Below are 144,179 nucleotides of genomic sequence, written 5' to 3' on the forward strand. Positions count from 1 at the left end.
CGCAAAAGTGAATACTGTAGGAAAAACATGGAATATGCTGCACATTTTGCGGATTCATTCAGTATCAATATTTTGCAGCTTGGCAGATATGTTTAAGAACATTAATTCCTCTTAATGCAGTCCTGTTCAAAATGATACAACTTATGTGACTTCTTGAGTCAATCCTGTTTGGAACTAAGAAGAAGCTATTGAGAACAAGTAAGTTGAAATTGTATCTCAGAAAAGTGTTTCATATTTAGTAAAATTGGACCAGTCACTCTCCAGTGTATCTACTGCTGCCAGAATATCATCTAAGTGTGCGAGCAGACTTAAGTTCCTGTTTCGCAGAACACGGCTTTTCAATTTTTCTGTAAAGAAACTTCTTGTGTCACCATTGACACAGTGTCATTTGGATTATGCACGTTCTGCTCGGTACAGCGGTTTGACAGATAATTAGAGGAACAAATTGCAGGTGCTGTAATATAATATCATTTGGTAATTATTGAATATATCCCCTCAAACTCATGTTCTTAGCAGCGAATTCAGAAGGTTACGGCTGCTGCCAGTGCAGCTCAATAGAAGCTGTTTCATATGTTCAATATCATCAATGGATATGTCCCTTAATACTTGTGTTCTCAGATAACAATGGTCCATATTCAGCATGACTATAATACCAGGGCTAGTGTGCATTCATGTAAAGTGCCTCAGGTGAATAATGCAGCCAGATGGTACCATGTTGTGGAACACATCCAGCTTTTAAATATGAGAAGGGCTTAGTAGTCAGGTCAGGATTTTTTTATGGAACAGGGCAACACATTTACACCGACACAGGTACTTTAGCTGTCCTTCTTTTGATGTTGGGTTTCTATTACGTATTATTTCTAAATTATGGTGGTGTGTGTCATTTTTAGGATTGTGTTGCTTAGTTTCTATGTTAAATGTCTTGTGCTTCTTTATCTTTGTTTTTTAACATTTGGGAAATAAGTGTTTTTCACTTTAATAACATCCTTTGGATTTTTGCTTGTGTCTGACAATGCATAAATAAAATCAACCAATCAATCAATTCTAATTTGAAAAGTTTCTAAATAAAAAGTTGGCTGAGCACACAATAATTATAATCTTTAATATCAGGGTCTTCATATCAGTAGACAACATTTATACTTTGCTTCAGACTCATTAAATACTGTACCTTGAAACTTTAGAAGTGTTATATTTAAGGGATGAACATATCCATAAAAATTACACATGATTAATATTGTAATTAACCCTCAGCTATGAGTCATATTTCCCCAGCAGGTGCTTGTGGTTCTAAGACACCTTCAAATGTGTTTTAGAGCACAGTACCTCCAACAGAGCGGGTTGTGCCACGACTAAAAAAAGCTGTGCCACCTCTGAAATTTCGCAAACTTCCAGTCACTGTCACGCAAGGGAATTTTCCTCCCAAGTACAATTATATTTGCATGACTGCTTTTACAAAAGGAGAGAAAAAAAATCCTTTTCTTTCAGTGACAACCATGATATCACTTACATTTGGGGCCCTGACCTTACAGAGCTAAAATGAACTCCATTTAAATTGATAAAAAATAAATGAGAAAATATGTGATAAGAGCAGGAGGAAAGTCTATACCTTCACTTTATCATCTAGCTGCCTGTGTGAGGGGTTAATCATTACACATCAGTCAGCCTGAGCCTTTTTTTCTTCAAACAATATTTAAAACCATATCTAGTTTCCAAATAAGCTCTAGCCAAGAATAACACAAAAGCATGTCAGAATCAGATTCACACACATTACAACGTGACAACACTCCAGGAGAATTTTGGGACTGAGAAATGGTCTCAGGCCAAAACAGGTAGAGAAAAGTTCATGTAATTGTCTTATAAGTGCATATTTGTATTTTTAAGACTTATAACTTCTCCCTCTTATGCCTGTATCATTAGTGTCTTTAGATGTTTTGTGTCTTTTAACTTTAAAAAAAAAAATCTTATTCAGTCATCATTAGTTTGTTTTAATAGCTAATCTCAGAGCTGAGAATTTTTTATATTAACAATCAGTCAAATGACTGTGTAATATAAAAGCTGTCACTTAGTGAAAAACCATAGTCTCCCCTGCTTTAGGGACCATTTTAGTGTCTTTCAGCCCTCGTTGTTTTGGTTTTACAAAAATACTGTTTCTCTCTCACCACTTTCATCTGTCAGATTTGTTCTATTTCTTGTGTGCATTAGTCTCAAATGATTTACTTGTATGAACAGTTTTATACAAATAAGGTTTGATTGACTGATTGATTGAAGTTTGTGACAACTTGGTGAAAATACTTGAGATTTAGCAATCAAAGAGCTACATGTTTCCCTCAGGAGTCGGAAGAGACCAAAACCTAGCTGAAAGGAAAGTAAATATTAGACTCTCACTAGGTGGCCAGGAACATGAATCCACATGAATAATAATGTTTCTACTGGATATGTATAATGTGAGATAAAACCACTGCATATCAATTTTATGAGGTGATGGTATGTCAGTGTTGTGTTTCCAGTTTATTGTCTGCAATTGAACAATTAATCAATTAATATCAGTTGAAGTGCACAAGCTGATCTAAAAAGATGTTTTGCATTGGTTGCCTTTCCCATCAATCATCCATCTGTTCCTTGGGTAGTTTCTGTTTTATAGACTTCCCTATGGAATCAATTTGGTGCCATGTGTAATTTGTTTACCACAAAAGATTTTGTTTTTGTCTTTAATATTCCAATCTAAATCCCGTTTCATCTGCCAGTTCTTTCAGGATCTTCCCTCCGTTGAAGACAGACACAACGACCATAGCTTTCATAATTAATTTAGGCTGTGTTAAAGCTCACCAATTCCCAACAGGACCCACAGTATGTTCTTCCTCATTGGGAAATGCAACAGCACTTGAGGCATGAGGTGTGATTTATAAATGAGGTTACAATTATTTCATCATGCAAAAACCTTTTTCTTTATAGTTTTAACTTGAATGATTCCACTTGTTGCAATGTTGGAAGCAGATTCATTTTCAGGCTTGTCACGCCACACTCTGACTTCTCCTGTATCAAAACAGTGGGACAACTTGAACACTGAATTATTGTGTTTACAGCAACAACAGCCATGTTTTTAAGGTCCTGTTTTTAAGTCATTTCGCTTCAGCACACGCATAGAAACATTTTGGCATAGCTTTTGTGCAGCAGATGATAATAACACAGGTGATTTACTGTAGCATGTGTCGAGTACAGATGCTGTGCAGTCTAATAGAAAATGGGGCATATTGCAGTATTTTAAGTGTTTTGACATATCGGTGTAATGAGTTGGAAAAGGTGCTGCAAGAATCAGAAATATACCCACCACCATGTTTAAAATGTATTGCTATATTAATATACATATCACAACATTGTGGCAAATAAAAAGCATTTACCGTCTTTGCATATGTTTAAGTGATTTCAAAAGGTGAGTCCCAGCTGCAGAACAAATGCCTGTGCAGGGCATTTTGAACCTGAGGTCTCTTCCATATTTATGAGTCATCTGACATTTATTTTTCCCCTTGTTATGAGACCGTTTAATCTATACACCATACTTACAGCACGCTCACGTTCCCAGCTCCTGTGTGAACACAGAAGTTCTTGGATTCTACTTTTTCTGACAGTACATGAGGCATGGCAGGGTTTGTGGGGAAAGAGTGAGGATATTTTGGGGGGGGCACAAACATATTTAGTTTCCTTTCCTGAACTCATTTGAAGACAAGCTGTGAAATGGGACGAGAGGCGCAGCAGGGGGTGCGTCAGCAACTATCTTTGATGTTAAGGATTTGCACTTGTGTTGCTTGCTACCATATCAGGCTGTACTATATTTTTGTGGATTTACTAGCTTTTTGTGGCTTTTAACGCAGCTAATTTGACACTGATATGTTTTTCTTGGGAAGAAATTAATAAGGTACATTGTTCTTTATTGTCTCCCAACCCCCCACCTGGGGGATAGCGTTACTTCGGGCTAGTCCTCATACTAAAAGCATTTCCTTGTAATGTAAAAAGTGAAAAGTATGTAAGCCCCATGTCTTTATATGAATAATCAACTGGTGAGGATACTGAATTTTTGCCTGGGACACGTAGCTTTTGCCTCATTTAGCGTGATGTCATGCAGCCATCAAATGCATGTTCAGATTTATTTTAAAGGGCTCTGGAATTAGCTGGACACTTTAAAAGGTCAGCGGCAGAATGTATTTTTGACTGACACATGGAAGTAACATTAGCTTAATTTTGGTAGCTGAAGCTGATAAAATCTCCCAGCGACAGTCTCAGCTCAGTCATGAATGCCTTCTTTCAGCTGAAAACAAGGACTCCTCACTTCAAAAAATGACTATTGATTTAGTGCAAATCTGTTGCCATTATCATTGTGAACTGCATATGCGCCGTGCAAGAAGAGACAGCTGTACAGGCAGAAAAATCTCTAATTGAAAAAAATAAGACACAGAAATTATGGTATATAGAAAATATTTCCATGTAGTGTATATTGTTTGATTTTTACTAATTCAACATTGACTGTGACAGAGGAATCCCAAATAAAAATTACACCAAATATGTGAAGGTATACAATCCATCAGGAGCTACCCACGCTAAAAATGTATCTATTTACCCTTCTTCACCTTCTCATATTTCAACATACATTTTGGTTTGTTTTCAAGCACACTGACATTTAACAAAACCTACATACTGTCTTCACCACCTAAAATCTTGTGTCATGAAAATAATATTCAGTGTTCTGGAGTTCTCCATCTTCAGCACCAACACTACAGTAAAATTGTTGGTGTTTACAATGGAATGATAAAAACTGTGCTCCTTAAAGACGAACGGTGAAAGAGATATTTTTGAAATCAACAGGACGTCACACATTACAGGCGCAGAAAGTTCAAGGGAGGTGAGCTCTTCAATACCAGGGAAAAAAAAGTGAGATCACAGTGAAGTGAATGTTCCTCTTGTGCTCCCATTTTTCCTCTCAAATTTCCTGTTAACAACACCAAAGTCTCCTCTCAAATCTGTGTGATCCTCTGAGACAAACACTTTTGTTTCAGAGTTCTTTGATTGGATTAATGTTGTTTTCACCCTTTTAACACCTTCACTGAGTACTGAGTAAAAGATCTGCTGTAAAAACATGAGTTTCAAAAAAAATAATTCTTGTGTTATTGTTTATTGTCTAGTTGATGATTCATATTTGTCGAAACTTTTACCATGTACCACAGCAAACAATACAGCTTAAATGACTGCCCGAGTGTCTATTTCTAAATTATTTCTATACATCCCAAATGTCAGAAGAATGCTGATGTTTGAGTCAACATGCACCTGTACAACTACACATTAATACATACAGACAACACTGTAACAAGGCGTCCTCGGCTCTGTTTGATGTGGATGAGAGCAGATGATGACTTGAATACCAATCCTACTGTGAGCTGCTTTTGCTGCACCAAATACCTGTGGTCACGAAATTATCAAAAATCCAGGCAATATCAAGCCTGATATTAAACAACACATGAGCTCATATATCATCTGATTGGTTGATATTGATTCTGAAATAAGTCGTCGTTATTACAACTCACCTGGGCAAGACTATTATTTTACCCATTCAGAAATAATGTTGAAATATTCACTACTAATGTGGAGCGTGAATATTCTGATAAATTAATGACTTTGAGGACTCTGTGGTTTTCTCTATCTGCTCTCAACAGTCATGAATTTTGATTTCATTTTCATATGGTAATGACACTTATCTCTACTGAGCTGCTAAACTGAGTGAAAATTACTCACTAATTTCTAAAACTTTGAGCTGCATTTATCCACATGATGGATTTCCATGAATGTTCTTCTCCAAATTGGAATATTGGTCTACACTTGAAATTGTGTGTTTTTTTTTTGTGTGTTTTTTTTTTGGGGTAAAATTATAAAATTGATTATCTTGTTGGAGGGTTCAACAGAGGTACGTCTGTTTCTTGTACAACATTCAGTGCATCTGCATTAAGAGAAAAATCACATTTACATGTGCTCTTTTCACTGGTGGTGTTTCCAAAGTAAAAAGCTGACCACAAATGTTAAAAGATATTTTACAGTACAACTTGACAATCATTTGGTGAACCAGTTTTCGGTGCAGCATTTTTTGTGTTAAAGGTTATTTATTTGTACTGTTGCAATTTACTTGAGAACAAAGGCAGCACATCACACAGAGAGCATATTGACTTCACAATGATTTAACTGCTTGGTGGAGTTACCGAAATAGTTTGACATTTTGAGAAAACTGCTTATTTGCGTTCTTTCCAAGAGTTAGATGAAAAGATTGATAACACTCTGATATTTGACTGTTAACTTAAAGGGGCTATATGCTTGGCTAAGATTTCTCTGCTGCCGAATGTGGTTCCTTGCCAGGAGCGGTTGGTGGTGATCTGGCAAGAGCTTCGGTCATCGTTGCATTAACAAGACAAAATGTTATAATACGCCCTCTGAGCAGCACTACGTCTTCAGTCTACATTATGTTGCTATCACAAAGTGATAAGACAGGCCGTGGCTAGCTGGTTAGCATGCTAACTTCAGAAAAGATGTGATTGAGACAAGGGTAAGCATTGGCGTTACTTTCAACCACAGGAATCAGCTCTCGGTGAGTAAAGGAATGACGTTTACTGCTGAACTCGCAATGTTTCTTCTAGACTGGCAAGTAAACAGCGGTTTATGCTACCAATGCCTACACAGCAATAGTAGATCCTTTAACCAAAGGTGAAACATTTGACCTACCAGTACCTCTTAAGCTCTTAAGAGATGAACATACTTCACCATTTCATACTAAAAGGAAATGATCAGTGCTTAGATGTCAAGTCAAATTCAATTTTGAAAAATTCACAAACAAGTGTGTTCTCAAGGGACTGAATACTTATTTTTATTGATTTTGATTATCGACTTTTCTGAGTGTTCCTTGAACCAACTACAATTTTAAGCCTTTTATCAGCTGTGAGTAGTTCCTCCATGTCCATTGTAAATTACAATAGTGTCCAATACAAATTATATTTGCTATGCAAAATGACCCTTCAAGTGTATTCTATTGTGTAATGGTTTCTATGTGAAGGCCTTAAATACTCCAAATATGGTTATATGGTTATTACTATAAACTGATGTAGATGTGTAACTGGTAGTCTGTAATCTGATCCCTGATCAGTTATTCAGCATTCATAAGAACAGGAAAATGTGTCTCTTACATAATTTAGGTACCTCATCATTTCACAAGTCTTGTCATTAAAATAATTGCGAAACACTGATCATTTGCTTTTACATTTTGATCACCTGGATCCAGACAGTGTGACCAACCATGACCCCCGAGACGAGGGATGTTTGGGCACTTGATAGTGACAGAGACAGAAACATAGAGAAACTACAAAAACAGAGAGATAGGCACTTTAAGAATCCTGAACACAGGTTGTGTGCTGCTGAAGGCTGACCTGAACCCCACTGAGGCCAAGAGGACTAATTGTTAATTAAGCCAGGCTGATGAAAAAGAGCTCAAGTGTAAATGAATGTGTCAGTACGGAGGAGCACTCAGACACACCTTTTACCCCCACAAAGGAAAATCAGCATTATTTTAAACTTGACAGTGCACTCCAGCAGTTCAGGATGGCTGGGTATTATTCATGATGAAATCAAAGTTTGGATGTTGTTGGTGAAAAGAATGTGGGAGAAAAAAAATAAGCAAAAAAAAAAAAAAAAAAAAAGAAGAAGAAGAAGAAGGAAAAGGAAGACTAGGTATAAATCATCTGAGACAATGTAGAAGTCTGTGGCTTTTGGTGGAAATGCGTGTGTGGCAATGCACTGTGGTGGTAAATTGTACCTTTGGGCAGAAGGTGGAAAAAGGGAAGAATATAAAAAGGATATCACTGACTTTTTTGAAGCTGAGTAAAAAATGACGACAGACCCTTTTACTAACGAAATCCTCCACGACTTTTCTGATGTTCAGTTGTCTTATCAATGACTAAATCCCCGCCACCTACAGTATCTAGCCCTTACCTGTACCTGTGGCCTAGGGGCAGGACTGAGGCAAGTTTAAGGTAATGTCCCTGAGACTGTCTCTCTCCTCCCTGATCTCCTGTAAGTCCTGTTCAATGAGGACCAGCTGGCTCTGTTGCTCCTGAGCAGCTGACTGCAGCTTCTGGATCTTAGCGCCCAGCGTCGGGCTGTCCACGCTCCCACGAAGCATGCTCAGACGACGCGCTGTCTCGTTCAAGATCCGGTCAAAGCGCTCCAGCGGTACGTTCCCGTCTGACCCGCACATGCAAGAGAGACGAGAGAGGGAGAAAGAAAAGACAGAGGCTTCAAGCAGTTTCTGTTTTTCAGACTGTGGCCCTACATCAGTGATTCAAATGGTGGATCGGCCTCCTTGATGACCTAATTATAGTGATTTGGTCATTATCCTTGATGTCTGATGTTAACATACTGACTGCAAAGTACCAGATCCCTGACTTTCAAGTCAATACTACAAATTGTACAAGGCATTATACAGGAAATGTGTTCATATGAATAGGCCAGATAATAATAGGCTAGAAAATACACATGTGAATTATTTTAATACAGTAAAATTTTCCTACAGGAAAATGCTGCTGGGCCCCATGAACAAGTTATTCTTGCTTTATCATGGGGATAAAAATCTGGGCAATATTTCCATGTTAAATGAGGCATTAAAAAGCAAAGAGCTCTTCAGTGATCTGACATTTAAAGTATAATGAAGATTTATGAGTTTTTATCGACACAAGACTAAAAAGTAGCCATAAAATCATGTATAAGAGAGTGACTTACCAATCTTACTGATTAGGTCAGTTAGTGTCACAGAATAAGCCTCTAATTGGAGCTTGGCTGCTTCCATGTCTTCCTTTATGTTGGTCAGGGACACCTCAGGCTGGGAATAAGAAGACACATTCTAGAAACTGTCTTTTAAGCTGCACACAAGAAGTACAAATCAATATTCATAGATTCTGCCTTTCAAAGGTGTATATGGCTGTACCTCTGAGGTGATTTGGGAGTTTGCTGCGTCAGTTAGCATCTCATGTTCAGTCAGCTGTTGTAAAGCAGAGTCTAAATGGGAGCTGAGGTGAGCAGATGCAGTCCTGGTATGCTTGGCCTGGGTCAGAACGGCCTTGGATTCCTGAATACAAAGGAAGAAGGAAAGATAGAAGGCAATGGACCATTGGAGATATATAAGTTACTTACAGAGCAAGACTGAGAGTCTGTTGTGATTCTAGCGGCTCTCTGAGGCTGTACTTACACACAGTGTTTTGAGCTAAATGTTAATATGCTGATGTTGAGCAGGTGTAATGTTTGACATTTTCATTTGCTAATTAGCCCTAAACAGAAAGTACAGCTGAGGCAGATGGGAATGTCCTTTGTTTGAAGGTATTTGGTTATAAAACAAATTACTGGGCAAGCCTGACCTGACGATGGCCCTAAATCAAAAGTTAAGCAATTACTAATGTTCGGTTCAAAGGGACAAAAATGACCAACATGTCATGGCACTCCATGGCAACAATATTTCATTGGCTAAATGGAAATTTGACCTGCAAGTGGTGTTGCATGAAAAGATCACCAAAGTCATTAGTATTCATCTTCCAGGGACCATAAATGTCTGTTCTAAATTTCACTGCAATCCATCCAATATTTGTTGCGATATTTCAGTCTGGACCTAGGTGACTGACTGACCTACAAAATGACAATGCCATCCCAAAAAGCAAACACTTATACCTTTGCTAAAGCCTGTGCTGTTTGTTCCACTTCCTTCGTGGTGTTGCTGGAGAAGCTGGAGTTTTCCAGAGCTGGTTTCAGCATCTTCTCAATCTGTGAGACTCTTTTCCTGACATCAGGGAGGACCTTTTCCTCCAGGGGTCTCTCCTTCTTCATTGCAGCCTTGGTCTGAGCCTGGCGACGGGGCCACTCCCTCACCATGTCTTGTGTTGGGATTGGGAAATAAGATGGAATCAGGGTTGTATTGAATTTAAAAAAAAGTTAGATTCAGATTGATCGTTGTTTAGTTTGCTTGCTGAATCTCATGAGGACTGAATTAAATATTTTCATTATCTAGCATCTGCTTTTTCTGTTTTTCTGTCTGCTTTACTGTTTGAATACGAGTCTGAGCAGACAAAAGTACTTCAGATTCTCTTCATGTATCATAAACAGCCGTCATTTCATTCATGAAGTTTATGGTGTAAAAATTCTCTAAACATTCCAGTCCATTACATTTTCCACATAAGCTGCTGCTGCATTCAATACATAACAAGTGGGTCAAAACATCACAATGGCAATGACATATTTATCATGGTGATACTTGAGTCTGTCGTCCTGTTTGTTTTCAGTCTCAGTCCTTGACATTTCAATTTGAGAAGAATAATTTGTTCAACAAAAATGCTAGACAGACAGTGCAGAGAGTAAAAAGGATAAACAAACTAGATGCTGACTCACTTCCTAGTTCTCTGTGAAGGGCGATGGCTTCTGATTCCACCTCTTTCCCTGCCACCACGGACGATAAAGCCATGACCTTTGCCCTTTGAGCTCGCGCTTGAAGCTGAAGAAAGAGGCACACGTAGAATGAAACATGATTTCAGGGGAGCCAGATGTCTTCAGAGTTTGCAACAACAGCTTTCCAAACTAGAGGGAGAAATAGTCCGTTGAAATTGTACAGTCATGCTAGTGGCTGTGAGGCTGTACTTTGGCACAGTGGTGCTTTGAGCTAAATGCTGACGTCAGAATGCTAACATGCTCACAATGTTAATGCTGGTGTTTGGCAGGAATAATGTTTAGCACATTCACCATCTTCGTTTCGTGTGCTAGCATGCTAACATTTGATGGCTAACAATAAAATAAAGTAAAGCATCGGACAAACTGAAATTTTGACCTGTTGATGGTGCTTTATAGAAAGTTATGGTGTCATCAAAGTCATCCCCAGGGGAACATGAATGTTTGTAATGACATGGAAATCTGTCCGATACAAAGGTCAGTAAGCTTGACCTTTGATCATCAAAATCAAATCAGTTCATCCTTCAGTCCAAGTTATTGTTTGCGCAAAATCTGAAGAGATTCTCTCCTGGTGATGCTGAGATACTGTATTCACGAGAATGGAACATAATGTGATTTATGTACAGGTGGACAACTGGAAAATATGAACTCCTCTGGTCACAGCTGTTGGAGGCATGAAAATGTCAACCCGCTGGTGGCAGCAGAATCACGGTCAGAGGATCAGTAGGATTCCTCCTCTGTGGACCATGAATGTTTGTGCAAAATTTCATAGCAATCAGTCCAGTAATAAAAACCTTGACATTATCTTTACATTAAGCATTAAAAAGGAAGATTGTAGTAGTAAATGTAGTCACCTCACTGATGTCATCCACTATGTCCAGGCTCTTATTGGCAGTCTGTTTTAGAGGCTCCATCCCATCTCTGATCTTACTGATGAGATCATCTTTGGTCTGAATTTGCCCGTCCAGCTCTTTTGTCTGTTTCAGCAGGTCCTCACTCCACTAAACAAGAAGCAGAAATACACAAATTCAGTGCTTTGGTTAAAATGGCCTTGTTTTGCTTTATCACTTTTCCAAAAACCTTTATGCTGCCACATTGAGGGGGCACATTAGCCAGTTTCTGTGTCATTTTACAGTGTGTTGTCTGCCCAGAGATGCTGCAGTGGTTAATCGCCCTCCTCTAGAACAACATGTACCCCCATGAGCAGCGGACCCTGCCAGAATCTTTTCTCCTGTGCCAACTCAGTGTCCCCCTCTGAAGGCAAGCTTTCCAAATGTTAAATCAAGGAAAAAATGAAGTGGAGTTAACTGCCCACTCTTCACAAATGAGAGATGCTTATATCTCTGCGTGAGCCGAGTTGAATGACCCGAAGTGGTTTCTTATACAAAATGTGCAGCTATCACACCAGCTCTAATTAGACTAAATGATTCACTCATTGGCCCACAATGTGAAATAATAATGCTTCAGATTCTATTTGTACCCTGCAGGTGCTGTCCAAACTGACCTCTGTTGTATGGTTAGTTGGATGCGTTTGGTTGAGCTGTGTTTGGTCAGGCTCTGGTGATGGGCTGGCAACTGTCAGAGCCAGCTGATGTAAGGATGATGTGATGTTACCCAGGGCAAGCTTTAAACCAGCAGCTTCCTCCTCCAGGGCCAGCTGTTTGGCCACAGTATCGATCACCTGTGCTGTCAGATTCTCCTTCTGCTGCTGCATTTGTGTAATTCTGAGATGAAAGTGGAAGAAGAAAACATGTAGTAAAATATAATGTAACAGCCACTTTTTTTTAAATAAATAATCTTTGTGTTAACATCAGGATGTCCTCTGTTCATTTGATGTATTAGTGTTAAGATGATGACAGGATGCTGTGCTGCAGAGTCATTACCCTCACATTTTTCATATTATTCTGCACATTCATTTTCATATCTTAGGTTAGACTAACATCTACTGCACAGCTCCTAACATCTTTCATGAATTCATGAAATTCACTTTCTTGAAATGAAAGTGCCATTTTTACCACCTCCAGAGCTGTAATGATATCCATTCTGTTTTACTTCAACAGAGCAGACCCCCCCCCCCAAAAAAAAAAAAAAAAAATCACAGTATGTGTCACTTCAAATACTGTGCGCGCAGTAAGCACATAAAGTTCTCTTGGGCTGCTAAAAATAATTCATTTTAACAATAATTAATTTAACGTGTTTGGTAGAATACTGGGATGCTGCAATGTTGTGCTTTGAAGTATTTTTTTTTGTGCTTGAAACTTGGCTGTTGCAAAAAGGCACATACATGAATGCCAAACAGGTCGTCTGTGAGTGCCTCTCAGAACAACCCATATGGAAAAGGTCTGGTTGAGTTAAAGCAACTGACACTACTTGGTTAAAGTAAAGTAAAGAGCGTCCATGTGGTCAAAAGGAACTAAGCTGAATACATGTAGGAGATGGGCTGGAAACTGCCTCACTGGTAGAAGAAGCATGCACATCTTTGACTTCAGTACCAATATAAAAAGTAAAAATATTCCATTACAAGTTTGTCCAAAGTCCCTCTTAAGTGAAAGTACAGGAGTATTAGCTGCAAAATGTTCTTAGTATCATGGTTGAAAAGTAGAAGTATTCATTCTGCAGAAAAATTGGGCCTATGACTGATGAGGTTAATAGTAATGCATTATTTTACTGTTGTAGCTGGTCGAGCTGGGACTAGTTTTACCTGCTTTATGAACAGTTTAGTCCAGCGGTCTCCAACCGAGGGGTTGATTGGTTGACAAGATAAATATGAGTCATCATGAGATGATTAATGGGGTTGGAAAGAGTCCTGTCACAGAAATGTATTTATTTATTTCTATTATTATTATTAATTTGGACTTCCGTGGTCATATGTCACACTATTTCTGCTTTTGCTGCTATTGAATATAAACACAGAGGCTGAAAAGGAGTCTCTGATGGGAACAGTCTCAACTACTGATGAAGATGCTTGTCTTGCTTGAGGCCTAGTGACAGAGACCTATTGTTAGGGACTTCTTGAACACTGTTGTCGTTCTTCTGATTGGATAGCTGTCCCGTCTATGAAATGCAAATGATCTGCTTAAGCACCACCACATGGGGAAATACAGTATGTGTGGGAAATGCAATTTAATGCCGCCCATCTGCGCATAAAGTGCTCAGTTCACATCCTATAAAGTGACACAAACACACGCGCGCACGCTCGCATACACTGTCGTACAGCGGTGCTCCGAAGATTAACAGTACTGTCCTGAACCAAGCAGACTACTGTTGGGGGGGTAATCAATTTTGAGTTCCTCGCTTCTTGCTCTCATCATGGCCACCGGAGGGCTTTTTGCATCATTCAGTCTACCATTCAGGATAATCCTCAGAGCAATCACACGCTAGGAGATGCAGCGAGCGTGCGGCAAATCCAAGAAAGCAATAGGCTTACAGTGGAGAGAACCGTCCCCCTGTGGCTAAATGTCTTACTCCTAAACTCCAATGTGCTATAAGAGGCTGCTGTGAAGAAGAGGACCTTCAGCTGTAATACAGGGATAGGTGCACTTTGTTAGAAATATACTGCAACAGCACAATAATCCAGGGAGTCGTGCAGCTTGTTGGGATTTTGCAATAAAGGATGCTTTATGAGAATGGGAAACATTCTTTCTGCTTGTGCTTGTCTGCGTGGGCGTGTGTTTGGGTTGTTTTTTTTTTTGCGCTCACTGCTCTGTTAGGCTCCTGATGTACTCCTCAGTGGAGTTGTCCCGCAGTAGATCCATCAGGAAACTGAAGGTCTGCTTTGAAGCTCTTACTGCCCTGTTGGCTACGGCCTCAATGTGGTCTGCTGCTTCCCTGTGACTGGAGGGGAGGAGAAAAAAAAGGAAGACAAAGTGAAAGGAGGGGGAAAGTGAGGAACATAACAGACCATTATAACTGCCTTAGGAAAGATGAAATGGATTTCAGCATCGACGACTTCCCCTCGCTGGTTCTCCACTCCAGATTTCTGTAACTACCACATAATAACGCTGCATATTCCAAGCAGCCGAGGGCATCGATTCACAGTGGCCTCACCAAAAGGAAGCCAGAAGAGACGAAGTCCCACACACTACTACAGTGGTCCTTGCTTAAAATAGGCCATTGAAAGTCCATTGACCCAACTTACCTTTTCATTAGGACCTGTGAGTCATTGACCATAATGTTCCATTTGTTGGGTCCTGACACCATCTCAAAAGGAATGATCTATGAAAAAGGCAGAGGGAGAAAGCAGGTCTCAGAATTGAAAAGCATAAAGGTCTGGCTTTGAAGAGACTTCAAACTGCTGTGACATGTTTAATTAAATCATGTGAATTAAAGTCTCCATCTAATAATTAAGGGATTTTTCACACTAAAGCTGGCTGGCTTTTCTTTTTTTTTTTTTTAGACCCAGCTCTGTTTGCACAGAGACTTTTGGATCCATGTGAAAGCTGTTAGACAAATCTGAGCACAGGCCAGAAAAGCAGTCATGGGCCTGCCTTCAAAATGCTGGTCTGGGGTTTGCTAACAAACACTAAAAAGTCATCTAATGCACCTTTCCACTTAAGTATATGTAATCACAAAGTGTTCAAAGCAGGGGTATACAGTAAAACCTCCCTCTAAATAAATCCCCTGAAGTTTTGTCCTGATAAATGTAATGTGTACACAGTCGAATGCAGAATCCGTCCCCGAGTGACATTTAATTTGAGAAAATGCAAATAAAAATGGGGAAACTAAATCAGCAATTGACACAGTAGCATTTTTTCTTCATTTTGGGAGGCTGCTCTCCTTATTAATATGGAATTAAATTGCAATTGCTTCAGGCTTACCCAAGTGATAAGGGCTACAGAGGTATTTCTGCACACACACACACACACACACACACACACACACACACACACACACACACACACACACAAACACACACAATCAGAAATAGAGAGCTATATAGTGGCAAAACAACTTCTCTCATCTTCCTGAACCTAAATAACATGGCAGCAGTATCCATAATAGATTCCTGCGAGTGTCGAGGAGAGACAGTGAAAAGCCTTGCGGTGGGTGAAGAACAAGCTGTTAATTTTAGCGTCCATCAAATGTTAGTTTGAGTTTGCTACTCAGAAGGGGGAGGGTGGTGGTGTGAGGGTGGCTAAGAAATATTGTTTTGCTTTGAGGCATCTTTGTTGATCTATACAAAAGAACCCCAGTAGTAAAGTGCAGCTTTGCCGTAATAAAGACAAGAAATCAGTTGCGTTACTTACAAAATCTTAATCTTTTGGAATGGGGGGGGGGGGCAGTATCCAGAGCACACATTGTGATGTAATAATGGGAATATGTGCTAACTATGTGAACAATTAACACAAAACTAAGGATAAAGTGTGTTTTATTTCCCTACCACGTTGTCCAGGTCCAGTGTTGCCTGCTTTAGCTGCTTCTGAGATGCTCTGATCATGAGCACAGTGTCTTCGAAGCTTTCACACACACTCCTGCTCCCTTCGTCCTTCTCCCTCTCCTTCCCATCTTCCTCTGTCATGCTGATGCTGCAGTTCAAAGTAGACATAATGCCATGCAGCTGGGCTAGGAGTCCGCCTGTGGAAGCTTCCAGTAGGGAAAATTGTTTTATGAAGGCCTCTCGCGCCTCTGAAAGAACAAAGAGCACAAAGCAAATAAAACCACATTAAGACCTTCACGGATTATTTCACTGAGAATATTCCTCTTCCAACTCTTTGCAGCTAGTAAGCTGCATCGCGTCTCAGTTACTGCATGAAGTCAGACTCTTATCCGTCCCATTTATCTGTTTGTTGTGAGAAAAACACAAAACAAAGCCAAGTGGAATTCTGTCCAGATGTTAACACTTTTGTCACAGTCTCACTTTGTGTTATGAGCTGTTTTGACTCTTTCTGGCTTCACAGCCAGTTTGAAGCTGAGTGCAATTATCACAATATGTCTGGATGTTTGTTGCTTTATTTAAATTCTTTTCTTGTCTCTTTGTCTTTGTGTCTTATAAAACGAGAGATAACAAGTGTGTATGTGTGTGTGCGTGTGTGTGTGTGCCCGCTACAGTGTGTGGTGTTTCGCCTCTGTGTATGTGTGTGAGCCCTGTCACTCCCACATACTCATTAAATTATTATTAGGCCACCCAGTGTCTTAAAGAGCATGGCTGATAACTATAGGTGTGTATGTGTGTATGAGTATGTGGGTGTTAGGAGTGGTATTGTTAGACAACAGTTATCATGATTACAACTATAATCATAATAAACCAGGGATTAGAGATGCGCTGCCTGTCATATAAATAGGGATTAAGTTGGTCACACGGCGCCTTGCTCTATATTGTTATGATTTGTCTCCATTTGGCCTGTGCAGCTGAGCCTGTAAGCCCTTTCCCCTCCAAAGATAATGACGATATATCAGCATTGTGTTAAAGTAATTGGGAGAGGTTTGTATTGTTGCCTGCTTCCTGATTTAATCGCTTTGTTGTGCTGTATCCGTAACAACGTCACACCGAGGAGACACAGACAGAGCAACAGCCCATTTTGCAGAATGCCGGGGGTGGTTTCACGTCAAATTTTGTAGCCATGCTTGCTGGTCTTGTATGTACTGATATGGCATGTTATCATCTTGCAGCCAAAATGTGACACAGTACTTACAATGGCACATAAAGGAGCTTCATGTTTCACAAAGGCAAAGCTGCCAAGTGCCTCCTCAGATGTCATGACCACATAGGAAACATTAAAAGGAGTGACAGGCCAAGTGGAATTATCTTGGCTTCCGGCTGCTGTTACCTTGGAAGGCCAGAAAATCCTCCAGAGCATTGGGCAGAGTGTCCTCCCTCTGGTGCTCATGCTCATAAAGCCTGGCCATGTGATACTTCAGCAGGTGGTGCTGCTTCCCAAATCTACCTCGGCAATCAAAGTGAGCCAGGAGCTTCTCCAAATCCTGCAGGCGAGTCCTCAGCTTTTCTGCCTGTAATAGCAGCAAAATTTATCACTGACAGTGTCAATGAGAATACAGATTTTTTTTTGCAACATACAGGGTTGCAACAACAAATACCACAAAAAAAAAAAAAAAAAAAAAAAAATCTACCCAGATCTGTATTTATTTATTCAGACACAGGGATTGAGATAGGATGCTGATTCTTGGTACACCATAACATCAAAATGTAGTATTTCAACAAAAGCAATGAATAAATGAATATCAACAACAGGATAAGGATAGAATACGGCTTTCACATCCACATCCACTCACTCTGTTCTCTGGATAGTATGAGGCCGAGGAAGGCATTTCAGGAGATAACTACATTAGACGTCTTAGCGAACGGAGGTCCAGGTCTCAAAATGGAATGAAGGTGCTGTGATTCGCACCAATTTGTTGACCCTGGCATTTAAATGGTCTGGACCTATAAAAAGAGCCTGTAATCTCGCTGTGATCACACCTCTTTTTCAATGCGGAGGACGTGCTGCACATGTCACACATGTGTTTGTTTATGATGTGTGTGTTTTCTGTTTGCAGGAATATCTGCGATTGCTGATCTCATTAGTCAGCAAACAAGGTGTTAATGAGCTCTTCTTCAACAATCCAGGCATTTCAACACAAGGTACAGCATATGATTTATGAAAAAATAGTGTCCCTCTCTGCAGTGATTCATCCTTGCCTTTGAACAAGCACCATGTATCTTTTTCATTATTTTACTCCATTCTTTATTTTGCCGCTTTCCGGTTTCTTTTTAATATCTTTCTTGATCATCGATCACACGTTTCTGTCTTTCTCAACCTTCTCCTTTTTTTTGTGCTTGTTAGCCTTTTTCCTTCCTGTGCCTAAGCCAGAGGAAAATGTGAGCAGAAAGATAGAGAGAGTGGGAGAGGCAGAGAGGGAGAGCTTGGGGGAGACTGAGGACAGTGAGAGTAATTGCAGGTGTTCAGAACAGACAAGGCTCGGGATGTTCACTGAATTGCTAACACTGTGGAAATCACAGCTTGCATTCACACAGCTACAAGCTGGTCCAGAGAGATCACACAGCCACTTCACCTGGAACAAGAATATATACAGAGAAAAGACAGAACACGGTATTGGATTGGCCTCAGAAGGCGAATCCCAGGACGCAGCACCTTAGCATACGGATGTGGGTTGCAACAAATCTAAAGGGACAGAAAGAAGTTGCACAGGAGATCATTAGGGCAAATGTCTCTTTCTGTTTCACTGCACATCCACTGTTTACTTGCAATCTACAAATACAAAGGAGCCATATGGCTGTCACAAGGGTCTGCAAAGGCAGGATGTGCTGGGGGAATGTGCTATTTCAAGAACAAATTGCACCCCATAATAGCGAGAGCCAAGACACAATCCATACTTGATGTAGGTTTGCAAACATTTATATGGACATGTGCAACAATATGTGCAGCAAAGCCACATTAATAACCCTAAAGAGGAACCCAGAGAAACAAAAGGATAAAGCTTCCAACCGGGGGCATCAGCACATTTAAATACAATGTGCTCACAGTGTACTCACAATTTTTATTTCCATACTAAACATGAATGTAGTTGTTTGTAAAATGCCACATCTTTTCTTTCATATTACATTTCAGTGGGAATCAGGCAGCTGTAGTTACTTATACTTTTGCATATGAAGAGTAAAAAGTAATTATTAATACATAAAATATATAAATAATTAATCAGTCAGTTGATAAACGGAAAAACAGTCAATCATTTTGCCAATCAATTTATCATTTATCAAGTTATTTATCAAGGAAAAAACACCGCCATCACCAAAACATTCACTGGTACTGACAGTTGCTTTTTTTTTGACTCTGTGAACAAGTGTTGGGCATTTTTTAGTATTTTGGAGTTTTATAAATGATGAATAATAATCAGTGATGAAAATCATTTTCACTAACATGACTATGTGGGGTAGCTCTACGAAGCATTTGTTGTCTTTCAGCTCACTGTTTTGGTTTTTACAGCCCACAACAGAAATGACACCACACACAGGTCCAGCTAAAAGTCGAACCTAAATTCAACAGGTGGACAGAAATACGACAAACAAAAGAGGAGTAATGCAACTCCTGGTAACTCCTCCTAACTACTTCTTTGCCTTGCTAACATTAGCAACTGGTAAAGTTATACAACATTCAGCTAGCTTTGGCTGGTCAGTAAAAAACTCCATATTGTCTCATTTTTTAAATTAAATAAGCTGTACCATGTGGTTGTGGAGGCTTTGTAGGTGTTTGAAGGCCTGTGGAACGCAGTGAGTTATGTAACTAATTATTTTCCTTCTGAGTACTTAGTGAAATAATGTAATTACTTGTGTAACATGTAATGTTTAATTAATTAAATATCTTAAGTAACTTTCAAGCCCAGCACTGTGCATATCTGTCACCTAAGGCAATAGTTCATGGACAAGTTTGCAATATTATCTTAAAAGGGTGATATTATGTCAATGTCGCATTTACATCCTGTTTCTGCTGCCTCCAGGTGGACCCCCAAAAATAAATATTCCAGGATTAAAGTCTCAAACAAACACTCACAAAAACTGCAAGCCATAAACTCACCTGTTTCTTGACAAGGCCGTAGCAAACTGGGCATTCCTCACACTGGTGTGTGGCTCTGTTGTGGAAATAGTTCAACTCGCATTTGTCACATTTGTAACCGACAAAGCCCTGGCGACAGTGGCAGGTGCCGTTGCCATGACACTGCATGGAGATGGAGCCCATGGGGTCACAGTTACAGGCTGGGAGAGGACAAAGGACCACATGGAGACGGGAGAAGAGCAGAGGGGCAGAGATAAACAGTTAGAGTTAAAAATGCCTTCATGTGTGATCTGTGTTGGAGGATTAGAGCATGGTACAATGTGCAGTTGTGATGCCTCAAGTAAAGTCCTGCACCTCTGCAACCTTGTGATGAGAATCCGAAGAAGCCCACGCGGCAAAAATCACACAGTCTCCCCTCCACTCCTGCACGACACACACACTGCCCTGTGATTGGATGGCACGCATCGGACGATGAGCCAATTGGATTACACTTGCACCTAAAGAGGACAGGAAAACGATTTGTCAATAACAGATTCAGTTTGTGAGCTCAGTTGTCATATTTATTCGTACAGATGCACCTTGAATTGCACTGGGGATGCGTTTACCTCTCACATCCTGCACCTGGTTGGAGGTTGAAAAAGCCAATTTCACAATAACTGCAATCCCGTCCGGTCACATGACTGAGGCATTGGCAATTTCCAGTCTGAGGGTGGCATTCATTTACATGCCCAGAGGTTCCAGCAGGATTGCAGTTGCAGGCTAGAGAAAACAAATAAAACAGTTTCATTATTAAAGCAAACATTGTTAATGTCTTAGCTTTTACCCCTTAGGCTTGAGGACTTTTTTATTGATTTGAGTGCTTGAGGGAAAATGGGTGAAAATGACAGACAGCACTAGGGAGACTCAAGGATCCCTCCCTCACATTGTTCACTAAAGTACAACCTGAGGCTCACAGGTGGAACTGAGGTATTACAAGAAAATCAAAGGATGAACACATCACTGCCATTACTCTTTGGGTCTCTGTCGGCTTTGTATAACTTTATTTGAGTTTCATTCACTCAGGCCTTCAACCAACCCAATGAATTCCGTCTTCCTTTTCTTTCTCTCTCTGTATCTTCCTGACTCACAACCATTTGCTCGCCCCATTTTCAGCTTTTGCCTTTCATCACTCAGGATTGCTACACCGAATCTGAACTCCTGAATTGATTAGTCAGGTCCATTTGAATGCTTTTCTCTCTGTGTTCATTTAAAAGCTGCATCCAAGGCCATGTGGTCTTCAATGGAGGTTGTCCTGAATATTCTTCAGACTATCACTTGATTCTACCTCTTCTGTAGAAATCAGATCAATCTGAATCCTAACACAATTTCTGAAGGCATGTCACCGTGTTGAGTAAACATTCAAGCATTGTTAATAATACCCTTTATTTACCATCCCTAAAAATGCTCCTTCTACTTCAATGTAAAATCCATATGGAATTACAGTTAATGTCAGTTGCTGGGCACAGGATATCTCCTTCTTCACTTTACAGTCCATTTTCAGTGTCTGTGCACTGGGGGTTTCAAGTTTAGACATCACACTTGTGCAAGTTTAATTTTGGACCCTAATTGGCTTCCAAACTAGTCACAAAATCCTGCTCATATATACACATCTTTAGCACAGAGAAACTTTTTTTCTCTCTCTCTTCCTGTGTCAAACTTTGCACATACAGTTCAAGTCCAAAAATCAGAACATGTTTTTTGAATGGAGGGTGTCTTTAACATTGTTCCTTTTCTCCATTTCTCTCAGTTACTTATCAGCATAATATTAAATTAATTGACCACTGTTCCATCCAAGTCCCTACTCAGTTACTCACGCTTGCACTTCTGGCCAGCTGTCTGGTTCAAGGCGTCGCCGTAGAAACTGCGCTGGCAGCGTTGGCAGTGGTCGCCCTCTGTGTGTCCCACGCATTTCAGACATCGCCCAGTGACATGGTCACATATTCCCAACGCGTTGTAGTCCACGTTGCCATTGCAGTCGCATCTCACACACGGTCGAACTGCCCCAGATTGTCCCAGTGGGTCACCATAGTAACCGTCTTCACACATCTGACAGCGCATCCCTACACAAGGGGTGAAAGGTGAAAGAGATGGGCAGGAATTAGATGGATGACTGAGCTAGCTGTCGGAGGTCAGTCTCATGTCACCCCAGAGTCTGTTCTAATTACATTAAAAACTCATATCAGATGTGTCTGAATGTCAGTTTGCACTGTAGAATGACAGTCCCTGCAAACGAGCGGCTTTCAAGCCACAGTCTTTCCAGCATCAGAGAGATATTCTCATCATTTTGTTCTTGACATAAAGCTCATTATTTACTGTGCGGTGCCATAAAAATGATTTTGAATTGTCAGCACTTCATCTCACCTGTCTGTCCGGGAGGGCAGTTGGTACAGACCACCTGTCCTGTCTCTGCAATCTGGGCACAGCTGGTACGGTCCGGGCAAGGGCAAGGCTGACAATCACCAGGCATGCCAATCAAAGCGTTGCCATAGTAACCATCCAGGCAGCGCTCGCAGGTCATCCCAGTGGTGAAGTCTGAGCACTCACAGACACCTGAAACAGAGAGAGGAGAGTAACAATTACCTGCTGCTGCTACTACACACACACACACACACACACACACACACCTGTTCATATACGTCATTGGTTTTTTTGTTCACATTTTGGTTTTGACACAAATAGACTGCAGTGGGCGGCGTTTTCCTCATCTCCAGCAGAGTGCGCTGTGTCTCTGACCATAACTGCAGCCCCTCCACACAAACACTCCACTCCACAGCCCAACCCGACAAGAAAACATTCTCCACAGCCCACCATGGAGAGCAGAAGACAACTAAATTCACCCTGACTATAATTGCTTTGGGAAACATAGGAGCCAAATGCAGTCCGAAAGACCTTCAAGAAGTAAAGCAATTCCCCCACCAAGTGGGAGAGATTACCAATTCTGTGATGTCCTCAAAAGAAACCGTTGTTTTGAAAGCCTGAGAAAAACAACTCACAGGATTTGTTCACATGCAACATGTGTTAATAAAGACGTACATACACCAAATCCCTCATGAATTCTGCTCAGTGTATTGAGCAGATTTTCAGTCCTCAGTGTGCCATATTTCAAATCCAGTAAGCTACAGGCAGTGCAGGATAATATAACATGATAATCAGAGAAAATACCCATAGGAGTGAATAAACTGACACAATGTCTAAGTGGATAGTATGACTATAAAAATAGCAGAAAGATTTAGATTAAAACAACCCTGTCTCAGGCTGCAGCTCAGTGACCAGCTGCGGCTCGAACGTCACAAGCCGAGATGATAGGACCCACATACACCCTCAAAACCTCCTCTGTGCTGGCTGAATTTGTGCAACAGCAACCTCAGAAATGAAACAGTCAGAATGTGACATAATATAATGTGGCATTCTAATTTAATAACTGACTGACTAAAGCTTGCGGAGCACCACAAAGTAATAAGTGTTAACATTCTTGGAAAACCACAATGAAAAAAAAGAAAAAAAGAAAAGCAACTCTGCTGCTCAGATGCTTGTAAAGTTAATTTCATCATAAGATCACAATGAGCAGATATTCATTAAATTTTCATCACCATTTATGCATTTTAATCCGTAACAAAATGAAAGCTGCTGTTGTCTTGCGGTGTGTAACTGCAACAAGATATTTAGCATTCCTGTTGCACTGCATGATGTTTTGCTTTTGGTATTCACACCGAGCACCTCCATATCAGACGGCTTACACTAATTTGAATCTTTTTTTTTTTTTTTATTTCACCGTTTCTAAAATGACTTCAGAATCTGTTGGTGACAATAACCACACAGATTTTCTAGAGAGCACCAATAAGATCTTGATGCGTAGCAAATAATCCGCCGGCGTGTGATTTTACAGTCCTCATTAAAATTTCCCATCACTCCCTCATAGCCTACGGTGTGATTCAGTGAGAAGCTCTATGCTGTGCATTTTTAAACCACCTCACACCACTGAATACTGGAGTCAAGAAAATTCTTGCCTGTTGTTATGGGGTCACTGATAACCAATGTCTCCCATCACTAAATAAAGCCCTGTTAACTTTGGACCTGTGAGTCAAGTATATGAAATAGAATAAGATACACTGATCACACAGCCATTAGGAGGAACAATTATCCCATTGCCTGATGAAGTATAGACTTGACACATGACTACTGAGCACTATATGAGTATTTGGTAATGATTGTTTCCTCGCATAAAGAAGTGAATCTTTCTTGAATTTCACAAGGCATTACAATGACACTGATGGTGTGCAGTGTCAATCCCCAATGAGCCATAGTAAATTTAATGGCAGCAGAAATGTGCTGACTTTACTGAGTGTGAAGATGACTGAGCGTGATATGAGGCAGTAGAGCCACTGAGGGCCTCCTTGACACTATTATCATTCCATCGGCTCCTCGGCAAAGCTAACGGCATGCATCACAAACCCGCCGCTGAACGGCAGGGTCGCTCCGCACATGGTGTTCCTTTCCTCATCGTCACGCTATAATCATCATTGCTTCATAACACCCGCGTGGAATAATTTTATCAATGAATCAATGACCGTTCATTCAGCCTTAATGAATTGGGATTTCTTTTGAGCTCCCACTGGAGTTGCACACTTTGAATCCTTTGACGAATCCACACAATCCCACTATTTTACCCTTATCCCCATGCCCATCCCCATTCCCCATCCCCCTCCTCCCCCTCCAGCTCTGCACTTCACTCTTTGCCTGCTTGTCTGTTCTGTGATGGCAAAGCAGCATTTCTGTATGGGAAACAAGCAGTCTGAGTCTATCATATACACATCACTCTCCGAAGAGCTCCTCATTCTACCTGCACCTCATCCCTCCACTGAGCCCCTCATTGGACCCTCTCTAAAGAAATACACACACGTTCAGGACTAATGCACTTCATTAAGGTAGCCACTTGTGGAGGACAGGAATACATCAGTCTATGATAGCTACAGAGGCACGGATAGGCACTACAGAACGAATGAAAGACTTGTGCATTTGCAGTCCACCTCTTTCAACATTTTTCTTATTCAGTGTGTTAATACTGCATCATTCAGTGTTGCTCTTGAGCAAGTGTGAAGAGTGCCTCTTCCAGATATCATTGTTTTCAGAAGCCTGTAATAGCTTTAACACCAGATGTGGAGAGAAAAGAGGGGAAGACACCCCAAGAAGAAATGGATTTTAAATAAGTATGTTTTTGTTTAGGAGAAGATCAGAGCACGCCTCTCTCCTGTTATTACATTCTCGCCCCTCAAACTCTCCAGATTTATTTACTGACCAAATTGAGTTTCTAAAGATCACCACATGTCATTCCGCGCCATCTTGGGAGGTCCCTCTGAAAGAGAAGGGCAGCATGTGGGGTTTTTGATGATGAGAAAGCCCAGAAATACACGTAAAATAAAGTCACAAAGCAACATGTGGCCGCATCAATTATGTGACTGTATCTGCTACTTTCTGCTTCGCACACAACAAGCCCAAGTGCCTTTAAAGTGATTTGAGCTGCATCAAAATAAGTCTAAACTAAGCTTGAACCTCTCTGCGTGATATAAGCAAGACTACAACAAGGATGTGATGTCAAAAACATGAGCTTTTCAAGACTTCCATATTTTCCAAGAGGCTTGTCTCTTTAGCCCACTGGAACATTAAAAAGCTTGAGGCTAAGGAACTCTATTTACTAATGCATGTGAACACCCTGTTTTAATGAAGGAGAGAGGGAAACAAGACAGAAAGAGACAGAGAGAGAAAATTTTGTCTGCAGCTCTGAGGCCTCCAGGAAAGTAGTTGGGGTAAATCTGCTGCGGGACTGTTTGATGGTGATGTTACTCTCTAATTTAACACAGATACGCTGCCAGCGCCGGCTGCTGCAGATGTGGCTTGTCAGCTGGGTCGGAACGAGTGGACTACTGCAGAGGAGAGAGGGAGGATGTTGAAAGAAAAGAGGAGGGGCCGTGTATTCTGTCCACCCCCATACATAATGTGCACAATACGGATGACTGGGGAAATATGTTTTGTCATACTCTGACTGTGGAAAATAAATGCATCAATTCCTGTTTTGTGTACAGAGGCTGTCAGCCAAATTGTTATGGCCAAGGCCCTCGGGTATCAGGGACGGGAACTCTAGCAGCAGAGGCTGTAGCTCATATTGTCTTGCCAAAGTTCTGGGTCACTGAAATGCTATAGAGGAGCTATATAAACCAGTTACTGTGTATTTTACTCGTATCAAATGTCAGTGCACTCGTGAAACTGATGCAGCAACCTGCTGAATTGATTGATTTTGTTTGAATATCTTACACCGTTATTCAGTTCATTTAACAAGTAGGGTGAAACTTTCTCTGGAAATTTGAATTGTGCTTGTGACAGGTGACATGGCATTCAGAGGACAAAAAAAAAAAAAACGCTTTATTTTCTGCTCTTTTTAGCCGTGCTAGTGGATCTGTCTAGCACGGCTTTGATGATAACCTGACTTTTCATCTACAGCAGCAGGTCACATTTGTCACTAATCCTGTAAAATATCTCATCTACTCGATGGACTGGTACAAAATGTTGTACAGATGTTCAAAGATCTAAGATGATTTAGTTATTTTTGGGGGGCTTTTTAAAGCCTTTATTAGATAGGAGAGTGAGAGAGAGAGAGACAGGAAAGTTGGGGAGAAAGAGAGGGGATGACACGCAGCAAAGGGCCGCGGGCCACACCCAAACCTCAGGCTGCTGCAGCCAGGACCAAGCCTCAATGGCACGTGCTCCACCAGGTGAGCCACCGGCGCCCTGTATACTAATAATTTTGATGAGCCCCTGAACTTTCCTATAGCGCCACCATGAGCTTGACATTTCTGTTTTGGAGTGAAATGTTTTGATGTTTTGTGATGAAATTTGGACCATCTTGTTCATGATGAACTGTGGTAACTTTGCTGATTCACTTTTCATTTAGCACCATCGAGAGGTCAAAACTGAAATTTTATCCAATACTCTCATTTATAACAAAATGTCTGTAAAAGTTTCAGCCTTTACTTTGAGTGTATTGCCTACTTTGTGACTGAATTTTGCGCTAATGGCATGCTAATATGTGTACGATTGTGAACATTGTAAATATTACACCTGCTAAACATCAGCATGTTGACATTGTCCCTGTGAGCCTGTTAGCATGCTCATGTTAGCATTTAGCTCAAAGCACCACTGTGCCTAAGTGCAGCCTCATAGAGCTGCTAGCATGGCCATAGACTCAGTGACTCAGTAAGTGGGTCAAAAGAATCTAAATTCCTATTTAGATTTTTCCTATTCATGAACATACAATACGTATTGTAGAGATGCTCTCTGTCTCTATCTCAGTGCCTTTCCCTATTATTTTCAAACATAAGCACTGCTACATAATGTAATAGGCTATAATTAGCATACACAGTAGTGGGCTAATTTGGAACAAAACTGTAATTTAATAATTTTTGATTTGAAAAGCCACACACAATGAAAAGTGTCGCTGGTGCTTTCTGTTTTAGCGAACCAAACCAAGGGAATCATTTGATTAATTTCCTCCTCTTCTTATCAATGACAAATTATTAATGAGCTGCCACATATTAATTCGATTAAAAGTGCTTTAACCGCACATCCCCGTTTTTTCAAGATGACTTCCTGTTCTAAAGCCCATCATGCAGTCTTATGATGCGATGCGCTTGAAAGCATTAAAGATTTGAAGACGCAGATCGATGTGGATCTAAGTGATCTGTGTGTCTTGGATCATTCACAGACAGACTGCAGTGGGACCATTCAGTCAATATATTGATATTGAGTTAAACCACAACACTTTCACCACTTACTTTGGACCTAGCCATAACCTTACGGCTATGAAGAATGCCAGTCATACAGTAGTAGTTAGCTGCATTCTGCTGACTGCAAGATGCATGTGCATCTGCTCTACAAATCCTAGTATAAATAAGGTCTTTCTGTTCTGTTTCATAACAGCATATGCTTGTTTCTCACTTTGACATTTGTGTGGGGCCAAATTTTTGAATAATGCACAGTGGTTTTGCATAGCTAAATGTCACGCCCACTGCAGTCTGGCGGAGGAAGTCGAGAAATGGAGGGTTTTTTTTGGTCTTGGTCGGTGAAGGGGAACGGACCACCAGGGGCTCCTGCAGCGAAATACATTGAAGTCAGCTTAATAAAGGCCATCACCCAGAGTACCTGTCTCATTGAATCAATTAGGGTACAGATGAGGAAATGACCAAACATGCTGCTCATTACAATACTCATTAGAATGCTTGAGTAAAGTGGAGGATACTGTGAGTCAGTGTTTACCAACAAAGAGCCGCTTCAGAATGAGACAGCAGAAGCCAGGACGTGCATTTCCCAAATGCCTGTTTAAATGCCATCTTCAGCTCTCTAAGGTCATTAGTTAGAAAAATCTATGGGAGAAAGTTGAGGCAGACAAACTGATGGGGAGCGAAGCTGGCTCTAGCGCAGGCTTATTCAACCCCCTAATCTCTCTGGTGGGCTGTATTTGTTGCAGGCTAAGCCCTGAGAAGTCTCGCCTGTATCAGTGCGATGGGATATGAAGAGTGACAGTGAGGGGGACAGGGAAGTGAGAAGGAGCAGAAAAGACAGATGTAGTCACTTAGAATGAATCTAACCATGTAATTTCTCCCGCTGATCCTATTCAGTATGCTTTACTTATCTCCTCACAACCAGTGCATTTATTTTACACAAAAATAAACACAAAGATAGACAATGTGCACACTCTGTCTGCCTGCACTTGGTTTCTAGCCACACTGTCAGAGATGGCTGATTTGAAAAGGTTTCAACCTTTCCCTGGGTGAAATTAGTTTAGACAAGAATAATTCAGCACAACCAACCTGGTGCATTGCCAAAATGAAAGAAAATGAGGAAGTTTCTTCTGTCTAAGAACAGCAAGTGAAATAAGAAAAACTTAAATAATCACTGTGTATTGTGATGATATTAAATGTTAAAATAAGAAATATATGATCTAAAAAAAATGAATATTTAAACTATTTAAGTTATTTAAGATTTACAATATGTGAGACACTCAATGTACTTTCAATGCTATGTATTTTCTTCAGGTTGGGAGACTGATTGAACAAGACCAAGAGTCTCCAGCCATGATAGCTGCTCTGTGAGGATGTCATTGGGACAGCAGTGATGCAAGCTAAGCATGCTAACATGCTCACAATGACACTGCTACTATGTTGTTGTTATAAGGTCTACCATGTTTAGCATCTTAGTTTAGCATGTTAGCTTGCTAAACTGTGCTAATTAGCACTAAACACAAGCTGAGGCTGATGAGAATGTCAAGAGTTTTGCATATCAGTATTTGTCAAATAAATTTTGACCTGATGATGGCGCTCGATGTAGTTAAAGGATCACCAGAGTTGTTACAATTCATGCTGAAAGAGACATGAATGTCTGCACCAAGACTGAGCTGAGCAGATATGCCACTGATAATCATACATGTCAACCTCATGGAGGCACTAGAGGAGAAATAAGGAGATAACTGGAGTCATTCGGATTTATGGTGGACCAACAGAAAGAATGACATTGCATCTCAAAAAGCCGCTAGCATGGCTTCAAAGGAATGGCCAAATGCAGAGGCTGTGATATTCTGACATCTAGCTCAGAAAAACACTGGATTGCACACAGAGTCTTTTCATCTGACGAGCCTGGTGAACCCACATCTTTCCATCTCCATGCCCCCATGTTTGAAATTTAGCCCCCTCAACAATATCACTCGAACACATTTCTCAGACACAGGGCCGCTCCCTCTAGATCCACACAAATCATTATACAAATCCTTTCACAGGTTGAGTAGCACTTCCCATGATTAATAATTTGACTTTAAGGAGTGCCCCATTATATTCATTTTTGACTCATACCAGGTGGAACAGGCAACTTCAGTATAAGTGTGGTGCACCAACAAGGACTAACACAGGTCTATTAGGAAGCGGGGCTAACAGCGGAGGTCTGATGCTCAATATCCAGCGGAGAGTACAGTAGCAAGAGCATCATGTGTTTCATTTGTTTAGATGATTAATGAGCACTCCCCTCCAGTGTGAGCTGCAGAGAAAATTGAGTGTCTCTGCTTTATCTATACATTACAATCATCTTCTTCCTCAACCATAAATTATGGCCTCTGCCTGATTTTATGGATGGCGTGTATGCAATTAACACAGTGTACATTTTCTATAGAAGCATATCTAGTCCAGTGGTACACTGAAGTTAAAGTTATGTCCACAAACTGTGGGAACACATGTGCTACACACACATTGTCTTTTTTTTTTTTTTTTTTCATACAAAGGACATATGTTTGACTTCATCAACCCTGCAGCACCAGCGCTCGGCAGAAATCGCAATTTGCTTGTTCCACCACAAATATTAACATTTCCAATCTGTTGTGCTGCGCTACAGCAAACAGAAGCGGCACGACTCAGAGAGCGTTAATAAATCATGATTATGAAGCACCATTGGCTGCAGCTTCCCTCGACAGCCAGTGAATAAACTCCATCCCAGTTCTGTCTGTGGGCACACCCTGCATGATGATACAAATCGTTAGGTAATTACACAGCAATTAAGATTCTGATAGGAGAAACAGCAGGTTGGTCCACCCTCCTGGTGACAAATGATGAACAGGGTGCCTCTAATCGACTTACTTTGATAGTTCCCCTTGACCTGAACTTATAGATTTATGGAGAGCTTCTGCTGTTTGTTTGCTTCCTTTTTTATTAAAGGAGAGCCAGCAGGCCTTCAGAAGATGACATGCCATCATCCATTTGAAAAAATAAAGGCTAATTTTAACTAGCTCCCTTTACTGATAGTCAGCTAATGCTATTCAACCCAAAGAGCTTCATGCCAAAGGACACAGCACACGAGGAATTTTTGATCCATGACTCAGAGGACACATCGTGTTCCATATTTAACACTCATTCATCATTTGCATGGCACTATAAATATTTTTAAAACATCCTGGAAAGCGTGTGTGTGTGTGTTTGTGTGTGTGTTTGTATGTGTGTTTGTGTACTGAAAAATAATCTTCACAGCCTGTAGGGACTTGTCAGGTGTGAACTCTATTAAGAACGATCTGCTGCGTGTAAACCAAAGCTACTTTGATGTTAAACAGTTAAACAGGTTCATTAATAAATAATTGAGTTTTCCTTCTGACAGCTCAGAACATAAGCACATTTGTGTTCAGGCCACCCCGAAAACTTTTACCCCGTCTTCTGACGCTTTCAATCTTTGTAAAGAGGACAAACAAAAAATAAACTGACTTTTTTTTCTGGCTCTCACTACTGTTCCTCTCACATCTCTCTCAGAGGTTGAGGTTATTGTTGACACTAAATCCTGCTCTTAGAAAATAAAAACAAAAAGATCACATGGATCCAACTGTATAAATGTTGGTTACTACATTAATACAAAAGAAAACACACCCACGAAAGTCAGGAAGATATGAAGGGAGTGGAATCTTGAGAGGAGTCTGCACAGAAGGGAGTCGAGGATGCTAAAAACAAAGTCAAGGTGACTGGGGAGAGCAGGTGCAATCCTAGCTGAGGAGGGAGGAAGCAGAAGATAGCAAGAGGCTGACTAGTGAGTCTGGGGAACAAGAGGAGGCAGGGTGTGTGTGTATGTGTGTGTGTGTGTGTGTGTGTTTGTGTGTGAAACAGAGAGAGACATCCAGATTGAGAAGAGACATAAGAGACACAGGAAATCTGCAAGCAAATTAGACATCATTAGCCAAGAGGCGGTTAACAAGTCTAATTAGGGGGGAGGCAGGCAGGCAGTGATACCAGACTTGCTTCCGGACCGCAGACGCACACACACACACACACACACACAAACACACAAACACACACACACACAGTCATGTAAACACACACAGAGTCACAAACATAACTCACACTCTCAGCCAAAGCTTCAGGCATCTCCTAACTAGGTCAGATCTCAGAGACTTTAAGACGGAGGGTAGGAGAGGGAGGTAGAGAGGAAGAGAGATTGAGGAAAGATAAAAGATGGAGGTTGGGACTTTGAATGGGATCGTTGTCTGCTCTTGGTGGGATGGAGAGACTTGTTTAAAGCTGCGAGAGCGAGATAGTATGGAAAAGAGAAAAAGAAAGGGAGTGCTCACAGTACACACTCACAGACACACACTCTGAATAACCGCATAGAGGTTCACTTGTATACACACCCAACAGCTGCTGTTTTACTCCTGTCATTTACGGGACGTTGTGTTTAGGATACGAAGCTGAAAAAATACTGCAGCTGCTCTTATTATCTCCCATTAAAAATGTCAGGTGCATTAAACGCACACTTGCTGTTTAGCTGTTATTATAAAGATGAGCTGCGTTAGATGAGGATATTGCTGTATTAGCGCAGCCATCCAGTTCTCACTTTGAGTGATAGCTTGCCAATGCCCCTGAGGGATGACTGAGTTATGTTCCCTTGAAGCAATGATGACTGAATGTCAATTCTGGAAAGACAGAAAAATGCTTCAAACAGGCTGCATCTCTGTCTGTTCCCGCTGCTCTCTCAGAGGCACAGTGACAGAAAACATTGTCTCAACAACCTCTGATGATCCCTCATCTCATGTTACGCTGGCTGAGTGCTTCAGAAAGATGGCTTTATTGCCTAACTACCAGCTTAGATCAGTTTTATACTCTATAATAACTGTAGCACTACTCTAAATTGCTCTGTTAACAAAGAGGAAAGCGCGTGGTCACAGCCAGTACCGACAGCAGCAGCGCTGAGCAGTGACTTATGAAACGATGGGATTTTTAATCACTTTTTGAAAACTCTCTGCAGTAACTAAAGCTATGTTGTGTGGGAATTTAAAGGTAACATAGGGATGGTTCTGATTTACTTTCATTCTCAAAAGATTATTACTCCAGCACAGTAGTATTGTTCTTCCATAAAGTTTGGGACATGCGATTAAAAAAAGAACAGTTGATCAGCTGATGCAGGTTGATGCAGCAGAGGCTACCATATCCTGACTCTTAGTCTCTAGTATGGGTCAAACTCCAAAAAAGCTGCTGCCTACACTTTCCATAATGCAATCTTGATAGCCATCTCTAATTATGCTGTGTTCAAGTCAGATGAGATGGATGGTGGAGCTCGGAAAGATTCCCGTGGTTACGACAAGTATTAACTTCACAGGACAAATCAACAACAGCGTTGGGTGTTACAAATACTGTGTATTGACCATTAATCCATTCATTTTGGGGTTTAATAATTTGAGCAACAGACTTTATCTGATGTGAGACATCCTTCGTTGTGTTGGATGATGACTTGGTGTCTACAAGCTGGAAACTTGTAATTACAATAACGCAGCATTACACCTTCCCTGACTTGACAAAGCTCCTCCAAAGCCACAGAAAACACTATAAAGCTGTTTTCACAGGCTGTGGAGCAATCTCCATGACTACTACACTGACTTTGGCATGTACTGTAAAACTGGTGAGCTTCCTTTAAATCTAAAATGCTCGGCAATTCATTTATGAATTTACTTTTTTCAGGCTTTTCCACCTCAGCAGGAGTCACTGGAACAGAAACACTGCTGATGTTTGTGACAATTTCCAGATTTATTATTTGAATACAGTTATATATATTGTAAATGTTTCACTTATCACCTGTCTCTGGATGGCACGTTCCATGATGATGGCAGTTGCACGGCACACATGTGGAGAAAGGCCCTCTCCCGGGGACCTCCCGGGTGAATCCTGGGGCGCACCGCTCACAAAACTGTCCTGCAAAACCCAGGGGACAGGAACAAGATTCCACCCACGGAGCAGGAGGGCTGGCCGGACCAGAGGAGATTAAAGCTGAGGTCAGGGTTACACCTGCGAGCTGCGATGTGTCTGGAGAGGACGGAAGGGAAAAGATGGGAAGAGTGCTTTGTCATAAAACGGATGCTTACAGAGGTCAGCAGTAAACTGATAATTGTTGCCTCAGAGGCCTGTTGAAGTGTTTGAGGCACCTGCTTTTCTCTGGAGGGAGGGGTGTGTGTGTGTGTGTGTGTAAACAGTGGTTTATTAGCATTTGTTGCAGTGCTGTCCCTCCCTCCCTGTCTCATTACAGGTTCTGGCCTGTGTTTACAGTCTGACACACACACACACACACACAGATTCATCCACCCACATGCCAGTAAATGCCACACTTAATGCTCACTTGCACATGCACGTGCGCAGACATGCGCCCACACACCTACACTCGTCACCCAGGGAATCTTTGATATAGCAAATGAATAAATCACTGCAGCAGAGCAAGACGAGAAGAAAAGGAGACAGAGACTCAGTGGAGGTATGTCAGATGTGCAGTTCCTGTGAGCTTTCAAGATCCCTCTCTCCTCTCATGAATAGTGATGGGGACAGGCCATCCTGAACCACCAAATCCTCTTCACCCTTTACTCTCTAAACCACAGCCACTGAACACAAAATTACTTTTGTTCCTGCTCCTTGAGGGCACTTAAAACGGGCAAATGGACGGACAGATGGATGGACGGGTGGATAGATAGAGAGCACATGCTGTGCAGGTTTGCCTGTGTAGCTTTGTCAGATAAGAAATAAACCAAGTGTGAATGAGCAGCTGCGTAATGAGGGAAATCTGAGTGGAAGAACCAGAGGAGAGGATGGACCTTGACTTCTAACAAGTCATGATCCAGCCATTCCTTCAGCGGTGATGAAACCCAGTTCATTTGCACCTCTGAGGGATAATCAGTAGGCAAGCCTGTCCTCTTCCCTCTCCAAGACTCGCCTTGGCCTCTACCCTTTACTCCCCTCCACCTCCTGAATTCTATTAGCTCGTTCACCGGGGGAAAATGTGCAATTAAAACAGTTTTCAGACACTGAACCCATATTTCAGTTAATTAAAAACATTTCATTTTAAGTCACGCTGTGCAGGTTCTCTCCATCAATCCTTTCCTCCAAGAAACCTTGTCAGACCAGTTGAGATTTTATTTCCCTTTAATGGCTCTCTACACCCCTGCTGACAATTTAGGTCCCTACCTGTACATTAAGTCATTAAACGACTGCTTTCTCTTAAACTTCCAATATGGCTATGCTCTCTGCTCAACATTCAGATTTTATGGCAGAGAAACTGTAAGGCCGTCAGTGTGGCTGCTGCAAAATCCTGCCTTTATAGTCTAAAGACAATACTGTCATTAAAATAATACACTTGTGTTCTAATAGACTCTCTTTGGTGCAGAGAGAAATTTGAGGAGTACGAGGGAGAGAGGAGAAAGATGAGGGGACAGCTTTATGGGATTTTGATATTAAAGTTTGCCACACAGCCTGCAGCGATAAGGCACGTCTAACGCTGTTTGAGAATGAGTTTGGGACCTTACACAAATCATTAGGACTTTCTCCCCTGTGATGTGCAATAGATTCAGTGTAAACAGTGTGCTTGACTTTGTTTGCACGTTCATGTGGGTGGGTGGTGACTGGAAACAGTTTGATAGAATATGCATGACTGTGCTTCAGCAAACTTCTGTGCTAGTCCTTTTTCCAACGTGCAAGTGCACATGGAACTACACATCTTTGTGTGTGTGTGTGTGTGTGTGTGTGTGTGTGTTTGTGTCACATCGCCTGAACTGACTGCAACTAATTAAAATGGTGTAAGTAAGTGTGAGAGAGCTGGTGATTTTGGCCAGCTGTTCTGTCCTCTTGGTGCTCTAATCCGCCATAATGCCTCTCAGATCCCGCCTGCACTTTACAATGCAGACTATCAGATAGAAAGAGAGGAAGAACATGATACAAAAAAATAAGAGGAGGATTTCAAAAAGCAGTTACCAACATCTGGGAATAAATGTCCTGTTTTCAGCGAAGCCAGATTTGGAACCGTTGAACTATTCCCCGAGTACAAACGCTGACATTGTTTTAGGAAGTGTGTTTGGTGCAACTTTGTGTACCCTGTGTTGAAAATGTATTTTTTATTGATAGAAATGTGAGGGTTTTGGAGTTTTTCTGTGGCACTTCTTCTGGTATTATTTGTAAATGGCCATGCATTCTGCTATAATACAACATAATGTTTATTTTTCTATCAAATGTGCTCATACCGGGAGTCTACAGGTATAAACAAGCTCAATTTAAGACTTTTTAAGACCTATGTAATTCCACTTCAAATGACATTGAAGACTACGCTTGGAAATGGCAATACACACAAAAGTGGAAATTTGCTCTTTCTCAGTAAACAAATTGATGTCAGTTGTTTAACCACAACAAGTAATCATTATTCTCAAACCATTTGTGGATAAATTTGCATTTTCATGAACTAACTACTACCTTGGCTAGCAAGGTCTTATTTCAATGCAATCACTTAACCAGAGAAGTTGACGGAGAGCAAGCTGGTGTTGTGTCCAAACCTGTTACAACTATGGTTCGTGTAGCCCTCAGTGGTTAGGGTTAGGATAAGGTCACATGTTAAGTTTAAGGGAAACACATATCGACGGGGGAACAGATTTGGACAAAACACCTGAAATAATAACTCTTCTTCGTCATGGTGGACTAGAGAAAATCTCAAGGCGACGTCACAAAAAAAAAATTTAGACCATCTAATTTGAATTTAAGAGAAGTTAATACTTTAACAGCATTTTATAAGTAGAATTTAATGTAAGCCTTTTTAAGGACCAACGGCCACCCTGTACACACAACCATGTTCCTAATCTATGTAGCAGTGTGTAAAATACTCAACAATAATGCATCGTGTATGTCTGTGAACTGTCAGTGCAGTCAAACATATAATGATGTGGTAATCAGGTTAAAAGACAAACATCCATAAAATACCAACTACAACAGTAACACACTAGTACACACAAACACACACTTACAGTTGTGTCCTCCAGCGTTGCTGATTTTGACAGCGGTCAGGTTGTAAAGGAGATGTTGGAACTCAAAGGCAGACAACCGAGGTTTAAATCTCATCTCATTTTCATGGAGCCTGTGAAACGAGAAGAAACAAACACATCATTTGCAGTATATTTGTGCGGCGCATTCAAATGCAAATAAACTCTGATTAAACCCTGAAAACATCACATTTTAAAGGCGCAAAAACCCAAAAAAGTACATTTGTTTGTGTGCTGGATATATGAACAATTGTGTTTTTTCTTTAAGCGATTTTATTACTCTCCACTGGTAATTAAGAAGATATGAAATGCTCTGCCACACATGTACAGTGTGTGCGGGTAATGCTCTGGATAAAGCTTAAATGTGCTGACTTCAACAGATACTCAGGGTCTTGATCACTGAGCTCTGCCACCTGCTGAAGGATGTTCTGGGCTGTTCCTGGCTGTACAGCTGACACCTGCCTGTTTTACTCCCGGCATCATGCACTCTTTCCATCTTGATGACAGGTGCTGAGTCAGCGTCACACAGGTGATGTTGTGTTATGAAATGTTCTCCCACAATTGTGTGACAGTCCCAAGGGCAGGGAGCTGCAGCATGAAGATTTATATTCACATGATCTTCATGTTCGGTTGGAGGAAACACAATTACAGATAACACTTTCTCTTAATTAAAAAATGGTGGTAAACCATTATTAAGCTCTCGTGAATTTCTCAATTGCTAATAAGCCATCAAATCTGTAGTTACATGGGTTAATTAGGTTTTATCAGATGGATATGGGTCCAGATGCTCTGCAGCACTTAATCCAGGGGGTTAAAGGGTCTGTGGTGACTAATCTACAAGACACTATTGTATTACAACAATAATGGTCAACCACTGAGGTCCGAAGTCAAACTGAAATTATGGGATAAATTGCCATGGACATTTGTACAGACATGCATGGTCCCCAGAAGATAAACCATGGACTTTTCTCTCCGCACCACTGTTACATCTTATTAACCACATTTATAAAGGTCACCTCATTTGGAAGTGGTATCCAATTACAATACATGAACCTTGTAATCACAGTCAAGGACACTAAAAGAATAAAGTGTGATATCTTTAGTCTATTGACCATATCAGCCAAAGTCAGGCCTTTTGATATGTGAGCGTTCAGTGGCCTCTGTTTTATTAGGTCAGTTGTTCTCAGCAACTTGTTTTAAGAATGCTTTATTTAGTGCACAGCCTCTGTCTTACATTCACATTTACACTGTGTATATCAGCTAATATATGTGTATGTGTGTGCATTCCTGGCTTGCCACACAGACTTTCCATTGAAGCGATGGGTCCTTGTTCCCTGGCCTGACATGTAGGCACAGTAATAAAGAGAGGCAATTACAAACTGGGCCTCAAAGCCATGGTAATGGAGCTGGTCAGACAGCGATAAGCAGAGTGTGCATGAAAGTGAACAAACTCCCAGTCATGCTTTCCCTATGGAGCATCAGTGTCCCTTTTAATCAGCACCAAGCAGAGCGCGGAGAGCCACAGTGTAATTAAGCCTGCTCCGCGGAGGATGAGTGGAGATCATCAGGAGAGAAAAGCCCACAAGAATACTGGACACACACACACACGCAAACACACACACACACACACATACACAAGTACCTTTAGAGGGGGAGCAGAGATAAAGATACAAGGTGAGCATGAGAGCAAGACATAAATGGTGTGTGAAAGATGGAAAAAGAGAGAGGGGTAAGTAAGCATGAAAGCAATTCTAAAATTGAAAAATACAGATGAGTTACACAAATGAAACATGTACAGGGACTAGAGCTGGGCAATTAACTGAAAAAGTATCACAACTGACAATTAGAAACTCTCACTGACTTAATCTTGCTGATGGTTGGCCCAGTGCGTGTTCATGAACGCTCCCTTTAAAAAAACATTACCTCGTGTTCAGTCACATGGCTCCACCCCGTCCAACTAACATACGTGATCACTCAAAGCGAAGCTGGCGATACGGAAGACACAAGTGCAAACCATGGGCCTCAGGCTACGTTAACACACTAATACATTTTAGCATTAAAACACATCACGTTTACACTCGGTACCCACAATACCCCAGAGCTTTTGAGCGCCTAAAACTGAGACATTTGGAAATGCTTCTACCTATTTTAGTTTGAAAACTCCAAGGTTGTGCTGTAGTGTGGACGGGAAAAAAGAGAGACTTTTGGAAACGATTACGCAGACACTCTCTTGCTCTGAATGAGGGAATTGGTATTTCTCTTTTTTGCTATTGCTATTAGCTATCATGCTTCATCATCCTATCCTTATGTGCTGTTATGATGTGGTAGTTCACTGTAAGTCCAAAGTCAGTTTTGAAGAAGGAAAGAGTAGTGAAATGGTTAAACTTGAGTAAAATCTGAGGAAAAGTTACTCTGGGCAAAGGTTTGCTGTTGGTCTTTATCAATTTTGTCTCCACTGGTATGAGGCTGTGGCAGGCCCACAGTCGCTGCCATCACCACCCAAAACCAAAAACATGACAGATTTCAATAATTAGTTGGATTGTGTGACAGAACTTTTCTACATATACAGTATATACTCCATAAATCAACAGCCCTGGTTATCCTGGAAAAGGTACGGGACCACTGGAAGGGTAACTAAATCCTAAATAAATCATAGGTTTCCTGCAAGCACATAGTAAATCCATGTTTCTCCTTGCTTTGCTCAGTCACCTATAGCAAAAGTTTTTTTTTTCTTTTTTCGTGTTGGCAGCAAAGTCTGCTTTCTGTTCAATAAATTTAGCAGGCCATGATCAATGATCAAAGTCAGTGAACTTTGAAAACATGACAGAAATGAGCTGGGTGCCAGATAGACAACATGCCCGCACTACTACTAGTGCTCTGCTGACTTCTGCAGGTTGGCTCACTCCTTTTACAGGCATTCACATGAGCAGATTCCTGAAACGCGTCTTTTGGCTGTTTTGAACAGCTGATCACCGGTGAATCACTGCATGTAGAACGTTTATCAGTCGATTGTGAAAAGCATCTGAGGGATGCCTTTTGGCTTACATGCCGCAGATGTACTCATACAGCTACATGCAAGGCAATAAAACCTCCCCGCCTACTAGTTTCAAGGGAACAGAAAGTGAACAGGGGGGAACATCAGAGAGTGGATGGTTCCTTATATAAGCCCTTCACCTCCTCCTCTCATCAATCCCCTCCGCTTGAATCCCTGCGCCATCACGTATTTCTCCTTCATCTGATTTTTAAATGACCTTTGCACCAGGTGGGAACACACAGCCACTTTACAGGTTACCATATTTATCATCTATGAATGCAGATGCTGCCAGTCAAGAAATACGTGGAGTGTGTGTTTCTGCTCATGTTTATTTATACTGTCAAATGCCATTAATGAAACACTTATTCCCTTTCTTGAAAACATGATTATTTTTGATTAATGTGTTTCACTTGATTGTTGCAAATCACACTGCCAGATGGCCACAGCTTGCACAAATTCTTAACATGTCTGCGTTTGTGAGAATGTGAGAACGTGTGTGTGTGACTGAGAGAAGCAGAAAGAGACAGAGAGGGAATATGAGGGAATGACATAAAGCACATCCTGAGGTGCATCTGTGCATTTACCTGAGAAGTGTAATGAGATCTGGAGAGAACTTCTCCAGAGAGGAACATTTAATGACAGTTTCTGTCCCCTGAGATTCAGTGCATTTCAATGAGGGAACCACATAGCACCTTTAGCCTGGGCTCTTGGTGCTGAGGGGAACCTCATTACTGGGGCGCAGACACCAGAGCGAGCAGTGAAAGTATTAGAGGGGACAGAGAGACACAAGCGGTGTCCCAGTTTCTGTCCCAGTTTAGCAACTGGATCCTCTGATGGAGCGGATAAAGAGAGAGACAGTGAGGACAGGTTTTGTAAATAGGCCTGATGGTACCAAATCTGGCAACCTCACTGCGAGGACAAGACTTGAGGATGCTGTACACAGTCACTGTGCCTAGTCAGTGTTCATGAAAAAATGTGGGCAAGTAAGTAAAGGTTATTTGTACAGCACCTTTCACAGATCAAAGAAAATCATAAAGTGCTTTACAGCAATAAAACAGTACAAAAATTCCAAACACAGAGCAATAAAAGTGAAATGGAGCAGCTATTCAGACAGGCTAACCAAACACCTGCCTGGATGAAAACGTTTTCAGCTGCTTCATGTAGATTTCACAGGAGTGTGGGGATCGCCACGATAAGGGGAGAGTGTTTTTCAAACAGCTTGAAAAACACAGTCACCTCAGGTTTTATAATGGGTTCGAGGGACAGTCTATTCAGTAGTCCTAAGAGCCTGATTGACCATTTATAGCTCTAAAGGTTAGATAAGTATTTTAAGATATATGCAGAATTGAATTAGAGGCCATTGCAGAGGGGATAAAAAGAGCGTTACAATAATCCAAACAAGAAAAAATAAATAAAAGCATGAATAATCACCTCCATGTCAACCTTGGTCTCTACAGATCTTGTTTTAGCACTGTCCCTCAGTTGGAAAGACAGGGATTGTTCGAAGATGATAAAGAACAGTTCAGGTTTCAAAGGTTTTGCTGAACATAAACACTTAATGGCGAAATATACTGCTTGATTCTTGGAATTAGATTTTCTGGGGCAATTATAAGAGTTTCTGTCTTATTCGCATTCAACTTGAAGGCAAAATAAACAGTTACTCTCAATGGCACCGAAACTTCACTAAAACCACAAATTGTCTGAATTAAAGCGATGGCTGTTGCATCTCTGTTGGTCTTTGTGCTCATTCTTTTGGTGGTAACTTTAACAAAAATTATACAAGACAAAAAGGATCCAGATAATTTACTTATGTAGATGTAGAATTTAGTCCACCATACCGCCATTGCTTTGCCAGTAACACTCTCTGCCTCGTTTTCCCATTACCTGATGCTCCAGTTGAAGTGGGAATCTCTGCTTTTACCCACCACACAAAAACCAATTTCAACATGACTGACCTGTTCTTTGTCAAATTCTGTTTTCCACCACCACAGACAAAATCACAAGTATATTGACTCCTGCCCAAACTCCCAACAATCGCAGTATTATTCTAGACAGCCAACTGCTCTGCGGAGCCTTTATTGCAATCACACAGGTATTCTTCCGGCTTCCTCTTCACAGCATTCGTCAAATCAGACCTTTCCTCACTCGGGATTCTCGCCAGCTCTCTGCTCATGCTTCAATCATCTCCCATCTGAATTAGTGCTGCTCCCCTCCCAGCAAACTACAACTTCCACATGAGCAACCCACCTTTTCTTCAACTTCCCCAGAAGTGAACATATCACTGCTCTCATTGATACCTTTCAGCAACAGCCAACAGCCAACTGCCCATTGTTGTCGAACAATGGGAATGTGATCCCAGACATATGTGGAGGCTCTATAGGACTGTTTTGAGCTAATGGACCAGAACATACTCCGTGGGGCACAGAGAGAAGACAATACAGGGCTCCCCACCTGGTAACACGTCAATTTCCATGTGGATTCTTAAAATTGCATTAAACAGTTTGCATGTTTTCTTTGGTGCACTTTAAACAAACCCTGGAAAACAAAGAAAATTAAATCCCCTCTTAGGGAGGAAGAGAGCTTCCAGGGCTGGCTACAGGGAGGGTGTCGGTCTGAGGGTGCTGAGGAAGGAGAATTAAAGATGGAAACACAGTGGCAGAATTGTCAACAAATTGCAAGAAAACAGTGTGAAGGAGGTGCTGAGTGGGATGAGAAGGATTACTGGCGACAGGACGGCAGGCCAAGTGGTGGAAGAGAACAAAAATAGAGTGAATGACTTAAGCCTGTTTTTTTTCAACAGGTTCAATGTGGAGAACAGGCAAACTGCACCCACTCCCCCAGGTCGACGGGCCCTAATGAGATCTCTCCACAACAATGTGACTGATTATACTACCGCTTCCACACAGATTGTCACACCAGGGTTCACAGTCGCTCCCGCCTCCGGACTGACCACTTTACCGTGAAGGACAAGAAGGAAAAAGGCCTGCGGGAGTCTTGGTTGTGAGCAAAGTGGTGCAAAGAGAACCTCTGGAAGTCTGATGTTTGATGAAAGATCCAGCAGAGGATTTCCAGCAGAGAAAGTGGCAGTGGCACAACCATACATTTAGCTGAGGGTCAATATGAAATGGACTGGCCTGAGAACACAGAAAGCTCATGAGAGGTCATTGTAGGCAGTGCCCTTTGGGAAGGAACGACATGTTCTAGCACAGGCTGCCTTTTTGCTATAGTGGTAAGGCAGACTTTCTGCTCAGGCTGAAGTAATGGGCTGATTGTCAATGAGCTTGACACAATACCTCAGGATACTTTCACAAATATTCCAAGTCTGTCTTAACAGAATAATCACGTACCCCTGTGTATATTAAGTTACTTATTGGTCGCTGAAATTGTTTCTCCTGGCTGTGAGGAGACCACTTCTTAACTTGATTCCAGTGAAAGTGATGAAGAAGAAAATCCACACTCCCTATGGAGTAAATAATTTATTTTAAAGTTAAGCCAAAGCCAATAGGAGCCTTCATAGTTTGAGTTAGTCGAATGAAGCATGAATGAAACTACCTCCCTGTGTTACTATGCCATCACCATGGCATGAGAGAGAGAGCACTGTGCAGGGAAACAAAAAGAGGGAACTTAGCACTGAACAGATTGTGCTTGATTTGCCAAATTAATATTGCTGAAGCCTCTTTATGTGTTATGTATGTATATTGACTTTAGAAGGCTTTATTACACAGAATAAGGACTATGGAGTTTGTCCCCAATAATATACATGAAGGGGTCTCTTCATAGCCAGTAACGACAAGAGGAAAATGACACTGACTGATAACCTCTTCAAAACATAGAGGTATTATTTGGGTATTATAAGATAAAGTTGAAACTATGTAAACCTATCCTTTGACTTAATTGAATCTTTGCTCAGCTTGGATCAAAGAAAACAAAACACAACAAGGACTTAAAATAACACAAATTAACTGCAGGGACATTGCGTAGTGAAAACACAATGCAGGCTGGCACGAGACTCAATCAGTGCTTTAGTCTCAGTTCCCAAACAGAGATGCTCATCACCTATCTACAACACAAACAAACGATTACAACTGACATGTGCACAATTTAATGTAATCTATCAGTAGACACCAAGAAAACAGAAACAGCAGACTGCCGGCACCATCAGCTCAGTGCGACAGGAACTGCGTCACAGCTTGATTTTGATTGCTGCTACCTTTATCGCAATATCCAGCCTCTGATTGCTGCAGCATTTCCTCAAATTATAATAAACACCATACCTACCTGCAAGGTGTAAATAATATCAAGATTTGTTAGGCACTGTCACAAGGTAACGGTGAAACAATCAAGAATATGACTCCACATGAAATCGTTCTATTTTATAGTTATATATGTATGTTTCTGTGCAAACGCAAGTGGAGGTGTATGAATCTGATTTGATTATGATAAGAACAAGAGTGCGTCTACAGTACATTTAGGTGTGGGAAGCTACAGCGTGTATTCTTAGTGAGGAAAAACTCATTTAAAACTGCAGCTGTTGACAGCCAAATGCTGTGGTAGGTCAAACTCAGCATCACAGATAATATATATATATATATATATATATATATATATATATATATATATATATATATATATATATATATATATATATATATATATATATATATATGAACAAAATATTTAGTTCAAACTTAACTTTGCCATTAAGTCAGAAAATCAGCGAGCTGAATCCTGGCATGTGGGCTGCAGCTGTCCATGCCATATGCATGCAGGGTACATTTCTGCAGAGCTCTGTACAACCTGAACACACTCAGTCACACGTACACACACACACACACACACACACACACACACACACACACACACACAGACAAACACAGAGACACACACAGACAGACTGTAACTCCCCTTAGGAATACCACCAACATCAGACCTCTGTGGCTTCTAATCTTCTAATGACGAGAACAGAGCTATGATTTCACGCTTTACTTTAAAAACGTGCACATTCACACATTTTATGCCTACTGGGGTATAATGCAAAGCTACTATCTGTATCTGATAGTAAGATAATAGGATTTACTAGCTCTAACTACATTTTCATACTTTTTGTTATTGCCATTGTACATGCAGAAGTTTATCTGCCAACAAAATATATAAAATAGCATAATGTTTTAACCATGTTATAAATAATAATAACATAATAAAGCATTATTTGCATTTTGAAAAAAAAAAAAAAGTCTAAACTGAGTCTAAATAAAGACTGTATAACTGTAAATGGTGTTTTAAGGTTACCAGTTGTAAATTATAAGCTTGTTACACATTCATATCCAAAGAATGTATTCATATTTGTTTACATCTATAATGTTTATATGACATTGTGCTTTTTTCATTTGCCCTATTTTCTCTTTAAGATCAATAATATTTTGTTCTATCTGCTGGGTGTCTGTGGCTGCTTGTTTCCAATATGAAACCCTGGTGTTTGCATATTAGGCTGCAGAGGGACCACTACCCACATACCCTACCTCCAGGCCATGGACCCACCTTGCACTCCATCTAGCGCTCTGCATGCTGTCGCTATAATCCACTTAGCTCTCCTTTCCCTTGCTACAACACGGTCATCCTTCCAGCAGGGCCCCCCCCCTCCTCCTTCTCTATCTCCAGCAGCCGAACAGTGTGAGAGTGACCTCCCCACGTCAGAATATCAGACCTTTGAGAGTTTCATCTGTTGAAGAAGTAACTCATATCCCACTTATTCTCTCAGCTCAACATTGCAGAGGCTTTGTCGACCAATACCATCTTTCAGAGAATATGTCCAACCTTATTTACCGTTTACCGTCATTTTAAGGCCACAGGGAATTTGTCAGTTGAGTGTAAATTTGAATTTTGCTTCGCTTTAGTATCATTTTCTTGTAGTTTTGGTGATTTTCCACAGCTGCACACATTTCATGTCACTCTGGGTGAGACCATCTGCTAAATGTATAAATGTAAAAATGGAAATGTAATGCTGCTGCCCTGTACCTGCCAGATCTACATGACAGCCAGCGCATAGGCGAGCTGGCTCATCACTACACACACATCCCGATATTCTGCTGGGACCGTGACAGCACAGTCACAGTCAAGGTGGGTGAGGTGTAATCAGCACATGGCTGTCCTGAATAGTCTGTACTCTGCAGACTCTATATATACTGTAACAAGGACAAGTCAGGCAACAGGGAGATTCACAGTTGCAGGGAAAAACAAACATCCCGACATCCATTCTTATGCACACATTCAGGCAGACGCTTTGGTATTTTCCAGAGAGACTCAAGTTCAACAGCAGGAAAACAACAACAGCAACAAAAAGCGCAGACTCACAATGCCTGCATGCTTCTACCTGACAATGAAGGAGTGCCGCGGTGTGAGGCTGGGGTCACGGTCAAGCGCTGCTTGTGGTGAAAGGTCAGCGGACAAGGTGATTCCAGAGCCTTGGAGGAGCAGGGTGACGTGGTCGGGGAGCAGCTCGGGGGTCTCAGAGGTGAAGGTGATGAGGAGGAGCTGGCCGTAGCTGTAGGCTTGGTGACCCAGGAATTTCTCTAATGGGAAAGGAGAGGGTGAGTGGAGTCAGCTTTGTTACTGAAGCCTGAGCCAACTCTCTACCATCTATGTAGTAAACACAGAAATGGAGCTGTATGAAGGCAAGTGTGTTGTGGTGGAAGATGAATTTATTTTGTGCACATTTAGAAATGTTCTCCCTGCTGCTTTCTCGTTCACTCTGTGTGTGTATTTGTGAGGGCAGAGGGCTCAAGCTTTTTGAGCCCACACAGAGCACTGCAGGAGTCTATGTGTAATTACCCACCCTCTCATCTCTGCCTCATTACAGCACATTAACAGGACTTCAAAGATCTAACCCCCTCCATTCCTCCCCAAAATTGACTAAAAGGAAAAACACACAAGTTGTACTTCTGATATAAAAAAACAAGGCAGGAGTCTCACCCACTCTCAGTATGGAAATATGAAAAATGTAAACAACACTATTGTAGAAAGCAGCAGTTATTCTCTAAAAATGAACAAATCATAACAATTTCTATATAAAAAAAAAACAACAACTACACTGCCATTCTCTGCCAGCTCTGGGTGAGTGAGTGGGCAGACCTGACAGGTTGCATGCTTGGGTGCCACCTTGTTTTTGAGCGTAATCATGTGTGAAGTACATCCTGAGCTCTTCTGGGGGTTGGGGGGGGGGCTCAGGACTTGAGTGGGTGATTTTGCTTGCGAGGGGCCTCTGGCGTCATTCAGAGGAGTTTAACTGTCTGAGCATCTAATATCTGCTCAGCCGACAGCCCCCTTTTATCATCTCTGCTGTGCCCCTCTGTGCCTCTACAGCCCACCCTCACTGTCACAACTGCGGCCAAATCAATAGATGACTTTATTTAACCTGCAACACTTTGGTAAGGACCCACTTTACTTTTACAGGTTTTTGGTTGCTGTTGTTAATGTGTTACTCAGTTATTACTTTTTAGCAATAACTAAAAAGCAATGATATTATTTCAATGACTTCTAAACTATTTCATGGTCTAATACATAGTAATATTTCTTTAAGCAATCAGTTAATTTGGTTTATTATACTTTATATTGTTTTTTTTAGTATTCCTCCTCTATCTTTCAGCTTCTTTCCAGCTGCAGTGACTGATGCTTTTTGTTTGGCACCAATGTAAATGATTCAAAGCTCCCATGTTTTACACTTTCTGGTGTTTTACTTGAATTTCTGATATCCTTAAAAAATATATATTTGTGGTTTTAAGTATCAGAAAACATCTCATCTCATCTCTCAGGCTTCTCTCTGGAGCTCTAGCAACAACAGGATGAGCCAATCAAAAGCAAGGCTCTGAGCCTTTCTTCTGATTGGCTAACTGTTTTCTGAGTGATTGAATACAAATGTTGCAGATTTCAGGTAAACACTGAGAGAAATCAAATCCTCCAAGGCTTGGGGCGTGACAGAGCGGTGACTGCTTTGTTGTGACATCACAAAGTTACAGAAGGCTCAGTTTCTGAATATGAGCTGTGTGCATTTTTCTGTGGACTGAGCACTTTGATACTTTTACAGTATTAATATAGAACCTAGACCTGCTTTATAATAAAAAAAAGACATGGAAATCTTGCTTTATACAATATGGGACCTTTAAAATAAAGTGCTTATTTATTTATTTATTTTTATATTAAGTGACACATGTTTCTTTTCTTTCTAATAAGCTGCACATATAAGAAACTAAACTAAGAAATCGAGCTGTTGCAGCTTTTTTCATGGCTGAAGAGAGAGAGGGCTCTTTATTTTCATCACTCAACTGCAGGATCAGTATTTGTAGAAATGAAAACCAGGCAGTGATGAAAGGGGAAAGGCTTCAATTACATGACCAATCAATAGCACTTTCTGTTCTTGCTCCAATAAGGCATCATTCATGTTAACATGACTTTAGAATCAATAGAAATAGATAATTACAGCCAATCAGGAACAGGGGGAGCGGCCTAACAACCACCAATCATCACCAGTGAAAGACAAAACACTTTCTCAAGTGAAATGAGCTGTCACAGATCTCAGTCTTGTTTCACAATCAATATATATTGATAACAATGAATAAAAATATATAACAGCCAGTCTGAAAGAAAAAGAGGCTTAGATTAAATCCATCACCACTTAGACAGGAATGCTTTCAATGAGCCCTCTCACATCTAAACATCTTAACCAATGGAAAAACAACCGATATGGAAAGGGTGTGCGTTCTAACTGAAAAGACCGATCGATACACACTCCTGGGTCTGAAAGACCACCGCTCACGGTGATTGGAGCTAAACAAAGTCTGCATTTCATGGCTGTTTGAGTTGACAAGTTTCAAATAAACATTTTTCTTGATAACTGTAAGATGCTGTCTGCATTTTCAAATAGGCACTATTTCAAAGCAGTTCAAGTTAAAACTGCAGACATTGAGGTCTGTGGATTAATCAGTGCTAACTATATTACCATTAGGTTGCCAGCTAAAATAGTTTAGCTAACATTATTGTAACAAGAGTGTGCACAGCGTCCCTTTAGCAGTACTGTACACAGCATATGGATTACAATCACATTTATTCATTTGGAAGATGCTGAGTAAAGAAGCTGATTAGCATTATCTGCACTGGTGCAAAATGTGCACCAATATCTAAAAAATAGGAAAACCAATGAGCTAAAATGAGCAAGTGAAAGACAGATAGATAAATAGTACAGTAAAATAACTTTTTATTCATTCGATATAGGCCTATGGACAAAGCTGGATTCTAAGGAAAGGCATGAAAGTGTAATATTCATTCTTCCATTTTTATTATTTAGCTAACTGAATTCTTTATTTCTGACTCTGCAGAACCTTTGCGCAAAATAACATCATCTCTGCACCCTCGCCTCTGAGATGCTGTTTCTGAAATCTGGCCTCTCCACTCAGTCACTCAGACACACACATGCTACTTAAGCTGCACTCAACAGAACAGCATCTGCCAGCAGATGATCATTGTAGCATTACGTTTATAAATGAGAACAGTCTCCACAGAGCCACTATTTTTTGGGAGCAGAAAAGAGGCAATTACGTGTATTTGGGGAGTGACGCACTGTAATAATGAATAATGCAAGAAACTCATGCTCACAGAAGATAGGAGTCAACAGATATTACTTTTGAAATGATTAATAGGAAATATATACTGTGCATTCCTTGCATAACGGTGGGTAATGAGCCCAGTAATACTATTGTGTGACTAAGCTAATATTCCCTCCTAAACTGCTCCCTTATGGTCGTGAGCGGCTATGTCTCAGGTAGAGCTTGCTGGCCATTACAGTGCTAGCGTTTGATGTGTGTCATTGCGGTTCCTGAGTGTTCTTTCTTTCTGTCTGTGAGGACAGAGGTACCAAAGCAATAATTACTCACAACCCCGACAGACTATCAATGAATGGAGCCCACTGGCGGGCCCCACTCCAAAGTAATGAATCACTATAAAAAGCAATGGAAGGATTATTCATGTGTAAGTCTGATCTGCTGTCCGTGTACTGCTGTGGATTTATATTCATTAATTCACGTGACAAATAGGAGAGAATTAAAAAGTTTAGCAATCTTTAAATACCACAGCGTGCAAGCTGCGTGAGAATGCACTGTATCTCCTCTCACAACACTGAGATTCACAAACTGTGATTTTTACAGGGGTTATATGCCAGACAACCAGTGCAGACTGCAGGACGTCACTGTACCAAGCCGAGAAATAGTCCAGTTATAATCCCCTGTAAACCCAAATTTGTCATTTTTACACTTTGGTTTTTGCTGAGATTAAATTAACAGGATACTATGTTTTTGTTAGTGAGCTTTAGAGGTGTGTGAGTAGGTAGTTTTTGTTTGACCATCTGACAGAGCCAGGCTTGTAGTGCTAGTAAAAGTACCATATTTCCCAAGTTGTTGAAGTTATTCTTTAGGCAAAAATACCTTTCTCTGATTTGAGCTTCTCCAACTGTTGTTTGTTGTTAGTTTATCATTGTATAGTGAAGATCTTTAGGTTTTGGACTGTTGATTGGACAAAACAAACTATTTTAAGACGTCAGCTTGGGCTCTTGGAAGGGAAAAAATATCAACAGATTAACTGATGATAAAAATAAGTGTTGCAGCTCTCAGTTAGTCCAAATAAATGATGCATATATTTGAACTGACATTAAAAAAAAAAAATAGAGTGGAAATAAACCAGTGCTTCAGTCTGTACCACTCTATTTCCATTTTGTTTCTATGACTGTGTCAGATTGGTCTGAAGTCCACTGACTGTGCTGCTGTTGACGCTGTGCCAGGAATACATAGAGCCGCCATCACAACAAGTGATAGATGCCTGTATAACTTTTGGGGAATGGTGGAGGAGCTCACGATCAATCGGGTGGTTCAGACTTTGCTCAAACCAAATTAAATAAACTCCATTTCAATTAAATTTCCGTCGCCTCACACAAACACAAAGTCCCACTGAGGCTCTAGCATCGACCACCATGCAGACAGTCTGAGGGCAAAGGCTAGATGGACAAACTTTACACTTCTAAACAGGTCCAATACTGTCAGGACACTAAACTGCACTGCCTGCAGTCGCGAGATATACGTGACCTGAAACCTGATCACACAGAAGGAAATTTCATTCATCTTCAAGGGCACTGCCAAAGCAATAAACATCACATATGCATATGCAGACTGACATACATGCACATTCAGTACATCTACAAAACCAACGGTGATGATTTATCTCTGTTCTTAAGGGAAGTGACAGGGGACAGAGTGGAGTGTGGAGCACAGTGAACCTGAGCTTGAGTGGAAGCAGAGATCAACTCCGATGACTCGTCTCAGCTCTGAGGGTTCTTATCCAACCCACACAGTAGAGGTTTGGCACAAATGTAAATGAGGGACTTATTAGTGGGTGTTTAGACCTCAAAAGGTGCTACATTCAAATACAGGGTGCTTTGTTGGTGAGGGCATGTGAAAAGGAAGTATGATTTCAGTTCTACATAAGGCTTATGAAGATAGATTTTAGACAGTGATAATGGTTGTTGTTTTAACCTCTCTCAACAATTGAAACATAACTAATTGAAACATAACAATTGAAACAAACATGACATGTTGGAGGAATATGTCACTCATGTTATTAAAGGGGCATCTGTAAGTTGCAGCTGAAATTGATTTCAGTCATTATCGCTTGACCAGACCTTGAGTCATTGCTGTGTTTATAATACAATAAGAGGCTATACTACGTCCTCTGAGCAGCACTACGTCAGATAAAGAGGCAACAGTGAGTTGCTGCCGTAAAATAACTATTTGGGTTGCTGAGCTTGCAACGCTTCTTCTAGACTATTAATGCAAACTTGAACTATATAGCAGTAACAAAACTTATAAATACATTCTTTAAGAAATTTACAATTGTGCAATTGTATTTGATTGGATTACATAGTTCACTGTGGAATGACGATGCACTGAATTGTCGCAAGTTGAGCCATTGGATTTTAGAGTTAAGCATCGGCTCCTCCAGCGTGCCAAGGATGAGGCCTGGTACAATAGCCCCAGCAGATTTAATCTGACAGTAGATTGTCTATCAGCATCTGAAATCTCCTTGTCCCACTCTTCTCCGACTTTGGAAGTGGTAGGAGAGTGGCCAACAAATTTTGTCGAGAACAGACAATCTAACAATCAATCAATTTCTTTCTCGACCATGAATGAGAATTAAGAGGCTGCCAAAATGACTGACTGTGTCAAGACAGCAGTGGGATGCAGCCAGTGGAGGACTATGAAGGCAGGCTTTTCACCAGGTCATTGAGTGTGGACATTTGGATTGAGTAACAACATTTTTATCTCAAAATGTGGTTGGACGACACATTGTACTCATGAGTTTGTTTACAGCATACTCAACACTTTCTGCTCCCACTCGAGCCTCACTCAAGGACTCTTTCACTTTCGAAGCCAGTTGTTTTTACCTCTAATTCTCTTCCCCCATACTCCATATTTCTTGTTTTTATTCTCTTCCTTCCCTCCCTACTTCTGTCTCGCCACTCAATTTTCTCATTTCCCTTTGCTGCATCTCCTTTCTGTTTTGCTCATTCTTCCAGTTGACAAGGCCTCCAGACTGGATTACAGGCCTGCGTGCAGGTAGAGCTCAGGTTGTGTGAAGCTGCAATTGCCGCTTGAATCAGACTGACAGGTAGCCTGGAGCTGCTCTCGTGGATCTTTGCTCTTCTTTTCCTCCTCCACTCCGCAACTGAACACAAGAGCAGCCATATGCTGCTCTCTTGCCTTCTACTAGAGGGTTATTTCATTAAAATTCTGTCTATCTTTCCTCATTCTTCTCTTCTTTTATTTCAGTCTCCCTGCTGCTTCAGGCTTAGCAGGTCGGCCTGTGCTGCAGATATGAAAAGGATCAACATTGTAAGCTTCTCAACAGATGGCTGTAAGGATTTATGTTAGATGATGTCCCCTTCAGCATGAAACACTGCTCGGCCAAGAGAGCCACAGTTACTGTCCAGCAGATTCAAGTGGTGACCACAGTTGTTGGAGGCAGGTCAAAGCAACCGTTTAAGGAGGTACTTCATGTTTGTCTATGATAGTTCCTGGCAGCTGTGCTCAAGTGTTCAGTCTGTTCAGTCACTACAGGGACTTGAACTCTGCCTGTGTCAACTGTCAAGCAGATGTCCAGGATCAGCAGTGTTCCCAAGAGCACGCACATACACATTCACTCAGACCTACCTACACAGCTTTATCACTTGACACACTAGTGGTGAAGGGGGTACAGGGAGGGGAGGAGGTTTAAGACGTTAACAAAAATGAAGTGTTTTCATAAGCGTAACGTTGGCCTGGCTGTCAAGTGAAATTCTTTGTCTCTGCATTTTTTTCCCCCTGCTATCTGCCGCTCTTGTTGTCTGGTCCAATAACTCCCTGTCAAACAATATTGAGAGAGAATCTGTGACGCCGTGTCCTTGTCCAAGTATTGGCAAAAATTTCTGGAGCCAGGTGAGCTACGCAGATTCCCAAAGACTCTTCTCTCTTGCTTCACCAGTCCAGTAGGAAAAAAAACAAAAAAAAAACACTGATTGAATCCTGTCCCCTATGTGGCAGCTTAAGCCCAAGACAAACTATGCAGACGAATGTGTTCATGGGAATCACAGAAATTGCAGTTTGTGTGATGTTTGACATGGAGTTGTCACTCAGAATTATCTCTTACTTTGTTGAAGAGCACAGTGGAGGGATTTCAGCTTAAATGCAAGTTAAAAGCAAAAAGAGCAGAGGCAGTGGCCATGTTAGAAAGAATTCCAGAGCTACTTCCAAAGCCTCTGCCGCTCTGGTCTAATCTTTAAAGTAACTATACACATGCACCGCTACAAAAAAAATAAATAAATAAATAAAAAGAGGCGAGAGAAAATTAGATCATTAATAGGGATGGCAAGGCAATAGATTTGTGCATTTATTATGTGGAGAAACAACATAAACAAGCAACTGGGTGAAGTAGATAAGCAGGCTGCCACAAAGCTGCTCTCGGCCAGTTGGGCCACTAATCTGTGTGGCCTACAGAGACATCACTATAGACTCTGTGAAGAAGAAAGCAACTTAAAAAAAACATTATTAACCATGTACATTTATAATTACACTTATATACAGCAGAGCATGCAAGTAATCATTATAGACTTATGCTCATGTCACGTGCAGACATACACACACATATACAAAAAAAAAAAAAAATCAAACTTGTGCAGATCTAGCCGTGCATTTATAATGACAGTCTGCAAATTATGCCTGACCACCAGGCTTTGTCACATCTTCTTCCAGCTGCGAGCATTTCGTCTTTCTAAAAAAAGATGCCTCCAAATGGAGTCGCTTTTTTGTGATCGCGCGTTTTTTCGGGAATTAAACCTCCAGGATGTGGAGTTAATGAGATTGCTCCTGTTTCGCTTCTGGCTGCGGACTGCGTGGCGGCTGAAGGGGATGTGAGTTGATGCCTAGAACCGACTTAGTGGAAACAAGAAGAAACCAAGCCAATTTTCACTTTGTTGCTTCTCCAGTATGGCCAAGACATCCAATTCCATCAGGCCTTCGCTGCTGGGGCAGCTGATAGAAATGGGCCCTAAATCCTGTAGCTGCGCCAGATTATTCCCTTATCTTCTAATGGCTCTGATAAGGGATTGGAAGAAATGGTGTCAGAATAACCGCTGTATGACCCACTGCCAAAGACCCTGATTAATCTAACTAAGGAACAACAGGAACAAGCTATGGTTATTACAGATGCTTTACAAACACTAATATAATTTACATATTTGCTAGAAGATTTATTATCTAATATCACACCTGTCAGAAACACTAAAGCATCTTCACGGGGGCTGTAACCCATCCATTTGAGCCAACCTGATGAGGACGGATCCTCATCTGTCCAATTCAAATCTCTGTTATTTTCCTTTCTGACTCACCAGGAGCTTTGTAGAAGCCAATGTCTTCCTCACTGAGAGGCAGCAGGTAGACTTCCCCTTCCTTCCACAGCAGCGGGTGCTCCTGCCCCCCAGTGAACTCGCCCAACCAGCCGTCCTGATCTGGAATTAAAAGACATGAATCATAGATATTCTCTTCTGAATTACAGAATATCAGTATATATATGGTAAATACTGGTGTTCAGAAAGAGTTCAAATCCGTATGTTCTTACGGGGAATTTATCTACATTGTTTTGTATTGATTTTATTGTCTGTGTTTTTTTTTTTTCTTTATTTGGTTATATAAATAATATCACAATAAAATACATGGTAGTTGAAGAAACTGAGGAGAGGGAGAATTCGGAGAGAACAAAAGAGACATTACTGGTCTTGTTAATTTCATCAGGGTATCTTGTTAAAAACAGGACCTAACTAATGGCTGGTGAGCCTGGACAATACCTTCAGTAAAGTCAGAGGTGATGTTGACAGCAGCGTAGTGACCTGACGAGGAACAGGCCAGGGAGTGGCCAAAGCAGAAACAAGGTTGGCAGCCCGCTGGGTTTACTTGTTGTAGGTTGAAAAAGCCAGGCTTGCATCTGTAGGTACACACACACGCTTACACACACAGCCTCATGCATAAAAGTTATTAACATGCAGATCCTGCACACACGTCTCATTGCAGCTATTTGCCACATCCTTGCCGTGGTGTTATTCTTACTAATCCCTTTAAGTTGTTCTCACTGCTGCAGTCAGGGATGCTGGTCGCTGCAGACTGCAGCATTAAGGAAGAATGGACCAAATGGAGCCCAGCTGCAGAGACCCTGAGCTCTGACCTACAGACACTAGCTGGCATATGGGCGGGAAAGGGAACACTGCTAAAAATCAGCCACTACACTAGTCACATTACACAGGAGAGGGGCCTGCTCAACGAGCCATGAAATCAGCAAAAAAGTCAACAAACACGGAGCACAGAATTATTCAGTAGTTGGAGACCTGGGGCTGTGTGTATTGCTAATGTCACAGTGAGTTTATCTGTTTGATCCTGCATTCCAGAGAGGACAAGATAGAAACAGACAGGGAAAAGCAGAGACATGGTTAGTGACATATTATAACAGTCATATTCACTGTCAAAGGAGTCAGAATGATGGATAACCCCAAAAACTTAGAGGAATTTTTAAACAAATTATTTCCAAACCTTTTCTTTTTAGTACTCTGCTGCACCTGTAGGATCAGCTGGGTGTTATATACTTAATTTATATTTTAAAACAAACTCATTTTAAATTAATTCTTAATCTAGGAGTGATAATCAAAAAATAATAATTTATAAAAAAAAAACAAACAAAAAAAAAAACATCAGACTTGCTCAAAAACACTATTTTCTGGACATTAACTGATGAAACATTAGGAATAGCTTCAGCTGTTCCATTGTGCAGGACATTAACAGTTGCCTAGGTAACCACAGGTCATGTACACGCATGCATGACGCAAGCACCAAGCTTATAACATACCTGTCACAGCCCTGTCCCTCCACGTTTGGCTTGCAGTGACAACGTCCATCCAGAGGAGAGCAGTCACCCACACTCCCTCTGTGGTTACACTCACATGGCCTGCAGACAGGATGTGATGTGAAGACAAAAGATGTCAGTCCACTACACTTAGTGGACACGTGTACGTGGGAGAAAATGAGTTGCTGACAGAGAAGAACCAAGAATGTTACAGACAAGGACAACTTAATGTGACGACTTCTCCATAAGGTTATTCTCTATTCACTTGCCCCCTCCCCACCTCCAGATCACAGATGGTCAGCTACGCAACAGCAACTCTGCAGCCAGTGGGGTGTCTTGCTCAAGGACTCTTCAACAACATGGACACTTGTCTTGAGGCTTGAACCTGAGCATCCCAAATAACTAAGCCGACCCTGGCAATGTGTTTTTGTCATCCCTGTACTCATTCAAAAAGCGCAAGAGTTCTTGTAACAAATCATCAACACTGAGATGCTTGAGAGCACACAATCCATCATGCAAAATTTAAAGGCTGCACAAACGACCTTGATAAAAGCAAGAGAGTAGGTGTGTGGGTCAGCAGGGTCTTGGATTGTGTCAAAATGTGTTTGATCACCTTCATTGATTGATTACTTTTGTTTGAAATTGTAACACAGGATCTGCTTTTTAATGACGTGCTATTACAAATAATTCAATTATCCTAAGGCAAGCTGCCTCTGCTTGTTTCTGCTCCAGTGGGCTGAGTAATTCACACCTCAACTCAACAGCCTGATTTTGCTGTATGAATGGGAGAAAGGGGTGTGTGTGTGCATGCATGTCAGCATGTGTGTATGCATACGTGTGTGTATTGATAGAAATTTCTGTTGTGAGAATAGTAAACTAGGGGTCAAATCTAACATTGCACAATTGCACATGTTGATTTATAAATCTTTTATTGCTAAAATTTGTGATATTCAAAAAAGGAAATGGGTTTCGAGGGCTAAACGTAGGATCTTATTCAGTGATCATTTTCAGTTAAACTGCCCTCATCTTGACCCTCACTTTAAAGGGGCTATTTGTAAGTTGTCTCCGCTGCCAAACGTGGTTTCTTGCCAGGAGCAGGTGGTGGTGATTGACGCTTGAGCTTCAGCCATCATTGTGTTTATAATACAATAAGAGGTTATAATATATCATCTGAGCAGCTGTCTTCAGGGCATATTGGAGGCTACAGTGAGTCGCTGTCAGCAAAAGACGACACAGGCCGGGGCTAGATGGTTAGCGTGCTAACTTAAGTAGAAGAAAAGTTGTGATAGAGACGAGAGTTAATATTGGTGTTGCTTTCCACCGTTGGAAAACAACGCCGCAGGTAAAGGAATTAGGTTTAATGCTGAACTTGCAATGTATCTTCTAGACCGGTGACTAAGCAGCTGTTAATGCTAATGTTGCCAAGGTAGCAATAGCAAAACTTATAAATAGCTCCTTTAAACCTGCATTAATGTTTTTTTTGGCAATTTTTGGGCAGTGTAAATGAAGCGTAAACAAAAAACTAATATGTTCTCACCTATTAAGGCAAACATGTTAGCTATAGTTCACTACACATCCATCAGATATGGAGCAATATCCCCATTTCAGCTTCATTCGAAGCTGTGCTCCTGAGAACAATATCTGGCTCTTTATCTTAAGCTACGATCTTATTTAGTAGTGCTACTGGACAGGAAGTGTACAATAGGAATTTAAACCTCTTAGCTGTAAAAAGCCGCCTTTTGCAGCCGGAAACAACACTGATGAGAGCAGTGAGAGTGAAACTGAGCAGTAAAGTTGGGAGCTGTAAAATCAGAACAATTACCAGAGAGATGCTTAAAAAGCTCCGCAGAGCTGAACGAAGCTGCAGAGTTTGGTAATTGCCTGTGGGGTCATAACTATGAGCAACCCCTTTCACATTACACGTATTCATTTGATCCATTATTCATGTACAAATAATTATTAGAGCAGTTTTAAAGTCACAAGAACAACTATCAAAAACTTTCATCTACAGTGTTTGTCAATGCAAAAACTGAATGTCTGTTTGTCTGTTTAACAGTCAGTTTACTACCTGTTGTCACAGTGTCCACAGTTATGCGGTGGTAGAAATAATATTAACACCAAACAGTCATTGATATGCAATTCAGCACCATCACAGTTTAGCATTCCCTCGGCAGGTAGAGGGGGTCAGGGAGAGCCAGGATGGACTTCTTATGAATATAAATACTACAACATACTTCTCACACGCACGCACACACACACACACACACACACATATGCACTACAGTATGCATCTAAATGCAGGCTCATATGCACATATACTTGAGAGCTCTTGGGTCAGAGAAAGTTGGAATTTTCTTTTCATCATCAAAATGTATGCGGCAGGTCAATGCGTCTGCAAGCTGCAACAAAGGGCGCAGAAAAACAGCCAGACTGAGAAAGTGAGTGCGCAAAGACTCAAAATGTAAATCACGCTCATATCTTAGGAATGAAAGCAACTCTGTCTATCTTAGAGTCAATTTAACTCACCGAGCGTATTCGTGTAGCAAAATGAAGGGATGAAAATCAGAACTAAGTAGGCCACAAATATAAAAAAAACAATACTTCAATGGATTTACTATTTTGTTCGTATTGAGGGCGCAAACTCGATTAATAGAGAACAATTGTAAACAGCCATCAATTTGACAATTGTGAGATATTTTTCCAATCAGTGCTTAGTTTGTTTCTCCAAGAAAACGACAAACTTTATTTCTTTAAATCAAATAAATGGAATTGCGTTTATTAACTACACAACAATGTCATTAATGAAACGAAGGCCTGGAATTAGCAAACATTACTAGGTTAAATTATCAATGATTTTTTTAATAGCTTACTACTAAATAGCTAGTAATGGGGGTTTTGGTCATCGTGGGAATATAGACAACACTAACCTCAGATATAAATCATTAAGCTTTTAATTATCTGTGGAGGAGAAGTTTTTGAGTCCCTCCTTGGGTTTGATTGCAGCTGAAGCTGCTCTCTGAAGTTTCTGAAGGCAGTGAGGCTGGATCCAGTCACCATGGTAACAGATAGAGAAGACTGCATGCTCTCCGGCTTGGTTGTAAGGGATCTTCAAACACCAGATCTTACTCTCCTGTTGGTCAGGACTTCAGGGTGACCGACAAAAACACTGACAATGTGCAGCAGGTGGGGTAAAAGCCGGAACTGTGATAATTTCAAAACAGACAGCAGCAGGCCGGTCTCTGTTTAAAATTAGAGTAATAAAGTGTGGTGGTCTGATTTGCTTAAACTAAAACTACTGTGGTAATGTAATGCTGTAAATCATGGCCACATCTCTAAGATGTACAAAGATGTACATATAGTACATATATCAAAATAAATGTATTGCAAAAGACTTGGCTTGACTTGACAGATTTGGCATGTTGTCCAAACAAAAGACAGATCACCATGAAGCTGGATTCATTTTGTGAACATTGGACTGGAGATTTATTAATTATTTCTAAACATGCAGCTAGCTGCTTAGATGCATTGGAAACACATGTCGCCTTGTAAAGTTGATATGGCAGACTTGCTGGCAAACATTTGCCTATTTATAAAGTCAGGGGTCATTTTTAGGCAGCTTTATGAATGAAAGTCCAATATTCAATATTCTGCTTTTAGCTCTGTTTTTGTTTCTACCAGCTCCTGAGGCAAGTGAGTGGCTGTTTAGCTGATAAATGCTCCACAGTATTTACCAGCTAGTGGCTAACTTCATCGGTCTGCCTGCAGGATGTTATGAGAGCAACGCGACTGAACCGGAAAAATAAAGCTGCGTGACATGAAACCAAAACAAGCTGAAAGGCACAAAAAAGTCAAGTTGAGGGGAAATCAGCTGATAATTCTCAGTGGGTTTGTCACTACAAACGAATCCTCTCACATTACACATAGTGATTGATCCATGGGTGGATCTGTAGTTTCAATTTTTTATTGAACTTTGCAGATCTGGTTATGATGAATATGCACTTCACATTCCCCAAAACGTTTAACACATATACCTGTAGAATGTTTTAGAAATTAAACGCAAAAAATACAGATTTACGTGATATAAGACTTCAAATAATTACATCAAGATTCTTGTTTAAATACAGACAAATAAGAAGTGGTATGGAGCCATGGTGATTGATCTGACTGAATGAATATATATAATATTGTCCTGCTATCTTGTCAGATAAGACAGATGTAATGGACATTAATTGTTGTAAGTATATGATATTGATTGAAGAACTCAGCAGATATGTGCATTAGGGCCAGAAGAGGAGGAGAACAACATATAGGAAGTTTAGAGATGAAATGACTGAGGGAATAAAATACTCTGAGTTAGACTGAAATATTTGCTGAAATCTTAATAAAATCAAATTGCTGATTTACCCGCAATTCATGTTTCCGTGTGGAAAATTAAAGTGGTCTGCATTGTTAGAACGGTTGTTAGTGGTTCGATACTGTATTTGGCAGATCCTGGTACCCACTGATAAGAAGACCACTAATTCACAGTGGCGTCACATTGAGAAATGAGAATCCTCTTGTTTACAGCTGCTTTGTAGTTTGATAAATTCGAGCTTCGGGAAGTTAGATGGTTACTGCAAAACAGGGAAGATTTATTTAACGTCTGTCTGTTTAGCTGGTCTACTTCCATATTTTTCTTTTAAAGGCTTAGCTCTTTGTCACATCATTAGTTCATACTTAAATCTGTAATTTTTCAATAATAACCTTGTTTTTGTGTTTCCTGCATGTCGATATGTCTGTGACTATGCGTGTTGCTCACCTGCAGCCACCAGGACCAAGCGAGTGAAAGCCAGCCCGACACGTGTCACACTTCTCCCCAGTCACGCCAACTCGACACGCACACCTTCCCTCTACATCACACTGCAGACTCACCGAGCCTGAAAGGGACAGCAGATGGATCATGTAGGAAGAAAGAAGAAAGGAGAATAGAAAGGGTACACAAAGGGAAGGAGGACAAAAGGGAAAGAAGAGGATTATTTTCAAGAAAATGGAAAATGTCAGATCCATAAAGTGTTAATGGTAAATTACATGAAATGGGTCAATATATCATTAATAATTTGTCATAGTGGGGATAACTGAACGCCTGGTACTAGATTCCTGTTCAAAAACCCCAGAGAGGAGTTTAGCTTATTAACTTGCAACCATACTGTAGCTGACATAGTGTAGCTTTAGTTACTGGAGAGAGAAGACCAGCTGGGGCATTGTGAGTATGAGAGAAAAGGGAAGCCTAATGGAGACTACTATAACCTTTGATCAATATAATGGACTCCAACAGCTCTGTGCAATCACATGACACTATTTAGGAAAGTCAGAAGAAAAAGATAGCTAATGTATATTTATTCATTTCTCCTTCTGGTTCTCTCTCTTTGCACTGAGAATGGCGTAATTAGGAGGCCAAACATTTAATGTCCCTTCACCTAAAATTAGACTGTGTTTAATGAACAAGAATGAACCTCTTCACTGATAACGGTCAGTGAACCAGCTGAATCAATTTACAACAGCGGGGCTGAGTAAAGTCACGGATTTCTTTAACGGTCATTTGGGAAACTAAGGCGAGGATAAATCTGATGAGATGCGCAAGACATGAGAGGAACAAGATTGTATAAATAATGAATTAGAAAAGATTCCGCTTTAAGGCAAGGTTTGGCAGTTGAGTAGTCGATGAGTTAGACTAAATATTAATGCAATGCTGTTAATGATTTAAAAACATTTGGCCATAAAATTTGCAACAATTAATCTTTGGAGTCCTTTTCGTCTGTAGCTAAATCTTGCTTATGGTGCCTTATTGTGCCAATACAGCATTCCAATTTAACCATAATTAAATTTGCTCATACTAGGAAGACAAAAGTAGTGAGTAATGACGTTGGCGTGGATTATAATTAGGGTTCTTAAGTTATTATCAAAACAATTAAGGGTTCTGTGTCTGCAGTTTACCATTGATGTTGCAGTTGCAGGGAAGGCAGGGCTCCTCCGTAGATTTCCTGTAGTGGTTCTCTCTACAGCGCTCACAGTGGGGCCCGTCAGTGTTGTCTCTGCAGCTCACACAGCGCCCCCCACTGCCAGTGCTGCGGTACTGCTCCACGTCAAACACACACTCGTCTGATCTCCCACTGCAGTTACACTCTGCAAGCGAGGGAAGAGAAAGAGCAAGAGGTCAAGTGAGGAGAGACATGAAGAATGAGGGAAGAGCAGCCGCGGGGGTGGGGGGTGGGGGGGAGTAAGCAGAGGTGGCAACGAGGTAAAAAGCAAGAAGACAGAAATAGACAACGGGGAGGGACACAGGGAGGATATATGTGTGAGAGATTATGCGTTCTGGGATTGGATCATAATTTAGAGGCTCGTTGCTAATCTCATTTCACACAGGCCTAATGAGGAGCCAATCGGCTGTCAGGGGGCACTTAGATAACAGTAATTCATGTTTATACAAGAGCAAATTACTCAGCTGATAACACACCATCACAGCTCTCATACCCCTCACATCAAATCCCTCCTTAGTTTACCAGTTACCCTGAGGGGGGATTTAGGTGAAATTGCCCATTTTATTATGAATCAAGCTGTCTGCTGTGCTGGCAATAACTACATGATTATTCCTTCCTGTTAATAAGGAGTCTCTACCGGGTTCACCTTATTTGAAAGATAAAAAAAAATCATAATAAATGTACAGACTTGGGATTTGTGGTGCAAAACTTAAAAGAGAGACAATAAAGAGTTATATGTTTCATTTGGCTTCAACTAATTTTGCATAAAAGAAATTCTAATTTGTAAATAAGGGTTCACACAGTCTTAGAAAAGCCGGTGTCCTTTGTAATTACACATGCCCTATGGCTAACATGTTAGCAAACAATTGCCTTTATGTCTGGTGGGCAAACCTGGGAATTATCTGGTTTCTGAGCTGCTAAATCCTCCACTGTGTTCAACTTTTTCTGTCTGTTTTAAGGCTCTGTTCACCTTACAGTGATGTTTTCAGTAACAAGTAATGTACGGAGTAAGGATTTTAAATCGTATTACAATTGCTCACCGCACCTTACACACTGTTAATAACAGAAATACTTCATGAAGTGCTGTGTGCTAACTAGCTAAGCTATTCCTGGTTAGTAAGTATTGTAGCTTCAAACTGTCGGCTGGTTGTTTTTTTTAAACAATGTCTCAATAGAGAAGATGAGAGATTTAGTTCAGTTTCATCTGGAGTTCAGATAAAGTATCTAGTTGAGCACCATGTACAGAGGGGCTATCAGAGCGTTTTCACTGAAAACAGCTGCACTCTGTGTCTGAATATGATCTGAGAGTGAACCAAAACAGTGAAGCTGTGGACCCAAAACTAAAACTGAGTTGCAGTGATAATTCTCTGAGGGTTTTTCCACCACGAGTGATTCCTTTCATATTACATATGGTCATCTGACCCATCATTGATAAAATATTGATTGGTGCAGCTTTAAGCATCCATCCTGAGTAGTTGTGGTGGATGTGAGGAGGAGACACTGTGGGAACCTGCCTTTGCACTGTGAGGAGTAGCCTCCTGAATACAGCATGCATCATTTGACAAATGCTGAGACCCTTGTTATCACATCTGCTGTCCCTCTGCACATGGGGCAACAGAATCTGACAAAACCTGACACTCCTCATGGAAAGGCGCTCCAGCATGACTCAGTTCTGATCAGCACTGGAGGGCAACCAGAGCACATAGACAGATGACCCGCCGGCTCTATTTTTCCAGCTCCCATCCACGCCGTCTTTATCATGCCAGTTAGCTGTGCTGCCGCTGCTGGTCAGGCTAGCTGTTAGCCACGTAGCAGTAGTGTCAACAATCACCTGAGCCTCTACTGCGTTTCCTTTAGTGGTGCAAATTCATGTTGACTCTGACAGCGTTTCAACGTATACTGTTATTCTGGGGAAGCAATATGATAGTCCGAGGCCATCCTCAAAAATTATCTCAAAATGATGTTTTACTCTTGTAACTTTAGGTCTTTCAATAGGTTATGTCAAAAGTTGCTTCATGCGTGAACTGAAGTGGGGAAATGAGTTTGTTTAATTATGGCTCATCATCCTGAAATGAGCTTCAGAGCAAATTGAACATCTGGTTTCTGATCCCTCTCAGCAAGTTCAGATTTATATTTGCTAATGTTTTAATGACTTGCTGCTCCCGTTTCAGTACCTGATTTTTTTATTTTAAGCTTTTTTTTTTTTTTAGTTATTTGATTTGGTTGTCTGCACTAAAAAATAGATCGTTACCTGTACATTACCAGCCTTTGATGTTTATGCTGTATTAGCTGTGTCAACCTCCTGTCTTTAATGAAAAAACATCAAACCATTAAAGACACTATCAAAAGCACCTTACGGGGCTGCAGCTTTTTTTTCATCTCAGTAAAGGTGTGATTACTAAGTGCAGCAGAGCAGTGTAAAGGTGGTATATGTATGTGGGATGAAGATTGCCACAAGCAGTCCACACATACAGTGAGTGGAAGTGAGACAGAGCCGATCACTTAAAGCTGTTTTTCAACAGGTTGAACACAAGCACCACTACACAGCTTTGCACAGCACGTGTTCGGCCATTTTGACCATATTTATAGGTCTGTTCGCCCACAACCACCTCTTCCACACGCTGCTTTCCACAATCTTGTCCTGGTGACCACACAGCATGTGCATCACTGCCACTGTGGAGGCTCCATGCAAGTGAGAAGGCAGACTTAGCTGCACACTCAGTGCACTAGAGGACTCTTCTCTGTGATTGATGGCGACACCTCCTCAAACATTATGCCTCATACATTTTTGGATGACTGTCAGTGTAGAAATCTGCAGCAATACAAAAAGAATACTAAACACTAAAGGGTATGCTGGTGGTGAGCTGTAGTCCTCTCAACCATAAATTTTATGTTTCTCAATTACAAAGACACAGGGGCATGTACCTGTAAGGTATGCTAATGTGAAAAATATCTCTGGTATGGTGTAAGGGTGATTTTTATGTGAGCAATATAGTTAAAGTTTTTATGGTTATAGGCACTTACACCACTTGGTTAAGGTTAGGAAAATATTGTGGCCTTGAAGCACAAGACAGGACTGTAATCTAATCTTAACCAAACCTAACCACATGTGGCTACAAACCCTGGTCAGTATCAAAGTCCAGAACCCTGTACACCCTCCATCCTCTCCAACCACATCCTTACGACCTACATGCAGTAGTCCACAACAACGTGGCTCCTTCTCTTCAGAAAATGATGCTGCCACAGGACATAATGCAGGCAGCCTTTTACATGTCTCTTATCAATTATTTGGCAAAACAAATTTGTAGTATTAGTATTAGTATTAGTAGTAATGTAATTTCTAGGAGACATGGTTAGTGTTAAATGGTGACAACCTCGTGAGCAGAGGAAGTCAAGAAAGTAAAGACCAAGTTCAGCCCCCATTTTAACTAGTTGAATAAGTCCTCATTACAGTGGATGTCTCCGCTACAGGAAAACTTCCTGCATTAAAAACTGGGATGGACTATGAGCCAGTGGCACTAACCTCTCTCGAGAGGTCGGTCCTGCAGCCGTTCAGACCCCTGCTGAGGGCTTCTGAGGACTTCTCTATTTGCATATCATGCCCATTTAGGCATGGCCACTGCCCTCACAACGCTCCTTGGGGCTTTGTCTCATAGAAGATTAGGCAGGGCATACAGTAAAAGTCATGTTCGTCTTTGTCTCCAGTGGTTTTAACAGCGCACAGCCACTTAGAGCCCAGAATAAACACAATAACATTTTGGTCCAATCATTATTGAGGGACCATGTCTGCAGTAAAAGTAAGGCTACTTTAATTAGCTCAAGATGGATAATACTGCACCCCCCCCCAGGCACATTCAAGTCAGCTGTGTTTGATTCCCAGACTCTTACTCTTGTCAGCCACAATCTGAGTGTTATGAAATGTTTGATCAAGGGAAAATAACTACTGTGATGCAAACACTTCCTGAACTACTACATCCTGTCTTTCACAAAGTCAAACATGAAAAGAACTTAATGTAAATTAGATGAAATAGCAACAAAAATTACATATTTAGGTGTTGGTAACAACACAAAATCCTGGACTTGTGCAATCACACCTGTTAGAATGGAAAGAAGTCAGTGACAAATTATGTTGATAAATTCACTGAACTCTGCATCAGTCATCTTTCAGCAGCGAGGCATGGTTTTGCGAGGTCAAAAGGGGTTTGCTACCGCAACTCTGAGGTGATGCAATCCAACATCTTAGCGTCTTATGCCCTTTATATGAATCGTTCCTTAGTAGTGTTGCAGAACACATTGCAGAAAGGGAGCATAACCCCTGTAGGCACAATGATTTCTCATTTTTACATCTAATTTGCCAGACGAATGAGATGTCGGACTAGCGCAGAGAGTAGAACACCAGCAGTGATAAGAAACCATTCTGTGAGGGACTATGCTGCACATATATCAGTACGACCTTTATTGTAGTGTTACAAACACATCTGACCTCTACCTGCCTCACACATTTTTCAGCCTTTTAGGTTAAGGTATGATTTTTTTTGTCTTCCAAAAGCCCAGCATTTGCAAACCTCAGCTCAGTTGTCCTCCAACACTGTTTACAAGACCAGAGTGTTAAAGACTGTAAAATCCTCATAATTGCGTGATCCTTGCCATCTCGCCTCCACTCATGCTAAAGGACAGTGATATACACTGAAGGAGGCCATGTCATTTCATATGTTTTTTCTGATCTTTAATAGAGAAAAAAGAAAATAATTGGCAACTGCTCTGTCGTATTCACAGGAACTACATGCTTACATACACACTTACTGTCACTGCACAGGTTTGTGGGAGTATCAGGGTCATGTTAACATACCCACATATTTACATAATCAACAGCTTTTGCTGTTGTTGGGAGCCACACCAACGTGACAAGGACATAACAACTGGCTGCTCAAAGTGACTTCAGAGAAATCCTCTTCAACGTGACTATAAAAAGAGACAAGCCTCTATCATGTAACACTGATCCAGCTGGAGGAAAGAGCATTTTAATCCAAATACAATGCATGATGGGAAGTATGCTAATAAGACACTGACACTGTTTCTTAATTCACTATGACTGTATGTCTTGAAATGATTTGAGTAGATGAAATTAAGTCCAGTACACTATGAGTTTTTATAGTCCATAATGTAAGAATTTAAAATAATATACATGTTATAAATGACTTTTATGCTTTTCTCCACACACTCATCTGCTAAACACATTTCCCTACAGTTCCAGCTGTACTTTATGGAGACTGTTCAAAGTCACAATTAGCTACCTCAAGTACCAAACAATATATCAAATGTTCAAATAAATAAATACATAGAGCAGCTGTGGCACAGTACATGCAGTGGGTGGTTAATCACAGGGTTGGTGGTACCTTTGGTGAATGAGAGGCAAATTGCAAAGCACTTTATCTGCGAATATAACGGTGCAGTCCCTTTACCATGTAAATGTACCATTGATTATACTCAATAAATAAAGCCCTTGACCCGCTCAGTAGACTTTCTATCCTGGATTCTTGTGGCTGAGCTCACACAGACCAGACTCCACTACATGGAGAGCAGCTGAAATGCAGGCAACGAGGACCCAACCATGTGACAGCTGAGGCGGAAAGGACTCCGTGGGAAATGAAGTGGAAGGATGTTGACAGGTGTCAATTTGCATTTTGGGAGGAAAACAGCAGATTTTAGATTTATATCACTCTGCTCTGCACATACTGGGCTGGAAATGTATCATGGAAACAGATGAACTTTACTGGAAATGGTTTGGATGGGACTGAAGGAAAAGTCATATCATTCCATATTCAAACCTCAAAACTGTACTGAAGGCTGAAAATAAAACACGAGTACTACTACTGTACACTACATTGCCAACTACTTTAAATATATTTCACAACTATTAATGTATCAACATGTTTTGTTTTCCGAAGGTCATCACCATGGGAGTGCACGCTGAGGGTAGAAAACAGGAAAAGCTTACAAGGAGAACAACATGAGGAGATATTTATGCCAATAAACTTCACAAACCAGAAAAGCAACAAGAGGAAAATGTTCAATATCCCAAGAACTAATTAGCTATTAGCAGTTAGCAGTCTTTTCAGAAGAACAAGGTGATGAATGATCTGGAACAAAGCCTGTTTCAAGGTAAGACAGCTTATACTGTCATTGTTACTGTGGCTGTATAATGAATATTGCAAACATCCTTCAGGCTCTGTGATTTATGCTCAGGAGCTCAGTTGGACCTGGGTGTGGAGTTTCACAGTGTGACTTACTGACAGCTGTTACTCTTATGCTTTATCAGAGACAAAAAAATCACAAACAAGCGTACTGAGTTGACTTTTATATCCTGTGATTTTTCGCTCTTCATCTGACCATTGTGTTATTACTGCACTGTTTATTCCTACCAAGGCTATAACTCTAACACCATGTTTCTCAAAAATAATGATTATTGTCAGTATTTCAGAAAATGCTTTTAAAGTGTTTATCTCCTACATCAGTGGAGGATCCTCGAGTCCTGTGTGGTGCAATTAAAGGATTTGTTAGAAACAAAACAATTTCCTTTGCTTCTCACCTTAATCGAACAACTGGGCAAAATAAACACACTTGAGGATGATTTGCAAAAGGTAGAACATGAGCAGCAAAGGGTTGGTTTTACTGATGTAAGAAACAAGGCAATTAATTCAGTCAGAGTGAACCTGAATAACCTATTAAGAATGAGAGCTGAATTCCCACAGGACAAGAAGAAATTACTATTTGAACAGTTCAAAACCAGTTTGTAGAAATAGGAAAAATATCCCAGCTAGTAACTCAGAGCAGAAGTAACTTAACTGCTCCTAAAGAAACAAACACACAAGTTCCACACATTTTTATTCTGAGCTCTACAGGTGTGAAATAAAATTAAGTAGAGCTACATCTGAATTGTTTTTTTTGAGGCTTAAAACTTCCCGCTCTCACTCAAGAGGATGCTGAGCGCCTTGGAGAACTGATCACTCTGACTGAACTGAAAAATGCTACTGGAATGAAAAAAGGCAAATAGCTAATTTGGGATGGGATGGGATTAACCCAGAGTTTTATGTCACCTTTTGGGAGGAGCTTTTATCCAGGATTCATAGATCTTTTTCACTGACATAAATTCTGCTTTAATCGCTGTATTGCCCAAACCCAAGGAGGACAAATTGGGACAAATACGGACCACTGTCTATCATAAATGCCGAAATAAAATTTTTCCAAAGACTGTAAGATTTGATTTACTCCTCTGTCCCTTTAAAATCAGCTAAACTACTGCTTCTTACATGCATATGTATTGGGAATGTAAGGATGCGAGGCTTTTTTGGGTTGAGGTTTGTGCTACTCTATCTGATGTAACTGTGCCATGCTGTCCCACTATGTGACTCTTAAATGATACCTCTCCATTAAAAGTAACATGTTTGAATGGGCATACTCTCATAAAAAGATTCTGGCTTTATGTAGGAAACCTTTGCATACGGTTACAAAAGCTCAATGGTCATTGGGTGGGGTGGTGAAGATGGTGGTAGTTGTGGGAGTCATTGATCACCAAATTCTAATCAGTCTGTGAAATCCAAGTGGACGTTTGTGCGAGATGTAATGAAATTCCCAATTCTCCAGGTGTTCCTCATATCACGTTCACACCAGTGCTGTTGTTGGGTCACACTGTCCTTGACATTTGATCACCTAAATCTAATCAGCTCATTCTTAAGTCCAAGTGAAAGTTGCCAAATTTGAAGAAATTCCCTCAAGGCATTCCTGAGATATTGCATTCACAAGAATGGGTGGGACAGACAACAACAAAATACTGCCTGTGGCCATGGCTGTTGCCAGCCCGGAAGCATAACAAACAAATACAAGAGGAGATTAAACAGATTTTAAGCTTAAATCTATTTCTATATCTATCATATTTCATAGTAGGAGTACTGCCAGGAGGCTTAGATGATAAGTATCTGATTTATCTACAGTATTATGAACTTTACTACTGATATTCAAGAAAATGATCACAGCCTCCCATCTACAACTGCAGCCTTCAACCTTAAATCAGTGGCAAGAAAGGATTTAAAGTGTCTGCCTACTGGAACAGCCTCAGGCTACGTCGATGACAACATCAAACAAACAACAGAAATTATGAAGACCTGCAGCAACCTGCTCGGGCTATAAATGATTTCAGTCTCAGAGGGGGAGAATCTTGATGAGACTGACATCCCATTACACACACACACACGCGCGCACACACGCACGCACACCAATACACACACGCACGCATACACACACTCACACACACACACACATAAGAAAGCAGCAAACTCTTTGCATATTTCTCCACACCTATTTTAAGACCACAAAGCAAACAGCAAGCACACAAATCGGCTGTCCAACATCAAGTTTAGACAAACAACACTGACTGATAGTGAAATTACACAAACACTCACACACTGAAACACTCATGTAAACTCATGTAAAAGGACCCCTAACGCTTATAATCACCACATGTTCGTCACTACTTCTCTGCTCTTTGAAATAAGTTCTAAACCTGAAGCAATCTGTCCAGTCTATATATAGTATATTTTTAAATTACAATAATTGCAAGCAATACATGAATGTTTTTTGCCCAGGATACACAACAGGACATTAGTGATGTTTTCTTGAATCTTGTCTTGTTTTGGTGTTAACCAACCACTTATTTGAACATCCATCTGGAAGTATTCTGCCCAGAACTCCATACTGTCAGATGGTATTTAAAAGAAAATGATGGAACAATTCTCCATCTTTAAAGCAAGCATTGTATATAGGAGGACTCTAATTTGCCTCATCGACCGAGACATTATACTGACACATCCCATCAAGGGTCACCAGTGGGTTTTACATTAACATGTTTGAATTGCTGTGCTTGTTCACTGCTATTTCGGGCATTCTGGCTGATGTAGATTGTCATTCGCCAAGTGAGAAATTTGATGCTTGAGTCATATCAGTTGCATACAGTTATAAATATCCAAACACACGCTGCATTGACTGAGATAAAAACCCATTTTACAAACAGTGTACTGCAGATGGGTTTTCTGGGCTTTACCACATGCAGAGAGCAATAAGAACATGATGAAAAGGATTTACAGTTGACGAGTTAAAGAGGCAAAAGACATGCAGAAATTTATCACTGTGTATATCACTTTGTTTTTACTTTGCAAAGTTCAGGTTTTATCTTAATTATTCTCGTACTGTTGGGTTTCATGGTTTCCTAACCCTCCAAAGGTCATGAGTCTGTTATGGTTTATTCTTCCTGCTAAAGAATTATTTGCTTGAACGAGAGACTTATCATTATTACTGTTATTTTGGCCAGGTTTGTTGGAAAAGTGTCAGCCTCTATCAGACACCAGTCATCATAAATAGCCAAAATAATTGCACTGCACATGTTTTGTCTTTCAAAATGTCTCTTTTGCACCACAATCATTGGTGTCGACACTGCAGGATGTTTGTGAATTAGGTGATGCCTCTTATTTGCATGAGTGCACCATATACATAACAAGAATATCTGTTGTTGTTGTTGTATTGTGCTTGAGTAAGGGGTTATATTCTTTGTATTTTAACAATTATAACCCTTATATTTCATAAGGGAGTGTAATTTTGAATAGTTTGATTATTTTTTCTGTGTACTGCTTTTAAGTGAAAGAGGATATAACTATTGTAGATGTACAAAATATACAAGTCCATTTCTTAAAGGGTTTTTGAAGTAAGTTTTCTCTGCAGCTGAATGTGGTTTCTTGCCGGGAGCGGGTGGTGGTGGTTGCCGCTTGACAGGAGCCTTTACAAGACAAGAGGTTATAACACGCTCTATGAGCAGCGCTACTTCTTCAGGGCAGATTGGAGGCTACAATGAGTCACTATCGGAAAGTGACAAGGGGCTAGCTGGTTAGCATGCTAACTTCAGTAGAATAAAAGACGTGATAGAGACAGGAGTTAACACTGGTGTCACTCTCTGCTGGAGACAGCTATTAATGAGCGATGGAATAAAGTTTGATACTTAAACGCAACGCTTTTTCTGGACTGGTAAAGAGTGAGAGCAAAACTCAAAAGTCTGACATTTTGGGAAATATTCTTATTTGCTAACTGTGACGCATGTGGAGAGGGGTGATGGAAACGTGGGACAGCACTTCACGGGACAGTGAGAGACTCAGGAGTGCGACTCACTTTTCTGTTGTTCCACGAAGATGCTTTCTCCTTCTACTCTCTGACTACTCCTATCGCCCTTCAAAGATGATCTTTAACTCTTGTAAGTATATACAGTAAACCTGATGAAGGTGTCACAGGCAGAACTTCAAAATATATTCCAGCAGTAAGTGACCCAGTGTGCTGGAGATTTCTCATTTTAAAGTCATATCCAAGTGAAATCAAACCTGTCCTCAGCTAATTACATGTCAATGTGCAAGTCTTAAAGGTCTCTCAGAGCTGACCATGTCCATTATGCAAATGACATGGCATTAGCAATACTGCAGTTCTACATTTTTTTTCTTTTTTACATCAAAGCTGTGTTAATAATAGTGTTTTTACATAGCTTTATAAAAAGCAAAAGGTCATGCTACAAGACAAGCAATATATTTTTTCACTTACATCAATATGAGTCTCACATGTTTGATCTTTGAGATTACCAGCAGAGCTGAGAACAAAAAAAAAAAAAAAAAAAACACAGGATGAGGTCTTATCTTGTTGCCACCCTGTGCCAGCACTTAAAGAAACACATCAAGTTAATCACAATGACTAAATTAATACATATTACTCGCAACAACTGAAACATCCACTTCCACAGAGAATGGAGGTGTGATTAGAAAGAGAAGCCACATGGTGAAACATGGCAGGTGTGAAAGACTTAAACTGCCTGAATTAAAATAAATCCAGCAAAGACGTGTGTTTCTTCCTTAGTTTGATTTATTTTAATTAAACGTACAGATGGAAAGGCATGAGAAATGGTGTAAGTGTGATCATCACTCATTTATAAAGCATATTCAAAACTACAATTATTAGCACATAGCAAGTAAAACTGCAGCATTAAGCTTCTCTTTTTTTTTTCCAGGATTTTTCCAGGTGTAAAGTACAGTGTCATTGTAAACAGTACAGTTTACAATGACAGGTGCATCCACTACAGGGTATTTAAACAGCAAACTAAGAAAATATATCTACAACTAGAAAGGCACTCGTGGAGAGCAGACCTCGACTTTGGCCAAGGTCAACGTCAAACAACATACACCAGACTTCAGAGAAAAAAGATAATACTCATAGGAAATTATCCAGATCTGCCCCAAAATTTTATACTTTTTTCCCTGGCCCAATCCCCATCCCTCCACCAAGTTTGGTGCAAATCAGCTCGGTAATTTTGGTGTAATGACAAACAAACAAACCAACAGACAGACATGGGTGAAAACATTTTTTTGACATGTTTTATGTTTTTAATTACTTCCTTGGTGGAGTTAATTAAAAACAAACAAGAAGCTTTTTTTTCTCTCAGTTCCTACAAAGTCAGAGATCATGGTCCTTCTATTCAATTAGGCCTATTTTGTATATTCTGAAAACTGTTTTGACCTGAGTCTAAAATTCCAGCAGTCCCACACATTCGCAGTGATGCTGCTGCAGCTCCCCATACTTTGAGCTCTGGTGCAACTTGAGGGTCTCAGCCGCCTCAAGCCCACAAATATTTCCAACTTCAGACCTCTGACAACTCAGCCTGTATGAAGACATCTCCTCCATAACTAGTAAGCACAGAGGCGGGACCATCTTGACATTGTGTAGTCATTGTGTAGTGTTGCCACAAAACAACAGTATGTGTATTTACTGTTTGAAGTTTTTATGGTACAACAACAATGCAGCAAAATACTTGATTTTAAAAGTAGAAATGTGCCAAACTAAGTAGCTACATAGATTTTGAGACAACTTTAGAAAGTAAATTCTTAAGATTAGAAAAATGTTATTGCAACATGAAGACACAAATTTGTTCTGTTCAAAACCATTTTATAATCATTATTATTGCCTCTGGTTGAGGTAGTAATTATAACACCTATTATAGTTGTCTTCAAAGGTTTTTATATTAACAGATTCATAAAACTGTCAAAAAACATATGAATAATGTGAATTCTCTTTGAGATTCTGAGCCATAACTGGCCAGACATAAGTGTTTATGTGTCCTGAAGATAGACTGTGTGACAAGGCTTATATTATTACCTAAGTTTGTTTTAAAACCTCAGAACAACTTCATCTCTGCTGTTTATAAGTTCTACAAATGAACACACATACAACGTTATTTAATTTAGTTTATATTTTACCACTTGGTGTATTTATTTAATGAATCTAATTGCCCTCATGCAGATTTGCTGATTGTAAGCGTCAGCAAATAAAATTATGTCTTTGTCAGAATGTTTTGCCCAAACACAGAGAGACTATTATGATGGCGGAAATATGAAAGGTTGGTGTGACAGAATGAGTTTTGTTCCAGATAGAGATGTGCAATTACACTGTGCATTCATTTTAAACGCTTCTACATTCCCTGTCTCTTTTATATGGCGTATGTTTATTTATTAATATACTGCATTGATTAAGTTGGGCGCACTACTCTATTTAAGACGCCATCTGCTTGGAACCATGTGTAAGAGTAATTAAAACAAGCTTGCTGCTTAATAGAATTCAGCAAAAAAAAAAAAAAAACTAAACAAAAACAATTTGTGAGCCACTCTCCTTTATGGTTTTTATCCCTCAGGCAATTACATCTCATCCTCGACAGCATTCGGTAAAAGTGCAGAGTGTGATGAGCCAAACCTGATAATGCTCATGCTAATTCACACATACAGAAGCACAAACATATGTTAATAAGAGTAGATTTACATCCATTCTACACACATCTCCCAGTGAGCTGTTATTACCAATGCTTATGTGCATATTTACCAGCTTTACACTGCAGCGCAGCCACAAAATGTATTTCATTACTGCTTATTTTTGCTTAGAAAAGTGGTGGCAGACAAATAGTTAAAAGCTGTGTGAAGCTGAATTCAACATAATACGATACCATTCAATTCACAGCATAATGAGAATCAGATTCTATAAAGACTTAACTGCCATGTGGTTTGTCAGACTGTAATCTTTTCTTCCAAAGTGATGGAGTATAGTATCCACCCACTCATGCACCAAAGAGTAAAAGCTGCACGTGAGGAAATCAAAGTTTTAAGAGACTGACGAAAGGTGGTACACTGATGGATGTTTCAGGACCTTTGGCAGCCTGAGATTGTCACTTGAATTCAGCACTGCCCTCTGGATTTTGCAGAAGGCTGCACCTGATGGGTTTGTGACAGCGGCCCAGAGGCAGGCTACTCACTCAGACACTCGTTGGCGGAGTCCCCAGTGGCCCTGGCCCAGGGTCTGTCCTGGTAAAAGGGGTGACATCTCTGGCAGTCAGCTCCCACTGTGTGATGTTGGCAGGAACAGACCAGGCCACCATGTTCCCCCTCAACGCACTCGCTGGCGTGACCGTGACACTTACACCTAAGGGGAACATAGACAGATAGTTATGTAAAGGCTGCAAGTACAACTTTTCCTATACGCACTCTTCTTCTGTGTGTTTTTCCTCGCTGGCTCAACTGTAGACATGCTTATGCACACAGTGGATGGAGTGGGAGGCAGAGGAGAGGGTAAAGTGAGACGGTATTTCCACTGTAAGGAGTTGTCACTTCCTATTATCTTTCACAGACATAAACATGGCCTGAGATGAGGTGGGGTTTTCATTCCCCTTCAACAACTTCACTATTCATCTGTGCTGTCAGTGCTAATATGCTCACACTGTCTCAGCAACAAGTATGTACAATATCTGTAGGAGTGTTACTATGTGCATGTGCATTAAATCTGTACATGCTTATATTTACTTCAATATTTTTGTGTATGCACATCATCTCCAAATTAGTGTATGTTTTAAACATTTCAAAAACAAATGGAGATAAATCAGTATTTATCCACAACAAGATTCTTAAGATCAGCTGCACGTGGAAAGCCTATCATTTCCTATGAAGCACGGTGGCAGTTATGCCTCGCTGGGTGTGTACTGCTTCCTGGCAGTGTCACAGGCTCTGTCGAGTGGCAGTGATAGGGGACAGGGATGCTGAGTGGCAGGCTCTGTCAAATTTAGCCAGCTGTCCCGCATCCAGACGGATGCTGCTTGCCTGAGGCTCAGACCCAGTTATTTCTGTTGTCATCAAGACGACAACAACCTAGTACAGCTTTTGAATCCACATGTCAGATCTCCCTCCTGAGCTGCTCAGTGATAATTATAACTCAATATGTTACGAGGGAGTTGACCTGAAGTTTACAGGCAGCATATGTGCAGTACAAAAAAGTGACATGCAATATGTCGGGTCCTCATGTTACACCAGAATGAAAGAGATGCATTTGCAGCGTTTTTCATATGTGTTGTTGCCATCATAATCCCAGCACATTTATTTCCACCTTGGGTCATGGCTGCATTGATACTCTGCAGAAATCACAAAGAGCCGTTCACAGCCTCTATGACTAAGACTAGTTGAACTGGTGACGTGCAGCACTAAGGTGTGAAGGCATGTGTACTCGCACAGAAAGCACTGGTAGAAAGCTAACATGTTGTTATGTGGGTCTCTTCCCCAGGTGCTGTGACATTGATGGGTAATTTGTCATGCTGCTATGGTGATCCTGAGTGTTTATGACAGATGTCAGATCAAGTTTATATTCTTTCTGAAGGCTTCATCTCAACTGCTTAATTGTCCACTTCTATCTGCAGCACTAAGGTGCAGCCTGGCCTTTGGCGCCACGTCCTCTCTCATTACTTTGAGTTATAAACCAAAAGAAGTGGAAGGAGGACGGGGGAATATCTCAGTTTACCCCATCTGATGGCAACCTGACAGGCACCAAGGTGCTTTTTTATCAGTTTTGCAGGCAGCTGTCTCGCTGACGATTATGTTTATATAGAGCAAATGTTCACTGTCAAATATGTTTCAAAGGGAATATAATTCTTCCTGAAAATGTTTTTTTATCAACATAACAAGGTCATTTTATTTTGAATATACAAACTGTTCATTGCAAACACAAAATGTTCATACAGAAAGTGTCTGGAAAAAGAACACAAAAAAGTGCCCTTGGAAACTGCAAAGCTTTTGAGCTTTTGGGTTTTTGGCTCAACCACCATCTCATGGGACAAATCTCAAGGTCAAACTCTTAAGTGACTCATTCTCAACATTTCAGAAAGGTTGTTGCCTATGTGGGGTGACATTGCCCTGGAGGGCACATTTTCAGGTGTCTCTTACCTGCCACCAACAGAGAAATCAGAGATGGCATAGAAGTACGAGCGCAACACTTTGGCATCCTTGAAGAACTCGTCTCCAAAGGTGTTAAGCCTGTCCAAAGAGATGAGCAGGTCAGTGGCTGTCACCCATTCCTGGAAAAGAAAAAAAGGTTGGGAAGAAGACAGGACCATCATGGTGAGAGGCATGTTAGAAAACACCTTTTGATGTCACCCACTTTTAAAAAAAATCGGAATGAAAGAGAACCAGAGGGGGGCGGTGTGTTGGCCGCTGTCACTCTTGGAGACAGGAGAAAGCAGACAGGAAGTAAGATCGAGAAGAAAGTGGGCTTTAATGAAGAGAGACCGGAGAAGCAAGGATTTGGAAGGGCAAAATTTGACAGAGGAAAGAAAAGAAAAAGTTGGAACAGAGAGTTGGTGGTTCACGGAAAAGAGATCGGGGCGATGGTGTAACCGCAGGGGAGGCAACAGATGTAATGGAGAGATAATGAGTATGTATAGGAAATTGAGTTAATGTCAGAAAGAGGGGTGAGGAAAGAAGGGGATTAATGGAGACAAAAGCCCAAAAATGAAAAAAAAAACATGAAAAGAGACAACACTGCAGCACTGCCTCAGTATAATGGATGGCACTTGGCAAAGCTCCTATCCCTGATATGATTTAAGCTCCTCTGTTTGAGCCCACTGCAAAGGTAAAGACAGAATGAAGAGTGGGAGAAGAAAGTGAAAAGGGATAACACAAACAGAGGAAAAGCAAACGGGAAGCGCAGTAGTGGGTGGAAGATAAAAGCGAGGCCAGGTAAGGGGAGAACAAATGACATGAGGAATCTCTTACCTGTGAACCAACTTTAAAACAAATAGCTGGAGAGAAACTTTCTGTCTGTTTCTTGGCTGGTTTGGGACTCTGTGGCAGGCCTACAAATGCTTGTAATGCTGTACGTTTTGAAGATTCTCCCCAGAGGTGTCTTTGAAGTGTGGCAATGGGAGAGAAAGAGACTGGAGCAGATGGGCCTCAGACTAAAAACATGTGTGATGAGTTCATTCAGTCATGGTTTTCTCAGGCGCTATAGTTTGTCTTTGTAGTGCTAAAGCCCATCAGATATCACCAAGATATCGGGTAAGACCGGCTTCTTTCCATTTCAGAACAAATTCTGTATACAAATCATGTATATTTTATCTTGTTATCTATCTTGTTATCATTTTGGAAAGATTAACATACAGTATATGCCGCACAATATCTATGCCTTGTTGACGGCATGGTTCTAGATGATGGATATTCTCAGACATTCAATGTTCCCTAGAGGATGAATCCTACTGATTTTGGCCATTCCCCGACTCTTAGTCCTGTTGTAGACTAATTTCCTTCCATCCAGGCAGCTAACTTGCTTGAGACAGACAATCTATCACAGTGAAAATAGTCCTATTTATGTTTTTTTGCAAAAGTTACTGCTGTTAATGTGGAAATGCAGTTGGAAGCAGGGCCCATTCTGAAAATGAAATGGCACAGTGAGGGATACTCCAACATGTGCCCAATGAACATTGAGCAAATGCAATGACATTTTCATTCTTTGGCTTCATTACAGTTACCATGTAAAACACTTTTACTCTTTGTTCAGCAAGTGAGGAAAATGGCTTAATTGGTAAGTAGCAAGACATGTAACAAAGATGACACTGCAGAGCCCTCTGAGGATTATTTCACAGGTACCTAACATGATCTCTCTCTGCTTAAAAATAGCCCAAGCAGCAGTGCTGTAAAAGTTTAGAGCTACGTTAATAACTTAGTTAGGGAAGAAGAGGTGCTTCTTTTTTTGATCTGTCAGCACAGCCACCATCCTCCTGTTTCAAAGGAGAGGGTCTGGGGATTCAGACCACCCGCGTGGTCTGTGCCTGCACTTCCAAGAGGCATACTGCTGGGGCATCAAGAGGTCATAACCCCTTATTGGAACATCTGGTGTGAATATGTTACACGTGTTCCTGATTGGTTTAACTCTTACATAGATGGTGTCAGCATGACTACTGGACCTCAGTGCCACCTGTGGGTTAGCTTTGTGGGTAAAGCTTAATAAGAAGACTCTTCAGAGTGGAGTCAGGAATGTGCAATCAGTGTCACTGTGTATAAAAATCTCCAATTAACTGGTCTTTGTAAGGAATGATGACAATTTGTTTTCAATGTAACTAGACCGACTGGTGGCTCTCTTTCAGCAAAATCTTGTCTGTTCTGCAGCTCCAACTCATCCCACCTTTAGTATTCTTACCTGAGATGCCCTCTTACTTTCCCTTATACCTTGCCTCTTTATCTTCTATTCTCTCCCTCTGCCATTTTTACCTCTACACTCTCCCTCTGGATTGAATGCACTTCAGGATTCCCAGACAGTCCTATGCCTTGGCAGCCCATTGAGCGCTGTAGAGCTGCTATTTTGTAGTAACTGTAACTACAGTGTTGCAGAATTGAGTGCAGTTGGCTGTACTCTGCTATTGTTCCGGCACTTGCTTATCGACTTTGCCCCTCCTTGACATGACTCTACTGGCTAATGGGGTTTGGACAACAGTGAACGACCCTGATACACTGCAGTTAGATGCTCACTTTTTCATTTTGTGTTACACTATCTGGACATGCCATGGTTTATGAGAGGGGCTAAGATGTTTGAGGTGGGAAACACTGCTGCAGGGTAACAAACCAAGGTAAAATGAGGGGCGGTAAGGCTGAAGAAACAGAGAGAAAAAAGATATTATGGTTTAACTTTATAGTAGAGAAAAGTGGTCACAACAAAGCAGGAGAATGCACATGGGATAAGAAATAATTCTGGTCCTGTGCAACATGCTCATCATGTCTTCATAAGTGTCCTCTCTTTATCTGCCTTGTTACCCATTCTGTACTTCTACACTTCCACACCTAATGTTGGGTTATCTCAGAGCCTGCTCTCCTGAAATACAGTAAAATGAGCATAATGTCTTCATAATGTCCTCATAATTTTAAATGCACAATAACAAAGGTGTCCAACCAGTGAGGGAATAACAGAAACAGGTAGCAGCAACATTGTGGAAGAGGTCAGTATAGTGGACCAGTGTGTACAGAGCCCACTTTACATTATGTGGACATTTTTTTTCTATGGTGAGTCATACATTTCTTTATCATGACTTAAGTAAGGATTAATGGACTAAAGTCTAAAACACTGTGGTGAAATTATAGTGGCTCAAATTTGGACATCTTTAACCTGCTGGTGGCACTAGAGAAAAAGTCATGAAATCATTAAGATCAGTAGGATTCATCCTCTGGGAACTATGAATATCTGCACAAAATTCATGGTAATTCATCCAAAACTTGTAAATCTATTCATTAGGACTACAATGGTGGATTAATTGGTGAACTTAGATTTTTTTTTTTGTTTTTATGTTTTCTCTGTGTGTCTCTAAGCTAGACAATTTTTAAAAAATTTTTTATGTGATCAAATCTCAGCTGAAATTCAATGTTTCTAATACATAACAAAGACAGGACATACCAGACATGACCTGCCCTTTTGTTAAATTATTAAATAAATGATTAGCACAAACTGATGATTATTACAGTTAAAATGCATGAGATTCACATCTCTACTAATGAGGGGACCTTGTGGACACTGGTACTGCGTTCCTATACTGCATCCAGCTCACGTGCTTTAACACACACATAGGTGACAAAATGTTTTAAATGCATTGTTAGCATTTCGAAATTCTTACACACGCGTAAACGCACATGGTCCCTTCCATTTATCATCGAGTACGAGACCATTATCATACGGAAGAGTTATTAGTTATGCTTGGTAGAACAGTGATAATTGTGTAAGAAAAAGCAGACATAGTTCCAAATATCACTTACTGCACTGAAAGGAAGTAGCTTCTTAGGGTTAATTAGTAGTCAGCCCATTACTTATTATTTGTGCAAACCACAGCAAAAGCTTAATTAACTTTGATTCTCACTCCCTTGGAATTTGGGCTCACAATGCTACAATGATGCTGACTTAGTGATAGGCAGAGGCGTTGAGGGTGGCAACAAGCCATTCCTTTGCTTCAGACAGTAACGGCCTAATGATCAAATGAGCAGGTTTGCGCACACACAGACATATATCAGGTCACACATGGCAAAGTTTTTGATCATATCAAACACCGTTTTAGAGGTCGTCTCTGCTCACGGGCTTATAAACCTCTACCCTCACCTCTAAAATCCCTCCCGTCTCTTTCCTCCTGTCTGTTTCCTTCCCTTCTCCCCTCTCCTCTATGCATTTCACTGTGTTTCCCTGTGCTCCGAAGCCTCTGGCTGCAGGCAGTGACAGGAAAGAGAGCTGTGTCCCTCATTCCAAAGTTAATAACTTTTTAATATAATTGCTTAAGTTCACTGTGCCCTCAATATGTATTTTTCCCCTTTTACTCATTGTCATTCAATGCTGGAGCTGCAATTTGCCACACAGCTTTCTAGAGAGAGAGTGAGAGAGAGACGAAGAGAGAGAGAGCGAGCGAGAGAAAGTGAGAGTGAGAGGATGGACTGGTGGCAGGGGAGACAGACAAACCGTTTTAATGGATGACTGAACAAATTAAATTTGAATTCATACAGCAGCTTTCATCTTCTTCCTGATTATTGAAAAAAAGAGAGCTTTTACAAACTTGACAACAGAGCCCCTTTTGAAGTAGGCCATTACTTTAGAGAAAACATCCAAATGCCACGTTACAAGGTGACTGTTGTTTATTCCAAATCAAAATCATTTGGCAGTGAAAATACGATGTATTAGGTCACTAGTATAACACAGAACACTATATTTATGCAGATGACATAGACATGAGAGACAAAAACACCTGCACATTTAAGTGTCACCAGTCATCTGGGCTTGTTTTTGCTTTTTTTTTTTTTCTTCAATGTAATTTTGCTTTGACCTCTCAAAATGACAAGGAGATATATTTTAAAAGCAGCAGATGAAGCGTGTGAAGTCTCTACATCCAAAATACGCGCTCCTCAGACTGAGGCACGAGTAGCAAATCTGCAAAAGGATTAAAATGCTAATAAAACAGGCAGGATGCAATTCCTGTTTTAAGCCTCATAAAATATGCATAGCTCTGTATGAGCCATATGCAGAGGAAATGGCACACTGACATCCCACAGAGAGGAACAGGGATCATTTTGTGCTCTGTTGACAATCTGTATGTAAAGAGTGGGGTTTTAACCCCTGACACAAATGACTGATCTTTACCTCCCTGCAAGAATTGATATGTGAATTCTAGGAATGAAAGTTCCTTAAGTGATCTTTGCACACAATTATCTGTTACTGTAGCAACTTGAAAGCATATGTTTATCAGAGAAGTGGCTTTATTTTTAATTTTTTTAATAAATTTTTTTTTACAGTGTACTGTATGTGCATCAAGACGTAATCGAGACCATTCATTGCTGCTGATGTTGAATTTAAAATGCATCTCTTGTGTATGGTCATGTAAACTGTTGCTGCTTGAAATGTTATGATGAGCCGACAAAAAAAAAAAAGGTTATACAATATATACAAAATATGGTTGGCTGTGGTCTCATATGTACCTCCAAGGTATGATTTTACTGCATTAGCTGGATCACTGCTCATGTCTACAGAAATACAATATTGCTACAAACAACTCTGAAAAAAAAAACTGTGCAGAAAGTGCCTGCGGCATTTACTCTGATTACATCAACTTTATGAAAAACGCTTTCTGGGGAAGTAACGGCTTTCAAAATATCAGAGATTAAGGCTTGTTCTGTAGCTGTGTTTTCATAGGAGCCCATCACTGATTACAATCACAAAACTTGAAAACTTTCCTGCTTCTCTTCCGCTTGTGCAAGAGCTGTTCATGGTTTGCATTCTGAGGGATAAAAGAGTTCAATCCAAGTCACCTACCCACGGGGTACTAGCAGCATTCTCCAGCTCTTTTACCACAGATGAACACAAGAAAAGGTTGACTCACAATAACAATGAGGGGTCATTGCATGTGGCTGACTGAAAGTAGAAGAGACTCATAAAGGTGCTAAAAATGTGACATTTATCCTCAGTTCATTACCCTTATCCCATCTTAGCCTCCTCCCAGTCAGCCAATATCACCTGCATATGGCAGTATAATCGCATTCATATGGACAAGGTTTGGCTTAATGAAGAGGTATGTGATGATGAAGGACTTCTTCAGGGAGTGTGATTGCTTCCAAAGTGCTGTTTAGCAAAATCACTAGACTCATCTAAAAATGACAACAGATGCCCACTTGATATGTCAAATAACATATCAGGATTCACAATCGTGTGTCACGATGTCTTCTCTTGGAGTTATGTGATTCAAGAACTATGTTTCACACAAAGGGAATTTGATTCTTAAGTGGTTTAAAATATCAAATCAGCCTCAAAAAGCCAGGAAGTCACTTCTCCATTATTCCCTGACTTTTGATACAGCACAAAATCTTACTTAGGGAACCGGAAAAGCTGAGATCTGACTGTGTCTCACAATGAAATGGTTTGAATTCTATTTTCTATTAAATCATGTTCACTTTCAAAATGCCCTGTCCAGCATTGCACCATGGCAGTTACGACATGCCAAAGGGAAGCATGCTTGGACCCTTACTGTTCTGCATATACATAGTGAATGGTCTTCTAACACAGCGGACAAAGCTCAGAATCCATATGTATGCTGATGATACAGTTCTTTAGTCCTCAGATAAAATAACAGATACATTTCAGCAAACCCTTGTACAGGATGTGGAAAGTGTAGGTTTAAAGTTAATGAGCTATCCCTAATCCCTCAAAAACCAAAATCCATGCTCTTTGGGCTTTTTAAATTTTTTTGAAGCACCAGAAACTCCTTGACATTTAGCCATGGGATTAATATCTGTGATCTTCTCGTTTGCATACTTAGGTCTGATCCTTGCTCCTTCGGTGAAAGCTAGATAAGACCAAGGTCCATCAAAAAAAATTGGTCACTGGTTTGACTGCAATAAGTAGAGCAAAGGCACTCATCAGGAATGTCCTCCTCATCATCCTAATCACCATATACAATGCACTTTTACTTATTACTGCGGAAACAGCCTGGCTCACTGCAGTATAACCAGGGTCAGTGACTGATCAACAGAGCTGCTCCTGACAGTGCTCTTTATAGATCCGTGCTTTCAGGTGGGCTTCACCACCAGCCTGTAATGGTCATCTGAGGTTAGCAAAAACGGTGATATGGAGGAGAAGCGGGAATAAGTTGGACAGTTCTACAAACTAGTCTGCAGGCTTTAAAATGGAAACTAAAATCTGGTCATCAGTTCACCTGCTCAACAGTCTGTGCCATATGTTTGATGTGTTTAAAGAGTCTTATTATTTCATTGTTTGTTTCTAATATACTGTGTGTATCCAGGAGTCCCTGAAAAGCAGCATTGATGCTGACATAAAGTAAACACTTAACTGTTTACAGCACAGGGAAAAAAAGCTTTTTTGGATTTATGGAAGGGGTTGCTTTATTATCTGAAACAAATAGCTTGTATGTACGTCCCTCCCTGCTCCCTTTTCTTTCCTCCTTTTTATGCCCTTCATCTTATATTCAATAAATAGTGCTGTTGTGGGACTGATATTTTTGAGTGCTGCCCTCATCAGGACCGCTTTGTATTGAGTTGCCTGTCTTCTCCTTGTTTGCCTAGTATTTGTGGCTCAAGCTGGAACTAGTATGTCACCATTAAAGAAGAGTATGCCTCATCTTTTATTGTTAAGATTCACTGTGTGGAAAACGAATACTCTTTTACATTCCCCTCGCTTTGTTTTGTGCTTCAAAGAGGATGGCTGATGTGTTTTTGTCTGTGCTCACTATACCCATCTGTCCCATCACCCTTAAAATAGAGGGGGAATGAGAGATTTAATGAAAGAAATAGTGCAATTGATCCGCCTTTTATTCTAATGGGAGAAGAGATCACAGTCAATTATGGGTCTTCTCATCTTGTTGTTTAAGAGGAAGGCCGAGAGGGATCGGTGGAGCGAAGGAGAGAGGGTGTTTGGCAGCTCTGTTGAGAGATTTGCCACCCAATCTATGTATTCTTGGCTTATATTGATCCCCCACAGCTTTATAATCAGTGGGTCGATGTCATCCAAAACATACTGAAATACAGCCAGCAGCACCATTAGTAGTCAGGTTCTAATGTAAATAAAGGCCAGTCACGCACCCATACTAAGGCCTTATGTGTTTTGCATGGCCTCAGCATGAAGATAAAAATATCTAAAGGTCCAATAGGTTAATGAGACATTACAATATCCCCTGGTATTTAAGCTGTTTTCAAAATTGCGACAGGTGGAGTAAAAAAGGAAAGAGTGAAAGACTCAACTTGTGTATTTCTGTACATCAATTAGAATTAACAGGAGCAATCAGAAGCCTTAGTTGTTGAAATGAGAGTTGCACACCTGCAGAGACAACAACTATTCAGCAGTAGATATAGAGGTGTGATCATTTTTTATTTAATTGAAGCTACATGATATAACTTGCTTAATAGCAAATTGATTTTGTTTTTTTCTGTGTGAAATGCATGATTTCTTTGCCAAGTTTCCATAGCAGAGGTCATTAATTCGATAATTAACGCAATATTCAGCAACATCAGTATTAACCTTTACTTCACTCCAAATTTAATTTAAATTTAATACATAATTATTTTATGTGAAAAAGCAGTTTTCGCAAGTGATTGTATGAAATGTAGCAGGGGGGGGGGGGTTTGATAGAGCTCTTAATTAATTCATACACAGAAAAGAAATTATTCAACACTTCATGACAGTATTTCATGTAATCTTATTTTATCTTTTTTCTCAGGGAAGATTTTTGCTCTTCTGGGACAGATTTTTTTTTTCCAGACTCAATATTGTGATCATTCATTTTCCCCATACACTAAACAATGTATTAATCCATTGATTTTGTCATCCAGCTGGTCAAGGTGGTTCCACATACACCAAACAGCAGGAATGATCACAGATATGTTGACTGAGGAACAGGCAACAGTCGCACTTAGGAATCAAGCTCTCCTAGACAAACAGATGGAGGACTCAGAGAGTAACGCAGGTCTGAGTCTTTAAAAAAAAACAAAAAAAAAAAACAAAAAACAAACAGTTCAAAAGTTGGAGTCATATGGGTATTTATTGGAACAGTAGTGCTGGTCTCAGAGGCCAGAACAAGAATAGGTGATATGTTTGCAAGTGAAGTGGTTTTAGATCCAGTGAAAACTCTAATCTGAAGTCCCTATCGTCTATCGCATTGTTATGAATGCTGCACTATCTTGCAGTAGACATCTTGCTCTCAGTGAGACTACATAAAGAATTGCTGAATAACTTTTATGTGATTCAAATCGGAACACAAAATAGATTTTAGCCAAGTTTTTATGTTTTTTTTTTTTTCCTGTTTTTTATTTATTTTATTTATTTACAGTTTTTCATGTTGTTCTTGCAGCAACAACAATAGAGTGTCCTGTGGTGGCTGATTCGTACAGAGTGCAAACAAGAGTGAGAGCAGACTATGGGAAATGCGCGTCAAATTCAAAACCGCTACCAATGCGAAAACACATGCACGAGTCAGAGCACAAACACTGAGGGAAACATGTTCCAGATTCACGAATGCAACCAACACCAAAACACATACAAATAGGAAAAACACGTGCAACAAGAACTGCTACACCAGAAGTGCTTGTTACAGATAGACTTATTTAAACTGTGCAATAAAATATGCATTTGTGATGTATTCAGCTTTACCTTCAGACACATCACATTTCGACTTTGAGACCAAATTTTATTTTCCAAAAGGAATTAAAACATATTACAAAACATGAAAGACGACAGAGCTGGCTGTAAATTACCGAGATTGTTCTCGCCGCTACGTCCTATACATGGACCTCAGGAGACAGACTGGGAGCTGCTGACATGACTGCTGGTCCTCACAACGTCAACTTTCCAAACAGACAATATTCCTGTTGCATGTGTTTTCCCTATTTGTATTTAATATGTATCACTTTTCACTTATTGTTTGTGCTTTTACTCTTGTTCATTTTTGTCTTTCAGGGCCACCATAGTCACCAGCCAGTCTACAGCTAACAAGCTCACCATTAAAACTTGCTGATGTTTATGTTTAGTGTTAGTTTAGCATGTCAGAATGCTAACATTTGGTAATCAGTGCTAAATAAAAGTACAGCTAAATGTTGTGTTCAAGTATTTGGTGAAAAGCTAAAGTGTTTTGGCCTGAAAATGCCAATAAAGCAAAAGTTAAAGGATTACCAAAGATAATACAATTCATCCATCGGAGGTTGGATTTAAACTTCATTACAATCCATCAAATAGTTGAGACACTTCACTCAAAACCACAAATGCCAGCCTCATGCTGGCATTAGAAAAAGGTCAGGGAATTACTAAAACCCTTCGGGTACATCATGTGGGAACCATGAATGTCTACACAAAATGTCATAGCAACCTGTCCAATACTTGTTGAGATATTTTAGCCTGGATCAAAGTGGTGGAACAACTGACCAACATTGCCATCTGTGGTGCATCTCCACCAGTGTGGCTAAAATACTTAATAATAAAATAATTTGGTGAACATTCAGAGAATATTATTTATTTAAAATTTCCCGTGGGATCAGTTCAGTAGTTTTTTAGCTTTATTCACAAAACCATATCAGGGGGTTTCTTTTGTTTAATTTTTTTGCACTTTTTTTTGCATTTTTTTGCATTTATGTTACACCTGAGGTGTAATAACACCTTACAAGGTGGTCTAAAAAACATTGCACCTCTCAAATTGATTTTACCACATGATGAGACTCTGCAACTCACAGCCTAAAAAATGATGAAGGATGAAGTCAATATGTTGTGGGCACAAAGGAATCACATGCCACCTCCACTGAGATATGCGACAACAGCTTAAATTGAACAGTGTTTCTGTGGAAAGGTGACAAAGTCAACAAACAGCTGCATGGCAGCAGGTAAGAAAACGTCACTGGTAAAGTTTTGAGCAAGTTTTCTGACAAAAGAATAAAATAAGTTTGGTAACAGAATATTTTTTCTCTTCTTTCCCTTCAATGACTGGTAACTGAACCCAGGTCATAAAAGATTAAGGCAAGTGCACACCACCCTGACCACAGTGCCCTTCCTTCCTATCACGTTATTGTTGACTCACAAACTACCTGTTTCTTGCCTTGCCTCCTTCACATAATCCTTAGTTCCTTAATTCCTTAATCCCACATAATCCTTTCATGGTGAGGAAAACCTACTCTGTTCATGCGTGGAGCATGTGTTTCCAGCTATGAAACATTACGCTCCCTTCACAAAATTTCAGCAGACCAGGCTCAGTCCTATACGTCCTACAAATCTAGACTCTAGCTTTCTATTGTTGCAGCCTGCCAGAGTCCACATTTATATAACAGAGAGACAGAGGGGCTGAAATAGCACAGCAGTAAAGGGCTAGTGTGAAGAGATTAATCAGAAAAGGACAGTTTAATAATCTCTGAACTAGAAAACTGGGCTGCAGCTACCTTTTCTTGTAAGCACTTTAAAAATGCTCTCATGCAAAAAATGTAGAACCACCAGCGCAGGAGGTGAAGCAAAGTAATACACACTGAGCAGTACGAGAAGGGATGAATCAGAGAATAATGGGCTGGAGAAGATCCCTGTGCTTGTGGAAACTTCCAGAGAGGGTTTTTTTTTTTGAGTATCCGTTAAGTGGCTATCGTTAAGCCACAGAAATAGTTGTTTTTTTTTAAAATTCACTCTCTGTCTTTGTTGTCCTTGCCAGACAGACAGAGTAGAATCTCTGGACTTGAAGCTCAGGAGCCAAATCCAGTCCCGCGTGCAGATTCCTCTTTCATGTGGCTCTGTGTCGTCTTACTGACAGCAGCCTGCCACACAATGTGTCCAACTCACAGCACCGCTAAAGCTAATCCAATAGTGCATTTTATTTCTATTTTCACTTGCTGCAGATGCATGGGGACCTCGCAGAGCAGAGATGAGGAGAAAATGTCTTTATCCTGCTGCTCAGTGCAGCTTAGCATATGCTTGAGAGCTGATGTGGCTTCACCACTTCTGTCTCTCCTCCATCCTTTCCCTGTTTAAAATGGGATCACTCTTGGGGAAGGCTGCTTCTTTCTGCTCTGTAGGAGGTTGCAGATCTGTCACCCATTTAAAGTGGTGTGGTTGAAGAGAGAGAGGGGAGCAAGGGGGGTGGGTTTATGAGGAGACAGGATCCGGCACAGAAAGCATGTGTGTGTTAGGGTGGTGGTTTGGGGGGGGGGGGGGGGGGGGTATTTGGCAGAGATACCATTCGTAGCCCTGAGGGCTTGTCAGTTACATCACAAAGTTTTCCTTTGAAAATCAGCTTTAAGAGTCAGATGAAACAATGATGGAGTCACAATAAATCTTTATCATTTATCTATATTCCTACAGAAGCCATTATATGAAGATTTAAGTTACTTTTATTCATAATTTCACAATCTTATTTTAACTCTAACCCTTATAAAACAACTTTTATTCTCAAATTACATATAGGAAATACAATATGTAGGGAATAAATCAAACGTTATTTAAATACGCCAGCGTTGGTGAACAAAAAGCCATTTCTCTGCTGCAGTCAGGCTTCAGCAGTTTTTCACTGCATATCATATCTGCTACAAAACATGTTTCACAGATGAGTTTCAAAACATGAAGAGAGAGCTGGGAGGACATATTGGGGTTTGGGTTTCGTTATTGCTGAATCGCCTTTAAATTGATTCAGAACAGTCATATACACTAAACAGCAAATATACTGGCAGGCTGAGCATTGCACATGCTCGAAAAATTCCCCCATTCTTACATTATTAAGTTTTGGCAGACGGCTTCTTTAATAGAGATGGGAGCGGGTTATGGTTATGCAGGGTTGCACCGCATATCCTCCACATATCCTCCAAAAGACACCCTTCCTCTTCTAATTTAATGATGTGGAGGAGGACAGCTTCCCTTACAGAGGGAGTCTTCTTGCATTTCCAGAACTATTTCTACACCATATTTTGGGAGCGAGGTCACACACAAGAACATGTTGTCATTATCATTATTAGTGTCTTAAGGAGCATTTTGCTCATGGCAGGTGTGGGGCATTACTGTGAACTGACCCTCGCACAAACCTCGTAAATAATGGGAGATTATTGTTGAAGATGTATGTCTGCTACAGTGTAGGGATTTTTCTTGTCGTTGTTGTAGAGACAGGGAATAAAAATAACAATATGTAGAAAGTGTAAGGGACAGTGGAAAGAGTAAAAATGCAGAATGAAAACATTTGGGCAGTGGGAGGCCTCAGTGTTATCCACATCCTGTGGGCGGTTGTGGGACTTCTACTAAGAGACAGTAAATTTGATTTTGAATGAGGTTTGTTCATCACATCACTCCTGCTGGGGTCATTTATGTTTGGTGCTTCTTCAATCAGTGAGCAATAAAATACTTTTTTTTAAAACTTTATTACTGCTGCTGCCACTGCTTTGATTGACAGCAACATGGCAACAGTGTTTTTTTTTAAGATCATGTTTAAGCACTAAAGTACTCAAGTCAAGGTCAAAGAAAGATTGTGGTTTTGGTTAAATATTAATAATTCCACAGTGACTGGAGGCACAAAACAGGATGTATTTCCTCTGTTAATATTTAACTCATTTTACCCAAAAAGCCTTTCCTGCCTAAACCTAACTGCACGCAGGACTCAGGATGTGATCCCCAATGTCCAGAGTCAGAGTCCTGTGCTTTGTATGCCCACCCTACACCCTATACACTACATGGTTTGTGTGATACAAGAAGGTAAAACTTTCTTCACTTGAAAAAAAAAAAAGTGGCCCTGAATATAATCCATATAATAAATACATTTTCTTCTAAATGCACTTGGCAAATACAATTAGTATAATTAGCATTTGAACATACAATCATTCAACTCGGTCTCCTATAAATTAGATTGAACTGAAGAAAGGGAAACATCAGCAAATGACTTAGATATTGCTGTAGATTTTGTTTGTGACTGAAACTCAGCTGTAACTAGATATCTTTGCTCAATGGCAGTAGATTATCAAACTTTCATATCCTGATCTACTATTTCTGGCCACGTACTCACATGTTTCATCTGCTTATACATGAAGTTACGTCTTATTATTAATGTATTTAGCATCATGATATACAGTATCTTCCTTCAGTATCTTCCTTCAGTAGATACATGGTCCCGTAGGATCTCTGCTCTAATTAGCCAACTTACTTAAACTGTCACGACATGGCTCCATTTATATTTTCGGCAGATATATATACACACACACACAGCAGTAAAGACGCTCTCAGTAAATATTAATAATTAGAGAAGTCTCTAAAAGTTTCTTAGTCTAAGTAGCGAGGCAGAGCACATGCATGGGCAGATGCATGTGTGCAATGCTCCCAACCCTGTCAAAGGGAAAAGTAGTCGCTGCATTAAGTGCTTTATTTACTCATTTTTAGCCATGCTTTATTGTGCCCCACCCCTCCCAGACTCACCCTCTAGAGGCAGCCATTAATTCAGCACAGCTCTCTCAAGACTTCATCAATGTTAATCAGAGCTAAACATAACATTAGATTCCCTTCAGCTGCTTTGAAAAAGTCATGCATTGGTATCTGTATGGCTGCAGTATGTTTGTTTGTGTAAGAATGTTGGGGCGTGGAGGGGGGGCCTGACCGGGAGCTTTACATGCAGTTATAAACTTATTAAGTTTCACGGCACTGCTACAGCTATTTGCCATGTACGTGATGAGATCAGCCCATGTGTCTAGTGGTATATAATAACTGTTTTTTGAAGAAAGTTTTTCACATTGTCAAACTGAGACACAATCCTGTTCCACCAGTTGCTGGAAAAAAATATAGTAAAGGTCAACACTCGCAGGATCTAACATCCATTATGGATTATCGTTAAGGGTTGGAAAAAGGCACAAACAACAGTCGTTAAAAAGAGGTAAACAGTTCAATGTTTAATCTATATAAAACACTTGTGTCTTCTTAGATGTTTGTTTTTTTTCATGAATTGATTTTTAAATCATTTTTTGAAACTTACTTTTTCATTTAATAAAAATCTGTATTAGAGTAGGGTGTGGCAGCTTTTTAGTTGCTTCTTTCTGCAAAAGTCTCTTAACAGATAAAAATGGAGCCACTTTGACAAAACATGTGGAGAGAAAACAATTTTAAAAAAGGACGCAGTGAAATGTGGCCTCACCTGCAGCACCACGCTTTGGTCAAAGTTGTACGCGCTGGGCCGTCCCTCCAGGGTGGAGAAGGCTACGTTTCCTCCACTGAGGGGGGAGATGTCACTGAACTCATCTGTGCATGAAGCAGTCCTCTCATCATCTCCTGGGCGAATGTAGCCCTTAGGATCCTTCCCATAGGTCTTCCTACAAGATGCGCTGTAATATTGGTATGGCAGCCAGGGCCCACTTTCCTCTGTGCGCTTGTAGATGGCGAAGCTCTCCGGCCGGCTGGTGTAGAATTTCAGTCGTACATAGGTTATCTCAAAGGCCTTCCCTGTGGAAAACAGACATGATTAACTCTGAATGGAATCACTGAAAGAATTACTGTTAGAACTGCTTCCATTGTAGTCTACAGTTAGATCAGGGCTGCTTATGTAAGAGACAAATACTGTGGGGTGATAGTTGAGGGCCCGGGAGCCTCAGAAAAAGAAGAAACTGACATAATTGCATTATACAAAGAAGGAAAACAATGCGGGATAGGCTTAATTTCCTGTGCCTCTATGCAGGGTAAATGAATGTCATTCCTGCAGGAGAAGAAGAATACCCAGGATTATTTTCTCATTATCCAGATCATAATGGACCTCAGAAGTGAAACATAGGTCAAAGGGAAAGAGTCAAAAAAGTCTTTTTTTCTTATATTAACTCACAAAAGGAAAAAAGTGCCTGGATAATACGGTCTGATGCAACATCTGAGGCGTGATAAGAAAGCAACCTTAGGTGAGGTTTTAGTGGTACATCGGCCGTTTGGGGGCACACGGAGGAGCGGAGAGGAAGAGAAGTTAAGACTTTTCATAGATATGTGTTCCCCGTAAAACTGTGATTTGACTTCAATCTGTGAAAGGGGAAAATGGGATTCAGAGCATCTGGAGGATATGGAGCAAATGAGGAGATATACCCGGATTTCCATTTGGGTTGGTGTGTGTGTGTGTGTGTGGGGGGATGGGGGGTGGGGGGGGGATTTAGCAGATCAGACTAAGTTCGGCTGTAATTGGTGTTGCACTGTGACAGATGAAATGTCTGTAAAATACTTTTTATGGAGTCACGAGTCTCCCAGGTCAAACCTGTCTCCCAGAAATGATGTTTCTATTCTACTTATGCACAAACATTCTATAAGAAACTGTCTGGATTATGTTCTTTTTTTATTTTTTTTAATAAATGAATCACTCCGTTTTACTAACAGCCAAATATGAAATTAACAACATATCCTTATTATAATGATAGAAAACCAAATCCATTCACAATTATGTGTTGTACAAAACATTTTTGCTGTTGCAGTTTAGTTGTATTCATAAATTTAAGACAGGAAATGGGAGCCAGGATTGCCCAGGTATAAGAAATTATGTTAGGAAAGATTACATATTTGTATACTCTGATGGCTTGATTTTTCCTGTGCTTCCTGTGAGCAAAACTGCGTCATTATTTAGTTTTGGAAGAAAGTTGACGTCTTCCTTAATCTCGAGGCAAATAGAGAATCGATGCCACTTGATGATTGAGTGGTGTCATTTCCTCCCATTGTTTACTCACTGCGGACACTGCAAACAATAATCTTGGAGCTGTATCAGAGACACTTGCAGGGTTACACTTCCTGAGCCCACGCACACATTCAGAATCTGCCAAATGTTGTGTCACTTGAAAAGGGTTTAACTGAGCAGACACAAAATGAAATCATATTGAGAAGCAGATATCAGAGGTAACATGTAGAAACTCCCTTTAACAGGCTTCTTCAATGCAATGCTCGTGGGGATTTTTTTTTTCTGCATCATTAGACAGCAAATCTCAGCCACTCTGCACATTCATAGAGGGATGCCATCCTCTGGTACAGCCATAATGACATCTGTTGCTTTTCTCTGCCAAGTCAGAAACAGGCATCTCTGTCTCTTGTCTCTACAGCAAACTCTAATGGTATCCTTCCTTTAGGAGCCCCAAGATCATTTAGCTTTCATTTACTCCCTGCATGAGGTGAGCTCAGCCCTGCTGAGACTGAGGCAAAAAACATAAAAGAAGCAGAAGATGAAACATTTGTTGGATATCCCCTGTGACGAGATGCAGACTAATTGCAGAGGATATTTGTATGTTTTTATGCAGAATGTTTAATGATTCGTGATTCGCTCTCTTTCAGGAGAGCATAGTTTAACATAGGCACAGCAGAAGGGGGTTTCAACTACTAGGTTTGAACAAAGCTAAGCGACGTACAACAAAAAGCCACCTGAAAAAGGGAAAATCCACGCAATTATTTTCAGTTTGGATGTCTCAGTTTGAAGCAGGAGTCTCTCTTTGAGTGCTGAAGACAAGCTTGGAAACCCAGTAAAACAGCCTTGTGTGACTTTACAGGGCTGAGCCTGAATTTTGTGACATCACAAATCAAAGCAAAGCTGTTCACGTTGTGCAGAGACACAGTCGTAAAAAGGACTGTTTGGACTAGACTGGTGTACTGGAGTACTTTCAGTCTGAGTTTGAGTCATCCATGTCACCTCAACACAGCTGCTCTCGTCCGCCCAGAGTGAGACAGGCTGAGACTAAACTCACCACAAGTACTGTAGACTCAATATTTACATATCTGTTTACTTCAAGCTGAGATATTTGTGATCGGCAAACACACAGATGAGTGGATTTATCTTCTCTAATCTCGCTACGTTTTCAAAGTTTAAAAATGAATTCTTGCTCTCTTACAGAGGATCGGGTCTCGTGTGCAAACCAATAATCTGGCTGTGACAGCTTCATGCCAACTGTGGCAGACTTTTATCACTGTTTTACATCGGAGACAGGATGTTGCTTTTCTCTGATGGTGCTGAATGAGAACCAGCTGTAGACATCAATGTGTGTTGTTTGAATGTGTATGCTTCTCACCAAGTCTTTGTGGGAAAAACCTGACCCCAATTCCTCACCAGCAAACCACCCAGCATTTTCTAGTCCCCCCCCCCCCCCCCCCCCACCCCCCACCCCCACCCCCACCCCCACCCCTTTCTTCCTCATTATGTTTTGTTTACTCTCCTTGAAGCCGCTCGACTCCCCTTCTTCTTTCTACTCTTCCACAGAACCATTCTGACCTGGCTGCAATATGTGTCCCTGCATCCTACTGCTGTGTTTATCATCCCAGCATTTGCCTGTATTCCCTTCAGAGATAGTTTGTTTTGTTTGGAGAGGCAAAAGAAAACAGGACTGTTGAAGGCACCCCCCACCAGCAACCCAGATGGGTCACAGTGCTTTCATATGGACCATAAGGATGACACACATACAACACTTAAGGGTTTTCAGTTACATGGAATTATGTATTGTGAAAACACAGTCCTGCTTCGTTTAGGAATACTCAGCCCAGGCAGAATAATCCAACGGCACAGGGTATAGAAAAACACATATTTGGGAGTAGAGCAGGAAGGAGCAAAGGTCAATTGAGTCTGAGTGAGGCAGACTTGTGGGTGTTCGGATTTGTTGGAAGAATAACAAAATCCTCCAGACAACACAAGACATACCTCTGCAACAGCAGCAGCACTGGCACCTTTCTCCACAAAAAAAAAAAAAAAAAGACAAGCTGGAGATTATAAACAACAAAGCTTCAAAACACAGCCAGACATCTGCTCGCTATTGGAAATCAATATTCTACATTTAACGGAGGCACTTCCTGCTTTCACAGCACGTGACATAGCAGTTCATCTGTGGTCAAAGCACTGACATTTTCAACTTCTGTCATCATTTTGTCCCTGCCTCTTGTTCCTTTGAAGCAGAGCTTTTTGATGGGATGCGCCCACTATCCACCTACAGAGGAGGAGGGAGGAGATCTGACCTGTCAAGAAAATTTCTGGTTTTGACGTGGGCTGCCTTGCCTGACTGATTCCTGGAAGTCAAAACACACACACACACACACACACACACACACACACACACACACACACACACACACATACACACACACACGCACACACACACTACTGAACAAAAATTTGAGGTATTTTATATGTTGAGATGGTACCACTACCATCAGGGGAGGGATCTGATCGACCCCCAATTCATTCTACAGCAGGACAACGAGCCCAAACCTACAGCCGGAGTCTTAAAGAACTATCTCCAGTGACAAGAAGAACAAGGAGTCCTGCAGCACATGGTCTGGCCTCCCACAGACCCCAGATCTCAACATCCTGGAGTCAGTCTGGGGTCACACGTTGAGACAGCAGACACTGAGACAGCCTAGATCCACAGAGGAGCTGTCGCAAGTTCTCCAAGAAGTTTGGAGCAAGCCATCTGCCAAGTAGGCGCAGGTGGACCTGGAGTTTGGGTGCAGTTATAAAGGCTTTAATTTGGCAGTCACACCAAATACTTATTTGATTCTGTCTCCTGCACTTGGTGTGAAGTTTTATAATAAAGCTGAAAGCATCCTCACTGTGCTTTTAGTGCCTAAAACTTGCACAGTGCTGTACAGGTGATTCTAACCACAGTCCAAGTGGCTAATATCTTTCAGAGTAACAACAGAATAAATTACTCATAGTGACAAACCCACAGAGAGTTACCTCCTGACTCTGAGGTTTCCCTCTGCTCCGCTGAGCTTCAGAGCATCTCGAAGCTCTTTGTTTTCGTTTTCACTTTTCAGCTTCACTGTCTGGTTCACCTTCACCTTAGCATTTAGCAGCTAACAGCTAAATGTTTCCCCTCAGGAGCTGCTGGGGCTACAGAACAGAGCTAGGAGGAAAATGTGGACTTACAAACGAGTCCCCAAATGAAAGATGATACTGCTCCGGTGTCTGCTGCATGTGTAAAATAGGCAACTGCGTCGTAACAAGTTCGCCACGTCAACTTTTCAAGGCGTTAATATGTCAGTGTTGTGTTCGCAGCTTGTTTCCGCTGCCCCCAGGTGGCCAAAAAGAGTTAATGCAGGATTAAAGTTACCTTGAAGCCAACTTTGAAACCCTTCTAACTTGCACTGAATTCAACTGTATTATGCTACAAACTATATTCAAGCTGGTTTAATTTACTATTCATTTACTATTCAAACCACAGATGTGCTTCTGGATGTGGCCTATGTCTACTGCTGGAATGGGTTGACAAAAGTTCTTGGCGGATCAACCCATTTTTTTTTAATCCACCTTGCACCGTTTTACCTCAGGTTTGACCTCATATTCAAACCTACAGACAAATTTGAGTGGTCAATCAGAGGGTGGGGGGAAAAATTTCTGTGCAGGTCTGTTTCAGTTTTCCACCAGCACATGAAGAAACCACTTCAGCAATTTAGATATATAAACCAACTTTCAACTATATTACCACACAGTAACATAACTTTGAGTGAATGGAGTTAATAATGCTCGCTCTGATGGATTACCTTCTAGCAAATGTCAACTCTACATGCTATACGTCTTTCAATCACTAGATACAAATTCATGTCTAAAAACAGTCAATTTATCATTCAAGATGATCATCCTATTTTAATCTGGTCAAGAATGCCAATAAGCATATTTCTTAAAATGTATTATTTGTTTTCAAAGATTAAATAGAGCAGTAATTGTTTGCTGTGTAGGTTCATTTGTTGTGGGTGTGCTGTTTTGGGAACAATTTGCCTCTGGCATAATAAAGGAAAGCCATTGCTGACTTGCCTTAATCTAGTGCTATATTCAGGATTTAGACATTATGCTATTTGTTGTTTGCAGAGCCAGAAAAGAGGACTGATAAAAGCAAAGACAAGACAGAGTAAACAGTAAGGGAACTGTTGTTTTCAGCCTCCTCAAACTGAGCATAAATTAAATTTATTAAATGTCCATTAAATGTTTTTAAATATAAAAAATTAATTAAATTTAGTCAATAATAAAGGGGGCCCAGAGCAGTAGTCTCGCAGGAAGCCCCTCGTTGATAAGAAACCCTGTTACAAATACAACCGTACACATATTAGAACATACCCACCCAAACACAGCTCAGCATATAAATAGGAGTGGAAAAGGTAATTTCATATCATATTCATTTGTATTAATTCTTTGTAACATTAATCACCACAATTTAATTCAGTTAAAGTGAAAAATGTGCTCTGTTACTTATTTCAGCAGTTTCCCACAGCATGGTAATGGGATAATGATGCTAATGGCTCAAGCTGATCTCATAAAATTTTGTAAAATGAGGAACGTCTTCAAATGCAAATATGTACGCAGTGCACAAAAAGTGAGGCGAATGCATTTTCTCAAAGGAAAAGAGTGTGTGAAGGAGGAAATCCTTAAAATTGTCTTACTAGCACTGAAATAATGCAGTGTGGCAAAAGTGGTGCATGGTTATTGCTTTGAACTGTGGAGACTCAGGTTTAATTCCCAGCACAAATCAAGTGAGGTTAAACTGCTAAGCTGGTGTTTTCTCATTTTACTATGAGTGACTCCTAATTCCAAACATTTATCTTGTGTGATCTTTAACAACCTCAGCTTGTCCTTATCCTTAACTTGGGGCCATAAATTTTTTTTTTCTTTCAAATAAGTAAGACTTAGCCAAGCGTTGCAAGCTATTTCCTTGTTCTTTTAGAAAACACAGCTGTATGTTTTCGATTACAATTGACATTAACTGTAATGACTGTAGGTGTTTGACAACAAGGGTTTTCTTTCCAAAAGTTCTGTGAAAACTTGAATTGAAGTGACGGGAAAATTAGCATAATTTCAAGCGACAGCAGATCTGCTGACCAAGTCCCTGGCTAGTCAAGAATGAGTCTGGCTGGGGGGGGTTAATGAAATTTACTATGCAAAGTAACTGTATCTTTTAAATTCCAAATGCATTTTATGTAGATGTGTAACTAACTTCAGTTGGACCTTTTTTTCCTTATGACTGACTTATTCCTGCCAAACTAAAGGCTTGTCTGCAGGTTGTCAGGCGCTTATTACCTGGGATTACTCTGGAAATATTTAGCAGCTTCTGTGTCATCTACAGTCAGTTGTACGGTGTATTTGTTTGTTTGTTGAAATGCGAACAATGAACTGAGCTTGTAGCAAAAGACCAATGTTGAACTTGTCATGTGACAGTGATGCTGCAGACAGGTTTCTATGATGGCTCCGTGTTGTCGCTGTATTGTAGTCAACCTCCAGCTCAAATCATACCTAAAAAAGCATCATCAGCTTGAGCTGTGACTGTATTGTAGCAGTCAGATTTGGATGGGTTCATCCTCAATGCTCCATGGCAGTATGTGGGTTGCTATCTGGGCATGTTACATGCAACTGTGTGTCCTCTTATCCTCTTTAAATCCTAATCAAATTCTCAGACATGCCCTTGTGGCTATGCACTAACACATAAGCTATGTCTGGGCCAAAGACTTTTTTTTTTATGAAGACAGCTCAGAGCTGGACATCTGTTTTGCATTAAAGGTTTCCCTATCAATGGTTTTGCAGTACACAAAACAAAGTATTCTTTCACACAGACAATAAAAGTGAAAAAACTGATGACACTTAAATTCCACTAACCTGGAAAACCATCTGCATCCAGTGGAAATCTATTACTGATATTCATGTTCTATTCCTGGGAGCAGCAGATTCAGTGCACATAAAAAGTTTTCATGCACTTTAAAAAGAAATAGGACATTATAATGTAACCGTATAAGAATAGAGACCATAATTGAACCCTGACCACAAACTACATTGCAAATTGAGGAAAGTCAAACTGAAGAATTCTAGGGGTCAGACTGAACTAAAGATGTTCTGCTGTGCTCTTACCCAGGTGGAGGGTGAGATTGACAGAATTGGGGTGCTGGATACCAAAGTACATGGACTGGCTCTGCCACCATGTGGGCTCCTCATTCCTATTGAAGTCTGTCAGCAGGTTGGCATTGTGGCTCAGGTCTGGGTGCAGTGCATCACAGGAGTGGCACGAGCGTGTTGAGCCCGTCTGCATGCAGTAGTCCTCAGGTGGGGAACCGCACACATTTGATACCTCCACAGTGCGATTGAAGGCGATGTTTTCAAACCTGGGCATGCACCGGCTTGGGGCCCCCTCCTCATCATAGCAGGAGTCCATAGCGGCCCAAACAAGGGGGTGGCAGTGCAGATGAAAAGAGAGCAGAAGGGCCAGGAGAAGAGACGTCACAGCAAAGGATGTATCCATGTCTACAAGCACTTACAATCACATTTACACTTCACACAGAAACTCTCACACTCATATACTTTAGGGAGATGCGAACACATGAAGACCCTGATTTGAGAGAAGTAATCCAACAACAGAAAAGAAATCCAGTCTGAGAGCTTTGTTTCTCTCCTCTCTCTGTTCTGCCTGTGTTAAATCTCCAACATATGTTCTCCCCATGTGGAGGGGATTGAAGTTTGTGCAGGAACTCCTTTCATCAGGGGCAACATGAGACACACAGAGGAGGGACAGGGGTGGGGGCTGGAGGATCCAAAAAAGTCCATAAAACTTCTCCACCTGCTGGTCAACAGAAGCACTGCACCACCATTAGCTGCAGATGTAAAGCAGACTTGGGTAAAATAATCTCATCTGACGGGAAAAACACATTCGTTAACCTCTTTAAACGATGCAGCAGAGAGGCTGTTACACCTCTGGGCATTCAGGTAGTGAGTCCCAAAACACCTGCATTCACCTCTTATATGAACACACAATATCATCGATATGGTGTTAAATGTACTTGGCAGTTGGCCCCACAGCAGGACATCTTAAATGCTGGTATGGTATGGTAAATGCTGACTGTGGTGATTCACAGTGAAGGCGAGAGGTGCTAAAACTGTCTGGAATATTTCATCAGGCACAGGTCATCTCCATGAGTGGGTGTCGCTCAGGGGAGTTCTGTGATCTAAAGGGACAATTTATTTATAAAAATAGAGGAGTGAAAGAACTGCACTGCTTTTTCAGCTTTTCATGAAAAGTCACTGTAATTCTTACCGACTGCTTGGGGTCCTTCGTAACCCATTCAGTGATGAATTGAAGCTGGCACATCTACGACAAGTAACTGGAAGTCCTCGTTGTCACTGATAGAAACTTAATTCCAGCAACAACAGACTTTTTGTGTAAACCTACATCTTCACTTATCTTCGCTTTTGAAAACTTAATCATATGAGTATGGAGACTGGTTTTCTGTTGATTGATTTGTCGACTATTTGTCTCAGCCCCAATTTTATTTCGTGACTATGCACGTCATGATGCTGCGTCATAAACCTGACATAAAGTTCATGTCAGGTGATAAAGGATGTGCAGTCTCTATTCACACACCAGGCTTGATGTAGCAGCCAGAATACACACCAGATAACATGTTAGCTGTCATGCTAGCATCTCAAATCCTTAAATAGACTAAGGGAAGTAGAGTCACATCTGAAAATGCAGAACTGAGCCCGAGAAGCTGAGTCTGAAGGCCACTGTATGTCTTTTGTGCCTGGTGATGCATTCTTGGGCACAGGTGAAAGCCTTCACAATTACCTTTTGCAGCTTCAGTGAGAAACACATTGCAAACTGTGGCTGTTGTGTTGTCTGTGCACATCTCAACATTGATGACTGGCTCCCGGTCTGTCTAACCAATTGCCTGTTGGCCACCCAGGCCAATTTCTTCATCTTCTTTCATAAATGTGTAAGATGAAAGATTGTGATGAATGCTGCGGTAATAGTCTAATTTTTCCATTCCTGGGTATGTTAAGTTGTCGAGATATGTGCAGGTTTAAAAAAATAATGACACTCTGTTGTGAACTCAGATTTGCTAGGTGGCTTCTTGAGTGTGCTTGCTCTATAAATCTGTGGACTGCACCGACTGCAGTATCAAAGTGGAATGAGTCCCACAAGTGACAAGTGCAACAAGTGGCTGTGGAGAGCCAGAACCAATGATTTGTAATACTGTGCACTCTAATCCTCTTTCTATGAATGACTTTGCTGTTTCTGGTTTCCATCAGAGGTTTGTCCAGAAAGCCATTGGACATTTAAAGTGAAGTGTGCAAATCAGCAATTAAGCTAACGATAGGATCAATGTTGACGCGTGTGTGTTTGAAATCAGGAAGAAAACAAAGAAATGAAAGGACAACAACAAAAGCGTGAAACATAGAGAGACAGGTAGTGTGGACAGACACATTTAGATGCTGTACATTTATGATCCCAGCGGGATTTACTGCAAAGCCTTTCCAACATCTCCTTGTGATTGCCTTGATTTATTGGGGCTCTATCAGTGCTCAGGCAGGGACATTGTAAAAGGGACCACATCAATTTGCAGTGAAATCCTCTGCTGGCTTTGGATGAGAGCAGGCCTGGCTTCAAATCTCTTTGGCTGGATGTGGATCAGCTATTATGATGAAGGATCTAATGCTTCTGCAAACAGACTTTTATTCATCAAGGAGGTTTGTTATTCCACCACCTGTACGCCATGTTTGGTATGTGAATTCCAAAATACACCTTCTGGTGCTACTTGGACACGTCTTCAGTGATGAGTGAGTGATGAGAACACATTTGAACAACATGCAAATAAAGCATTGTATCCACCAACCAAAGAGGGAAAATGTTTTTATACAGCAGAAACACAAGGTGCAATTTCCCCCAAGGATAGCTGCAGATGAGTTTGCCTGTCTAGGTCTTTCAAATCAGGACGATACTTCAAATTCATCTGCAGAGAATAATGTGTTTGACTTTACTTGGGGGGAGTCTGCAAAGCACCCAAGGGTATTGCCTGGCACCCCCTACTGCTTTCTAACCAGTCAGTCAAGGCAACCAAACGCTTTCCTGTGAAGCAGGGAGAGAAGATAGACCGCACACTCAGAACATGAGCCTCAGCTTGTCAAACTCACTGTGCTGACTTCATAAAAACTTGTTCTCTTTGAAAGTCACATGTCAAATACAAGCTGTAGGACATAACAGCAGAGAGGTACGTCTTGTAGTTGCACCTTTCCTGAATCAGTCACAGTTGTATCGCCGAGGAATTTGTAGTGTTGCTTTAGAAAACACTCTCTTGTCACTTCCTTTTCAGTACCAAACAGGTAGACATCACAAGGGTGCGGTGTCAATTGATGACTCTCTGTTTAGAACATTTAAGGAAACAAAATGCACCGGCAGCCATCTGGATGGTTTGGGTGTGATTTGGCATTGATCTGTGTTTACCAGATGACATCCTGCTCCCTCTGAATCCCTGCCAAAGCCTGTGATCGGACGAGGTGTCGCTGGACTTTGGTGATACGCTGGTCCTCGCCATTTTTGTGACTGAATGTGAATATGGACAGAATATTAATTTCAAAAGGAGTTTGTTTTAGATGAGATATCAGAGATCTGCCTGTTCAAACTTCAGACAGATTTCTTCTCATCCATCTGTTTTCTCCGCTTTAACCCCTTCTGTTTGTGCCAGTGCCTTTTTTCCCCTGTCCTTTGCTTTCCTTTCCTCTCATGTCTTCTTCATTCCCCCGTTCCATGTAAAACTTCAAACTCCACTCTGCCCTCCCACATGCTCGACTCCTATTCCCCGTGCGTCTTTCCTCTCATTCTTGTCTCCCCCTCTCTCAATGCCGCAGATCCTTTAGCCCCCACCTGCCACCTACCCCTTTCATGCCGCAGATTGGTGCAGCTGGCTGTCACAATGTGAAGCTTGTTGCACCGAGACTAGCAGGTATGGCCTCCTTTTTATGATGACACAATGTCGTAGCGATGAGTTACGCTTTCAAACAGTGATTTGATGCCACAGCTGTCAGCGCTTCACTTAGCAATGCAGGAGGCGGCTGCCATATCCCCACAGGGAACACGTTACCTGACAAACTAATGAGCGCTGCACAACCGCCACGTCGTCACAAAAATTTCCTGCCATCACGCTCCTTTATGAAAGTCTCCTCTAGCCTGACAAAACCGTATTACATTCATGTATAACAACCCTGTTTATGCCGTGTGATGTTTTGGTCACAATATTGCTACACACAAAGCTAAGATGTTCCCAGGGAACATACAGGAAACTATGCAACAAGCAAATTTGCTATTTAAAAAAATAAAATAAAATACAGACTTTCACATTTTTCATTTTTGTTATTAACATGAGTGTTTCACATGGTCAAAATGAGAATTCATCACTCAGCATGTTCCCTCCAAACTCAATTTGCATTACAGTAAATTATCTGGATGCAGTTAGCTTTCTGTGTGCATATACAGGAAATATAAAATGAATATAGTCAACATGAGCTAATGTCATTACTTCTCTCCTCAGAAATTATTACCACAGAGATGACACAAACCGTAATGGCCATGGTTGTAGTCTACTGCGTCTAGACTCCCATTAAGCCACAAACTTCAATATACCGCACTGACTGTACATATAATCCCATAACTGAAGTTAATGACAAAAGCTCTAACAAATGAGTGAATGGACATTACATTTGAGCATAATGTTATTTGGCATGATAAATAATGGATGTCTGTTACCAGGAGTACAGGGAATCAAAAAATGTTGGCAGTCAAAGCAAAGTCACAATCATCTGTCATGTTCACTCTCAGCCAAATAATCAAAAGATGTCTAGTTCATTTAGATTTGATTTCATACATAAAATTCATACATAAAAATGATTTCTGATGTGGGTGTTCAAATGAGAAAAACACAGGAATGCCATCAAGCTGTCACAATGAGAAGTCCATGCTTCTGCTTCCTCTGATATGATGTGAATGTGAGAGGAGACCAGCTGCAAGCAAAGTAAACAAGTGTGGGCAGGCTGAAAAAAAATTCTAAAATTGGACCATTATAACAGATAACGTTTCTGTCACTGCTGTTTAAGGAAATGTAACTGCAGTGTGAATGTTCTCGTGTTGAAGTCACTTGTGTTATTTGGGTTCTGGATGTGACTGGTGAAGATGGTGGTGATCCTCTGGGTGTGTGGGGATGAGCAGCACTTGGTGCTACTAAAAGCTCTGTAGTGATTTCAGTGGGGGAAAAAAAAAAAAAATCACACAGCTATTTTGGCCCAAACCAGAAAAAGAGAAAGGGGTTCAGGAAACTTAAGCTGGATCCAAATGCAGACTTGTGTGACGGAGGCAGAGGAGTAAAACAGTTTCCTTGACCAAAGACAGACAAAACCTAGAGAATGTATAAATATATTGGGGATTACAATTTGAGATCTATAAAATAACCTACATTACAGGTAATAATCCCTGTGATGTTCTGTTAATAAACAATATGGGGATTGCTTGTTCACTGTCTTACCGGGTGTTTGATGAATGGTTGATATCAGTTTGTGCTTGCTGCGTTAGCTTGACGCAGGAGCTGGAGGTGCTGAAAGACGAGCATCTCCCAATTCCTCCTGGTAATGAGAATTGTGACTCCAAAGCTATTGTATTTACATATTCTCTGTTCTCTGTTCTCTGTTCTTGATGCTGCAGCTTCAATGCGAGGACAGACTTCTCTGGAGAGCTGTTGTGGTTAGTCAGCAGGGCTAAGGTTAAGGTAGCTGTTGACAGTCGGTAAATGCCTCCAAAACGATGTCAAAGCATAAGGTCTTGTTTTCCAGTGAGATAAGTGTTAAATAATACAGAATATGTGACATATGTAGACATGTGCAGTGCACGTGCAACTAAATCTTTAACAACAAATCTTTAAACTGAATATAGCACCCTTGGAGTTGACTGAATCAGTGGGTTTTAGCAGTGGAGCTCCCATTACTGGTGACAGAAGCCACTGGTGACTCTAAGATCAGCACAATACATTACTTCCCTGTTGAAAGCTTATTAAAAGACCACAAAAGGCGCAGGAACCTTCATGATTACTGACGTAAACTGTTGCCTGCTGCGCAGTGACTTGTTATTTTCAACTTAAGTGATTTGTGGGCTGTGGCAGTGCATGGCATTGTTAAATTCACCGTCAGTGCTGTTTAATAAGGGTTATATAACAAGAAATTTATTAATTTTTTTAAGTTATTTTTTGGGCATTTATGCTTTTAATGGGATAAGGACAGTGAGAGATAGACAGGAAAGTTGGGGAAGAGAGAAGTGGCGACACAGAGCAAAGAGGCTGGGCTGGATTTGAACCCAGCTGCAGAGGTAAGGACTGAGCCCACATGGTATATGCGCTCTACCAGGTGAGCCTCCAGGGCACCTGTAACGAGTAATTTAACTAATTTTGCCTTGAGTAATTATTAAATAATAACTTAATTGCTATTTGTATGAGCAATATGTTATGACCACTTCTAGGCAGGTGTAGAGGGTTGGTGGTTGGTTGATGGTTAGGTAAGCTTGGGTGCAGAACACACAGTTGAGGGAAGCAAGGTCTGAAATGAAAGGAGAGGTTTGTTATTCGTGCCACTGAGATTGAGCTAGAAAAGTAGCACGAGCAAGTTTTCTTAGAAACCATGACACACAGGTTATAATAGTCATAGTTATCTTTTATTTCAAGTACACTGATCCTAGATATTTTTATCCTTTCTGACTCAAACAGCTTTCTACAGCTGAGTGTATTAAATGAGCTCTATAAAAGGAATTTTTCAACACTGCTATGAATTGCACAAATGATTTACCAGGAACAGTTTGTGGCAAATGTTGGAAGTGCATGGTCAACAGGAAATAATGCAGAGGCCTCCCAGAGCTGCCCAGTATAACTCACCCCACTTTTCTGCTCTATATAGTGTGAGTCCACACTGTGTCTTCCTTCCAGGGTGATTTGTCAACTTTCAAGGCTGATATGAAATGAATTTCCCATTCCAGCACCAGGAACACTGAGCAGAATAAACAGATCGATTTAGAGACTGTTCTCCAAAAGTTTCATGAGACCTGCAAACATGGTAATATGACACTACTGCACAGGGGTGCCATTAGGGGAGAAGAGATTTAGGAGACCTGGAGCTGGACAGAGGCCTTGTAACAAAGGAGGGACTGTAGATATTTATTGTGTCTGAGCTGATGTCAGAGGCTAAGAATTTGCAGCTACGCCCAATGCTCCTGCATCCTCCAGTGATTCCTTCCGTCATTGTCATATCAAAAATACACATTGTCAGAGTGGGTAGCAGCGGAAGACCATATTTTCTTATCTCTTTGTCCACCCACCTTCTTGAAACCAACAGCTTTTTTATTCATAACATCCCTCGGTTTAGTAATTAGTGGACTGTTGATTAAAAAAGGGCTTTAGAGTGAAAAAAGAGATCCAGCAATTACCCAGCATATTAATCCCCTTCAATGGCTTCATTAGAATGCTCCACGTAGCCTGGATTCAAGTTTTACATTTAAATTTGACTCTGAGATTTTTACACTGCAATTTGCACTTTTAATTTGCACCTCCCATTATTGGGCATAGCTGCTTTGTGCTTGAGTTGGTTTGTAAGTGGAACCAACGTACTGCCCTTGCATTTGTGTGGCTGACTGTGGGGCCACACAGTCTTTGGAAATGAAGAAGGAGACAAAACACTTTTATGCATCATCCGAAAAGTCATTTTCTATATCCTTTATTTCCTCCCCTTCCTTGTTACCACTCTTTTCCTAGGAAGTATGGAGAAGGTATAGGGGAATGGAGCAAAGGAAAGGATGGAGGGAGGGGAAAAGTCAAAGATGAGTGTTTGATTTGTTGTTCCATCTTTTAAAGACCCCCTCCAGACATTATTTATGTCAGATTAAAAAATACTCTGCTTGGAATAATAATTGTTTGACAATACTTTTTCCACAAAAGGAGTTTGATTATCTCGTTAAAAATGTTTAAAATGTCACAACGAACCAAATATCCCTCAGAGCCTTGTAAACTGTCATAATGGGTGAGGAAGGGGCTCAAACTGAATTCGCTTCCACTAATGACTGCAACCCTAAAAACATTACCCCACCCCTCTGCTCCAACTAAAACATGGAAGTCAAATGATTCCTATACCTTAAACGATGAAGTTACCAGTTACCCAGGGTGCATTCTCTGTCAAATTTGTCTCTACCATTGAGATAACAAGTCAGCTGGTGGCACTAATTATTTGTGACACATGGGGAAACAGCGGAGGGAAGAGTGAGACCTTTCACACTGTTACTAACCATACTGTTAGCTTCTTCCGCAAGTATCTGCAGGCGACATGTAGAAATTCCCAGGAGAAAAAGCAAAAAAACATGCGAAACTGATTATCATTCAGTAACAGCACCCATGACTTCGGGTTATGCCTATTGTGACAGATAAACATGATTCATTCATGCCGAGATGCTAAACCTAGGGCTGTTTTGAGGTGTTCTATAAATCATATGTTGCACGTTTTTTTTTCAAGTGAGCTTATCTCTGTCTGGGCCTCTTTTGTCTCTGCTCATCTTTCATGTAATAATTCACACTATTTGAGGTTCTTGTTTGTGCTCCCAAATGTCCACATGCATTATTTGCACACATGCAGGCTCATAGACACATGCAGGCGGGGAGACCAGGTCATTGATTTAATGGCTATTCCACCATAGATGAATGGGAAAGAGGAATGTGGGTGTTTATGTTCAATCTTTGCAAATTTGACCTCAGTGGTACGTATCCGCAGCCCACCCACACATGCAGTTAATACACACCATTGCACACTCTTTACCTCCTATCTTTGCCCTTTTTCCTCCTTCTCCCCTGTTCTCACTATATGCGGTACACATGCACAAACATGCACGCATGCACATGGCAGGGCACATACTCACACAACAGGCTGCACCATACGCCTAACAGTGTGTGCTTAATGGAGTTAGTGATATATCCATTGGTGCTCTGCTCATTTAAAAGTCAGTGGAGGGAGGGAAAGAAGCAGGTTGGGAGGAAGTGCAGACTGTGGAAGGCCACAGGCTATTGAGAAAACTGCAACACAAGGGGATAGGACACACGGATGGAGCAGAGGCGGAGGGGAGTGTGAACAATAGGCGCAAATGACAACATTAATCCTCCATCAGGGCTATCACTGAAGTGGGTGAATGTGTATCTGTAAACAAGACCATGGGGGTGCCCTGGATACTGTGGCAGTGTTGTTTTTCAGTATTTTTATGTGTCTCACCTGATGTTATTATGACACAAGCCAGAGATAAAAAAGACACAGAAAGTGAGAGGAGGAAATCATTTTTGCCTGATACTGGCTGTATCCAAATGGCCAACCTTCCTGTAAGTGAGAATGCCTGAGCTCTGAGCCTGAAAAGTGTAGGGGATTAGAGCTTAGAAGCATAAATGAAAGCACTGGAATGACCGAAATGTCCCATTTACATCTCAGTAGTGCAACTTAGTGATCCTTTCAAGAGTAAAAAGTATGGGATTATCACTGGGAAGCATTAGTTTTAATATCTAGGCTGTTGTTATTCCTTTTCATGTGTTGATATGCACCCTCTGATTCCCATAGGCCTAGTAGTTTTTAATGACATTACAGTGGTGGCCATTTGTCAGCTAATGGTTTTTCCTTATTGACCTCTCCAAGGCTTATCTCAGTGTGGTGGCTGTGATCACTCCCGAGGCTAAGCGCTGTGGTGTCTACACACTAATTTCCTTCTTTTTCCTCAAATGTGCTATTTTTCTCAAATGCAGAAATTTTGTGCCACTTTGTTGACCTGCCAGGGTTTGGTCTCGGCACAACCCCAGGCTTAGTGAAGGAATATGTGTGTGTACTTATGTATGCGTTGTGTCTCTTTCTGTGTGCTGTGTTACAAATAGAGTATTTTTGAAGTGCTCTGGTTGTGATGAATATCTCCAAGGTGATAATTCATGGAGATGTTCCTCCATGGTGGTGTAATCGCACTGCACGTGTCTGCTCTCTCTCTTTTTTGCAGTTGAACTAATGTGTGTGTTTATGGGAATATGCACTTGATGTGTAATTGTGTGTTTGCAATAACTGGCCTACTTTGCATTTAACTGAAATAAAACTATCTTACTTTCTCTGACCAGTCCTTCCTGCACAGTTTCCAACATTTACATGAATATATCTGAATATATTTCAACCTTTCCACGTATTCTCTTGCTCAAACAGAATCGTTATCCCATATCAACTGACAGGAACAAGCACTGTAACAGTGAATCTTCTAAATGTAGAGTATAAAAGTTATTGCATCATTCATATAGCACTTTGTGAGGGCACAGTAGAAAAACGACACAATCATAGTGAAAACTGATTTTGTTTTAGTTTGACACTGGGAACACTTAGCAGAAATGTTATTCCAGTTCAGCTTGCACTGCAGTTAGATATCACCTCCTCTAATACTGCACAGGACTTTACCCTGCACTCTGAGATGCCGTTGATGATGCTAAAAAAAAAAAAAAAAAAATACCACTGAGGGTTGTTGTACATGACTTAAAAGGACATGAATAAAAAAGTGACTGGGTACATGTGTTGTACTGCACAAGTTTTTTTTAACTCTCAAAGAAATCTGCCTCAATGCCCATGTTCAACCCTTGGGGACATAAATATTGTTGTGTGCACCTTGTTTGTATGTGACAGGAAAAGCAAAGGAAACGGCGTATTGATTTATGTAAATAACTACTTTATGCAGGTCTATTTAACTCTTCTTCAGTGGCTAATGAATCTGACCACATGCTCTGGATGTATGTGCTGAGGGGCATGCATACATCGCATTTATTGGTATTAACCCCCTCCCCAACTGTGCAATTAGTGATTCTCTGGAGGAGATTAGGACTTTATGGTAAGTGTGCTGCTTATCATGATTGACCTTAACTTCAACTGGTTCTCCAACATCTCAGATAACCTTACAGAGCTCAGTTTAGAAATAAATAAATCTGTATTGGAAAATTTTTAATCCAGCCACACCAAATATGAAACGTGTCCCCAAATCTAAATCTATCAACTAACTAACTGCATCGTGGTAGTTTGTGTCAGAAATTCTAGAAAGATTAAGAAGAACTGATGAATTATCACAACTATTACTACCATCAACTATTATAAAATGAAATCTTAATGAAATCTTTTAATGAGCTAAATTTTCTGAAGAGGACATGTCATTCACAAAAGTAGTATTTGTTTTTAGCACTGTAATATTCTTTTTATACGCTGATGATACCATCTTCTATTACTTCACTGCAAATCAGGCCTTCTCCAGGTTACAGTCTGCCTCATAAATTTATTGGTTGCCATTGGTTAGACATTACAGTAACAGAACAAAGCTTGTTTCTCAATTATGAAGAATTTCCACTTCATGGTTGTATGCCTCCGCCACTCAGACTATTTTCAGATTACATCCCTGTTTATCCAGAGCCATATAAAATATTAACCATTTGTGTGAAATTTTGTCATAATTGCTATGTGAAGTTTTGAGTAAGCGCTAAAAGGTGTTTTGTGAGGTCATGTTGACCTTGACCTTTGACCACAAAAGTCTAATCAGGATTCCTTGAGAAGTTCTTGAGGTCTGGTGGAGAGGCTCTGCCTGTCGCTGGCACGGAGGCATGAACAACATTATACACCTTGCTAATGGAATGAAGACCTACTTGCTGATATTTTTATCTATGATTGTTTTAATCAGTATATATGTGTATCCGCGATGTTTGTTTTATCATGCAAGGGAATGTAATTTGTTCTCAGGTCTCTCTTGTAAGAGAGATCTTGATCTCAAAGAGACTTCAAGAATAAATAAAGCTTAATGAAAAAAAATCAACAAGGAGGAACTTTTAACCTGGCAATGCACACAGAAACAGAATTTACATATGCTCTATGGTGACCTTTGAAATCTATAAACAAGCCAAGATGTCTCCCAGAATTAAAATAAACTATTGATTGTGAGAAATTCTTTTGAGTAGCTCCACTAGTAATGAGCTGGTTTAACGCTCTCTAGCACCAACATCCATACCCCAAATGAGGTAGTATCATTCGGAAGACTGATGTTTATCCAGCTCTTAGAGAAGTTGAATCAAATGGGAAATTAAGCTTTTTGGTGGCACATGTTGTTTTCACTAAAACAGATTTGTCACCAGTCTGCATAAATGTGAAAACATGCACGAATTCCATAATTTATAGGCGAAGTTGAGAAGTTATCACAAACCAAAATTTCTTCTGTACTAGGAAGAACTCACTGTCTTGTTTCTGTTATTTAGTTCTTTAGGATATACAAGTTAAAAATAAAGACAATATTTAAGGTTTTTGCTTTAAGATTATTCATTTCCTATGCTGACATTTCATGGTACAGCTCAAAGGGGATCTTTTTTAAATCTGTATGTCAGCATGATGTCGACTCATGTAGTCTGTGGGTGTCGCGGGTGTTTTTAACCGGTGCAAACTTTGAGTGTGTTCTGTAAAAGCACACTTGTGATGATCTAAGCACTTCTGTAGTTTGAATCATTAGGGATGCTGCAGTGTACCATAGGAAAAAGTCATCCTGATCTCAACTTGAGGACAGTACATGCCGCAGCATATATCAGTGTGTATCCTCATACTTGGCCATCTAATTCATTATGATTCCACCCCTCTACACTCCCTCACTTCATCACTCTCTTTCTAACTAATCAGCTTGTTTACCCTCACCTTTTCTTTCATTCAAGACTTAACCTCTTATGTAAATTATGTCTTTTTTTCCTGTGTGCTTTATACCAATCCAAATATTGCACAGTGACAATGGAAAGCACATGCCCAGTGTTACCCTGGAGAAACTGAGACTGACTGACTGATTATTTTATCCTTCACAAGGGATTCAAGTTAGTGTCAGTCAATTCAGTCAAAAAACTAAGCCACACATGTTTCAAGTAACTGCATTCTCAGACCAAGAAATACTGTATACGCAATTGAGAGTTTTGCATTCCATCTTGCTGAGACAGATAATACACTCGAGGTCCAATTAGGAAGTATATTTTGGGGGTATTTAAATGCACCCAGAAACCACTTTAATGGGGAAAAATGGTAGTAACCTCATGAAAAGTAACAGAGGAGGCATTCCTCTTCCAGGATATACAAATATGCAATATTTGCAAATATGCAAAATGTCAAAATTACAATATGGAAATTCAGGTTGGAAATCCTGTCCATGTCACTTGGGAAAAGCAAGGGTGGTGCCAGTATTTCACTGACGCTGTCTCTTCATAAAAGAAGCTTTAGTGTTTTGTTGGCAGTAAAAGGACAACTGTCCCTACCTTACCTGCAAAAAAACAATGGCTGTATTTACTGTATCTATCACCCATTTGCTTTGTGCTTGTTAGCGTTCATATAAGCAAGTTAGGAAGAAAATATGCTGAATCTCTCTTGAATTCTTATATTGTCAAAAATGTTGTTAAATGTGTCTGACTCACATTTGCTACATTTGATGTTGTCTCCTTCCGATGCCATGCTGTCTGTGGACTGAAATGTCTGCTGAGACAGTCCTTGACTTTAAGCTCACATGAACTTCACAAGGAATAACTACCTCTTAAGTGCAAAGACAATGGTAAAAACAGATTGAGGTTTTTCACCGGAACACCACTGTGTCTCGAGGCTGAGGATGAAGGGGATGCTTTGAACAGTAAAGATCCATCCATTTAATATGAAGTCAGTTTTTGTTAGTTACAATCCAATTTGTCTACTTAATTTAGCCTTCTGGTAAGATTGCTAATTAATATAATAGTGCAAGTCCAGACAGGTGTCTCATTAAGCAGCCTAATGAAAAATGCTTAGCAAATCATTATTGTTTACACACTTTTGACTGACTTATATGGCACATACTGCAGAACAGCTGTTTTATTTATTCAGCTAAAAACTAGACATTTAATAAATGAAATACTTTAGCCAACATAAAACCTGTCCTGCACAGTCCAAGGGGGGATTGAGATACTCATCCTAACTACATACACAATGAGTCAACTGATAACCAGGTACAACGCTTTCAGGAGGAGGCAGAGGAAGAAAGGCACTTGAGATAAGTTAGCTAATCTAACTTTATCTAATCCTGATGTCATACCTGACGTCAAATATGAAGAGATAGTACATTTCTTCTTCGCCCCACCTCCTCCCAGCTATTTTTATTTCACATTCTAATATGCAGCAAAATGAGCAGTTGGGGACTTGCAATTGCTCTGTTTGTTTAGAGACAGAGTTTCTTTATGAAGAGACTACATGTGTACAGTAGATTACATTTGCCTTGTCAACATTTCATCTGGTTTAAAAAAGACTTGTGAGGAAGGGAGGCCATCTGCAGTGGATTCATCACACAGTAAGTACAACACAGTGAGTGACATGTAGCTTTCTCCCTAAAATTTTAGCTGAAGTTTATTGAAGGATCCTGTCAAAGACTTATCCTATACATGTGGGAATAAACTTACTGCATTGTGGGGCTGAGCTGTATTGTGCAAATACCTAATCTACATGAGTAGTGTCAGAGGTAGAAAGAATTGCCAGTGTGGAGTACTGTTGAGTCAGAGCACAGAGGAAAGCCATCCACTATGTTTGCCTCCCTCACTGTGCCAAGGCAGTGCCATGGATGACTTAGTCTGAGACAAACATCTCAAGTGGGCAGCACAATAGATAATTGACATTTCTCTTCTTTACCCAGTCATCAACATGAACACTTATAACCTATATTTGACTGGACAGATGGACTGCTCCCTGGGCTGTCACCGGTCTCTGCTTTGAGTTTCCAATCTACACAAACATGGCAGTTGTTTTGGACGTGTCAGATTTCTCCCAAACAATAATACTTCAGCTGATGTACGCAGTGGCTAATTTCAGTAGCTTTAGAATGAGTCAAGTCATTCAAATGTTTGTCCATGTGCAGACGTGCTGAATGGATATGAAGCTGTTTTTTTTTGGACTTTAATCTCAGAATGAAAGGTGAGCTGAGAGCTGTGATGGGGCTCACTCTACACAGTATGTGGCCATGCAAGAGAAGGTACATGGAGAGTGTGGCTAACTCTCTCATGGTCTTCATGTAGGAAATGGAACACATACTGTATTCATATTTTTTGTTTAAGCTCTGAACTGGGCTAGCCGTCTTTATGCTAAGCTAACACACAGCTGTATAGCTTCCTACAGTATATAGCACATAGACACAAGAGCGGTAACTCTCAAAAATCTAACTGATAGTTCCAGCTGTGGTAGGTAATGTATCTTTTATCCCACCTTTTTTTTTATTATCCATTTTTCAGTATGATTCCCAGATGGACTTCTGGGAGCACCCCGCTCTTGAAATCTTTTAATTCACCTTAATATGCAAATTGTGTCCACACATTCTGCTTTCCAACTGCAGCACAGGTGTTAGGAACTTAAATGTGAACCATGTGTACTTTACTACATTAGCTGCAATTGGAATTCAAGGCCATTTGGGCACTGACAGTTTGGCAGAAACAGCTCTATATTAATTGCATATTGGGGCTTTAAAGATGTAGCGCATTATTATAGTGCTGAATAGTTCAACTGTTGTAAAGTTCAAGTGAGACAATTAAGTTCCATATGTTCCTGAATGATATATTGCAGGACAGAGATAATATATTCATTCCTCCCTCTTATTTTTTTCCCCATACCCACTGAGGATGAGGAGGTAAAGGAGTGGAAGGACAGAACACTTACCCAGGATTAAAGAAGCTCTGTGTAGCCTCACTGATATTGCTCTCTTTTACACACGAAGGCTTTATAGCATATTTTCACTCTTACCCCGCTCTCCCTCTAATGATTCCAATCCTATCCTCTCTCTCTCTCTCCTCTGCCCCACCACCAAAGCCTCATACTGTCTCAGTTCAACAATTTCTGCCCTCCTTTTAGTACACAATCTCCAGGCATCATCCTTAATGTTTTCCTTTCCTCGCCGCCTTTTCCTCTCCTTCCCTTCTTTTTTTCCCCCCTCTTCATTTCTCTCATCTCCTGCTGTAGCCCCCCCCCGCTGCTCCTCTGCTCTCAGGTTGTCAGATAAAGGTGAAGATCTTCTTTAGAGTGCTTGGCTCTGCTTTTCTCTGTCTCTATTTTATTATTTTTTTATCTCTTAACTATAGAATTTTCTTTTTGAGCTCTAGTGGTGGCATTTCTGATTGGGCTGGACTGAGGAGGGAGAACTTTGCAGTGAGTGACCTTTGTGGATTTCTAAAGCTCATTATTCCTCGTTGGACTCAGTTGTGGCACTGTGGGGAGTGGCACAAGTCTAGTGACAGCTGCTGCTGGGCCAGTGCAGATCCTGGTGAATCTTTTTTCTTTGCTCTTTTTTTCTCTCGCTCATTCTTGCTCTCATTCCCTCAGCTTCTCCCTCTGACCTTTTTCAGTCATTTCACCACCTTTCTCTGGATTTTCCATTTCACTAAACCCCTTCCCATTTCCTTGCTCTGTTCTTTCCCAGAAGCTCAGCTCACTCAAACTGCTGAATACAGAAATGTCATAATCAGTTATTCCACTTTACACATTCTCACGTATTAAGATTGGTCTGTTGTGCGATTTGATTGCACCTATAAATGTCCCTATTTAAACACATTAGCAAGTAAATAGATTTGAGATAAAGTTCAGACTAATTTTGCTTTTTTCTTTTCAGTGATTTAGTTTTTATTCTGGTGTTTTGAAACCTCATCTTGATAATTTATCCTGGATTTCAGATGTGAATGAAGGCTGGTTAAACCCTACACTGTAGAGCAGGGAAACATATTTCACTCAGAGACACTAATCTTATGCTTCAGCAGTGGGTTCACTTTTCAATAACATAAGCAACTTCAGCCAACTCAGTTTTCATGCCATGCAGGTGTGGGTTTGTTTGTGGACAGCACTGAGACTATCTCAAAGTTAGAGTTTGGTGATGGCTGGCAAGATGGAGGCATTCAATTCTGTTTCGGGGGTTACAGAAGAAAGAAAGAGGTAGAGCCTTAAGAAGAGGTGTGTTTTCTCTCGAAAATATTTAGTGCACATACTTCTACTGTTGCAAGAGGCACACTGTATTTCACCTGTTGTGACTAAACCAGGTTTAGCACCTTCAATTTCCAAAATTTCAAAAAAGAAATTTAATCTCAAACATTATTTAACACCAACTCCCAACAAATGACATTTGAAGTGTCATAGACTACTGTGATTATAAAAACTTCATGCCCAGTCAAGACACTGAACTGTAAAGGCAGTCAATTTGTGATAGAGCAACATCTTGTTCTTTTTTCTTTAGAAATGAGAGGTATAGATGTATCAAACGCCTTTATTCAGCAATATAACTTCAGTAGCTTTCATGAATTGTCTTTAAAGTGATATATAGAAGAGATTGTTCAATACAATCAATACATTTATTAAATTAGCCTATTAGTTCTTGGTGTTACAGAAAAAAAATGATGAAAAATACCCTACAGACCCAAACAATAAGACAAAGAGAAATTAGATAATGGCATCTCAAATGAAATAAAATCAATGGAGCTCATTGCGCAATCAATTTAGTATATTAAAAACATTAAAAAGCATTCAAACTCAAATTCCTCCTCTCCCCCCAGCTTAGCTTGTAGTCATTAGACAATTTAGCTTCACATGCATCCATGGCAACAGACCAGTTTAATGTGTGTCTACCTAATCATAGGCAAATGTATCTTACAGATGAAATACAATGTCCGTGATTTTGCAAGAGAACACCCACAGTCTTGGTCAAATGACAGTTCCTGGCCTCGTTACTGACACAGGGGGGCTTGGCTGTTTTACACATAGAAATTAATGAGCAGAGACTCGGTATAGGATGACATTCTTTGATACATGAGCGTGTGGTTGGCTGAAGTGTTGACACACCAAATAATTAGTCCAGGTGCTGTTCACTGCAGATATGACATAAACTCCAAACCTTATTTAAACCCCATTTGATGGACAGTATATGACTCCTCTGCATGTGTGTGTCTGTGCACATGAAAATGTGTGCAAGTTCAAGGATCTTTAAATCACAAGTCCACTGGACCGTGATATAATCCACATAGGCATGTTTGTGCTTTTACCGCGAGACAAAAATAAGGTATCAAGTGAATAAAAGCAACATGTCACATTTGTTTGTTAGCAGTGAATGACCTTGCAAATCACCCGCAGTATAGTCAGTGCTATATGAGGTCAACAGTAGTGTGTGATGCCAAATCATATTTTCGGGCGTCATCTGAGTGTATTCACATGAAGTGATCAAGGGGATAGTAATTTAAAGGTCATCAGGACGGCTGTGGTGGAGGATGCATGAATAAATAATACACACTACAGTCAGAGGGTAAGTGCAGTCACTTTGGACAGACACTGCTGATTAAATTTTCACATAGTTTGTATGGACACCTCTAGGATCTTTACACCAGATGGTTGAGATGTGGGTTTTTAATAAAGAAGCTGTTTCCAGGGGAATCAATAACAGCCTCTCCACACAGCACAGCACAGCACCTGGGGAAGGAGTCCCGCTGCAGCAACAGCAGCCTGCCTCTCTCTTGGACACGCTCGGCAGATTCTGGCATGTAACTACAGCAGCTGTAATTGGAAGTCATTGAGATTCATTAGCCAGTTTCCTTCTATTACTGTGCAAAATCCATACAGAAGTGCCCTTTTGGCGATTGTTGCCCCCCCCCCTCCCAAATGACTTTGATGAATGAATATGTTTGGATAGAGTTCACACATGAAATGTTTCTCACTGTCCTGTTGCAGAAGAAAATGCACGCCCAATTGACACTTTCTTATAATATTGTCAGCACTAATTGCAGTAAGAGCACCCACAGGATTAGTCGGACATAAGTGTCACACTGTGGTAAATACAACACAATTAACAGAGAGAGACCATCAAGTTAAATGGGTAACAATATTCAGGATCACCTTTTGCCAGCTGATTTGTCTTTTTTACAGCCAGGTTGCGTGTACTTGACGTGGACCGTTACTTGGGACAGATATAACAAATCGAACACATTCTCATCATCAGACGTGTGACCAGTGGGATCTGTAGATGTGGCTGTGTGGGTATCTTGAAGCTGATGCTGTGGGATGAAGGCTTATAGATCTTGCTGCAATGCTTCAAAAACACATGCTTACTGGTACATTATTTATAACAGTATAACAGTAAACTGTTCACAGTGGCTGACTTATCATTCTTTCTCTTTATAAATGGTGGCATGAATATTAGACAAAGTGTCCATTTGGTCCTGGCAAATCCAATTTGGTTCTCATATTTGACCTTTACGACTGACTGTCCGCACTGTAATTTGCAGGCAATCAAGCTGAATTGTGCGTCAAAGCAATGTCCATGACATCTACATTTGTTGCTGTAGTAACACCATAGGCGCACGTATGTATGATGTGTCCTTTGGTATGTTTCGTCGTGGAAATATTAATTGCGCCGGACGACATTAGAGACAGAAGAGACGCTGCCATGTTTCATGCCACCGTCACAGTTAACTGCATACTAGTTGTGACATGAGTGTAAGAATGTGAGAGTCCAAGCTCAGACACATCATTAAAGGGGAATTAGATTTTTTTGTCAGACTAAAATTGCATTTGGTTGGCTGCCAGGCTGAACATGAACTAAAACATACTTAAATGGACTTTCGATAATATTCAGGGCCATTTTAATTGAATATCTGTGTATTAAATACCACCTGTAGAAAGATAAATTATAATTTATAAGACATAATGAATTAATCATATTAATGAATATAGAGCACACAATATATTTGCACTATAAACAATAAATTGGATAATAATTGATTAAAACAGCTTATTATGGAAAATTACTCATTTTTATTCACAAAGTAATGAGTTAGTAAGTTTCATTAAAAGTAATTTCAAAATGCCCTATTTTAGCCCTCTTTATGCAAAGTGTATGTTTTAGCCTCATTAGCAGCATGACTAAGAATGCCAATAGTCTACCACTGAAATACCAGTGAAAGTAATATATAATATCTTAATACCTTACTGGTTGGATCGCCATGAAATTTTTAAAAAGATATCATCTGCAGAGGATGAACCTCGCTGACTTTACTGATCCCCTAACGGTCCTCTAGCTGAAGTCGTTTATTTGTGGATTTGTGTGAACTCTCTCGACAACTATTTGGACTGGTGCGAAATTTGGAACGCACATTTCACGCCTTCCTCAGGATGTGTTCTAATGACCTTTGTGATACCCTGACTTTTCCTCTACTACAATCAACCTGTCACAATTTCAATTTACCCTAAACTTTGGAAATCCCTGCAAAACTAAAAGCAATGCCATCAGCCTCTGCTGTACTTTATGTTTAGTGTCAATTAGCTAATGTTAGCATGCAAACATGGTAAACTAACATGGAGAACATGGCGGACAGTTCAAATATTAGCTCCTTGGACCATAGGCAACTAGGCCTACCGTATTCCTGAGCACCTATGGCACGCACTGTATTACATCGCAGATCAACTGAGCTAGAGGTAAGTGCGCTTGTGCTGGTACTCCGGTCTGCTTCTCTAAACTGGCAGCGCATCCAAATCTACTGCAGGTAATACACTGACTATAGATAAGTACCTCTCACAACCCCACCTCAAATAGCCCCAACTATCACTTTAACACAGTGCTTCTGAGCATGTTAGCATGCTGACGTTAGCATTTAGCTCAAAGCACCAAAGTACAGCCTCACAGATCCATTAGCATGGTTGCATATTCCTAGTCTTGTTATTGGCTACTCAACTGTGGCATTTTTCCTTTTCACCAGCCTTTATCTTTACCCCTTTGTCCTTCAGCCATTCAAATACTTTCAGCTTCACTGCAGGAGAATGCACCCAAATACTCTATGCAGTAAGTTAATACAAAGCACACCAAGGTTATACTAAGAGGCTGAAAAAGAGCTAATAGACCACTTTGGTCTCAATGTGTTACTTGCCGGGGGCTTATTTTGGTGAGAGTGGGGAGAATATGGACACATTTTACATGCAAGCAATAAAGCACTCTGAGTCTAGAGTAAATCACTTGGTCTTTAGGCTACCTGTGTTTTGTTTAAGCAGACTGGTTTCGTTATGTTCTCTGGGCAAGTGCCACGGACAGCTGATGCCAGGGAAATAAAGATAAGAAGGAGAGAGACTCAGAAGGGAAAACAGAAAGTGCTCTGGTGATACACTGGGCAGGCCGGGGAAAGTAAACAGGGTAAGGTGAGAGACGAGGAGAAAGAATAAGTGAGTGTGAGAGCAAAAGAGGCAGGCAGAGACAGGAGTGAATGGTAAATACAAGAGAGATGGGCAGAGCTGGGATTAATGCACATGTGTGCCTGTAGTTCTTTATTGTCCATATGTACTCCTGCACATTTCTCTAATGGAGGGGTCATTTTGAGATGCAGTATAACAAACAGGAATTATATGGTGCTACCACTGATTACCTACAGGAGTCAGGTCCATTCAGGAGGCTGTTCTGGCTGTACTCTCTGTGCCTTCCTGCTGTATGTCTCTAACTCTGATAAATTGCACTGTTTGGGCCTTTCTCTGCAAACCAGATCATATTTCATGCCACACAGCCCGGGGAGGAGGAAGGGAGGGACGGAACGCAAGGAGCAGGTCTATGAGGAATACGCGAAGGAGAGCTAACAGGAGGTGGAGGAGAAGAAAGGGGAGGAATGAGGTACACCAATGATTTTGATCACTTGTGTCCCTGAAGTGAGAATTTTAGCGCTAAAGCCAAGTATAGAGAAGCAGCAGGCGCCTTGCCTTGGGGGCCATTTGCTTGGCCTGACATCCATCCTAATCCAGGAAGTCCTGCCGGTTGCCATGTACATCCCAAAGGTAATTGATACACATATTAAGATGGTTCATTGTGGATGGTTGGAGGTATAAATATGATCCCAAAAAGCATATATTTACATATGTCCCTGTTGTTTTGTATTTATAGGTGATGTTTGCCTTGCCAAAGTGTAGGCTTAATGAATATCCTCAAGTGGGTGAATATTAGATGTAAACAGACATAACTGTTGGCCGCGACTTCCACTGCCTTTCATTTGCAAGATGGCTTCATTCGGTGTGGGATGTTAGAGGCACATCTGTTATCAACTGCTATTTATGATCAACAATAAAACCACCTAAATTTATGTTCCTTTTACTAGTGCCACCAATTTTATTTTCATTAGCAAACAACATGAGGTACTCGCCTCATCCATGCTGATGAAAAGGATCATGCTGTGTGTGGATGATGACAAAAATCTAAAGAACTAAAAAAAACGGATTGGTTGGAAGCTCCATCCTCAATCACTGCCCTCTGACGGCAGCATGTCAGCAGATGCTACTTTATGGGTAAACTTCAATCAGTCAGTGGAGAGTTAGCCTGATTACTCTGTTGCAAATAAGCTGTCTGGGCATGCATACACACACACACACACACACACACACACACACACACACAAAGATATACCTGTGTAAATGCATTTATAGACAGACATTACTAGGGGAAAAGATAAACAGAAAACTGTCTTTGCAGCAGTGAAATGGCCTCCTATTTTCTGCTGTTTAAGAATGTTTGTTTTCATGCAACTCGCACATGTATTTTCTGTCACTTGTATTCGTCAGTCTTCTCTCTCATGCATTACCAAGGCACGCTGAGCAGTCACTTAGGCGAAAATGACTGCCTATAATACACAGAGGGGGGCCAAACATGGCTGCAGGCTCAACAATTTCACTAGTATGTCTTTTGAACGTGTGAATATAAAACAGATACAATTGACTATACTGGCGGCAAATAAAGAGAAGTGAACATTCATTTATTTCTTCAACCTCTAATGCCAGATAAAAGCAGAATTTGACAGGGCATTCGTTCAAGATAGCTGGATGAGAGCGGAATGAGAAGCAGTTGGAGAGAGGGAGAAAATAAATAATTCTGATAAGAAAATAATTCTGATAGTTCAGGGAGGAACTCAGAGATAGCGCTAGTTTGAGGGAGAGTGCAAAAAAAAAGAAGATAGAGAGAAAAGGGAAGAAATGGTGGGAAAAGATGCAAATGTCCTGTGTTGATAAGGAGGTAGCCAATCTCGGCCGACATATGGAGCAGCGTGGAGAAGGAGCTCCTTCAGCACGGGGCCTTATCTGCAGAATGACTCCTCTTCAGCCTGATTGAATGACTAATCTCCTGTTTTGACAGTATAACAAGACTGAAAGTACACAAAGACACAGACCCTGAGGAGAGGGAAATAGCTGGCCAACCTGGGAACACTGCAGGACATTTAGCCTCAGGATACAGGCAGAGAGAGGGAGAGAGACACATAGAAATAGAGTGGGGGAATAAAATGTTTGACAATATATAAAAGGAACAAACGGTAGACTGCTGTGAGTTACTTCGCCAAACAAATGACATCTAGGCAAGAGGAAGAGGAAAAAAAACAGGTAATATAAACAAGTGACATAGCAGAATAATGCTACATGACTTCAGACAGTGGTTGTGCAGAGCCCTCTCCCTGTTAGACTATGGATAAGTGAACATGAACATTGAGTCATTTGTCACGCGAATTTCCCCAAGGACAGTCACCTGCGGCATGCCTGAACTCTCCCCTACCCATCGCTGCCCGCCACTGATTTTCTCATTTAGACCTCCACAAGTAATTAGAGTTCATTATGAGCATTCCTGATGCAATTACTTAGCTAATGGAATATAATTAAAAACCTGCAGTCAACTGCCCCCATTGTGTTTGCTTCCTGCAACGGTGCCCATAGCTGTTATTATCAAGACCTTTAAATCTCTGGTAGATGAAGAGAAAGGAGGACAGCAGAAAGATGGAAAGAAGATGTTCCCTAAATTGCAACATTTGTGATGGAAATCAGAACGCACGCTGACAGCTATTCTAACCACTGTGTACAATATCTCTGACTCCCTAGACTAGACTTGTGACTTCCTGTTAAAACTTTCAATAAAATTTGTTATTTCACATGGTCATACATAAATCATACATACATAAATCATTTTTCTCGTTCTTTGAAGAGGGATATTTAAAGGGATATGCCAGTCATTTAGTATCACACTTAGATAAAGCTGAGGTACCTATGAAAAAGAATGGTCAACATCAAAAGCAACAGAGGTCAAGATATCGCACCTTTTAGTCCCTAGTATGGGTCACAATCTGTAAACACTGGGTCCTTCACTCTCTATGTAACTCAATAGTGGAAAGTGCAATCACCCCTATTATTTTTTCTTTGAGTTTCAGAATTTCCATTTTAATTAACCTGTATCAATCAGCTGGTTATCAACTTTGCAGCTGAGCCATAAAGCACTACTGGGTCATTGCATACAATATAATAGCACTTACAGAGGCAGCTTGTGCACTCTCTCTCTCACTCCTTTGTGTGTTTCTATCTCTTGATAATGGTTCGCATTGCAACTCTAAGACTGAAACAACAGTATGACTTAACACATTATTGAAAGTAAACACAAGTAGGCCAGAGAGGGTAGCTCTGGCAACTGAATATGAGTGATACACAGACTGGTACAAGAGTGTGATATGGGACTTTATTACTTTTTGAAAACATTGCCAGTGGCATATTACTGAGACAGCTGAATAAGAAATAAACCAAGTTCTTTAAACTAGCAAATCCAACTATAAAAACAAGATGAGTGACATATAGTCCAAAAGGACTGTGACTGTGGACTTACATCATGTTACCCCCAAATCCTGATGCATAAGAGCAATGTTTCATCTGAGGCCTAAGCTATTCCCTGTTGAGAGATAAGGAGCCATGTGGTGATGCATGTTTATAACCTTTGATTTTAGCATATTCACATTCAGGAGCATTGCTACAAAGCCAGCCATGCAAGACACATTGACTTTCTGTGCAGACCATACAGCTCTTTGATATGACCAGACATGAATCATAAAAGGACTATTGATTTCTGGAAAGGAGCAACATTGAAAGATCATAGAAAGAGGCTTAATATGTTGTTCATAAAAAGATGAATGCAATATTTTTTAGTCATTTTCTTTACTATTGTCTTCAATGCATCTCTTGCAAATGCTTGATAGATCTGCATGAAGATGCACTGTTTTTACGTACTTGCCCATGTAACTGAACTAAAGAGGATTTACAGAGTTTATAAAATAAATTATGTGTTCAATCGTGTTTCCCTTATTCTGTCTGACCTTTAGTTTAACCATTTCTTTTGACTGAGAAGAAAAACTGCTATCCTTTCTTATTGTTAACATAACTCCACATCCCAAAAGCATAATAAGGTTTATAGATAATCATAAAAACTGCATTCTAGAGTTTTTGTGAAAAGCATCTTATCAGGATCCAAAAAATAAGCAGTTCACAGTGAATAATCCCTCAATAGTTCAAAGTAAATGATGACATTTAAAAACCATGGAATTACAGGATTAATTCCTTAATTTTCTGTCCAGGGAAATGATCTCGGTAGATCATTTGAAATGATCCTGAACACTTTTCTACATTTACTATAAGAACTTACCTTGTTGTCATTCATAACAAACAAATTAAACAGCCATTAGTTAATGCGACAGATTGACTTAACAAAAGTGCAGTTTGTAAAGACTGTCATTTTAAACATGGTAAGTATAATTTGGAGTCATCTGCATAAAAGTAGCAATTAAAAATTGCAGATGATGGACTCCAGTATCTAACCATACAAAATGAAAACTAATTGATTGAGGATTGATCCCTTGGGCACATCAGAGGAAATGTAGACTTAATATGAGGAAAAGTCACCTAAAGGAGACATGACATCCACAATGTGCTCTAAACAAATGAAAAATAATGCCTGAGAGGTCCTCTTACCTTTACACTGTCCTACAGAGGACAGTGTGGTGTGCTGTATCAAAGTAGTGCTAGAATTTAGTTAATACCTGAGAGAGGTTTCTGTCATCACAATCAAAGCCTTCTAGGTGATATTATAATTATCATGATGATAAGGATATACACAGCTATGTAGGTGAGGTCAAACTGACTAAATTAATCAATTCATAAATGTAACAAAGTCTGTGGGATAAGCAAAATAATTTACTTAGGTGGATGAATGCTTTAGGTGAATTAGTCAACCCTTGAGCAGAATTATTCATATCTGACTGCTTATTTGTGCGTAATTTAAGCCCCTTCAAAAATGCACAGCTGAGTTTTAGTGCACTCTAAATGTTAGCCTGGAGATACAGATTACACCCCCACTAACTAACTGACTCACTCCCTCACTGAGTCAACAGCCCATCGTTTACAAGTCGAAAGGCAGAGCCTTTTGCCTTTGCGTCCTGTTTAGCCTTTGCTATTGAGCCGTGAACAGATGACTCCTTTGCTAAAGTGACTGACTCCTTGTTCAAACAGCTAAACTGCTAATGAATCATCCATCACTTTATTTACACAGTATTACAAAAACAGATTCATGATGCTCTGTGCATTTCAAAAAGAAGCATTAACCCCCCCCCCCCCCCCCCACAACACTTCAACACTTCAGAAGGGCAAAAATCTACTTCATTTTTAGTTTACACAAATCAGATTCAAATAAATTGTATGCATTAAAATTCAGCAGGAATTCAGTTCTATAATTCTTAATTCTTTAAAATCTGGAACCATGATTGAAAAGAGAGACTGTCCTCCAAGAAAAATGGGAGCGTCAGTCATTTCAACAATGAGATATGTCTATGTCCAAGAGACAAAGGCCTCTAGAGGCTGGAGGAAATTATGACTCTGGTCCTTTGGGAGCAAAGGGGGATGTTAGGTGGCATTGTTATAGACAAAATGTCAGACTTTAACAGTGCTTGTTGTTTTCCATTTCCTATTGGCAGACAACTTTTGTTTCTTTTTGCAACAACCACAGTCATTTCCTAACCTTAAGCAACCGGTTATTGTTGTAAACATGACAACAAAGGTCACATAGCCTTCACAAAATAAAATAGTAATGGTTACCCAAACCATCAACTGAACATCTGAATGTATTAGACCTGATCATTCATGTATTGATGTGTTTAATATTTTTGTTGCATAATGCTAAGTTGCAGAAAGAAACTTCCTGCTGCTGCTCTGTCAGTGAATAGGAGAGTCATCTTGGAGACAGTGGAATGTTTTATTGTAAAGCGGAAGGCCCAAGGCCCTTCCAGCACAGACTGTAAAAACACATGATGAACACCTCGAATGTATGTGTGAACAGTATTCTCTGATCCAACCTGGAGAACAGCCGACATTCCTTCTCTTCGTTGTGGTTGAATTAAAACGGATTACTCAACACACAGGTTTTTTGACTCTTCAGAGAGCTAGCATAGAGAAACCTTGTCTTGTTTTGTCAAACTCTATCAAATCCGCAACAACTTCTGTGACCTTTGTGGCCACTTCTTCTGCAAGTAATAGGCAACTTTTCCATGTCTTAAGTCCACCTGTGTTCAGGCTGTTTAAGCTGCTTTGCCTGTGCTGCTGAAACATTAACCCTCTCTGTCTCTCTCCGTGGTGCTGAAACAGTCAAACACAGATTTCCTTTGTGTCTCTGTCCATGGTACTGAAAAATATGATTATCTTGGCAAGAGAACATGTTTCACAGTTCTGTAGTACATGCCAATGCGATTAATATAAAACATGACACTGGTGTACAATTCCTTTTTAGATTAATTAATTAATTAATGAATTAATGGTCAAACATACTCATTGTTGAAGTCCTACAACTCATCTACAACCTTATTGAAACTTAGTACAGTTTTACTACTACGTGTTTATCGCTTTACACTTGCAAGATCACTTAATAATATGTGCCACCACAGACAATATTTAATTCAAGTGGTATGGGTACTTAGGTAATTTTACAGAAGCAAAATGTCTGTGATGCAGACGCTAAAGGCAAGTAATATAGAAGAAGAAAGGGAGTGGGGACTTGATTTACTTAAAACTCTACTTACTGCTGCAGACTCAGTATTTTTCAGAATGGAGAATCATTTGGTAAAAAATCCTCCAGTCTTTTTTATTCAGCATAATGCAGATTTTCGAGGCAGTTTTAAATACCTTGCCTGTAAGCTAAAGTAAAAATCTACCCGCTATATGTTAAATAAGCTCTATGCAAATATCTTACAGAATCTCTCAGTAATTGAATCCTTCAAGTATTTGGTTTGATTTTGGATTTTACATTATTATCTACAAGATTTTGTACTCCTCATGTCTCCTCACCTTCTTGGTGGAAGCGCTGCTCTCCAATAATGTGTGCAAGACTATTTAACAGTAAAACAGCATTTGCACTGCAATCCTCCAGTTGTACATGCCTGTTAAAGGGGGATAGGGCCCATTGTGTGATGAATGCACTGACAGCGGAGATGGAGAAAAGGGGGTGCACTTGATAATGAGGCATTGCATTAGACAGCTACAGGCATGGTGCATTTTAAAATGAAGAGAGAGAAGAGGAGGGTTGGGGAGTATAAAATAGAACACGACAAGACTGTTGGATCTCCACTTATTCTCTCCAGCTGAGCTGTAGTTTGATCGCAGCACTGGGACTAATTTCTTGGCAGTTTGCAGGCAGTCTGCCTTTGTAGGCGGGCAAAGGTTTAGATGGAATAACTTGAACATATTTCCCCACAGTCGCTGGGCTTGAGAATTGGGACAGTGAGGACTGCTAATTGAGTCAATTATAAGGGTACGTGTGAAGGACAGCTGAATGCTCATGTTTTACATTTAACTGCAACACATCAGAGGGGGGCTTTCTGATCTACTGCATGTATGTATGGTGAAACACTGCCTGTGTGCCAAAGTCTTAACTCACCAGTTCTCATTTCTCAGATTGGCACATACAAGCTCTAGACTTAACTCATCCATCTAGACCAGCTGATCAATAGCCGATGCTTCGTGCAGTCTAGTGCCACTGCTGGCAAGATTAGACTTTGTGATGTTTCTGAAGGCGACCAGCCTCACACTGAGGTTTGAGATGAGAGATGCTTTTCTTCATCCTACAGGGAACCCTAAGACGCTCACTAATGGATTATAATGAGCTTAATTTGCTCCAGGATGAGTGATAAGGCTATGAGAGCACTGAGGCATGTTTTAAGCTCCCATTTTAACCATATTTAATACTTGGGTGGGAAAGACGGAGGGAAGAGGCATCAGAATAAAGCCACCTGAACAAAAGTGGACAGACATATGAGCACATTAGTAAAAATCCTTTTACACTTCTCAACTATGTCATGTTGAAGCACAGTGCATTCAGAAAGTATTCAGACCCCTTCACTTTTTTCACATTTTATGCTGCAGCCTTCTTCAATCTACACTCAGTGCCTCATAATAACAAGGCAAAAACAGCTAAAACATGTTTTGCTGCCATGCTAATGATAGCTATGTGGAAAAAATAAATGTAATTCACTGTGCCACTTAAGGCCACTGGCAACTACAGAAACTTTTAAGGTGGAATGTTTTCTTGCATGTTACTCAGCGCATGAGATGATGGTGCGAATCTGTCAAGACACCTCAAATGTATTTGAATTTTCAACTGGATTATGTGAACTGCGAATCTCTCCAGTGCTCCGAAGCCAATCATTTCCTTTCTTCTAATGTTTTTGGTCATTATCTGGCTGTACGATGAACCTCTAATTGACTAACAACAGCAATCAACAGCTGGTTTGTTTTAACTTTCAAGGCTTAAAGGAGCTTTTTGTAAGTTTTGCTCTTGCTATGTTGCCAATGTTAACATTAACAACTGATTACTTTCTGCATATTAAGAACAACCACTACATGGATAACACAGTGTTGGACATGAGACAGTGACAGAATGAACATTGCTAGAACATTTTTAATTCTTGGGGTCTTAGCTGCATTCTAGTGAAGTGAAAATACCAATCCTGTGTGATAGTCAAAAGGTGATAGTAGTGGTTTTACAGAATATAATATTACTAAATACTTTTTTATTTACTATGAAAACTGGCGATGGCTGCATTATTGTATGTTATTGAAGAGGACAAAACAATAAAGTGGTTGTATTGTATTCAAGGAACAAAGTTTATGCCACCTATGCTGGAGATATTATATGGCAAATTTAACTTCCTTGTGGAAAGTTAAACAGACATTTGTGTGCAAGATGAGTGTGTGTCTAAGCAGCTGGGCTTCACCCAGCACTTTTGTGGGCTTTTATCATCTGGATGTAATGGGCCCCTGCAAAGTATGAGCTGTTATCTCTGTGGGTTCACAGTGTAATCCCTTTTTCAATATTCTGTTTGGGTTCTGCAGCATGATTAGATAGGGGAAACGCATAGATCTGTGAATGCCGAACAACTGAATAGCAATAGAAGCATAACATACAGTAGGTTTGCCTTTGTAATGGCTTGGTGAAGTGCAGCAGATATAAGGACACTGACTCAGAGTGGGACATGTCCAATAACTTGAGCCTGTCACCTGTAGCTTGTCTGGAACCTGCAGATTAGACCTCGGTTTCACCCTCGAACCCGTCTCCCCCTCCCCCTTGAAGCTCTAATTATTTTCCTCTTATCCTTCATATTACATGCAGACACACACCTACATTCATAAGATGCTTCAGCAGTGTCAAGTTTCAAGTGGGCAAACACAATGTGCTTTTCTGATCTAATTAATGCACCAATTAAGAAAAAGGAAAACTGGCTTCCCAAGGGCAGCTTTGCTCAGGCTCTGCTAATTAAATCTGGGAAACATGAGTGATATGCTTCCTGATCAGATGTGACAGCTAGTTCCTTGGTGCAGACAGCTACAATAGGTATGGCCACACACTCACATACACATACACACACTCACACAGGCAGGTAGAACTGTAGGGGATACTTAGGTGTCTAGCAAATTGCCAGGCCTGTGGATAAAGGTTTAATCTCCGTTAAAGTCTAAAAACACAAAGACAAATAAATATTTATGCATCATTAACAGAATTGAAACATTGCAGTGCTTGAAACATAAATAATCTATTTGTTGTCTGGGTCAGCAGTGAGAAGGTAGAAAATGCAAATAATAAATACACAGTCCATTTTCTCTTTGCCAACATTCAGTAGAAAATAGTGTTGACACTGAGGTCTGTGAAATAGCCATATTTTTGTTTTAAAAAGTCATGTGGCTTTTGAGCTTTTTAAATGTGAGCAGTGTCTCGAGAAACAAAAATAAAACTACTCCATTAACAAAGTCTCAGAGGCTGATCTCTCAAAATCTTAGCAAGAAAAACTGAGACTGTCTGCATTGCAGCATACCAATGGGGATGTGTGTGTGTGTGTGTGTGTGTGAGTGAGATAGTGTTTGTGATTTGAGTAATGTGCTTCACTGCTAGAGATTACAGAACGTAGTTGGCTAAGAAAAAAAAACAAAAAACTAGACAAATATTTAAAAGTGCATATATGCGACAAACACCCACTCATACCACTTGCAATGTCTCGCAATGCAGTCCTCCTCTTACATCCTGCATGAAGAGTTGGCCTCATCAGCATCTGCTAATGTTTGTATCCACTTTACAAACTGAGAAGTAATTGATAAAGTCTTTTTATTCCCACATAACTTCTAATTAAATGCCACAGCTATAGCCAAAAGGGCAATTAATGAATTATCAGTGCTTGATAGCAGCAACAAAAGAGCAACTATTACAATGAAAAGACAATCTAATTAAAATTCTGTACTTCCCTCATTGTACATTAACATTTCAAAGACGCCTTGTCAGATAAATTTCTCCGGTTTACGTCGTCTTGTATATAGCTGATGGACTGAAATGTGACCTGTACTGAACATGAATGATATTTTTGGGAGGGGCACAAGTCTGATTTCTGTATTCCTTCACTGTGATCCACAGCCCATCAGCATATTTCTAGTAAGAGAAGGTCTAGTCAAGGAAAGAAAGTGCTAGGGAGCTTTAAAATTTATAAAAATGTTTTGTCAAAGGCAGCGTCTGGTAGGATCAAAACAGAACATTTCATTCCATGAATGTGATGAAGTAAAATTTTTAGTGGCTGAAGAAAATATCCCTGAAAATCAGTTGCAGGTCTCACAATAGAGGCTTTATCCATAAACAGTCAAGAAAAATAAAAGAAATATGAAATATTAATAGAATGGTGATGAGGCCTCTATGGCAGAGCCCTGTGGTTATCTTGATCGGATATACACCCTCTGGCCAATTAAACTAGAAAATTCTCCATGGCCATGGGATAAATAGAAAATATTCTCCATGTTGTGACTTTAGCATGATGCTGCAGTCTGACTGTGCCAAATACAGGGACAAACTGCTGTTCTATAGGTGTGTAAACTGGAAACTGTTTAAAACAGATCTGCATTTATTCTAGGTTATGAATAAACCTAGAGATTTAAGTAACTCACTGCTGCTTAAATCTGTTGGTTTAAAGCTCGAGTCAATGGGCAAAACAATCTATAATCCCCTTTAAGGATATTGTAATTCAAGTGGTCTGAGAGCAAGCTAGTCGTCCGCACCTGCTCTTGGCTCTGTCTTCACGCTTTAGAAGATTTAGCCCATGAGGAGACTTTGGCAAATCACAAGTCTTTCCAGGGGGAGAGAGAGCGTTCTTATTGGCTGTTCTCCAAACGCAGATGCAAGTGCACGTCCCTTCAGATGGACACGTATACATGTCAGTGAAGCGTTTCACAGACAGAAAGAACTTCTCCAGGACAGGTAACAGGCTGCTAACTTCATTTTCCTGTAATATCTAGATGCGTTGTAGTGGTTGGTGCTGCTCCATTCACCATGAAAGCAGGTTATCAGTGACTATGTCGAATGCTGCTAAAAGTTTAGCCTTCAGCCCTTTAGCCACCAGCTCATTGCTGCGGCTATGTTGCTTGTGTTGGGAGATGAAGCACGAGCCCATGCCTTTCCTTTAAAACCTGACCTTTTAAAGCTTGAAAACCATTTGGCTGAACTCTGTATTTCTCTCTACTCTTACTAGTTCGTCATAGTTTTACAGTATTTTGAGCAAAAAATAATGGAACTTCAAACATATTTAAAGAGATTATTGCAGATACTGCAACGCCAATTCATTTTGCACACACCCAACTTCAAACTCTTAGAATTAATTGCTTATTGATAGGTTTTGTCCTTCCTTTCCTTTTTCTGTTCTCCCCCGCCCGTCTCTGTGGCGAGCTTCTATCTTTCCTTCATTATTATTCTTTGCTGCCGTTCCATGGTTCTCAGAAAATTACCAAGTCAATTTGGAACAACTCTATAACAACCTAATGTACTTTAAAACACAACTATGAACAAATGCAGGGAGAAGAATCAACATTTAACAGCTTTGTCCTTGCCCCTTACCCTCCCTCTCTGTTGATCCATCTTCCACCGGCTCAGGAGCACACAAAACCAAGCCCAAGCCAGCAGGTTGTGTTTTTCCTCCAGCCTTGAGCTGCTGATCCCAGAAGACGCACATGATAACAAGGTCGATTAACCTTGGCCTATACTGCTACATTTAAACCTTTGCGTCGTAGTAACGACTGCTTTCCTTCCACAATCGCTTTCACCCTTCACCTCTTTATGAAGTCAGATCAAACTACGGTATCAGGGGATCTAAATTGGAGATAGAATATACACATGTACACACATACAAAGGTTTGCTCTGTTACTGAAATATGCTTTTCATGGACAGGTTTCCCTTTTAGTGTCGTTATAGCCTGACTGTAATTTTCCCTTCGTGACATTTTTGGTGCTACATATTGATACTTTAGTTGTTCTATGCCTTTCTCTAGGCAGAAGTTTGCCTGAAACCTTTTAACGTTTTTGCTTCTGCGACAATGTTTTTCCTATATAAAAGATCTATGTCTGGAGATTCTCATAAAATGCTCAGTCAGAGCAGAATTACTTGTTGAAACAGTGGGCTGTATGAAGCTGCTTGTACAAATGCTATGTAGCATCAGCACATTATACCTGGATGTATGCATCACTCCTTAGGTCTCACTCAATCCCTGTCCCATTTGTACTCCAGTGACAGGGTATAATCATCACATAAGCAGATAGATAAAGTGGCAGAAATACTTAGTACAGCTCCTTATTAAGTGATGAGGAGCAGCTCGGGGAGGCAGGTGGACAGGTCGGGAATAGCTGGTTCAGAAAAACAACACAGATGCTGAATCCCCCTGCCCCCTGAATGCCACGTCCGCGAGAGCACTGAGCTACAGTAAATTGCTCTACGAGCTGGGGTATAATTAATGCTTCACTGTCTTATTTCATTTCTTTTGAGTATTTTCTAACCACACAATCCATCAACTCTATGCAAGATACACAGTGGCAGAGTCTGCTGCTTGAGACAGATCTGGACACAATTGTTTTATTTATGTGACAGTATAATGTTTGATGTACATTGTTAAATTTAAATCGCTAACAATTGACAGTGCTGTTCATGTTATACCGACAGTAAACCCTTAGTGGAGGAGCCTCACACCCATAAAAAGGTGGTCATATTGTTCTCTCACTTGGAAGAAACTCGGTTTGCCTTGTCTGACCCTGCAGATTACATTATATAAATTAAGAAAATGATTGGCCCAGGGGAAATATTCTTGCATAAATTTACTTTTACAACCAATAAATGTCCTAATAAAGTATATTTGAATTATATTTTGGGGGTAGATTTTTAGCCACCATATTAGTTTGGATATTTGTGTTGAGAGGCACAGGGCACAAATGTCCCCAACAGACGTGGAATTCTGTTCTTATTGTCTGCTGTCTGTGGTTTTCAGTCTTTATGTTTTTGTCAGCTTCTCTTGAGGTGCACAGAGTGCCTCTTGAAGAAAGCGAGGCAGCTGCCCATGAAAGAGCATGTCTGAACTTTGAAAATAAAATTTTAAAAAAGGTCTGTTAAAGTACATTTTCTCTGATCTGCCTCTATCCCCACTGTTCCGCTCTCTGCAGTTTATCATTTGCTGTGTCCTCCCACAAACCTCACTGGAGTCACCTGGCATGTTCTCACTACCACACACTGCATACACATCTGAGGTCTTGACACTTAGGTACACACAATGTGGAGCCCCGGGTCAGAGACGGCTCCTCTGAGGCTCATTCCTTCACCAGAGACAACTGGAGTGTGTCAGGAGTAACATTTTCCCGCCCGCAATATTGTTTTTCCTATAAGATGATAGTGGAAGAGGGGAATTTGTTTTTTGCCAGCGTGTCCCTTATGGCGCTCCCATCAGTCACGCTCACATGGCTCCGTCTACTTTTGGCGGGCATGCCTTTTGTGATTTTGAAAGAGGGTTGAGCCTGCAGAGAGGCTGGACTGTAATGTGTCTATAATTTTGAAATGCTGCTCCTAGGAGGGTGTTCTTCCAGCACACGAAAGAGAAAAATAAGGTCACCTTGGTCTAGTGTAACTACAGATGACTTCCTCTATCATCTTTGGAAAAACAAATTTCTGTCCACTACCCTGGTGAGTTGGGAAGCAAACATCAGAAATTCAAACACCTTGTGAATTTTGTGGTTTTGTGGCTCATTCAGGAATATAGCTTTGGATTATGTCAACATAAAAATTCATTAAATGGTAATGTCAGCTTCAGTGGAACCTCAGCAGATAATGCAGCAAATGAAATACATCACCATCCAGTCTGTTTTGTTTTCCATGTAGTTTTGTAACATGTATTTCAGGGGCAGGGCAGATTGTTATCTTTTTTGTTAAGGGCAAACTGTTACAAAGATATGCAAAACTTGTGTCACCTTATGAAGTTGTGAAGTTGTGTTTCAGCCTGTTATTGTTGTTGGTGAATATGACCCAGCAGATGGACATGGATATTTATTCATCAATTATTTTCTGTTTTTAGTCATGCACTCATCTCCAAAATGTCATACATTTTTAAATGATCTGTATTAATTTGAGAAATGCCAGCGTAGTCTCTAAGACTAAATAGCTTTTCCTACAAGAAAGTATATGACAGTGAAACCTTTGAAATATTTAATAGAATAGAACAATATTATTGGTGGATCTAAACAGAAGTTCAGTTTGACCCCATTCATGAAACTTTTCAAAAAGGCCATAAAAACCTGTTGGGTCTGAAGTGACCTCTCAGGAGTTTCCAACATTTGAAAATGAAAAGCAGTACAATTATGAACACAGACACACAAACCACTTGTATTAATGAATCCACAGAAACTGTTGAGAGAATTTAATTCTTCAGTAAAAACTTTAAAACAGCCGTTTTGTGTAAAGTGAGTGGAAGCAGTGACCCTGGACTTTGTCTGAACCCATGCAGCATGGATTTGTAAAATAATAATGTGTCACTACATCAACTGTTGGTGACTGTGTAGACTTTCAATGGGCCCAACACATCCATTTTGTTCCCTGCCAGCAGTTTGTCCTTGTCAGATAGGCCTTTGAGTCCTTGGTTATGCAGAATAGATTGATCTCCATTCAGATTCAGTGTGTTTACTACATAGTCATGGTGTGGAAAATATTACTTTCAGTAGTTACTGTATTAAGAAGGTTCCTATATGAGAAGACTGAAGGTGTTTCTTCATAAATAATGCCTATGGATTAGTGCTGCATTTTAAGAAACTCATCACTTTTTCATCACTGAAAAAAAAGATAGGACAGATCAAAACCAAGGTGTCCAACAGTCCATGTAAACTGAACTCAGTCTAAAATTATTGTATTTATAATCTCTAACTCTGGATATTTAGATGTACACAGAAACAAAGCTGGGTTGTTAATATTAGTCTATATTGTAGAAAATGTGTGGTTTGAGGTAATATACAAAGGAAATCAATATAAGATGACAGTGACCAATGTTATATTGGAGGTGGATGGTGTTTTTCTCTGGTAGCACCTGCAAGCAAACACACAATTTGAATTAAATGGCTGCGTGGACGTTGTGTTGCATTTACAATAAGAAGAGGCACAGGACGACAGGGTGTTTATATAATGATTTATAAGAAGGAACCATCACAGACCATAGAAGAAAACATGCCTGACCAATAGTGGGCATGTGTAATTAATGAAACAATAATGCATTCTTCTTTTTTTTTCATACTGAGAATCACTAGCTCTGGTCAGTGGTCAGTACTGAATGAAAAGTGGACTGTTACTTCCCCTCAAATGTAGTTTGATCAAATACAAATTACATTCCAGTATGTTCTGACATTTTGATGTCTTTCATGATGTAATTTGATTTTTAGAAAACAGAGTAATTACAGAACATGAACATGAAACACCTGATGTATCAGATTTCCTCATCAGCTCTTTGTATCGTCACTCAATATATTGTCTTTTCAGATACTCAGATCGCATCATATATTATTTTTTCTGCAATAAAGGAACACTAATTGCACCAAATATGTTGGAAAGCATCTCCTCAGTGTTATGATGTTGTTTTAATAGAATAAAAAATTCAAAGTCAACTCATTCATTTTGCTAGAATGCCGCCAACAAGCATTAAAAGCCTTTTTTGGAGAATCCCAGTTAAAGTTAGGCCTGCCAACAGCACGGAAATAAAGCTCCTCTTTTGTACCTAATCCAATATGTATTATAATCATTTGAAGTAGTACAAAGTGGGCCAACAAGCAACAATCGTGAGTTTTTGTTGCATACAAACTGTGCTTCACACAGAAGAAGACAATTTGTTCTTCCATTGTCCTCTTTCATCCTCTGGAAAAAAAAAAACAAAAAAAAAAACAGAAAATAGAGCACATATATGGCAGATATAATATAAGGGAGAATTAAGGAGAGCAATGAGGTAACAACACTGTGTACTAGCACATAAGATTCCCCTGTTATTCTGTATTTCTCATAAAGAAAGAGTCAGTGAAAATTTGGTCTTGTAGGTTGTTTCATGTGTGACTGATAATAAAACTTTATGGGTCTCTTTAGAGAAACTATAGCCAACACTGGATACTGCACATATTGTTTTGACAAAGTCTTTTGTTTGATATGCGATCTCCTGTAATGAGGTTACCTCAAAGTAGCTCAGCTGTTAAACTTTTTTAATTCTGATTGCTAATAGCACAATCTCCAAGACATCCATGGTGTTCAGATCTCAAGAGTTACTGTGGGTTACAAATTTCACATTTAATCATTTCATAATGTTGAATATGATCACTCCAATGCAACTGAAGCCTAATTGTTGCCTTTTTCTTAACTTAATTGAGTCATGGATTAGGGAGACATGGCTGCTACGCTGCTTAAAATGATGCAGATCATCACAAGTTTGCACTTGTTTACAGGGATTACAGTGGCACCGTGTGTTGAGGTGGAACTGACAACTGAGAACCTGTGAAGATGATTATCACATATAAACAGAGTCATAATCAGGTTTTAAGTTTGTATTGGCAGCACACTGACGTAAAACTAAATAAAAAAAACTCTCAGCAGCTATGTCAACAACAACATATTTCATGCTACGAGGTAATTTCCTTCTGATTGTAACCACAGGGCTGCATATGTCTACAGCAAACATGCTGCGTTTCCACCACAGTCTTCTTTGAAGGGCATGACTGGAAGCCTGAAACAGAAAAAGAAATGGATGAAGAGAGGTATGAGGAAAAAAATATTTTTCTAAGGACAGAGGTAGTAAATGCTTGAGAACAAAAGCTGACAGTGTCCTCATATAGGATGCAAATATATTCTGGGTGAAAGTGTGGTGCTCTCCTCATTAGTGGCCTCTTAGTTTGACAGAGGTGTTGGGGTGGCTGCCATTCACCCTGGCTAATTATCCAAAGTGTGCACTGAAAAAACCCATTTTCTCCAGAACCAGACTCCCCGAGAAAATAACACTAGCATAAAGAAGACCATTTTGTGTGAATGATTTGTTTGTCAAATGGCCTTTTATACAGCTTCAGGAAGCATGCACACTCGTATGTACCTTTACACAGCAAAATTCCACTGTTAGATGAGTTTTCATGTCTTCAGATCAGAAAATATCACTCATTAAACTCACTCTGTGTTGTGTTGTGTTGTGTTGCGCTGTGTTGTGCTATGCTGTGCTGTGCTATGCTACTTTATGTTATGCTATGGTATATTATGCTATGTTATGTTGTGTCGAACCTTATATGCTTTCTAACTCATCTTAAAAGTAAAGGCCTAAGTGTTGAGAGTGGTGCTCTTAGCAAAATAGAAACTAACATCCAATAGCTCTCAAGACATCTCACTCAAAACCATAAATGTCAACCTCATGGTGGTGTGAGAGGAAAATCCATTAGACTCATCCTCTGGGGACCAATTACTGTATGTCTGTGGATTGCTGTGGGTCTGTTGTTAAACTATTACAGCCATGCTGCTAGCCAATTTTATAAGCTAATAGCCCAAACTTTAAGCAGTAGTCACTGATATTGTAGTAGTCACTCATTATTGCAAATAACTGGCTTTAGCATGCGTCACACTCAGAAGAATATGGTCAGCTCATCTGTGACATGCTAAAATGTTGTGTAACTGGAGCACAATAAGACATAAAGTAAACGGACATACTCATTAAAGTCATCATCTAGTAAAGGTTTGGGGACAATAGCCACCATGAGCTACTGGTCATACCAGACCAAGAAAGGCTGTATTGGCAAAAGCCCCGAGTACTAAATTAAGCAAAGGAAAGTTTTATTTTATACGAATTCAGTTTGTCATTTGTAGGAGGAAGATTGTGTTACTTGTTCTTTCAGAACTTACATGATCTTGTTTTAAGATAGTAGTTTAATGAAGTCAAATTTTACTTGATTGACCCATCGCATGGGAGATGTTGGTATTTGTAAATACCAAACTGTAGTGGATTGATATTTGTTGTTGCAACATCAAAAAAATCAGCTACCTGTGTGTGTGGCTACTTCAGAGATTGGCTTCAAATTATCCATTCCCAGTGAATAATTGAACAGAGGTCAGTTGCAGACTTTTTGGGCTGACAACCACATGGCCTCTGGTGTACATGCACATTACCACAAACCCAATTAAATTTGCAAAAATATTCAAGAATGAGACTGAAGAATTCCACTTGAGTCAGATACTGGCAGTGGAACCTTTAAAAAAAAAAAAAAAAACATTGGAGGATTTGGTAAAAGAAATCTCATCCAAGTTACCTCACAGAGCCACCTGAGAAAAGAGCCAATTCCAGGGAAAAGAGTTCATTTATGGAGACACAATTTATACTCAATACCTTATTCCTACTTGCAGTATGTGCTGCCATATGTGAAGGCATTTTGTCCGCTAGGAGGGAAGGAGGGGTGTTAAAATGGGTTTTATCTGTGAGAGTAAATATATGAGAGAAGAATTTTGGCCGTGCATGTAAAGTTAGATGGTCTCAAATTAATTTTATTCATTCACTCATTTTATGGCCCATAACAAGTGGGCACTTTTGTTACTGTCCATAACATTAACATGTATCACTGGGTCAGACTCTTTCTGAATGTGTATTGCACTAATGATTTGCTCTCCATTGTGCTGAAATACTTCTTAATGGTGTTTTTATGGTTTTTGTTTGGATGAGTTACAATGTGTTTTTCTACAGAAAGTAGTGGCTCGTGCATAAGCACTTTTCAGTGGTGTCCTGTTGATCAGTAGAAGAATTATTAAAACAGAGTTTCAATAAAAGCTCTACGTGGGGGAGAAAGGCGACATTTGATTTCCATTTGACTGCATCAGAGCTCATTAGCCACCACCGACTGCGGTGTGCTTTTCTGCAGAGAGGAGTATAAATAACCCTAAATACATATGGAGTGCTTGAAAGAAAGTTGAGATGAATGTTGCATCACATTCTCCATTGCAGCAATGAGGGGCCAAGAGGAATGGAAACTAAGAAGATGCACATAGCCTCCCAACGGGTGATAGGCTGCTTAGACAAATGCAACTTGTGTGTGCAGTCGAGGGGAAAAAGAGTCAGAGGTAAAGCAATTCTGTGACACTACAGGTAGTTCAGGTATAGAGAGTGCACTTGATGAGGTGTGATGGGCCTTAATTTAGACCACATCAGGCAGCTGGATGGACAGCCGCCCTCACACAGTGTTTGACTTTCACTTGTTTAATCACCTTGTTCAGGTCTATTCAAGTGAGGGGACCAAAGTGCTGTGACAGCCAGTATTCAGGAACAATCCCTAAGTATATCTACTGAGCCACTGAAGGTGTAGTTCTCAGTGTCAAGAAAGCAAGCGAATAAGCAAAGCAAGTGAGCGAAAAAAAATATAAATTATCAAAGTGCTTTTTTGTTTCATTAGTGTGAAATGAAACTTAGGCGGATAGCAACTGCCGGTAAAATAAATGTGTACATCACAGGTAACATCACACTTGAGCAGAAAGAACTTAGGTGTAATCAAACCAGTGCAGTGTACTGGTGCAGAACATCACACCTCTGTCTTTTACCCGACTGAGCAGAGTGAGGGAAATGAAATCAGCAGGCCGGGATGTGGGCTGTCTGTAATCAGGTTTCACCGCCTTTTCCCTATCGACTGCTGGGTCAAGATCATATAAGCATGCTGCTATGTCTGCCCACCATCCTGCCTGTCTCTCTCACTTGCCCCCCCCCCCCCCCCCCCCCCCCCCCCCCTTCTCTCTCTCTCTCAATTTCTGTTTCTCTCTCTCTGTCTCTCTCTGGTGTGTTGTTCTGCTATTTCGCCTTGAATGTACTGGTGAGTGTAATTCAGTTTTGGCACCAATCAGAGGTTGAATGGAATACAATTTGATGTATTATGAACAATGAGAGATTAAAGCTCTGCATTGGTTTTTGATTAACACATTGTGTTATAAACACTGTACTGTAGTTTTTGCCATTAAATGCTGAACAAATGTATTCCTGGTGACGCCTTGAATAGCATGTGCAGTTTTATTGAGAGGCTGATACGCCCCGACAGAGGCCATTTCTTTGTACAGTTATATATTGGAAACATCAAAAGAATTAATTTGTATTGTGAGAGGCACTCACTGACAATAGCAAGTATGTGTGATTATATACCTATTGTAGTATTGTGTGTTTGCAGGGAGGGATTTTATAGAGCACAGGAGATGACATAGAGTCAGCATGTAATGAGCCTTGATGAAACTTAATAGCAGTATTGTGAGATGGGAAGCGCTCCATTTCACTGTGATGGAAGAGCCTGTCTCTTAAAGATCCATTTGTGTCTTACCAAGGTCAGCATTTTGCCTTTAATGAGAGTAATCTCACTGAGGTGCAGAAAACACTGGAGTGGCCATCTAGACGTGACTATACACAAACATTAAAAATAAATATATTAATGCCACACAGAATGGACACAAACAAATGGCAGTGCACCTGTGGGGTTACACCACATTCACAATTTGTTAAACTGAGAGAATTTTCTTTTGACTGGATTGTGAAAAGCTGAAAAGGAATTTGAAAATTTCTAGTTAATACATGAAATAAGGGTTTCGGTCTCATGATGGCTGCAGATTAATGTTCGCAACAGTGCAAAACACTGATGATGTGTCATGTGGCATCTATCATTTGTTCAACTGACTACATGTTCCTGAAAGAGACACCTGATGGAGTCAAATTAATGATGCAGCAATGCCTATCTTTTAATGTCATAACGTTAACATTTGCTAATTAGCACAAAACACGAAGTACAGCTGAGGCTGATGGGAGTGTCATTAGTTTAGCAGGTGTTTGGATGTAAACCAAAGTATTGGACAAATTCTAATTTTGACCTACTGGCGGCATTAAATGTAAAGTAAGTGGTTCACCAGCATCAGTAGGATTCATCTCTGGTGACCATTATAGTAACTGTAAAAAATGTCATAGACAGCCATTTCCATCTGGACACATGTGGTGAACTGATAAACCAACTGATTGGCCAACATCACTGTCACTGGAGCCACACTGCTGATGTGTCTAGAATCCAAACTTGACCTTTAAATACAGTTAGTGGACCATGACATTCAAGATTTCACATTGTGTCCTGATGCAGCAGCAAATTCTCATACACAAACAATAAATTGGGTTTTTAAAGCCTTTCAAAAATAACCCCATATGACTACTACGACTATCTGCTACCACTAGGGTCAACATGTGGTGAAGTTTAGGCAACTAATACTGCTCGGTCAGTGACAGGGAAATATTATGGTCATGGTTGCAGTTATAGGAAATTCACTAATATGTTTAAACAAAACTGTTGGACTGGCAGGTGATGTTAGAGGCTGGTGACAAAATCAAATGCTGTGTAAACCCATCCACCAGTGGCATATTCACATTTGCAGAACTGTCAGAAAATAATTTTAAAGACTCATGTTTTCCACAGTATACCCTCCAATCACATAGACTTCAGCCAAGGTCAAATAAATGGTCCATATAAACTGATGCGGTGCTCACCCTGTAAGCATACATTACTTTTACACCTCCACCAATGTCACCAGCACAAATAAGACGGAAACTTAACCCTGTAAATGACCCCAGACTCCTGCTGCATTGGCATTTAGAATCTCATTACTGTGGACTCAGAACGTTTATCTATTTGATCCAGCTTTATTTGTCTAGCATCATGTGGATTGAATAGTCATCTACTATAGTGTCTTTCACTGACAAATCAATTACTTTGAACTTTACTCGGTTTATTTGTTTGAATCTAAGCAATAAATCTTATCGTATCTCCAGCTGTTAGGGTGCAAATTAGCACCAAAATGGTTAATAACCTGTTGTGACTGAGCACGTGACCCAGCTGTACTGAATAAACAGAACTGTCGCTTGGACTGTTTATACC

At 40.4% G+C, this 144,179-nt stretch overlaps 1 protein-coding gene across 1 annotated transcript; it reads right to left on the reverse strand.

The window, feature by feature from the left end:
• Positions 1-4,487: 4,487 nt before the first annotated feature.
• On the reverse strand, positions 4,488-101,226 carry lamc3 (laminin, gamma 3). The gene is made up of 28 exons (XM_071466433.1): positions 100,628-101,226; positions 92,939-93,243; positions 77,742-77,872; positions 75,791-75,957; positions 62,369-62,557; positions 61,194-61,311; positions 56,399-56,497; positions 55,350-55,486; positions 54,894-55,013; positions 46,308-46,506; positions 36,889-36,998; positions 33,695-33,922; positions 22,419-22,607; positions 21,872-22,117; positions 20,624-20,777; positions 20,373-20,515; positions 20,040-20,218; positions 17,277-17,457; positions 15,890-16,134; positions 14,648-14,724; positions 14,209-14,343; positions 12,014-12,233; positions 11,364-11,510; positions 10,456-10,558; positions 9,742-9,944; positions 9,008-9,148; positions 8,803-8,902; positions 4,488-8,268 (listed from the first exon to the last, which is right to left on the reverse strand). Exons 1-28 carry the CDS (start codon positions 101,013-101,015, stop codon positions 8,030-8,032), a joined length of 4,893 nt encoding a protein of 1,630 aa, XP_071322534.1. The 5' UTR covers positions 101,016-101,226; the 3' UTR covers positions 4,488-8,029.
• Between the last annotated feature and the right edge of the window lie 42,953 nt (positions 101,227-144,179).

The sequence above is a fragment of the Trachinotus anak genome, unplaced genomic scaffold (assembly GCF_046630095.1).
Source record: "Trachinotus anak isolate AG129_WGS33_773 ecotype Australia unplaced genomic scaffold, CSIRO_AGI_Tana_v1 ptg000028l, whole genome shotgun sequence".
In the NCBI taxonomy this organism is placed as follows: Eukaryota; Metazoa; Chordata; class Actinopteri; order Carangiformes; family Carangidae; genus Trachinotus; species Trachinotus anak.

Bases quoted from the DNA above. Each gene is read 5' to 3' on its own strand.
- lamc3 (XM_071466433.1), bottom strand. From the start codon at position 101,015: ATGGATACATCCTTTGCTGTGACGTCTCTTCTCCTGGCCCTTCTGCTC. The intron at 55,014-55,349 runs GTATTGTCCAGG...TTTTAATTCCAG, and splicing joins CACCTCTGACTTTACTGAAG to ATCAGGACGGCTGGTTGGGC. The intron at 10,559-11,363 runs GTGACTACATTT...CTCTTTCTTCAG, and splicing joins TAGTGGATGACATCAGTGAG to CTTCAAGCGCGAGCTCAAAG.